This window comes from Stegostoma tigrinum, unplaced genomic scaffold (assembly GCF_030684315.1).
Source record: "Stegostoma tigrinum isolate sSteTig4 unplaced genomic scaffold, sSteTig4.hap1 scaffold_249, whole genome shotgun sequence".
Classification (NCBI taxonomy): Eukaryota; Metazoa; Chordata; class Chondrichthyes; order Orectolobiformes; family Stegostomatidae; genus Stegostoma; species Stegostoma tigrinum.
Window position 1 is genome coordinate 169,696 of NW_026728182.1, and position 144,179 is coordinate 313,874.

The following is a 144,179-nucleotide window of genomic DNA, read 5'->3' on the forward strand; positions in this document are numbered from 1 at the left end:
AGTTATCGGGAGTTGGTCACTCCTAAGGCTCAGGGCGAGGATAGATGGGTTACAGTTAGGGGGAGGAAAGGGGACAGACAGACAGTGCAGAGATCCCCTGTGGGCATTCCCCTCAGCAATAAGTATACCGTTTTGGATACTGCTGGGGGGGATGACCTACCAGAGGAAAGCCATAGTAGTCAGTTCTCTGGCACTGAGCCTGACACTGTGGCAAAGAAGGGAAGGGGGCAGAATAGAAAAGTACTCGTGGTAGGGGACTCGATAGTTAGGGGAATCGACAGGAGATTTTGTGGGCAAGATCGGGATTCCCGGAAGGTAAGTTGCCTCCCTGGTGCCAGGGTCCGGGACGTCTCCGATCGGGTGTATAAAGTGCTAAAAGGGGAGGGCGACCAGCCAGAAATCGTGTTACATATTGGCACAAATGATATAGCCAGAAATAGGTTTGAGGGTATAAAAAGTGATTTCAGGGAGTTAGGATGGAAGCTGCAGAGCAGGACGAACAGAGTAGTGTTCTCTGGTTTACTACCGGTGCCACGAGATAGCGAGGTGAGGAACAGGGAGCGGGCGCAGCTGAACACGTGGCTACGCAGCTGGTGTAGGAGGGAGGGCTTCAGATATGTTGATAATTGGGATGCCTTCTGGGGAAGGTGGGACCTGTACAAGAAGGACGGGTTGCATCTGAACTGGAAGGGGTCCAATGTCCTGGGTAGAAGGTTTGCTCGAGTAGTTCGAGAGGGTTTAAACTAGTATGGCAGGGGGGTGGGAACCTGAGCTGTATACCAGAGGTGAGCGTTGATGCAGGTGAGGCAGTAGCAAGAGGTAGACCAGCTAGTGGGAAGGATTTTCCTGGGAAGGAACCAAGGGATCGGTTAAAGTGTGTTTGCTTTAATGCAAGGAGTATCAGGAATAAAAGTGATGAACTTCGAGCATGGATCAGTACCTGGTGCTATGATGTTGTGGCCATAACAGAGACATGGGTTTCTCAGGGGCAGGAATGGTTGCTGGATGTTCCAGGGTTTAGAACATTTAAAAAGAATAGGGAAGGGGAAAAAGAGGAGGGGGTGTAGCACTACTAATCAGAGAGAGTATCACAGCTACAGAAGCTTCCATTGTCGAGGAAGATCCGCCTACCGAGTCAGTATGGGTGGGAATTGGGAACAGCAAGGGAGCAGTCACCTTGTTAGGGGTTTACTACAGGCCCCCCAATAGCAGCAGGGAGATTGAAGAAAGCATAGGTCGACAGATTTTGGAAAAGTGTGCACGCAGTAGGGTTGTTGTAATGGGTGACTTTAACTTTCCTAATATTGATTGGAACCTCCTTCGAGCAGAAGATTTGAATGCAGCTGTTTTTGTAAGGTGTGTTCAGGAGGGTTTCCTAACGCAGTACATTGACAGGCCGACGAAGGGAGAGGCCATTCTTGACTTGGTGCTCGGAAACGAGCCGGGGCAGGTATCAGATCTTGTGGTGGGAGAGCATTTTGGTGATAGTGACCATAACTGCCTCACATTCCACATAGCTATGGAGAAGGAGAGGATTAGGCAATATGGGAGGATATTTAATTGGGGAAGAGGAAACTATGATGCGATTAGACATGAGTTAGGAAGCATGGACTGGGAGCAGTTGTTCCATGGTAAGGGAACTATAGACATGTGGAGACGGTTTAAGGAACAGTTGTTGGGAGTGATGAGTAAATATGTCCCTCTGAGACAGGCAAGAAGGGATAAGATTAAGGAACCTTGGATGACGAGAGCGGTGGAGCTTCTTGTGAAAAGGAAGAAGGTAGCTTACATAAGGTGGAGGAAGCTAGGGTCAAGTTCAGCTAGAGAGGATTACATGCAGGCAAGGAAGGAGCTCAAAAATGGTCTGAGGAGAGCCAGGAGGGGGCACGAGAAAGGCTTGGCAGAAGGAAACGGGGAAAACGCAAAGGCATTTTACACTTACGTGAGGAATAAGAGAATGGTCAAAGAAAGAGTAGGGCCGATCAGGGATAGCATAGGGAACTTGTGTGTGGAGCCTGAGGAGGTAGGGGAAGCCCTAAATGAGTTTTTTGCTTCTGTCTTTACGAAAGAAACCAACTTTGTAGTGAATGAAACCTTTGAAGAGCAGGTGTGCATGCTGGAATGGATAGAGATAGACGAAGCTGATGTGCTGAAAATTTTGTCAAACATTAAGATTGACAAGTCGCCAGGCCCGGATCAGATTTGTCCTCGGCTGCTTTGGGAAGCGAGAAATGCAATTGCTTCGCCACTTGCGAAGATCTTTGCATCCTCGCTCTCCACTGGAGTCGTACTTGAGGACTGGAGAGAGGCAAATGTAATTCCTCTCTTCAAGAAAGGAAATAGGGAAATCCCTGGCAATTATAGACCGGTAAGTCTCACGTCTGTCGTCTGCAAGGTGTTAGAAAGGATTCTGAGGGATAAGATTTATGACCATCTGGAAGAGCATGGCTTGATCAAATACAGTCAACACGGCTTTGTGAGGGGTAGGTCATGCCTTACAAACCTTATCGAGTTTTTTGAGGATGTGACTAGAAAAGTTGATGAGGGTCGAGCTGTGGATGTGGTGTATATGGACTTCAGTAAGGCATTTGATAAGGTTCCCCATGGTAGGCTCATTCAGAAGGTCAGGAGGAATGGGATACAGGGGAACTTAGCTGCTTGGATACAGAATTGGCTGGCCAACAGAAGACAGCGAGTGGTAGTAGAAGGAAAATATTCTGCCTGGAAGTCAGTGGTGAGTGGAGTTCCACAGGGCTCTGTCCTTGGGCCTCCACTGTTTGTAATTTTTATTAATGACTTGGACGAGGGAATTGAAAGATGGGTCAGCAAGTTTGCAGACGACACAAAGGTCGGAGGTGTCGTTGACAGTGTAGAGGGCTGTTGTAGGCTGCAGCGGGACATTGACAGGATGCAGAGATGGGCTGAGAGGTGGCAGATGGAGTTCAACCTGGATAAATGCGAGGTGATGCATTTTGGAAGGTCGAATTTGAAAGCTGAGTACAGGATTAAGGATAAGATTCTTGGCAGCGTGGAGGAACAGAGGGATCTTGGTGTGCAGATACATAGATCCCTTAAAATGGCCACCCAAGTGGACAGGGTTGTTAAGAAAGCATATGGTGTTTTGGCTTTCATTAACAGGGGGATTGAGTTGAAGAGTTGTGAGATCTTGTTGCAGCTCTATAAAACTTTGGTTAGACCGCACTTGGAATACTGCGTCCAGTTCTGGGCGCCCTATTATAGGAAAGATGTGGATGCTTTGGAGAGAGTTCAGAGGAGGTTTACCAGGATGCTGCCTGGACTGGAGGGCTTATCTTATGAAGAGAGGTTGACTGAGCTTGGTCTCTTTTCATTGTAGAAAAGGAGGAGGAGAGGGGACCTAATTGAGGTATACAAGATAATGAGAGGCATAGATAGAGTTGATAGCCAGAGACTATTTCCCAGGGCAGAAATGGCTAGCACGAGGGGTCATAGTTTTAAGCTCGTTGGTGGAAAGTATAGAGGGGATGTCAGAGGCAGGTTCTTTACGCAGAGAGTTGTGAGAGCATGGAATGCATTGCCAGCAGCAGTTGTGGAAGCAAGGTCATTGGGGTCATTTAAGAGACTGCTGGACATGTATATGGTCACAGAAATTTGAGGGTGCATACATGAGGATCAATGGTCGGCACAACATTGTGCGCTGAAGGGCCTGTTCTGTGCTGTACTGTTCTATGTTCTATGTTCTAAACCCTGGGGACAGTCAGAAAGCATCTGCCCCTTGATCCCTGTTGAAATCTCTTCCATTTCTCTGGGTTCAAAACCAGGGGAAAGTGCTGATAAAATGGGGAAATGTTGGAGGTCAGTCAGTGGCAGGATTGCCTTTGTTTCTGTTTATTTTTTCTTCAAAATATCCTGGCTTTGATTTGGTCAATTTCTGTCTGTTTATTTTCTCTCTCTTTCTCTCTCTCTCTCTCTCTCTGTTTCCCCCGCTCACCCCTCACCCCACCATCTCATTCTCTGTCTCTCTCTCTCTGTGCTGGGGCAGGGGGGGAGATATCTGACACTGAAGCTTGTAGACAGTGAGACACACAGATTCTGGGAGTGGGGGTGTGGGATGTGTGAGGGGGGTGTGAATCCCAGCTCTGGAGTAAATATCTCTCCTGCCCTTCCCCTCAAACAGAAACACTGGGACAGTGAGGCAGTTTGAGATATCTTCCTGTTCCCCACTCTCTGTGTTTAAAATCAGGAGCTGTGCTGGTGTTTGGGTGGAGGGCGGGGTGGGGTGGGGTGAGGAGAGTGTGAGATTGTGGATACTCAGGCATGTTCAGCAGTGGGATCTTGCTGTGCTGGGTGGGGAATGTCTCAGATTGCTGAAGGCAGCAAGCGGTGAGATTTTGCTGAGCTTTCGGTGCTTTTTAAAAAAAAAATCCATTTTCATTTCTCTCTGTCTTACCTCCACCCCCAAGGAGATTTTATTCGGGAGCTGAAACTCGGGATGATGCAGAGTCAGAGAGAATCAAATCATTCTGCAGTGAGGAATCGTCAGACAGGAGCTGGGACCAGAGAGAGCGAGACAGAGAGAATCACAATAAACCATCCAGTGTCCTTGTCGTTCAATTCCACACTCACATGCTCACAGGAAAAATGAATTATGGGGCTCAGGCAGTCTCTGGAGTTTGGACCACAAGGGCGTGAGACCTGGGCTGGGGCTTGGGGGAGACGAAGGGGAAAAATGGGGCTGCTGCACAGTCTGATCCCACAGATTTCACTGCCTTCCTCTGACTCCATATTCCCAGCTTCTTGTCTCTCTCACAGCTTTCCATAAGTCTCCATCTCCCCCACATCCCCAAATCTCCCCCATCCACTCTCCCCTGATCCTCTGATATCCTTCCTTCGAATCACTTGGCTCCCTTCCTGGGATTTTCAGGAACTGTTCCAGCGTACAATCTTTCTGAAATCTGGCCTTCCCCATTCACCTCTCTCTGCACTTTCACTCTCTCACTGTCCTGTGGGATCTTGCTGTTCCTGCCTGACAGTCATTCTATCTGCATGCTCCCTCACTGTCTCCCTATTCCCTACTCTCGATGGTATCTCTCTGTCTGCTCTTCTTTCACTCGATTTCTCTCTGTCTCTCTCTCTCTCTATCCTTTCCTATTTTCTCCCTGGGATTTCTCTCTCTCTCTCTCTCTGTCCTTTCGTGTTCTCTCCCTCGGATTTCTCCCTCTCTACCTGTCCTTTTCCATTCTATCCCTGGGTTTGCTCTCACTCTAAGTTGCTTTCTGTTTCTCTACCTGAGTTTATAGCGGGTTTTGAGAAAATTTGTAGCTCAGGTTGAGTTTCTGGATGTAAGTTTGCTCGCTGAGCTGGAAGGTTCATTTTCAGACGTTTCATCACCATTCTAGGTAACACCATCAGTGAGCCTCCGACGAAGCGCTGGTGTTATGTCCTGCTGAGTTTACATTAACCTCAGTTTATTTTCCCCCTCTTTCCCACTCTTTCTATCTGCCCTTTTTCTTGTTCTCAATGGGATTTCTCTCTGCCCTGTCTGTCTGCCCTTCTGACTCTCCCAGTGGTACTCTTTTGCTCCGCCTCTGCCCCTGGGTTTCCTCATTATGTCTCTCTTGCTGAGATCATTCTCTCTCCCCTCCCTCTGCCTCTCTCCCTTTCTGTTTCTCTGTCTCTCTCCTCAATCTTTCTCTGTCTATCGTCTGTTTTCCAGCCTCAAGTTTCACACTCTCTCGGTCCGTGTGTCTCTCTCGCTTGTCTATCCTTCTATCGCTCTCTGGGGTCTTTCTGTCCCTTTCTATCTGACCCTCTGTTTCTCTCTCCCTATCTTTTCATCTCCCTCTGTCTCTGTCCTACACCTTTTCACTCCCTGGGATCTTTCTCTGTCTCTCTCTCCTTCCCCCTCTCCCCCCTCTCACTTTCCCTCCCTCCCTGGGATTATCTGCCTGCCTGCCCATTGCTCTCTCTCCCTCCCTGGGGCTGTGTCACTCTGTCTGCCTGTATCTCTCTGTCTCTCTCCCTAGAGTGGGTTTGGGCTTTGTGCCAGAGTGGAGAGGGGTGTATATTTATTGGAGTGAGATCGCCCCTGTTTTCTTCTCTCCCTCTCTTTCTTTGTCTGTCCCTCTCTCTTTATCTGTTCCCCTCTCCACATCACTTCACTATTCTTCTGTCTCTCTATACCTCTTTTCTCCTGTTGGATTTTCTTTCTCTCTCTCTCTCACCCCTCTCCCTCCTTCTGTGTGTTTCCACTTCTTACTCCCCATAGCTTGTCTATCCCTTGGCATGTCTGTGCCTCTTTTCTCCTCGTGGGTTCTCTCCCTCCCTCTCTGTCTATGACTCTCTCTCCCCATTGCTTGCCTCACCCTCCCTGAGCCCCTGCCCCACCTGAGTTTCACCCTTGCCTGCTCTCTCTAAACTGAAAGGGGGGTGGGGGGTTACCTGTCTCATTGAGGGGGGCAGGGTCTGCCTGGGGACCAGGGTCTTGCTGTTATGTCAGGCAGTCAGTGAAAAGGCCTCTGAGTCTCTCGCCCTATGCCCTGTGACCTCTGCCCCCAGGGTGAGGCAATGACTTGGTGAGGTGGAGGGGGGATTGTCCACAGAAGGAAATGCAGAGGGCCATTTATATACAGTGGAGTTGCGGTCACGGAGGAACTGGGAGGGGAGAGGAGCTCTATGTGGGGGGGGTGGTAATTATAAACTGAGAGTTGAAACTTTTTGTGAGGGACAAAATATTTGTGTGGTAAAACTCAAGTTGGGGAATTTTGAAAGGTGTTGCAAACATTTATTGAGGGGGCAATATCAGGGGAAATGCAAAGTGGGGGAGTCCCAAAATGGGGAAGGAGGGCAAGCTTTGGGGGCAATATTGTGGAGAGTAACTGAAATTGGGGAAGCAGCAATATAAGGGAAAAATATTTGACAGGGAGGGTCAAATTACTTATGGGGGGGTGCAATATTGTTTTGGGGAGGCACAGGATTTGGAGATGGGGTACAATATTGTGATGGTCGGGAAAAAGTGGAGGACACATTTCTGGGGAGGTAAAAAGGGGCAAAACGTGGAGACAGTGAAACATGCTGGACAGAAGATTTGGGCAGGAGGCAGAAAATGGCTCAAAATTGCATGCCACAAAATTCTAGGGCTCATTTTGGCAGGGGTCATTTCAGGGGAGCACATTGGGAAGCATACATTTAAGGAAGGCATTTGATAAGGTTCCCCATGGTAGTCTCATGCCGAAAGTAAGGGGACATGGGATGGGGGGAAATGTTGCAGATTGGATTCAGAATTGGCTGACTCTTAGAAGACAAAGGGTGGTAGTGGATGGAAAATATTCAACATGGTGCTCAGTTACAAGTGGTGTACCTCAAGGATCTGTTCTGGGTCCTCTTCTATTTGTGATTGTTGTGAATGGTTTGGATGAAGGAGTGGAAGGGTGGATTATTAAGTTCGCAGGCGATATGAAGGTGGGTCGAGTTGTGGATAGTGTGGAGGGCTGTTCTAGGTTACAAAGGGATGCAGAGCTGGGCAGAGAAATGGCAGATGGAGTATAATCCTGAAAAGTGTGAGGTGATTTATTTTGGAAGGACAAATTTGAAAGCAGAGTACAGGGTTAACGGAAAGATACTTGGCAGTGTGGAGGAGCAGAGGGATCTTGGGGTGCATGTCCACAGTTCCCTGAGAGCTGCCACCCAGGTGGATAGAGTTGTTAAGAAGGCACTTGGTGTGTTAGCTTTCATTAATAGAGGGATTGCGTTCAAGAGCTGTGAATTTATGCTCCAGCTGTACAAAAGCATGGTTCGGCCACATCTGGAGTATTGTGTCCAGTTTTGCTTGCCTCATTACAGGAAAGATGTGGAATCATTGGAAAAGATTTAGAGGAGATTTACCAGGATGTTGCCTGGAACAGAAGGAAGGTCTTGCGAGCAAAGGTTGAGAGAGCCAGGGCTTTTCTCTTTAGAACGAAGGAGAATGAGAGGTGACTTGATAGAGGTGTACAAAATGATGAGCGATATAGATAGAGTGGACAGCCAGAGACTTGTTCCTAGGGAGGAGGTAGCTATTATGACGGGGCATAGTTTTAAAGTGAGTGGCAGTAGATATAGGGGAGACGTCAGAGGTAGGTTCTTTACTCAGAGAGTGGTTGGGGAGTGGAATGCATTGCTGGAGCAGATAGTGGAGTCGGCCTCATTAGGGGCATTTGAGTGGCTATTAGATCGGCATGTGGATGACAATCTCAGGTGGGGGTGGAGGTTAGATAGGCCTTGGATTTAGGGTAAACGTTTGGCACAACATCATGGGCCGAAGGGCCTGGACTGTGCTATGTTCTATGTATATGTGATGGGAGCTACTTGTGGGATCTCACCGAGCTGAGTAGGGTAAGGGGTGGATGGTGATGCAGGAGGGAAAAAGGGAGACAGCTGAAAGAGGGAGAGGTGGGTGTGGTGGGGGGGGGGTGATAGGTACAGGATCTGGGGTGGGGGGGATAGGGGAGAGGAGGTTACTCCAGTGTTCAGGCCGAGCCCAGCTCCAAGTTGAAATGGGAGAGTTCAGTGTTTGCTGGTGGGGAGGCCCCTTTTTGCAATTTGCAGCCTGTGGGATCTTGCTGTGTGGGGACAGCCTGTAGCCGTTCCCTTTACAGTAGCGAGGCTACACTTTCCAAATTCAGATGTGGTGGGGCGGGTGAGGAGGGAGGGCTTCCGAAAGTGGGTGGAAATGATGCAGAAACGTTCAGGCTTCTTCAGTGTGGGGTAAGGGCATTGCAGGGGACAGCAGGTGGGATCCTGCTGTGCAGAATGTCCTTCATTCCTATGTCAGCTCCTCTCCTTGTGGGGGCGCTGTGGGGGTGGGAGGATGGGCTCCAACAGGTCGTTAAGGGAATCCATTGGAGGTCCTGCATACTGTAGTCTGTGGGATCTCGCTGTGTATCCCCTTTGGCAGCATGTCACCCTCAGGCTGTCTGAAGGGACCCAGGCTGAGTTTTCTGACAGTCTGATAGTGGGTGGGGTGTAAAATCCCTCCCTTTTGCTGTGCGCCCCCCCACCCCAGTCAGACACGCCCCTCTCCACCACCTCTCGTCACCCCCTCACCCACCAAAATGTGACAGTGTCATGCCTCCCAGACACAGTGGGGAGAAGGGAACACGTGGCAAATGTGAGGCAGGAGAGGGCACTGCTGTCAAATGGAGAGGGAAGAGAGAGAGAGAGTGAGGCATTGAGCCATTATCGGGCAAGAGAAAGCTCAACAGAGATGAAGACATTGATAGGGACAGAGAGAGAGGGAGAAAGGGGAAGGGGTGGAAAGGAAAGAAAGAGAGAGAGAGGTGACTGCACCAGTGGAAGATCCACGTCTAATATTTAATGTAGAATCAGAACCAATCCCAGACAGAATGGACACGGGGGCTGAGCCCGGTGAATGGGAGTGGACCGGGGGGAGGAGGGCACTGGTTTTGTTTTTCAACATCCCCCACCCCATAATGTCAGAGAACCAGCTTGAGGGGGCAGGTTAAACACGGAGGGAGGGAGAGACACAGGCCCTGTGGTGTCACTCCTACCACTGAGTCATTGCCCAGCCTCTCAGAAAATAAACCCTGGGGGCAGTCAGAAAGCATTTGCCCCTCGAATCCAGATGAAATCTGTTCCCATTCTCTGGATTTAAAAGTCAGGGGAAAGTGCTGAGAAATTGGGTTGATTTTGGAAGTCAGTCAGTGATGGGACCTCGTTTTGATCCTCGTTATTTTGTTTCAAAATATATTGGCTTTGATGTGATCAATTTCCATCTCTCTCTCTCCCTGGGGGATTTCTGAGAGACTGAAACTTGGGCACAGACAGAGGGAGACAAACAGAGTCTGGGAGTGGGGATGGGTGTGTGAATCCCAGCCTCTGGAGTAAACATTTCTCCTGCCCCCCTCCCCTCAAACAGAAACACTGGGACAGGCCTGAGACAGGTTGAGACACCTTCCTGTTTGGCGTTCTCTCAGTTTAACATCAGGGGCTCTGCTGGGGGAATGGGAAGCTGTCAGGTTGTGAAGTCCAAGCAGCAATGGGATCTTGCTGTGCTTTAGGTGCTATAATTTATTTATTCAATTTTCATTTCTCTGTCTTTCCACACCTGCCCCCGAGGAGATTTGACTTGGGAGCTGAAACCCCAGATGATGTGGGGCTGCTGCACAGTCTGATCCCACAGATTTCACTGCCTCCCTCTCTCTCTGCCTCCAAATCTCAGCTTCCTGTACCTCCCACTGCTTTCTATAAATCTCTGTCTCCCCCACATCCTTCACATCTCCCCGTTCACCAATACCCCACCTCAAGTCTCTCCCGCAACTCTCTCACCCCTTTCCCCAGATTTTGCAGGAACTGTTTTAACGTCCAGCTTTTCCCATTTCTGAACTTCCCAGTCCACCTCTCTCGACACCTTTCTCTCCGCCTGATGGTCATCCTATCTGTGACCACCCCACTCTGTATCTCCATCACTCACTCTCCATGGTATCTATTTGCTCTCCTCTCCTTTGATTTCTCTCTGTACCTGTCCTTTCTCGTTCTCTCCCTGGGATTTCTCTCCCTCTCTCTGTCAGTCCTTCTCTCTGTATGCTGGATTTATTCCCCACTCCCACCTCTCTGCCCTTTTCCTTGCTCTGAATGGCATTTCTCTCTCTTCTCTCTCTCACCCCGTGGCTTTATTGTTCTCTCTCTGCTCCTTTCCTTGGGTTTTGTCTTGTCTCTCTCGCTGGTTTCTTTTGCTCTCTACTCCCTCTCTGTCTCTGTCCCAGGCCCGTGCCTCAATCCCTTCTGTCCTCCCAGATCCCAGTTCTTCCAGTCAGTTCCCAGCTCTCCCTACCTGACATACACCTCCCTCAGGTACAGAGCAGAGTAAGAGGCTTCTTTGTGAGATTAAAGCAGGATGTGAGGTGGTGTGAGAAAAAGCAACAACTCAAAAGTTCTGTCCAGTGGCTCCTGTCTGTCTCTCCCTTCTCCCCCTTAAACAGTCACTCCCTTTCTCTCACACTCCTTCACACTCTCTCTCTCTCTCTCTCTCTTTCTCTCTCACACACACACACACACACACACACACACACACACACACACACACACACCAGGCCTGAAATCCACACAGATACAAAACTGCAGTTTAAAACTAGCTACAACACCCTTTCATTCTGAAAAGGGAACAGAGTTTTCTGCAGCCAGGGAACCCACATTTATCCCACAGGGGAACACAATACTTTCACTCAAACACAAGATGTGAGTGGGATTGAACTGAACCAGTACAGTTGGCGAGTTTACTTTTAATGATTTTCTGAGAATGAACATCAATCAGTTTCACAGATGGACATCAAGTGATGCCATGGATCTGTTGCACCATTGGGCGTATGTACATTGCACAAATGATCATGTGTTTCTTAAACACATTCACCTTCTCCCTGACAGTAGCCAAGGGGCATCACAGCACTGTCCCACTTTCTCATCGGCATTTCATTTGTAAAAGCTGGGAATTACCTGATTGACAAGAACTGTCTTAAAGCTGGTTAATGTCAGGGCTGTGCCTGCGACTGCACATGGAATCTGTATGTGTCATTTTGTTTCTTTGTGTCTGTGTTTCTGTGTGTTTGTGGTGTGTGCTTCTGCGTTTGTGTGTGGCTGTGTCTATCTGTGTGCTTCTGTCTTTGCATGACTGGGTCTGCATGTACATATGTGTGTAAAAATGTATCTGTGTGTCTCCATGTCTGTGCCTATATGTGTGTGTGTTTGTGTCTCTGTGTGTGTGTGTGTGTGTGTGTGTGTGTGTGTGTGCCTGTGTGTATTGACGCTGCTGTGTGCTGCTCTCTCTCTCTTTGACTGAGCCCCTGCTGGCTTTCACCATCGATCATCCTTGTGCAGTGGCGTGAGGAGGCCAGCAGAGGGGGATATTGTTTCACTTTAAACACAAGGGAGCAATCGGGATCGGAGATAACAAAGTGTGGAGCTGGATGGACACAGCAGGACAAGCAGCATCTCAGGAGCACAAAAGCTGACGTTTCGGGCCTAGACCCTTCATCAGAAAAGTGGGATGGGGAGAGGGTTCTGGAATAAATAGGGAGAGGGGGGAGGCGGACCGAAGATGGTTTGCAGTGGGAGAGAGATCACCTGAGGTTGGTCCGGAGGGAGGAGGGTAACTTCTTCAGGTTAGAAAAGGCTTCACAGTGAGGTTAACATTGTATCAGAGATCATGGGAACTGCAGATTCTGGAGCAATCGGGAGTGAGACATAGATCCCTCTCTCTCTCTCTCTCTCTCTCTATATATATATATATATATCCCCCACCTCATTCTGTCTTTGCCCCCCCTCTCTCTGCCTCTCCTGCTCTCTCACTCCATCTCTCTCCTCCCTCCCTTTCTCTCTGCCTCTCTCTCTCTCTGTCTGATCCTTCGAGTTTGGCCCACCATGAGGAAAGCTCATGTTTGATGTGATGGTGAGTGAACGGAAGGAAGGTGATAAATCTCATGTGAGAAGCAAAATGGGACGATGGACAAACTAAGACAGCGAACATTAGAAGATATTGAGTGTCTGTGAGCAGCTTATTGTTGAGAATGTGATGCCTGAGAGCCCTGTCCGCTTCCCTTCCATCACTTCACTGAACATTGAAGATAACTCACTCAGAGGCAGTAGGAACTGCTGATGCTGGAGTCTGAGATAACACAGTGTGGAGCAAGAGGGACACAGCTGGCCGGCAGCATCAGAGGAGCAGGAAAGCTGATGCTTCGGGTCAGGAGCCTTCTCCAGAAATGGGGGAGGGGGAATTAGGCTGAAAAATAAATAGAGGGGCGGCGGTGATAGAAGGTACATAGTGGAGGGATACGGTGGGAGAGAAGACGGACAGGTCAAAGAGGCGTGGATGAAGCCGGGGAGGTGAGTGTGGTTGGTGGGGATGGTCAGTGAGGTGGAGGGAGTGGATAGCTGTGAGGAGCGGGTAGGTGGGAGGAGCGGATATGTGGGAGGGAAGATGGACCGGTCAAGGAGACAGGGATTGGGGGTTGATGCTGGTCTTGGGATGAGATCTGGTGAGGAGTGTGGAGGATATGAGGGTTATACTTCCCTCTCCACCCCATCTGCCTTTTGAGGAACTGCTGTCTCCGCGATTCCTTCGTGCGCTCCACACCCCCCATTAACCCCACCAACTCCGGCATCTTTCCCTGCAACCGCAGGAGGTGCTACACCTGCCCCTGCACCTCCCTCCTCACCCCCATCCCAGGCCCCAAAATACCGTCCACGTTAAACAGATGTTCACCTGCACATCCCCAAATGTGGTTGATTTTATCCGCTGTTCCCAATGTTTGCTCCTCAATGTCAGGGAAACCAAACGGAGGCCCAGAGACCGCTTTTTGTGAAACACCTACGCTCGGTTTGTGACAAACGACTGCACGTCCCCGTAGCGAACGAGTTCAACATTCCCTCCCACTCCTCGGACGACATGCCCATCCTGGGCCTCCTCCAGTGTCACATTGATGGCACCTGGAAACTGGAGGAACAGCAACAATAATACAGTTCTCTCTGCTGCTTGGCTCTCTTTAATATACATATTTATCAATTACAAATTGAAGTGATAGGTACAGTCAGTGGGATGGTGCCTTTTCTCACTGGCCCACTGAATTGAGAGAAACATCAAAATGTTTCCCTGTAACCCCCTGCAAGATGAGTTTGGACCAGCGCTACCTCCAGTCTGTTACCATAGCGACAGGCTGCTTCATTGCTGAAACATTGAACTGAAATGAGAAAATCCTGGATGGATTGATTAATGAGTGAATTTGATTGATGGATGAATTTGGGTAAAGGGATATTTCAGCACATTCTTCAGCTGCTGCCTGAACTTAGTCTGGGTCACGGCATAAATCGCGGTGTTTGTGCAGCAGCTGAGGAGCTGCAGCATGAAGCCCAATTCCTGCACAAAGCGACCTAGATACACAGACCGATACCCAAACAACCACATCCGGGACCATATGGAAAACACCATTAACATTGACCATAACAGGATGAAATTGGCTGAGATCACAAACAGTAAAATGATGGATTTTTTTCGATTTCTCATTTCTGTGTCACACTGACCGTCCCCATTGGTGTGAGCCCGGAGTCTCCTGCGGGCTCTGCTGGTCACTAAAATGTATCTGACGGTGAAAACATTGAGCAGCAGAATCAGGAGAAATGGGAGAGTCGGGGTCAGAATGTGGTGGAGGAACTCGATTGTGACCCAGACACGAGATGATTGAACATCGTCTGTTACAGAACAAAACCAGGGGTCGTTCACCAGCGAATAGTGAGCTGTGAGCATAAAATACCAGAAAATGTTCTTTAAACAGCTCAGCACAGTCACTGTTCCCAGAACCACAGCCGCCGTTTTCTCACTGCAATATTTACTTTTCAGCTTCTGGCAACAAATGGCCACAAATCGATCAAAGGTGAAAGTGACGGTTAACCAGACAGAACAGTCAGTGGCTGCATAAAGCAGGACGGCGTGGATATTACACACGAGGATGTACTGCACGAAATCAAATTGTGTCCAATAAACAATGGGAATGTGTCTCAATATCAGGTCGAGGATAATGACCAGTAGATCCGCCACTGCCATGGCCCCCAGGTAACGTCTGACACATGGAGACAATCCACAATCTTTATAAAGCAGGACGTAGATTGTCACTACGTTAACTGTGAGGAAGGAAAACAAACAAATCATACACCAGCCTGGAAGCAAAGTTACCAGTTTGATTGAGGACCGAGTGACATTTTCAAATGTGTCGCTGATTTATTGCGGGGAAAAAAAGCTGATATAACAAATAGTAATTTCTCAATTTTGTTTGTGAAAAACGCAACATGAAACACAAGAAGCACTCCCACCCGAAACACACAGACACACATCCATAAGAACGGATGTTTTCTGGAACATTCCCACCTGCACAGTCACAGGTCACTTCTTCACAGTTCCTGATACAGAGGGTGAAGACATTGCATTCCTGAAGGATTCTTTCCCAGTTCCTTGAAGACAAACAGAGTATAAAAAATTCTGTCTGTTTGTCTAAATTGTGGTCAATTTTCAGATGTGAAGAAACATGAACACAGGGAAAATGTATTCACCCCTTTAACTCCCTGAGGAAATTTTGAAACAGTATCTCCTTCTCCCTGGAAAGGGATCATTTCCCTCAGGATCTTATCTTTTGTTCAATTAACTGACATCCAAACATTCACAAATAAATTCGGTTACAGAATGTTCCGGGGAAAGTCGGTGACAGAATGTTCCGGGGAATGTCGGTTACAGAATGTGATGGAGTCATAAAGATCCACATCACAAAGGCCCTTCTGTCCATCAGTTTTGTTGAGAAACACAGCCTCGCGGTGGAAATCTCTCCCCAAACTCAACACAACTGGCAAACACAAACTGAAGGCATTGCCAGATCAGCTGAAGTGGTCAGTTATCTCACATTCTCAATTCACCTCACGGAACCAGCCCAGACACCACAAACCCAGATGGAATATCTGTTCAGCATGGAGCACTGTGCAGACCAGGCTAGTGTCCTGCTCAATGCAACCCGGCAATTTGCCCAGAGTGGGACACTGTGCAGGCCTCACCAGTCACATAGATATCAGTCCAGCACGGGGAGCTGTGCAGACCACACCAGTGCATCGATCTATAACCCTGGATCAGGTACCTCTCCAGCACGGGGGGCTGTGAAGTGAACACCACTGAACTGATCTCTAAACCCGGAGCAGTTACCCTCCCAGCGTGTAGATCTGTACAGACCACTCCAGTGCGGTGCTCGGTTAACGCTGCGTTAAATCGCTGCCCAGTTTGGGGAAACTTGCAGCCCATGCTGGAAGTGACAGGATGTGCTGCTCCCATCCATTTACAGCTCCATATCTCCAATGTGCCATGACAAGGGGTGCCATGGGTGTGAAAATCACTGCCAGAGAGAGATGGTGGGGAATCAGTTTAAATACGAACAAATGGGATGGATTGGATTTCTAGACAGAGACGGGGAGATTGAGAGACTGTGTCATGGAAGGATGTGCTCACAAGTTTTAGAATACTGACATGTAGACATTTTGATAGCATCTTGCAACATGGGTCAGTGTTTCAGGAATGATGTGTGAATAGGATATTGCTGTGAGTTCAGATGATGGAGAGTTTTGAATGAGCATTTGTTCTGCATTTGTGACAGACAGTGTGGTGAGCACAGTTTTTGACTCATTGGGCTGAATCTAACAATAATTTGTCTCAGTGACATTTCAATTGAGTTTGACAGAAGGATAGTCTGCAGGAGGCCGAGCTAGTTTTTTGATGCTATGTTATCAAACTCCCCTCATTTTCTCCCTCACCCAGCACATGCCATTCCTCTCATTCAATGCCAGCCTGACTCTCCCACCCATCATGGCTGGTAATAGTTCCCATCGCCTGGATGGCCCAGGTATTCCATCCCTGGTGCAGGTGCCATTCTTTAAAAGGCCAATGGGCACACATTAGAACTTTCTTAGTTTGGTGCCAGCCTACACGGTTTACCCCGAGCCTGGCAGATCAGGAGCAATTGCACCAAGATTGATCGAAAGGGACACGGAGATCCTGGTGCATGGGCGAGTACAAAGGAGGACCATTCTTTTAGCAGAGGAAACCACACCACCAGACCCACCGAGTATGGCCTGAGCTCACCACACAGCCCAGTGCAGTACCTGCAGTCTGAAGAAATGTCCAGCAACACAGGGCAACAATAGCCTTCCCCGCTCCGTCAGGATAAACAACACTGTATTCTCACTGCTCCATCTCTCCTTCTCTCTCTCTCTCTGCCTCTGTGTCTCTCTCACTCTCTCTCTCTGTCTCTCTCACACACACACACACCACCTCCGCTACTCCCCTACACTGAAAACATTGCATGGAATCAACATTGTCAACTGATTCAATCCGGACACCTCACCAATTCCCCCTCACCTACACCATCACTAACAGCAGGGCCATGCACATTCACCTTCATTCCAACCCTCCCTTTCCCTCATTCCAGGAGGAACAGCCTGGGATAGGACAGAAAAGGCCAAGCAGGGCGGTGGTGTTCCCCACATCAGTTCCCTCACCCACCTTCCCCCGCCGCATGGGGTGGACCCTGGAATGAGCTGGAGAGAACCAGGACGACCCGTGTGGAGATTCCAAAATATACATGTCCCACCGACCGAGTAAGCAGCAATGTTCAGTGAAGGGTAATTCTCACTTTAACCCCACTGTCAGTTCCATTTCCACCTGGCACAGCTTAGAAACTGTGTCCCTGATGCCATCTCCCTTTTATATCGAGCCGGTATAAATGGAATCCCCACGGTCTCGGTGGGCAGGAGGGTGGGCTCACAACACATCGTCTCCACCAGCTCCCAGGAAGGGAGCACGGAGTCTCCCTCCTACACCTCCTCCTTCAGACAGGTCAGATACTGAATCTAACCTGTAATATTTACTAGTCTCCCAACTTGTCCCTACATCTTCAATAATCAAGCATTGAAAATCTCACAGAGTCACAGTCCCCATGGAACAACTGAAAGACTGTCACACTCACTGGAGAGAGCAAATACTGATGTACTCTCATGGAGTGACTCAAATAATGAAATGCTGTCCACGGAATAACAGGAATCCTGACACACACCAGATGGAATGAATGAAATATTGACAAACCACAGAGCCAGAGAAATTCTGATAGTCTCCCCTTATTTGTGTAAGTATCAGTGTATTTGTGTATGTATCTGTGTGTCTCTGTGTGGGTCAGGTCTGACAGTCTCTGTGCTGTTTGGTGTGATGCAATGCCACCCTCCGCTGGTCTCCACACGCCACTGCACAGGCAGCAGCAGAGGATGAGGACCATCTGGGATTTATTCAGAGAGGGCCTGGGAAGGCAGCAGCTCACAACACCATCCAAACTGATTTCTTCCTCATGTACTTATCTAAATGTCTTTTAAACATGGTAACTGTCGGCACTTTCACCATTTTGTCTGGAAGTTTGTTCCATACACGAACAACTCTGTAAAATAATTGTTCCTCATGTCTTTTCAGATATTTGTTCCTCAAAAAATTAAATATCCCCATCATCTTGAAATCCTCCACCCCCAAGAAAAGATGACTAACTTTCAACTTATCTGTGCCCCTCAAGCTTTGTAAACCTCAATCAGGTCTCTCCGCAATCTCCAAAGCACAACTGAGAAAAGTCCCAGCCTGTCCAGCCTCTCTTTATAACTCAAACCATCAATTCCCACCGACATCCTGGTAAATCTCTGCTGTTCTCTCTCCAGATTAATACTATCCTTCCTATAACAGTGCGACCAGAAGTGGACACAGTTCTTCAGAAGATGCCTCACCAACGTACTGTACAATCTGAAAATGGCATCCCAACTCCCAAACTCAAAGGCCTGAGCGATGAAGACAGTAAACTGAGCACCTTCTTAACCAGCCTGTCTATATGTGACAAAGACTTCACAGAATTATACCTGACAGTCTAGTCTCTGTTCTGCAACACTACCAAAGGCCCTAATTTAAATTGTATCAGTCCTGCCCTTGTTTGTTTCACCAAAAACAATGTCTCGCATTTATGCAAATTAAACACAATCTGCCCCACCAAAGCCCAGTGAGTGATATTCCCACCACCACCCCCACACAACACTGACATGTTTTGAAAGACCCTCCCATCTCCAGAATCTCTACAAACTCCAGTCTGCATTTTCCCAAAGACCCTGAGCTTGGTTTGCCTTGTGTGGGCAGGAGGAGATGGGTGGAGGGTGGATTGCTGACCAAATGAGGAGACTAATTTTCTTCAGGAAAGAGGGGTTGCCATGGGTACCTGGATGGGCCCAAGTTTTGCCTGTCTCTTCATGGGGTACGTGGAACATTCCGTTTTCCAGTCCTATTCTAGCCTCCACCCACTAATCTTTCTCCAATGCATCAATGATATCATCGGTACTGCTTCTCTCTCTCATCTGGAATTAGAAAACTTCAGATATTTTGCTTCCAATTTCCACCCTGCCCTCACTTTCACCTGGTCTATCTCTGACCCCTCCTTTCCCTTCTTTAACATTTCTGTTTCCATTCCTGGGGAGAGATTGGCCACTAACGTCCATTACAAACCCACAGACTCCCACAGCTACCTGGACTATACCTCCTCAATCCCACTTCCTGTAAAGACTCCATCCCATGCTGTCAGTGCCCCCGTCTCGGTCGCATATGTTCAGATGAAGCCAACTTCAAAAAGGGATCGTCTGACATGTCCACCTCCTTCCTCAATCGAGGATTCCCCAGCTCCGTTGTCGACAGGGCCCTCAGCCAGGTCTGACCCATCTCCCACACTTCTGCCCTCATCCCTTCTCTTCCCTCCCGCAACAGCGATAGAGTTTCCCTTATTCTCAACGACCATCCCACCAGCATCCACATCCAGAAGATCGTCAGAAACCATTTCCGCCACTTTCTGCGAGCTGCCAGCATCAAACTCAGATCCCCCTCCCTTTCCTTGTCTGCCTTCTACAGGGCCATTCCCTCTGGGACACCCTGGTCCAAACCGCCAACCTCCCCACAGCCCTACGGCACCTTCCGCTGTAACCGGTGAAGGTGCAACACCTGCCCATTTACCCCCTCCCTCCCCAGTATCCAAGGACACAAACATACCTTCCAGGTGAAGCAACACTTCACTTGCACTTCCCAGAATCGTGTCTACTGCATTTGCTGCTCACAATGTGGTCTCCTCTACACTGGGGAAACAAAGTGTAGACTTGGAGACTGCTTTGTAGAACATCTACATTTTGCTCCCAAGAAAAGTCCCTGAATTACCTGAGATAATGGGAACTGCAGATGCTGGAGAATTCCAAGATAATAAAATGTGAGGCTGGGTGAACACAGCAGGCCAAGCAGCATCTCAGGAGCACAAAAGCTGACGTTTCGGGCCTAGACCCTTCATCAGAGATCTCTGATGAAGGGTCTAGGCCCGAAACGTCAGCTTTTGTGCTCCTGAGATGCTGCTTGGCCTGCTGTGTTCATCCAGCCTCACATTTTATTATCCCTGAATTACCTGTTGCCTGCCACATCAATGCACCATCCAGCTCCCTGGCCAACATCTCTGTCTCTGGCTTGCTGCACTGTTCCAGCAAAGTCCAATGCAAGCTGGAGGAACAACACCTCATTTTCCACTTGGGGACCCTGCAGCCCTCCGGACTCAGTATTGAGTTCAATAATTTTAGGGCCTAAACTCTCCCATGTCCCACACCCCACTGCACACACCAGGCCTTGTTACCACATACCCTGCCATTACACACTCCCTGTTGTCAGTCACTAACAGTCCCTATTAGCAACTACTCACCCTCCCAGCCTGATCGTTATTAACTCCTTTGTCTGTCCAACTTCTTTCTCGCTCTTTGCGCCCTATCCTATTGTTTACTCCCTACCCGACCCACCTCCCTATTTTCGGCAGACAAACTGACATTTTCCCAGCAGCCATAACTTCTGGGGAAGGGTCACTGGACCCCAAACATTAGCTCTGTTTTCTTTGGCCTTCACAGATGCTGCCAGACCTGCTGAGCTTTTCCAGCAACTTTGCTTTTGTTCCTCGAATATAGTTTGTTGCCTTGTAACATTTAATGGTTTTAGGGTAGGGCAGCCACACATTAGAGACAGGAAATCGTGATCTGCAATATGCTCTTTCGGGGTTGGAAATTATGCTCTTTGGTCATGTCTGGTGTTCAGTAATGTCTAATCGAGATTCTCTATAGTGCAGAATATGTCTGCAGAGTTTGTTTCGCTAACATTGAAGTTTACAGACAGAGTCGGAACTGCCAATGCTGGAGAATCGGAGATAATAAGGTTTAGAGCCGGATGGACACAGCAGGCCAAGCAGCATCAGAGGAGCAGGAAAGCTGACGTTTCAGGTCTGGGCCCTTCTTCAGAAATGGGAGAGGGGAACGGGATTCTAGAATAAATAGAGAGAGAGGGGAAGTCACATGGAAGATGGATAAAGGATCAGATAGATGCAGAGGAGAAGGACAGCTCAAGGAGACAGTGATGAGGCCGGTAGGTATGAGGTGGGGGTAGGAGTTGAGGTGGGAGGAGTGGATGGGTGGGAGAAAGAGCAGACAGGTTACAGGGGCAGGGACAAGCTGGGCTGGTTTTGGGATGCAGTAGCGTGAGGGGAGATTTTGAAGCTTGTGAAGTCCACATTGATGCCATTAGGCTGCAGGGTTCCCAAGCGAAATATGAGGTGCTGTTCCTGCAGCCTTCAGATGGCATCGTGTGGCACTGGAGGAGGCCCATGATGGACATGTCGTCCAAAGAGTGGGAGGGTAAGTTGAAGTGGTTTGCAACTGGGAGGTGTAATTGTTTGTTGCAGACCAAGCGTAGGTGATCCACAAAGTGGTCTCCAAGCCTCCGCTTGGTTTCCCAACGTAGAGGATGCCCCATCAGGAACAGGGGATACAATATACCACATTAGCAGATGTGCAGGTGATCATCTATTTGATGTGGAAGGTTTCCATGAGGCCTGGGATGGGGGTGAGGGAGGAGGTGTGGGGGCAGCTGTTGCACTTCTTGCGGTTGCAGGGAAAAGTGCCGGGGATGGTGGGGCTGGTGGGGAGTGTGGAGCGGACAAGGGAGTCAGGGGGAAGAGTGGTCCCTCTGGAAAGCAGATTTGGTAGTGGGGTCCGATTGCAGGTGGCGGAAGTGCCGGAGGATGATGCAATGGGTCCGGATGTTCGTGGTGTGGTACGTGAGGAGAAGGGGGATTCTGTTTTTGTTGTTATTGCGTGGAGGGGGTGTGAGGGATGAGTTGTGGGAAACACAGGAGGTCCGGTCGACAGGGTTTTTGACCACTTGGAGGGGAAGTTGCAGCCCTTGAAAAACGAGGACATCTGAGATGTACGGGAGTGGAATGCCTCATCTCGGGAGCAGATGCGGCGGAGGCGAAGGAATTGGGAATAGGGGATGGCATTTTTGCAAGGAAGGTGGGTGGGAGGAGGTGTATTCTAGGTAGCTGTGGGAGTCAGTAGGCTTGAAATGGATATTGGTTTCCAGGTGGTTGCCAGAGATGGAAACAGAGAGGTCCTGGATGGAGAGAGAGGTGTCAGAGGTGGTCCAGATAATTTTAAGGTTGGAGTGGAAGGAGTTGTTGAAGTGGATGAACTGTTCGAGTTCCTCGTGGGAGCATGAGGCGGCACCGATACAGTCATCAATGTACCGGAGGAAGAGGTGGGGGATAGGGCCGGTGTAGCTTCAGAAGAGGGACTGTTCCACGTACCCTACACAGAGGCAGGCATAGCTGGGGCCCATGCGGCTACCCATGGCCACCCCCTTTGTCTGTAGGAAGTGGGAGAAATTGAAAGAGAAGTTGTTAAGGTTGAGGATGAGTTCAGCTAAACAGACAAGGCTGTCAGTGGAGGGGGACTGGTCGGGCCTGCGGGACATGAAGGAGCAGAGGGTCTGCAGGCCGTCTGCATGGGGACTGCAAGTATGTAGGAATCGGGCGTCCATTCTGAAGATGAGGTGTTGGGGACCAGGGAGTCGGAAGTTTTGGAGGCAGTGGAAGGCGTGGGTGGTGTCACAGACGTTGGTAGGGAGTTCCCAGACCAAGGGGGAGAAAGTTGAGTCTACAAGGGTGGAGACAACGTCGGTGGGGCTGGAGCAGGCAGAGACAATTGGTCGACTAGGTCAGTCCGGTTTGTGGATTTTGGGAAGGAGATAGAAGCGGGTGGTGCGGGGTTGGGGAACCATGAAGTTGGAGGCTGTGGGTGGGAGGCCACCTGAAGCGATGAGGTTGTGGATGGTCTGGGGGATGATGTTTTGGTGGTCGGGGGTGGCGTCATGATCCAGGGGGCGGTAGGAGGAGATTTCAGAGAGCTGGTCCTGGCCTCGGTGATGGAGAGGTCAGTGCGCCATATTACAACGGCACCTCCCTTGTCCGTGGGTTTTATACTGAGGTTAGGATTGGAGCGGAGGGTGCAAAGGGCTGAATGCTCTGTGGGGGAGACGTTGGAGTGGGTGAGAGGCTGGAGAGGTTGAGGTGTTTGATGTCTCAATGGCAGTTGGAAATGAAGAGGTCAAGGGAGAGTAAGAGGCCTTGGGGTGGTGTCCAGGAGGAGAGAGAGAAAGGGTCAGTGGAGGGAGGGTTTCAGATAATAACCATGAAAGTTGGAAATCATAGCCAAGCAATTCAAGATGTTATTAGTTGATCTCAATGGCACAGAAATGCACTCAACATGCTAATAGTTGAGGCAAGTACCTTGCATTTGGTCAACACTGAAAAATCTTCCCTGTGTACTTCAGAAAAGTTAACCAGGATTTGATAAACCAAAACTCAGTTGACAGCTGGCAGGCAAAATGTGACTCAAAATCTGAACATGACTTAGGCCTTGTGTAATGGGTAGTGCCAATGCCTCTGTGCTACAGCTCTGGATTCGATTTCCGTCCTTGAACCTGTGGCAATGTCACTAGCCCCGGAGCAAAAGTTCTGGATTCAAGTGCTGCCAGTCACAGAGGTGTGTCACAGCCTGTCAGAACAGGCTGATGAGCAAATTTACAGGAGAGTAATGTTGCAGATTCAGGGGCCTTTGCAGTGTGGTGGCAGTGTCTCCACCTTTGGGCCCAAAGGTCTGGGTTCAATTCCCACAGCAGTGTTTCATAAAATGTCTGAACAAATTGGTTCAACTTTTTTCCAGAATTGTGACTTGATTGAGAAGGATCAGTGTTGAATTACAGAATTCAGGCCCGGGATAACAGAAAGCACAGCCATTCGTGTGGACTGGAGTAAAATGTGCACCTTATATATGTTTATAAAATCATGAAGGGCATGGATAGGGTGAATAGTCAGGGTCTTTTTCCCAGAGTATGGGGAGTCAAACATTAGAAGGCACAGGTTTAAGGTGCGAGGGGAAAGATTTTAAAAACATTTGATTGAACTGCCAGATGACATGCTAGAGGCTTGTTGAAACACCATTTTAAAGGTATCTGGATGGGTATATGAATTGGAATGGTTCAGAGGAATATAGGCCAAACACTGGAAAATGGGACTAGATTAATTTCAGATACCTGGTCAGCATGGACATGTTGGGCCAAAGGATTTGTTCCCATACTGTACATCTTTATGATTCATTCATTCAATTAATCAAGTTCACTTTGTAATCTTGGAAAGCCTTCCCTGTTGACAGTTGAAATAATCTCAGTGTTATATGTAAACTTGCTACCCATGCCTTCTATCATTTTCATCTAAATCATTTATTGAAATGACAACCAAAAATAAATCCAGCACCAATCCCTGTGGATCACAGCGAATCACAGGCTTCCAGTCTGATGGACAATCCCACATGACCATGATATTTCCTGCCATAAAGCAGAAATACACAGACACACAGACAGACACACACACACACACACACACACACACACACACACACACACACACACACACACACACACACAGAGACACAGACACACTCGCGTCTTTAAGATAAAGATAGATACGTTTTGATCAATGAGCAGATTGAGGGTTATGGTGAGAAGGCAAGAGAATTATTTTGAGAAACTTGGCAAGCAGGATCGAACAGTAGAGCAGACCTGACGGGCCAAATGGCTAATTCTGCTCGAACTTCTTCTGCTGTCTGGTCTGAAGGTATCGGGAATGTTTTCCCAAGAGAGCAGTGATGGCTGAGATTGATAAATACTTTACTGAACAGAGCCAATCGGAATATGGAATAGGTTTGAGGGAATGAATGGCCTACATCTGCTCCTATTTGTTGTGCTCTTTAAAGAGGAGGTAACTTGCTGTGAGGGTAACCCACTTTAAGGAGTTGCCCAATTAAGATTGAGATAAGAATTTATCTTTCTCTTTAATATTGTGCTGTCTGTGGTGTTTTCATCCGCAGGGAACAGTGAAGACTGGGTTAGTGAAGATATTCAATGCAGAGATCAACTGACCTTTAATGGACAAGAGAGTCCATTATTGGGAATAAACAGGAAACGGGTGTTCAGCCACAAACAGATCAGCCATGATCTTTCTAAGTTGAGCAGCAGGCTCGAGGGTCTGAATGGCCAACTGCAGTTCCTATCCTGTGTGTTGTTCTCTCACTCCACCCCTCAAAGCTGTTACAAAGGGAAAGGAAGTTATAATGAGATAGGGGATCATTCTTCCCCTCTCAGGAGTTACACAAATGGAGCAGTCAAACATGGATTCAGAGAGACATCGAGATAGACAGCATCCAAACAGACCCTTCGGTCCAACTCGTCCATGCCATACAGATATCCCAAATAAATCTAGGCCCATTTGGCAGCACTTGGTTCATACATCTTTAAACTGTTCCGAAACATATACTCATCCTGATAATTTTAAATGTTGTAATTGGACCAGCCTCCACCACTTCCTCTGGCAGCTCATTCCATAAACACATCACCCTCTGCATGAAAATGTTGTCCCTTAAGTCCCTTTTAAACCTTTCCCCTCTCTCCTTAAAGCTGTGCCCTCTCGGTTTGTACTCCCCCACCCCAGGGAAAAGACCTTGGCTCTTTGCACATCTGTGCCCCTTATGACTTTGCAAACGTCTGCAAGGTCACTCGTCAAAGACTTTGTTCTATTTTGTTATGGGAAATTTTCCACACAGCACCTACAGCCAGAAATGAAATTAATTAAGAAGATTATCTGTATTTGTGGTGTTTGTAAAGGGGCGAATGTTAACCAGGCTGATAGGAAATCTCCGCTCCTCCTCAATATGTGTCCAGGGAAAATTGAGCACCTGATTGAGAGGGTAGACTAGATTTATTGCTGCATCTAAAAGACAGCATTTTTGACCGTACAGCATTCTACTCAAATGTCAGTCTATATTCTATGCTTGATTTTTTAAATGCTCAAGGATCGGAATCATTGACAATACAACCTCTACCTGATGATCTGACAACAAATAGCCCTAATGGTGTGTTGCTGAGCTCAAATACACCTCGTCTACGAGTTACACACTGCAGTAGAGGCCCTGCAACCTTTCTTGGCTGCTACACAGCAAGCCCTGGTTCGCTAACAGGAAATGCAGAGTAGAGATAATTATTTATTTTCAGTTTGAAAAGCTGCAGCGACTGGAATTCCTTGGGGATGAGTGCGAGGTCATCAACAGTTCACAATCTAGATTAACGATTTGGACGAAGGTCTGACAAGATTGGAGCTCAATTTGCTAGTACACCAGTACAGTCATTCAATAAGATGTCAAGTGGAGGCGGAGCATCTATAACGGGCTGTAGACAGGGGATGATAATGAGCGAACTTTCAGCATTGCAAATAAAACAGTACAGTGTGGGTTATGGGAAGTTTGTGTTTTGGGGAAAGGGTAAAACGGCAGTAAATTATTTAACTGGAGGGAGAACACAGAGTTTGCGTGCGAAAGAGGGAGTTGTGGGTCCTGGTACATAAATCAGATAAAGTTAATCTGAAGATGTCACAAGTGATTTGGAAAGGAAATGGAATGGTGCTGTTTCCTGCAAAGGGTGCTGGGTATGATCTTAGGCATATTTCCCTGCATTTCTACAGGACATTGCTGAGATTCTACCCAATGCACTGTCTGTAGGTATCATGCCCTAAACTAATAAAAAATGATGGCCTTTGAAACTTTTCAAAGATGGGTCTCTATATAGAACAGAACAGTGCAGCACAGTGTAGGGTTTTCGGCCCACAATGTTGTGCCAGACCTTTACCCTAAACCTAAGGTCTATCTAACCTCCACCCCCACCTTATACTATCACATTTTTACATGTCTAATAGCCACTTAAATGCCCCTAATGAGGCTGACTCCACTACCCTCTCTGGCAATGCATTCCAAGCCCCTACCACTCTCTGAGTAAAGAACCTACCTCTGACGTCTCCACTATATCTACTTCCACTCACATTAAAACTATGTCCCCTCATAAAAGCTACCTCCACCCTAGGAAAAGTCTCTGGCTCTCCACTCTATCTACACCTCCGATCATTTTGTACACTTCTATCAAGTCACCTCTCATCCTTTGTCATTCTAGGGAGGAAAGCCCTAGCTCTCTCAACCGTTCCTCAGAAGACCTTCCCTCCATTCCAGGCGACATCCTGGAAAATCTCCTCTGCACCTTTTTACAATGCTTCCAGATCTTCCCTGTAATGAGGTGATCAGAACTGAACACATTACTCCAGATGTGGCAGAACCAAGCTTTTGTACAGCTGGAGCATAAACTTCATGGCACTTGAACATAATCCCTCTATTAATGAAAGCTAACACACCATGTGCCTTCTTAACAACTCTATCCACCTGGGTGGCATCTTTCAGGGAACTGTGGACATGAAGCCCAAGATCCCCCTACTCCTCCACACTGCCAAGAATCTTTCCGTTAACCCTGTATTCTGCTTTCAAATTTGTCCTTCAGAAATGAATCACGTCACACTTTTCAGGGTTATAATCCATTTGCCACTTCTCAGCCCAGCTCTGCATCCTATCAATGTCGCTTTGTAACCTACAGCAGCCGTCCACACTGTCCACAGTTACCCACCTTTATATCATCCACAAACTTACTAATCCATCATTCCACCCCTTCATCCAAATCATTTACAAACGTCACAAACAGAAGAACACCCAGAACAGATCCTTGTAGTACACCACTTGTGACAGAGCACCATGTTGAATATTTCCCATCCATTACCACCCTTTGTCCTATAAGGGTCAGCCAATCTGCCACATTTCCCCATATCCCATGTCTCCTTACCTTCTGCATAAGCCTACCCTGGGGAACCTTATCAAAGGCCTGGGTCAAATCCGCAGATACCACATCCACTGCTCCACCTACATCCATGTGTTTGGTCACCACTTCAAAGAATTCAGTAAGGTTTGTGAGGCATGATCTAACCCTTACAAGTCCATGCTGCATATCACGAATCAAACTGTGCCTGTCCAAGTGATCATAAACTCTATCTCTCAGAGCCCTTTCCAATAACTTGCCCAGCACTGAAGTAAGACTAAGTGTTCTGTAATTTCTGGGGTTATCCCTGTTCCCTTTTATGAACAAGGGAATGATGTTTGCCTCTTTCCAATCTTCCAGCAATATAACCATGGACAGTGAGGATGAAAAGATCATTGCCACAGGCCCTGTGATCTTGTCCTTCACTTCCCACAGAATCCTTGGATAAATCCCATCAGGGCTGCATGACATATCTACCTTCAACTTCCTCAGAATTCATAGTACATCTTCTTTACGAACATCCACGTCCTCTAGCCTACCTGTTTCACAATGTCCTCCTCTACAATGAGGTCCCTCTCAGTTGTGAATACTGAAGAAAAGTATTCATTAAGGACCCCTCCTATCTCTTTCGGCTCTGTGCACAAATTCCCTTTACAATTCTTGATCGGCCCTACCATTCCTCTGTTCATTCTCTTGTTCTGCACATACGTGCAAAAAGCCTTGGGGTTTTCCTTGATGCTATCCACCAAGGGTTTCTCATGCCCCTTTATAGCTCTCCTAAGCCCTTCCTTCAGCTCCTTCCTTGCTAACTTGTATATACCGTCCTGTGATGAAGGCATTCAGTTCCTGGAGGATTAACAGTTTAGGCCTGAGAACGAGAAATGTTCTTGACTATGTAAGAGCTTGAGGTGAGTGTTAATGGTGAAGACCTGACTGATATTTCCTCTTGTATGGGAGAATAAAACTGGGGAAATAATTTTAAAAATAAAACAGTTTCTGAGGAAGGATCACTGAACCTGAAACATTAATTCTCATTTCTCTTCATGGATGCCGCCAGGCTGCTGAGCTTTTCCAGTAATTTTTGTATTTCTTTAGGAATAAGACACATTCTTGTTAACACAGATTATATATGTATTAAACATATATTAAACATGTTATTTTTATATTATGCAGGCACATATAAACATACCTTTATAACGAGTGCGGTCATATGTGGCTCTGTGTATTACAGCAGCAATGATACATCTACGTGGAGCAGGGAATGTGATGTACGCATATAATGGAGACAATGTTCAAGGAGACCTCACATGTTCCAGTTTGTGGGTTGGATAGTGTTATTGTGCGATTCAACTCAGAGGAAAAAAAAGTAACCTGCCTCGAAAGCAACAGCCTGTTGCTCCGTCTCTATTTCCTTGTTCCTCATCACATCAATGTATGAGAGCTGAAAATGCACCAATCATCTTTACCACTCATGGAGGATTCATGATGAGGATTAATTGTAATCTCCCACCAGCTGTAGCAAAGGGAATTCAGCCAAATCTAAGGGCTGCAGGAAGTAATCCCATTGCCAACAACTTGTGCGAACAGAATAAATTTTGCACCAGAATAACATTTGTGAGAATTGATCACATTTCTTTGTGTGTGTGTGTGTGTGTGCGTGTGTGTGTGTTTGTGAACTGCATGTGTCATTCTTCATTCCATCATAGTTTGAGTAAATTTGTTTTGATCATAAACATGTTGTTTTCGCAGATCAAAGTAAACTGCCTGACTTGCTCCTTACACTGATGCTGACACAGTCTGAGCCCTATATCATCGGCCACATCACCAACCTGGTTGCATTTAAAATTTGCTGTGACCAGTGGAGGAGTGGGACTCGAAAAGGAAACAATGATCAGCCAAGCCAGTGAACCATAGACCAGTGAGGCTGACATGAGAGCTGGGTAAGTTGTTGGAGGGGATTCTGAGGGATAGGATTTACATGCATTTGGAAAGGCAAGTATTGATTCGGGATAGTAAACATTGCTTTGCGCAGTGAAAATCGTGTCTCACTAACTTGATTATTTTGAAGAGGTGATAAAGAAGTTTGATGAAGGCAGTGTGGCAGACATTTTCTATATGGGCTTCAGGAAGGTGTTCGGTAACGTTCCGAATGGTAGACAGATTAGTAATGGGTAATCACATGGGATCCGGGGGGAGATAGCCAATTGAATTCAAAATTGGCTTGAAGGCAGAGGATTGTTTTACAGACTGGAGACCAGTGACCAGCGGCGTGCTGCAAGTATCAGTGCTGAGTTCACTGCTGTCCATCATTAATATAAAGGGTTTGGGTGTGAATATCAGAGGCATGGTTAGTAAGTTTACAGATGATATTAAAATGTGATGCAGTGGACAGTGGTGAAGATTATCTCAGAGTGCAATGGGACATTGATCAAATGGGCCAATGGGCCAAGGAATGGCGGATGGAGTTTAATTTAGATAAATGAGAGGCTTTGCATTTGGTAAGGTGATGCTGGGCAGGACTTAGACAGCCCTGGGGACTGTTACTGAATAAAGAGACCTTTAGTGCACACACATAGTTCCTTGAAGGTGGAGTAGCATGTGAGACAGGGTAGGGAAGGACAGTGATAGTGGGAACTGCAGATGCTGGAGAATCCAAGATAATAAAATGTGAGGCTGGATGACCACAGCAGGCCCAGCAGCATCTCAGGAGCACAATAGCTGACGTTTCGGGCCTAGACCCTTCATCAGAGAGGGGGATGGGGTGAGGGTTCTGGAATAAATAGGGAGAGGGGGGAGGCGGACCAAAGATGGAGAGTAAAGAAGATAGGTGGAGAGGAGAGTATAGGTGTGGAGGTAGGGAGGGGATAGGTCAGTCCAGGGAAGACGGACAGGTCAAGGAGGTGGGATGAGGTTAGTAGGTAGGAGATGGGGGTGCGGCTTGGGGTGGGAGGAAGGGATGGGTGAGAGGAAGAACAGGTTAGGGAGGCAGAGACAGGTTGGACTGGTTTTGGGATGCAGTGGGTGGAGGGGAAGAGCTGGGCTGGTTGTGTGGTGCAGTGTGGGGAGGGGACGAACTGGGCTGGTTTTGGGATGCGGTGGGGGAAGAGGAGATTTTGAAGCTGGTCAAGTCCACATTGATACCATTGCGCTGCAGGGTTCCCAAGCGGAATATGCGTTGCTGTTCCTGCAATCTTCGGGTGGCATCATTGTGGCACTGCAGGAGGCCCATGATGGACATGTCATCTAAAGAATGGGAGGGGGAGTGGAAATGGTTCGCGAGTGGGAGGTGCAGTTGTTTGTTGCAAACCGATTGGAGGTGTTCTGCAAAGCGGTCCCCAAGCCTCCGCTTGGTTTCCCCAATGTAGAGGAAGCCACACCGGGTACAGTGGATGCAGTATACCACATTGGCACATGTGCAGGTGAACCTCTGCTTAGTATGGAAAGTCATCCTGGGGCCTCGGATAGGGGTGAGGGAGGAGGTGTGGGGGCAAGTGTAGCATTTCCTGCTGTTTAAGGGGAAGGTGCTGGGTGTTGTGGGGTTGGAGGGCAGTGTGGAGCAAACAAGGGAGTCACAGAGAGAGTGGTCTCTCCGGAAAGCAGACAGGGATGGGGATGGAAAAATGTCTCACATTTGTCATGGTTGCCCTAATCAGTCAGAGCATTGGGTATAGGGGTTGGGATGGCATGTTGCTTCTGTACAGGACATTGATGAGGCCACTTTAAGAATACTGCGCACACATCGGTTGGCTCTGCTAAAGGAAAGATGTTGTTAACCTTGAGAGGTGCAGAAAAAAACAGATTTACAAGGATGTTCAAGGACAGGAGGGTCTGAACTGTAGGGAGAGGCTGAACAATTTGAAGTGTTTTCCCCGGAGTGTGGAGGCTGAGGGGTGACATGACAGATGTTTATAAGATCATGAGGGGCATGAATAGCCTGAATAGCCAAGGTCGGTTTCCCAGGAGAGGGGAGGCCAAAAGTAAAGTGCTGATGTTGAAGGTGAGAGGGGAGCGACTTAGAAGGAAACTTCGGGCAACATTTTCACGCAGAGAGAGGTGTGTGATCAGAAAGTGCTGTCAGAAGTGGTGAAGGTGTGTGCAATTACACAGCTAAAAAAGTATCTGGATTGGTACAAGAATAGGAAAAGTTGAGGGGGATATGGACCAAATATTGGCAAATGGGAATAGATCAGATTACATATCAAGTCAGTGGGGGCAAATAATCTGTTTCTGCGTTGTGTGACTTTCTGATTCCATCAGGTAGATGAGAAGAAATTTGAAAAGGGCATTTGGAGTGGGAATTCTCTTCCCTAGAGGTCTGTGCTGCCTTTGTGTTGACATTTATTCAGAGATACATTAATGAAATAGTTGACAGATGTTAAACAAAACACAATTTATTTAAACACTGTAGTCAAAGTAGAACCAAAAAAAAGGAATTTAGAATAACCTCGCTCTGGTGGATAAACTTATAGTATAATAGCTATAGCAAATATTACTAATTAACTGTTCCAGCATAGTAGCAGCCCATAAACAGACACTTTGGTCAGAAATAAAATTCAGAGAAGGTTCTCACATGCGGTTCTCCAATTCAGGAGGAGAAAATAATCATCCAAAGAAAATTCTGCAGTCAGGAGACATTCACTGAAGCTTCCAACTCCATTGAGACACCAATAGCTTCTGATGCAACAGAAAAGCAAAACTCAGAAATTCTGATCTGTGAGAGCTCGTCGCACTCATTCAGGCTGCATTTAAAAAAAACCCGAACCCTCTCAAGACTGTTTACTCAATGGTCTTAACTAGACAGCTTTGTGCCTCTCGTTCAATCCTTCTCTTAAAAGAAACCAAAATAAAATAATATCTTACAGTTACAGCAATGTCACATGAACACATCGAACTGTTCCTCAGGAGCCCAGGGTGGATCAATTCAGCATTTGGCCCTGCTCTACAGCCCCTTGCGTCCCTACATATGAAAAGGAGAAGGCCATTGAGACCCTACAGTCACTTACATGTAAACAGACTTAGGTAACATGACAAGCAAATGGAGCTAGGCTGTACAGATAGTCTGCTTCACGCTGGTCAACATGCCTCCATTGTTCATGGTACACATGCAGTACTTTAATGCAGTTTTACAGTAGTGTGGTGGGAAGACTAATGTTTTGTGCAAAATCACAAGTGGCATCCTCTGAAAATACATGCTTCCGTTCTCTATGGAGATCAGAATCTGGTTGGTCTGGCTAATGTCACAAAGAGGGTATTTGGGCTGCTGTCAGGATTGTGAACAACATCGGGTTCAGTGTAAGGTCACAGATTAATGTGGGGAGAGTTCATTCAGAGCCTGTGCTTCTCTCTGAATCACTGTGGGGCTCTATGTCATTTTATATGTAAAATCCACATGTATTTACATGGGTCACGTATGGGATTTCTCACCCTATCAATTTCTTTTGTGGATAAAAGAGTTCATCACCAACTTTGTAATTTTAATGCAGTAATCTCTGATTCTCTCACAGCACAACATATTAAACACTCACTTTCTTCACTCGCTCCTCATGGTACCATCATCTCAGGGATTAGACTGGTGATGACCATTTGTACCGTGTCTGTGGCAAGGAGTTCTTTCATTACAAAAGGGATCAAGCCTATGCACAGTGCCCATAAATAGTCTTTCATCAAGGCTGTACATGTGCAGACATATGGTTTTATTCATGTACATGAATCATCTTACAATGAAGGACAACATACCATTTACTTCCCACATGACTGATAGCGCTGCATGTACCAATTTTGGTGACCTACGATCAAGGACATGCAGGCCCTTTTGTGACCACAACACTTCCCAACCTCACATCATTTAATCATTACAAAATGAGATGTATGCTGTTGCTGGCCACATCCAAATAGTTTGTATGCCTTTTAAATTACTGTGGTCCAAACACTGATTCATGTGATACCCCATAACGAGCAGCATTCAGCCTGGAAAAGGGCTCCACTCTCTGTATTGCGTCAACTAAACAATTCTCAATCCATGTAGTATATTCCACCTTACCTCTCAACTCTAATTTTATTCACTCACCTGTGTGCAACCATATCAAAAGTACTCTGTAAATTCAAATACACTGCTCTCACTGGTTCTCATGTGTGGATACTTCAACTATTATATACATATTACTCAGTCGTACATGCACTGGGCAAAGGATCACAACACACAGGAATTGCCAAAACAAGTTGGAAAGTACATCAACTTCAGTCGATAATGCAGTTTTCTCTATTTTCACATCTCATCACCCATATTCTCTCTCTCTCTATCTCATACATACATGACATAAATCAAGTTAATGAATACTCCAATCTTTCTCCATGTTTTATCTCTCAAAGCTCCCTCTTTCAGTTTAAATGTATTGTTTGCATTTGGATGTGACACAATTACAACTGAGTGATGAAACTAAAAAAACATCATGAGGAAGGAACGGGCTAGAGTTAATAGGAATAGAATCTTAGGGAAGATGGTGGAGTAGCAATGGAAGACATTTCTGGGGATAATTTGGACACACATCTGAAATTTTTGGATGTTTCAATTAACATAAACTGCACAGGTTTACCAAAGATAACTTCCCTTTCCTGAATCGAAGTTGACTCTGCCAAGTCATATCATGATTTCCCAAGTGTCTAGTTTTTACAGCCCTCAAAAAAGGTTCCATATTTTTCTCATAACAGATATCAAGTTGTCCAAAATTTATTTTTATTTTGATTTCCCTCTCACTCCAGTTTTTTTTTAATGTGCGTTACAACAGCTACTTCCATTCTGCAGGAACTGGCAATTCCTGAATCTGAAGAATTCTGAATGGTAATCAATAATTCTTTCTCGTAGTTACAAGTTTTAAATGACATTTGGACAAGTTCATGAACAGGAAACAGTTGGAGAGATATGGGCCAAGCCCAGGCAGGTGGGACTGGGATAGTTTGGGATTATGTTTGACATGGACTGGTTGGACTGAAGAGCTGTCTGACCCTGTAACTCTTTCACAAGCTCTATTCCCACCTCCATGTAATCTCTGGGACATACCAGAGCAAAGTACCAAACTTCAGTTCAATTAGTTTTGAGCAGTTCCGCTTTATTAATTCTAATCTCCCACAGTTTCTCATTTTCACAGTCACAGTCCTGTAGAATTTCTGGAAGATTTCCTATATCTTATTCTGTGGAGACAGAGTAATGTATCCCACTCAGCAGTGGGTCAGTGGGGGTTGGGGTGAAGAGACACTGCCTCCTTCAACAAGTGAACACATCGGAGCACTGCACTTCAGAGATAATGGACATGGCACCACTGCTACTTGGAAAGTTCTAGAATCTAAACAGTTCAATGAACTGTCATTTGATGGCCATCGACGGGTTATGCTGAAACCACTGACACAAAGCTGTAACCTCCTCATTTTAGAATCAAACTGGCTCCACACTTTGCAACTGGCATAGGTCGAGGTAGAGATAAAAATAAGAATACAATCAAAATATTAGTAACTGCAAGTGTGGCCAGCAGAGAGCTGCAACTGGAAAGGAGCAGATTATGATTTAATCAGAAACAGCACTGAAGCGGAAGTGAAAACTGAGGATATTATTAGTGATAAAGGGAATATTGTGATATAAATCAGATCAGGACAAAATGGGCCAATGGTGGTTATGAACACTTTTCTTCCTCCTCGGGTGTTTGTAAGTGAAGGTGAAAAAAACCCTGGAATAAGAGTTGAGTTTGTCACTGAAAGTGAATACAATAGTTTCCTTCGTTGCCAAATACAGAGCTTAGAAATTGAGTCGCTGGTCACAGAATAAATGAATGGACAGAGATAGAGAGACTTACCGGGAACACCAACAATAGCGAGGATGGGATAGTAACCCGCCTGAATAACCATCAGTACAGCTTCTATCCACAATGTTAATGGTAACCAATTGATAGAAAGATAGTAAAGGCCAGAGGATAAACTCCTGTCCATTGTTGGAACATTCCAATCTATTCCTCTCAGTTTCTTATACATTGTTGTCACATTCCCGGCTGTGGTTCTGAGATTCTGATCCATCATTTGGAACATCCCAATCTGCTGGTCACAGATTCTGATCTCTCCACATCTCTGGAGCTGCTGATCCCAATTGTGTTGAATATGCCACAGCCACAGATACTGTGGGATAACGCATTGGGAGAAACCCCTTATTAACAGAAGAGGGAAACCCTCCAGTGACACAGTTAGTATCCATGGAGACTGACATTAATTCGAGTCACTGAACAAACAGCTCCAGTTAACCCCTTCCACTCTGACACTTTTAATGTAACAACAATACCTGGTTTGGGTGACATTGCCTGCTATTGGACTCAATGCCCATCTCCAATTCCTCTCACAATGATAGAGACAGAGGAGAAAGTTGATACTTTCTCTGCACAGGCTCAATGATTCTGCCGTGTTATCCACATGTGATGATGTATGTAACCATTTTCCTGAGAGCCAAATGAGAGGTTGTTATTTCACCAAAGTCTCCTCCACCACAACAACTGCCAATCCAAACACTGTCTCTGGCCACGACAACCTGGAGAAAGACAGGAAATGTGGGTTTTGCTGAACTTTCCTCTCACTGCCCTAATAAGGCAACATTTTATCTTTAACACAATATTTTCAATAATTTGCTTCTAAAGTTGCAAACAATTTTTTTGCAGTTTATACAGCCTTTCCTGACCAATTTTTTTAGCCTGAGCCCAAAAGTAAACATTACATTTCCAATAGCTTTGCTTATTGGGAGGAAAGGGTCAGAGACAATATCTATGTGATTGATTAAGAAACAGTAAGGAAGAGGGGACAGTGGCTGTGCAGTCTGGACAGGATGAACTTGATATTGCCCAGTAGGCAATTTCTTCTTCATAGATGGAATAAAACAAAATGCAGAGAAAGAGACAGAATAAATTTGGCTGAAGGAATGGCGACTGACAAGGTGAACAAAACACGATAGGTTGCAACGGAACGGAGGAGAAATGATTTTATATACACTGTTTAATCAGCGTGTGTGTGTAGACATATAAGATTGTTCACATATGCTCAACACACTCAGGGTTATTAATGAAGATATGATGTACACAATATGGCATAGGCGATGTGACCTTGTCTTGTTTGTGTCTTGTTAACATTGCATTCAGTTGAGGGAACCCATCTCCCCCATTCATAACTTTATTTACTCCCATTGTACATCTGCTTCTCTTTCAACACAATTAAAAGCCGATTTGTATTTTGCACGGCACCCCAACACCCTCTGTTTTCTGTTAGCCCTCCTCCACCTCTCGTAAGGTATTAAAAAGGCCATTTCCCGAACCTGTTCAGTTCTGAAAAAGGGTCTTGCTGGACTTAAAGCCTTAACCCTGTTTCTCTGTCTCCACCGATGCATCTCGACCTGCTGAATTTCTCCAGAAATGAATCAGCACTGACTGAATTTTCAACAAAACAAAGAACCATGCATGCTGGAAATCTGAAAAATGAAAAATTGCTGCAGAAACTGGAAGCTTTGAAAAGGCATCACTGGGTCCAACAGCTTAACTTTGCTTTCACTCTACAGACACTGCCAGACCTGCTGAGTTTCTTCAGCAAATTGTGTTTTTGAATAAATCCCAAAAACGTGTGTCAAAGTTGCTCAAATACCCTTTCCAACATGGATCACCAAACACTGAGAAGTGAGTGACAGTGCAAGGTGAAAAAATTACTTGGTTCTGAAACTACATAACTCTAGCCTCACTGACAGTACAGAGCTCTTAATCATGGTCAGGGAGAGAAACATTCACTTTAAAAACCTTCCGACAGTGTGGAAACAAGCCCACCAGCCTAACAAATCCACACCGACTCTCACAGCATGCCATCCAGACCCAGCCCCCTATTACTCACCTAATCCACACAATGGGCACTTTAGCATGGGCAATTCACCGAGCCTGCACAGCTTAGGTCTGTGGGTGGAAAGTGGACCACCTGGAGGACACCCACGCAAACATGGAAGAACATGCAAACTCCACACAGTCGCCTGAGGGTAGAATTGAGCCGACATCACAGGGGCTGTGAGGCAGCAGTGTTAACCACTGAGCCACTGTGCCACCCAAAGATGTTCCTACTGGAAAGGGAAAGGTTCAGATGAATATGTTAAAGGGTTTTGAGCAACGTGACAAATTGGAGATGTGACACCATGGAGAGACTGTCAGTAGAATGAGAATATTAAAATGTAAGTGTTACCACATCAGAAAATAGAGTAGGTCACTGCGTACAAGGGCAATGGGGACTCAGTCTGAACTGGGGAACATTACATTGCACTTATTGCAGCTCAAAACTGGGCATCCATGTGGTGATGGAAACCACAGCAGCAGCAGCAGAAGCAGAATTGTATTCCACCAGAATCTGTGACTCTTTGTCCCGGATAATCCCTCAGTCTATGATTCCCATGAAGCTGATCAATGGTTCAGTGACGAGTGCAGGCAAACATGCCGGGGTCAGAACCATGCGTACCTGAAACTGATGCCAACCCATTATAGCGACTGCATTCAACTGCTTGCATTACAAACAGCAGAACTAATGCATTACAGACAGGGTGGAAGGATTGCAACTATTCTGCTACAACCAGTCATGAATGGTGATGGGGGCAGCAGGAACTGCCGATGCTAGAATTTGAGATAACAAGCTGTGAAGTTGGATGAACACAGCAGGCCAGGCAGCATCAGAGGAGCAGGAAAGCTGATGTTTCAGGTCTGGACCCTTCTTCAGAAAAAAAGTAGGGGAACAGAGCTCTGAAATAGAGAGAGGGGGAGGCAGTGATAGAAGGTAGATAGTGGAGCAGATAGGTGGAGAGAGGATGGACAGGTCAAGGAGTTGGGGATAAAGCCAGTAAAGGTGAGGTAGGTAGGGAGATTTGACGGGGGTTGGTCAGTGAGGAGGGAGGGGCGAGTAGTGGGAGGGAAGACGGACAGGTCGAGGAGGCAGGAATGAGACTAGTAGAGGTGAGGTTAGTGTAGGTGGGAAGTGGGGCTGGAGGTTGGTCAGTGAGGGGGGAGTGTAGGTGCTCCACAAAGCAGTCTCCAAGCATTCGAGATAACACGGTGTGAAGCTGGATGAACACAGCAGGCCAAGCAGATTCAGGGGAGCAGGAAATTTTGACGTTTCAGATCGGGACCCTTATTCAAAAATGGGTGAGAGGAAGGGGATTCTGAAATAAATAGGGAGACAGGGAGGCGGATAGAAGGTGGACAAAGGAGAAGATAGGGTGAAAGGAGACAGACAGGTCAAAGAGTTGGGGTTCAAACCAGTGAAGGTGACTGTAGGTGTGGAGTTAAGGGGAGATAGGTCAGTCCAGGGAGGATGGATAGGTTGGGAGGGTGTTGCGTGAGGATAGTGGATAGGGGATGGGGGTGGGGCTTGAGAAGGGAGGAATGGTTAGGGAGGCAGGGACTAGCTGGGCTGGTTTTGGCATGTGGTCGAGGGAAGGGAGATTTTGAAGCTTGTGAAATCCACATTGATACCCTTGGGCTGCAGGGTTCCCAAGCGAAATATGAGATGCAGTTCCTGCATCTTTCGGGTGGCATCATTGTGGCAATGCAGGAGGCCCAGGATGGACATGCCATCCGAGGAGTTGGGGGGGTTGGAAATTGAAATGGTTCGCAATTGGGAGGTGTAGTTGTTTGTTGCGAACAGAGGATAGGTGTTCCACAAAGCGGTCCCCAAGCCTCCGTATAGTTTCCTCAATGTAGAGGAGGCCACAACGGGAACAGCGGATACAGTGTATAACATTGACAGATGTGCAGGTGAACATCTGTTTGATGTGAAAAGTCTTCCTCGGGCCTGGGATGCGGGTGAAGGGGGAGATATAGGGGCAGGCATGGCACTTGCTTCGGTTGCAGGGAAACATGCCCGGGGTGGTGGGGCTGGAGGGGAGTGTGGAGCGGACAAGGGAGTCACAGAGAGAGCGGTCCTTCCGGAAAGCAGATAAGGGCAGGAACGGAAAAATGTCTTTGGTGGTGGGGTCGGATTGCAGATGGCAGAAATGTCAGACGAAGATGCGTTGGATTTGGAGGTTGGTCATGTGGTATGTAAGGATAATGGGTATTCAATTTTGGTTATTATTGCGAATAGGGGGTGTGAGGGATGAGTTGCGGGAAATGCGGGAGACATGGTCGAGGGTATTTTTGATCACTGTGGAGGGGAAGTGGCGGTTTTTGAAAAAAGAGGACATCTGGGATGTTTGGGAGTATCATAGGCCGAGACATCTTTGTCAAAGATCATCAGTCTCCTTCGCTTTGTGCAGAACATCTTCAGTTTCACCAACCTGACCTTACAATTAATATCCCTCAGTTCCTGAATCATTCTGATCAATCTCCTTTCAATCACTCCACAGACCCTCACTTCCTTGGTGCACACCACCTGTTTGTGCAGACCCGAATGCTCTGTGTTCAAGTGGGTGATGTTATCACACACGGGCAATTGCTCAGTGACATCACCCTGAATCCTGGGCATTTCATGAACTGTGGGTTTCCTCTGATCCCAGTGGCTCTGATATCTTTTGAGCTGCAGACTCCAGCATTTGATTTTAAAGTTGAAGACAATGAAATTATTTCATTATTTTCAACCAGTAATGTACACATTTTGTATCAGAGATAATAGGAACTGCAGATGCTGGAGAATCCGAGATAACAAAGTGTGGAGCTGGATGAACACAGAAGGCGAAGCAACATCTTAGGAGCACAAAAGCTGACGTTTCGGGCTTGGACCCTTCATCAGAAAAGCGGAATGGGGAGAGGGTTCTGATATAAATAGGGAGTGAGGGAGAGGCGGATTAAAGATGGATTGAGGAGAAGATAGCTGGAGAGGCAAAGGTGGCAGAAAAACTGCTCAATGTCCTAACGTGACTGTCATTCGTGGATGTGTGGGTGAATGAGGACAAAGGTGAGCCCCTTACTGAGGACTAACCGTTTGACCTCAGTCAGTGGGAGGTCTGGGGGATGGTGAAAATTCGGCAGGGCTCAGCGTGGCTGTCTCCTCTGGGGCTGCTGGCTGTGGAGGCTGTGGGCTGTTTGGCCTGCTGTATTCATCCAGCTCCACATTTTGTTATCTCATGTACACATTTTGCTTCACATACTGTTCCCAGTCATCTGACTCTGGTGTTGGTGTGATGTAAATCATGTCCCACTAACATGAGGATTTTGCAGAGGTGACAAAGAAGGTTGGTGAAGACAGAGCGGGTAAAAATTGTTTGGATGCACTTTGGAAAGGTGTTTGAAAAGGTTCCTCATGGTAGACTGGTTAGATCACATGGAATCCAGTGGAAGCTAATGGTTTGGATCCAAGACTGGCTTGAAGGCAGGAGGCACAGAGTGATGGCGGAGTATTATATTTCAGACTGGACACCTGTGACCTGTGGTGTGTCACAAGAATCAGTGCTGGGACACTGCTTAGCCATAACTTTATATAAATGATTTAGATGGAAGCATAGGAGGGGTGGTTAGTAAGTTTGCCGATGGCCCCAAAATTCATGTTGTTGTGGATAGTGAAGAATGTTATCTCAGAGTACAACGGGACCTTGATCAGATGGGCCTATGAGTGACAGATAGAGTTCAGATAAATGTGATGTGATGCGATTTGGTAAGGCAAACTAGGGCAGGACTCACAAGTTAATGGTAAGGCCTTGGGGAGTGTCACCAAACAGAGACATTGGGGTGCAGATGCAAAATTCCTTGAAAGCGGAGCCACAGTTAGACAGGGTGGTGAAGAAGGCATTTGGCACGCTTGCTTTTATTGATCAATGTATTGAGTATCGGAGTTTGGACGTTATAATGCAGGTGTACAGAACATTGCCACTTTTCGAATACTGCATTCAGTTATAATATCCCTGCTACAGGAAAATTGTTTAACTGAAAGGTTTCAGGAAAAAAAACATTTACAAGAGTGGTGCTTGGATTGAATAGTTTGAGCGACAGGAAGAGGCGGCTGAATAGGCCGGAGCTGATTCCCTGTAACGTCATAGGCTGAGGCGTGACCTTACAGAGGTTTATAAAATCATGAGGGGCTTGGATGGGGTGAATTGTCAATATCTTTTTCTCAAGGAAAGGAATCCAAACCTGAGAGCATGGTTTAAGTTGACAGGCGAAAGGTTTAAAAGGGACCTGAGGGACAGTTTTACATGTAGAGAATGCTGCATGTACGGAGGAGGTGGTACAATCCCAGCTCTTAAACAGCATCAGGATTGGTAAATGAATAGGAAGGGGACGGAGGGATAGGGGCCAAATGTTGGCAAATGGGACTAAAATAACTTAGGATATCTGGTTCGAATAGACAAGTTGCAGCAATCAGTCTGTTTCCATCCTTTATATCTCTGCAGCTCTTGGATCTTAATTTGCAATTCTAAATTACCAGATTGTAATTGGAATGTTTGGAGTCGAAGCCAAACCATTTGTGACTTTTCAAGGTACTGAACTTAATATCCAGCAGCATCACGCTGCTCATTTCCATGAAGGGCGGGGAGTGACGTTAGGGATGTTGGAGTGGTTTGGGGACCAGAGTTCATATATTCCAGGTCAGATGGATTAGTCTAAGAAATTCTGTTTGTAACTGTGACCCAGTACTTCCTGACAGGGATATTACTTGATCAGAATTAGAATTTGTTTCAAGTATTTGATTTGATTTGGGAAGAGGCAGGCATTTTTATGCATTGCTAACAGTTCAGTTTGCTTAGTGCACAGAATAGAATGGCATAAAAATCAGACCCTTTTAGCAACTGCAGGCACATTGACACTGCAGGCAGTTACACATTCCAAAGAAATAGACGGGGTGGGATGGATTTGGAGGGAGGGGATAGTGATTCGCCTTTTTTTTGTAACAAAGAGTCACATTTATCAAGGGAGGGGGACCCACCATCTTCAGCGAGTGGTTCCTGCCGGCTGTGCACTGCCTGAGAGGGCGCTGGAAGCAGAATTATTCATGGCCCTCAGGAGAGAGTTGAATGATGAGATTTACAGGGCATCGGGAGGGACTGGTGAAGTTACCCATACAGAAAGCTGATGCAGAGAGTGACAGGCTGAAGCACCTTCCTCTGTGCTGGGACATTCTCTGAGCGTGCCGTTCTCTGCCGATTGTTGCTGCAATCTCACTGACCCGCTGCTAGTCATGGAGCTGGTTGATGAGGCTTGTTGGTGACGTCAGCTCTGCCCTACCTCATCTGATTGGTACATTTTCGATGATCTACATTCACTACGAAGATGTTTTCTAGAAAAGTGATGAAAAAGCACTGGTGCAATCTGACTTCTTTGCCCTGGTTAAGAAACCCAGGAGTTTGGGAACAACAGTAAAAACTGTCAGCAGTGATTTACAAGTCTTTGCACACAGTCAGGCTGGTGGAAAATAGGATCAAGTGTTTATTATACCAAGTGTTCACAGTTGGTGGCTATCTCATGTGTGGAAACATGGCCTTGCTTTTAGTGGTTTTGGTGTGAAGACAACACCACAGAAAAAGCATTTGTCCCTATCAGCTTTAATATCTGATATGTCCTTTGCCTAAGGACCCTATATTAAACTGATTTTTGGAGCAGGGAGTTGGAATACGAGCTTTCTCCATGCATTATTGTGGTATTGCAGTGTTCCCAGGAATGATGAAGTCTTATTAAACCAATTTTAAAAGCAGACTGATCAAAACTTGAAAAATCCTAGGTCCAAACACCTTGTTATCTCAGATTCTCCAGCATTTGAAGTTCCTACTATCCTCGATATGCTGGGATATGCTCAATGCTCTGGAACCATAATCATGGAATTCCTACAGTGTGGAAACAGGCCCTTCAGCCCAACAAGTCCACACCAAACCTCACAGCATCCCAGCCAGATCTATAACCCTCCTAATGTACCCCTCCCTGAATACAACAGGCAATTTAGCACAGCCAGTCCACCTAACCTGCACATCTTTGGACTGTGGGAGTAAACTCACACAGAAATGGGGAGAATGTGCAAACTCTACACAGGCAGTCGCCCAAGGCTGGAATCGAACCCGGGTCCGAGTGCTGTGAGGCAGCAGTGCAAACCACTGAGCCACCGTACCACTGAAATGCTTTCTCTCAGTACTTTCACCCAACTTTCTCTAAATATGCTTGTTCCAAGGTAAACGTTAATCTCTCCTTTTCTGCATGGTCAGCACTTACTCTGAATATTATTGCCTCATCCCTGGTACATGCTGCACCTTCCCACCAACACCATCCCTGAATATTCACACATGGCATCAGAAGTAAAAGAAAATCACCTGCCAACACTACCTCATTACAAATAGCATTTCACAAAAAAATGCTATCGAAGTATTCACTAATTTTGAATTTGATGATGATGACTTGGATGTATTGAATGAGAGATTTTGGGAACACTGTGAGCCAGGAAAGGATATGGTGTATACAACGCACATTTTTCATTTGAGTGCAAAAGCAACCAATCAAACAGATGTGCACGTGGCTGCTTTATTTTTCGCAAGTCGAGGCCTATGAGTTTAATCAGATTACTGACTCACTGATGTGGGACACAACTGTGAATGACCAAGTCAGTGGCATATTACGCCAAAAGCCATTTCTCACATTAGCCAGACCAATAGATATTTGCGGATCTAGCAAAATGAGCCAGAGTGAAATAAAAATGCTACATCAAGATGCCCAAAAAGTACATTGTTGCTGTCAGAACTCTACATGCTTTTCAGCACCTGAGGCATGTTCTGCTCAGGGCCTGGCACAATGTCTCTGCCTTTCCCTGGCATTTTTGCACTTTGATGTCTCAACTAGAACCTAATGTCCCACAGTGCTCCTGTCTTGCCTGGTTGCTTATCACAGGCATAAGTCAGGCAGCTTAGCATCGTTATTACCAGCAGTCAGTCAAGGGCTGGTCAGCAGCTGTGGCAACTAATGCATTTTTTTCAACCAAATGGTCACGTCTACAAGTCTCAGGGAAACAGTTCTCAGTCAGGGCAAGGGAGACAGGATTCAGTCAGGGGATCCTGACACAGCATGTCCAAGGAATCATTTGATATCAGCCCAGGGACTTTGACAGTGTCAGTCAGCCATTGGGGCAATCAGGATCAGGGAATCTGTATCACTACAGTACAGAGAGGTGGCCACACTCACTAATTACATTCTCAAAATGCTGCAATAGACTTGTTGAGCCTGAATTATGTTCATCAATCCAAGCTGACCCTGTCCATTCCTGCCATTGGAGGTCAGTTTGATGAAATGCTCAAGGTTTTTGGGAGTTTGGGAGGTTCAAGTCCATAGCTCCCTGAAACAGCAGCACAAGTAGATAAGATGGTGAAGAATTTCGCTTTCATGGTAAACAGCATCAGGATATGGTCAACGTGGATGTCTGGTTCCTAAGTGGCATGTCAGAGCATGCACTATTTGTACGAGAATTACTATGGTTTCAACCACGAAATGGCCACAACTTGATCAAAAGAGAAAGTGACCAACAAGCAGTTTGAACCATCAGCTGTCAAATAAATTAAGACAGAGTTAAACGTATTGGCAGGAGTTTTTTTTACATTTTTTTAAAAAAAATTCATTCATGGGATGATCACATCACTGGATAAGAATGGCAGTTTCCTTCCCTAAAGGCCGTTGGTGAACAGATGGGTTTTTTCCAACAAAGACAATGGATTCACAGTCATCATCAAATTCTTATTTCCAGATGGATTCACACCTAGGTCCCCAGAACAGTATCTCAGCCTCTAGGGAAGTGACGGACAGAAGACTAAATAGAAAATATGTACTAGAAATCATACAATGTCTTGGTTTATGTTTCCATCATGAGATCCATCACTGCTATGGACACCAGGTAAAGAGCTGAAGAGACTGCAATGCCCCCAGGCAGAGTCACAGCGGTCACCAGGTTTCATAGCCGACTGGGAAAATGCAATCAGGGATTATAGGACATGACTCAGCCCAATCCTATGTTTGGATTTAAAACTTTCCTTTGATTTTTATCCACAAAATGAAAGATTACATTGTTTCCAATAAACAAATGTCTGTGGAGAGCAACAGAATCCGTCATTGTAAAGGTGTGCAGACCTGTCTAACAAATAAAGGGCCATCGAGATCATCACAGAATTCCTACAGTGTGGAAGATGGCCATTCAGTCAATATCAACCCTGCAAAGAGCATCCCACCCAGTCTCACACCCTACCCACCCTATGCCTGCATTTTGCACACAAGATACTATGGGCAATTTAGCATAGTCAATCTACATAATTTGCACAGTTTTGGACTGTGGGAGGAAACCAGAGCATCTGGAGGAAACTCACGCAGACAGTGTCTGGGTAAGACACTGTTTGTCAGGTCAGTGCGGACATGATGGGCTAAATGGTCTGCTCCCACACTGGAGGGATTCTATGATCTCCAGCAACAAGCCCAAAACACATGGTTTTTGAATCTACTATAACAATGTGTGGAGCTGGATGAACACAACAGGTCAAGCAGCATCTCAGGAGCACAAAAGCTGACGTTTCAGGCCTTGACCCTTCTCTAGGCCCGAAAAGTCAGCTTTTGTGCTCCTGAGATGCTGCTTGGCCTGCTGTGTTCATCCAGCTCCACACTTCGTTGTCTTGGATTCTCCAGCATCTGCAGTTCCCATTATCACTGATACTATTTTTGATTCTACTGTTAGCTATATTCAAACCAATCAACTTATTCAGAAATTTGCTGGCAGTTAACCAGTCCTGATGAACCAGCAAGTCCCTTTTCACATATCGTGCAGGTGGATAGTCTTTAGTCAGTGCGAATGTGTCGACGTGTTGTGACAACGTGACTATTTCCAAGCTCTACCTTACACAACTGTTAGTGTGACATTTTATTCACAATACCAGCACCTTTAATTGAGCAGGGGTCGGTAACATCTGTACAAACAGCCCAAAACCATGGTTCATTTGATAGTGAGAGTGACAGCAAAGTTCTTCAACTGTGGTTGTCTGTGAACTCGCTGGTGTGTTAACAGTTTGGATGACAATGAATCCCTTCCCACACTCAGAGCTCATGAAAGGTCTCTCCCCAGAGTGAACTCGCTGGTGTATCAGCGGGGAATTCGAATCAGCAAAGCCTTTCCCTCATGCAGAACAGGCCAATGGTCTCTCTCCAGTGTGACTCTGGTGGTCAGTTTCTAGCTGGGATGGATGAAGAAATTCCTTCCTGCAATCTGCACATTTCCACACTGTCTCCCAGTGTCACTGCACTGGTGTTCGGACATTTCAGATGAATCTTCACAGACTCTTCAACACACACACCATGTGCATTTCTCCCCAATGTGAGTGCTGCGTTTTCCTTCAATGTTCAAAACCCTGAGATAATTGGGTTGTGATAAACAAAGTGACCGTCAGACCTGGATGTGGACCTGTTAAAATTCTCCAACTGCAGACTATACTTTCAAACAGAAAGTTAAGTGTAGCGAGTAAGAAACCAGAAGGACACAGATTGTGAAACTGAGAAATTCTCTGGGCATGTGTGGAGCGATACTTGGGGAAAATGCTGGATCACCATTAGAACAAATTCATTCATAAATATCCTCCAGGTAAGGGATCCAGTCAGTGTTTGCATAAAACTACCAAAAGAGAGGTGGGGGAAGCCAGCGAGGAAGGACAGTCATTGTATAGATCTGTAACTCAGTCTTTCAGAGGGATCGAAAGGTTAAGAATAGTGCAGAAGTAAAATTGTGGGAATCTGAAATGAAAACAAAAAATGCTTCATCAGCATTGTACAGCACAAAACAATCCCTTTGGTCCCAGTTGTCCATGCTGACTAGATATCCCAAATTAATCTAATCCCATTTGCAAGCATTTGACCTATACTCTGCGACACCCTTCCTATTCACATACAACATTTAAAAGGTATCTGGATGGGTAACTGTACCAGCTTCCACCAGTTCCTCTGGCAGCTCATTCTACACAGGCACCACCCACTTTCCCTTTTTAAAAAAAACAAATTCGCTGGAAAAGCTCAGCAGGCCTGTAGCATCTGTTAAGGAGGAAAAAAAGTTAACATTTCAGGACCGGTGACCCTTCCTCAGAACCCGAAACTCTTCTCTCCTCCACAGATGCTGCCAAACCTGCTAGGCTTTTCCAGCAAATTTGTTTTTTTTTAGATTTAAGGCATCTGCAGTTCTTTTGGTTCCCTTTTAAGACTTTCCCTCTCGGCTAAAGCCAATGTTATTAGTTCTAGTCTCCCCTAACCTGGGAAAACAATCTTGGCCATTCACCCTACGCCCACCATAATTTTAACAACCTCTATAAGGTCACCCCTCAGCCTTCAATGCTCCAGGGAAAATAGACCCAGCATATTCAACTTCTCCCTACAGCTCAAAATTCCACCTCTTGCAACATCCTTGTAAATCTTTTCTGCACCCTGCCAAGTTCAACAGCATCATTCCTATAGCAGGGAGACCAGAACTGAACACAGTATTCCAAAAGCAGCATAATCAATGCCTTGTTCAGCCTATAACATTGACCTCCCAACTCCTACGCTCAATGCACTGACCAATAAATGCAAGCAGAGCAAATATCATCTTCACTACCTTCTGTACCTGCAATCCACCTTCAAGGAACTGTGCACATGCACCCCAAGGAGTCCCTGTTGCATAACAGTCCCCAGGGCCTCATCATTAACTGTTTAAGTCCTGCGCTGATTTGCATTACCATAATGCAATTGCTCACATTTATCTGAACTAAAAACTTATTTCTATCACTCCTTGGCACATCAACCCATGTGATTATGTTCCCATTGTGCTTGGGAAGTAAACGCCTTTGCTGTCTACTACAACAACAATTTTAGTGTCATCTGCAAACTTACTAACCATTCCTCCAATATTCATTCCGCATGATTTGCATCAATGATTAAAAAAAAGCAGTGGACCCAGCACCGATCCTTGCAGCACACTGCTGTTCATAGTCATCTAGACTGAATCCACTCTCCCCCAGCTGACCATGATCTTGTCTCCTACCTTCAAGCCAATTTTGTTTCAAATAGCTAACTCTCCCTGGGTTCCATTTGATCTAATCTTGCTAACCAATCTGTCATGTGGAGCTTTGGTGAATGCCTTGCTGAAGTCCATAATAGACAATGTCCACTGCTTTGAGTTTTTTGAAGAAGTGACGAAGAAGGCAATCAAATTAATGAGACAAGATTTCCTACTCACAAAGCCATGTTGACTATCCCTAATCAGTCTTTGCTTCTCTAAACACATGCAAATCCTGTCCCTCAGAATCCCCACCAGCAACTTACCCACCACTGACATCAGGCTCAACGGTCGATGGTCCCGTGGCTTTTCCTTAAAGAATGACACCACATTAGCCACCCGGCCTTCTGGCACTTCACTAGTGTCAGTGATACAAATACCTCAGCAAGGGGCCAGCAATTGCTTCCCCAGCTTCTCCCAGAGTTTGTGGGTAACACCTGATCAGGTGCCAGGAACCTATCCACCTTTATGCATTTTAAGACATCTAGCACCTAGATCTCTGTAATATAGACACTTCTCACGACTCACTATTTATGTTTCCAAGCTCTCTCACTTCCATATCCTTCTCTGCAGTAAATACTAATGCGAAATACTCATTCACTATCTCAGCCTGCAGTTCCACACAGACAGCCTCGTTGATCTTTAAAGGGGCCCTATTTTCTCCCTAGTTGCTTTTTTGTCCCAAATGAAGTTTCAGAATCTCTTGGGATTCCCCTTAACTTGATTTGCCAAAGATAGCTCATGTCTCCTTTTTGCCGTCCTGATTTCTCGAGTATAATCCTACTGCCCTTGTACTTCGAGGGATTGACCTAATTCCTGCTGTCAATACCCGACATGTGCTGCCGCCTTTTTCTTGACCACAGCCTCAATTTCTCCAGTCAGCCAGTATCCCCTACATTTACCAGCCTTGCCCTTCACATGAACAGGAACATATTGTGTCTGGGCTCTCCTTATTTTAGTTTTGAAGACCTCCCACTTTCCAAGCATTCCTTGACCTGCATATTACCTCTCTGGATCATCTTTTGCAAGTTCTTGCCCAACAATGTCAAAGTTGGCCTTACTCCAATTTAGAATTTTGAAATGTATATTAAATAAATAAGTTTTATTTTAAACTGATCACATCTGCCTGCATCTGGCATATACTCCTCTAAACCTCTCTTGTCTATGTCCTAATTCAAATGTCTTTTAAACAACGTGGCTGTACCTGTATCTGCCACTTCCTCTGAAAGTTTGTTCCACACATGGAAAACTCCATAAAAATAAAAGTTTCCCTCATGTCTTTTTAAATATGTCTTTCTCCTCTCACCTTACACACATGTCCGCTTGTCTTGAAATCAGCCAACCTTGTGAATAAACCCTTGCTATTTGCATAATCTGTGCCCTCATGATTTTATGAACCTCCAAGGCCACTCGTTAACCCATTATGCTGCAGTGAGAAAAGTGCCAGCTTTGGCCGTCTATTTGATAATCAAGCCCTCCATTCCTGGCAACATCCCAGCAAGTCTATTCTGAACTGTCTCCAGTTTAATAATAATGTCCTTCCTGTAACAGGGCGACCAGAGCTGCACACAATACCTCAAATGAAGCCAAAACAATGTCCTGTACAACCTCAACATAACATCCCAACTCTGAGACTCTAAGGTCTGAGCAATGAAAGGAAGTGAGCTAAACAACTTATTAATCACTCTGTCTACTTGTCTACATAAACTTCAAAGAATTATGCACTTGAATCTCAGCATTTCTCTGTTCCACAACACTACCCTGGGTGCAACCATCAATTGTGCAAGTCCTACCCGGTTCATTTTACCAAAATACAATGTCTCACATTTATTCAAATTGAACTTCATCCTCCACTCCTCAACCCATTGACATAATTGATCAAGATCTTGCTGTCATCTTCGATAACCTTCACTGACCACTATACCAACATTTCATACCACTAATTCTAGTATCATCTGCAAACTTACTAATCTTGTCCCTTAAATTCTCATCCAAATCATTAATATAAATGAGAAACAAAAGTGGACCCTGTGCCAAATGCTGTGGAACATGCTGGTCACAGAACTCCACTCTGAAAAATCCTCCAGCACCACCGTCTCTCCTCCAACTGAGCCAATTCCGCTTCCAATTAGCGAGCTCTTCCTGAATCACATGTGATCTAACTTTACGTATCAGTCTACCATGTGGAATCGTGTCAAAGGCTTCACTCTCACTCTGGAGGTGCTGCAAAACTGAAACAATTCCCCCACCATTTGCCCATCATTCCTTGAAAAGTTAAATCCAAACTCTTTTTTGAGAATAACTGCTAAATCTGCATCCAGCTGCCATTCAGACTGTTCCAGATCCTGGGAACTTGCTGAGTCAAACACTCTTCACATTTTCACTCTGCATTTTTTGCCAATTATCTGAATGTTGTACTCCACGGTTACCAAACATTGCTACAATGGAGAATTACCTGAGCTTTTGTTCACTCTCTCCAAACCAGAGACCCATCAATTTTAATTGACTTATGGGATGTGGTCTTTGCGGCACAGGCTAATATTGATTTCCACTTTTATTCAATTTGGAGAAAGTGGTACTTTCTATTACTGCTGCACTCCATCTGCTGTAAGTACACCACTGTGCTGTTATGATAATAATCCACCCTGGAGCCTCACTACCCTCCCTACTGCAGGAATCATACCTCAGACCTCACTACCCTCCAGATCATGCCCTCAAGCCTCACTACCTGCATTGTTGCAGGCATCATTCTCGAGTCTCAACACCCTTCACATCTGTGGAATCCCTCTCCAGCCTCATGACCTGCCTATCGTTGGAATCCCCCTCCAGCCTCAACTCACACCATCTATCTAGATTCCTCCAGTCTCACAGACCACCTTATCTGTCATCTCCTCCAGCCCACAAACTTCTTTAGCTCTATAATTGTCTTTACCGTCACAAACTCCCTCTGTCTGGTCTCCTCCAGCCTCACAATCTTCCCCATTTCTGTAATCTCCTCCAAGCTCACTTTTCTCTATTTTTGTAGTCTTCTCCAGTCTCAGAACCCTTCCTGTCTCTCATATCATCCAGCCTCACAGATCAGTGATACAAGAACGATATTTCTTTCCTCTAATACAATCCTTATTTTTATTCATCCACATGGCAGCACTTTCAATTTCCTGGGCTTCAGGCCCCAGAATTGAAGTCAACCGCTTTCCCTCTATACCTCACTTTACTCCCGAAAACACTGACCAATCATGAGTCATTTAGTCTAATATCTCATTTTCTGAAATAACTTGAAATATTGCTGGGCATCTTCCTATGTGAAGAGTCTCGGAGGTCTACAGCACAGAAAAAGGCTTTGTGGCCCATACAGCCTGGGCTGGTTAAAAACCACACCCTAACTATTCTAATCTAATTTTCCAGCACTTGGCCCATACACTTGTCTGTGTTGGCATCACAAGTGTGCATCTAAATATGCCTTAAACGCTATGAGGATCTCTGTGCCTACCACCCTCACAGAGAGTGAGGCTCAGTGCCATTGTCACAGCATGATGACATCACAGACAGGAACAGAGACGAGCTGAGTCTGTGCAAACCAAAGATCCCCCACACACCGTGAAGGACGGGAGGGTCCCTGATAGGGGGCAGAGGAGATTTAACAGAATGGTTTGTACGAAGAGGGTTTTTAGTTGCATGGATAGGGTTTTTTTTAAAGTTATAATTTCATGTGACTTAGGTATTGCTGGTACATATTGAGAATATCCATCGACAATAGATGGACTCTCATTCTCAACCTCTCCCCTTGCCTGGGGTGTGGTAATCTTCAGGTTAAACTAGCCCTATGGTCAGGTAGGATAATGGTGACTTCACCTTAGGCACAGTGATGCCACTTTGCCTCAGTGGTGTAGAGGGGAATGTTGAATGTGGTGGATGGGACACCACTCCGACACTGCTTCATCTGGAGGATGTTAACTTCCTTTAATATTGTTGGGGCTGTACTCATGCAGGTAAGTGGAAATGAAAAGTGGATGAGTGCCTCACACACAAGAAGCAAACTGTCATTGGGTAATCAGGTGCTTGGGGAAACGGAGATTGATCTCCTTGTAACAAAGGATTTTGAGGGGACCTTTGATAGGAGGTGTTTACAAAAGATAAACATTAGAATGGTAAAACGTACACAACTGGCCATAAAAAAGGACTACAGGACATATATTGAAAGTTGTAGGAAAGATCTATTGAGAGAATGGAGTAATAAGAGAGAAATTTTACATGGCAAATGGGAATGAGCAGGAACACAATACTCTCACACAATGCGAATATCCAGGTCCTGATGAATTGAGTAATTCTGTCAGAGTTTGGTGTTACAATTATTGAGCTTCCTACCTGAAAGTCCACTTGTAATATCCTGTAACACAAATTCATAAAATCCATCACTGTCAGAGTAGAAATCCACAACATCCCCTCCTCCTGGCCGAGGGTAACTGTGCATTGTTCCTGCTGCACATTATTCCTTGTGGGAGTCAGCAGCTGATTTGAGGGATTTCTATTTGGGTTTCTCGGAATTTCCACATTGGGGCTTCATGTCACTGAACAGAACAACAGGTGTTTGACACAAGGCAAAGAATGGCCAAGATTTAGTGCGATGCAGGCAGCAGGATTTGCTTCCTTTTCTTTCCTTCTGTGCTGCTGCACTGCCACAATGAGACATCAGCTTTTCCGGCCCAATGCAACTTGATGAACAAGTTGTCTCGATTCTGAGAAATGGGCAGTAAGCTTCTCCCAGTCATTTGAAAAAACGCCCCTTAAAAAGGCAGCAATTACATATGTGTCATGTTGCCCAGTGCTCCCAACAAAAAGATGAGAAGAATGAGGGAGGATCTCATAAAAAGGGATAACAGTCAAGTTCCATGAGGGTTAGAGTTTATGGAGAGATATTGATAAATGGGCGACAAGTCGGCAAATGGAGTATAATTTGGGAAAATGAGAAGTTGCTATTTTTTGAGGAGATGACCGAAGAACAGTGTTATTTAAAAATGTAAAAACTGTGGAAAACTGCAACACAAAAGGGATTCAGGAATAATTGTGCAGGAAGCATGAAGCGAGCACACAGTTGCAACAGGTAATCGGGAAGGGTCATGGGATGTTATCCTTATGTCAAGGTGTTTGCAGTAGAAGAGTTTGGAATACATGTCTTAGGACAAATATACAACTTGCTGGCAAGACCACATCTGGAAGAATGTGAGCAGCTTTTTTGGTCCACTTATTCGAGCAAGTATATCACTTCACTGGAGGCATTTCAAAGAAGTTGAACTAAGATGATCATTGGTTTGGAGGGATTATGTTTTAAGCTAAGACTAAACAGGTCTGGAATATACTAACTAGATTTTTTTGAAGAATGAGAGATGTTCTAATTAAAAATAGAGGATTCTCAAGGGAGTTGACAGGATAAATGCTGAGGAAATATTTCTCATCGTGGGAGCAGATTCTTGATAAGGCAGAGGAGAGGGTTCTCTTTTGGAATTGTCAAGCTTAAGGCAACACAGACATGGGTAAGGGGTTTCAGTCGCGAATGAGCTGGAGTGAGGTGGAGAGAAGGAGCATTTTAGAGATTGAAATTTCTGGCATTTGTGATTGAAATGTACGGTAAGATGTTCATCTTGAGACCAGATATGAGAGCATTATTGAGAAGGGTGCAGTTCAGCCTCAGACAGTTCCCAATGAGAGGGATGGATTCAGTACAATAGTAAGGAAAAATAATTTGTAATAATAACTGAAGGCAATGTGTTTTACTATCACAAAGTGTTATTGGAGGAAATTTCAGCTAATCAAGTAGTGGAAGCATGAAAAGCAGTTTTATAATTGAGTAACAGTGGAGCAAAGTGATGGAGACGAGTTAGATCTGAACATTGTAGAATACATGTGAAAGTTAACACAGTGCTTGTCGAAGATCTCACCTCCTGGAAGTATGTTGGTGAGAAACAGCATGGGCCAAGGATAGATCCTTGAGGGACATTTACTACATGGATTTCAGACAGGAAAGAGAGATGGAGTGGGATTTTCCAATGACGGTGAGGTCGAACATTGGTTTTAAACAGAATGGGTGAGAAGGACATAACCAGAAAAGAGAAACAGACAGAACAAGTAACAATATCTGTGAATTGGCATGGGGGAAGAGGCAGGGAGGAGGAGGAGGAGAAATAAGAGTTGGAATATTTGTAGTTTAGTGAGAATAGGGCAAAGGGTTAAGATGAGCTCTGATAAGGCTTGACATGAAACTGGACAAAGATGCAAGTTTAAGCCTAAAACGAGGAGCAACATGCTAGGCAATTTGGTTTGGTGGGCTTGTGGAAGAGAGGGAAGCAGCAGAGGCAGCTGATTGGATTGTCTCAATCTTAGTGACATAGAAACTGCATGTGTCTCCTTCACTTGCTGTTGGAGCGGAGGATGGAGGAGACAGGATGATGGACAGTGTTTTGCAAAGAAACAATGCCTGTGTTAGTGATATTTAAAAATGAGTGAACAAACCTGATGACTAACTTTTATCCAGAATGTTAAAATGTACAACAGAAGTCCAGGTTCAAATCCTATCTCAGCAGATGGTGGAATTTGAATTCAATTAAAAAAACTGGAAGAATCAACTGGTTGCCATGGCAACAATTGCTGATGACAGAGTGAAAAAAAAATCTAATGTCCTTTGGGGAAAGAAATTTGCCAACCTCAGCAAGCCACTCAGTTGCAAATCACTGCAAAGTTTCAACAAAGGAATGAAGCTGGGTGGCCCATTTGGCATCTACCAGGGAACTAGGAAAGACAACTGCAGAATCAGCCCTATCGGCCCCCCAAACTCCTGCTTAATAATATCTGGGGGCTAGTGGCAAAATTTGGAGAGCCGCTTCAAAGACGAGTCAAGGAACAGTGTCAGACTCATGGAAACATACCTGGCAAACAATGACACACACCACTATCATTGTCCTTAGTGAAGCCCTGTCCCAGCAGACGTGACAGCACAGTGCTATTCTGACCAGATTATTTGACCTGGGAGTACTCAACTTTGACTCTGACGCCTGGAAGTCTCACGGCTCCTGCTGATTACCATGTACCATCCTCCCTTGGTTGATAAATCAGCAGTAGTATTATCGCTAGATTATTAATCCAGAGACCCAGGTAACATTCTGGGGACCTGGGTTCGCATCCTGCCATGGCAGATGGTGAAACATGAATTAAATAATGATCTGGAACTAAGATTCTCATGATGACCATGAAACCATTGCCAATTATCAGGAAAGACCCATCTGGTTCACTTATGCCCTTTCCGGAAATGTGCCATCCTTACCTGGTCTGGATGACATGTGACTCCAAACCCATAGTGATGTGCTTGACTCTTAACTGCCTTCCAGGTTATAAACGCTGGTCCAGCCAGCGATTTCCACATCCCAAGAGGGAATTTTAAGAAACAAAAAACTCCATCATGTTGAACAGCACTTAGAGAAAGCACTGCGAGTGTGAATAGCACTAAATGGACTCAATGTCCACATCAGGAGTAGTTTGCAGGAGGATTACCAATCAGGCTGGTCGGGTCCTGAAGGACAAAGCTGCTTGGCTGGGACTGCAGCAGGTGCTGACGCACCAAAACGGGGAAAATATAGCTGATCTCATCATCACCAATTTCCCAGCTGCAGAGGCATCTGTCCATGACAGGATTGTTAACAGCAACCACCGCACACTCCTGTGGAGACAAAGCCTCATCTTAAACTTGAGAATACCCCCCATTGCGTTGGGTGGCACTAACTTCGGCTAAAAGGGACAGACTTGGAACAGACACAGGAGCTCAAAACCAGATATCTATGAGGCTTTGAGAGAGACTGCAACAGTAGCAGACCTTCTCCAGCACAATCTGTAACCTCATGGCCCAGCATATCCTACAGACAGCCATTGCTCCAGGGGACCAACACTGGTTGAACGGAGAGTATTGGAGGGCACGCCAAGGGCAGCACCAGGCATACCTAAAAAATAAGGTGCCAACCTGGTAAAACCACCAAACAGGACTATCTGCATGCCAAATAGCATAAGCAGCAAGAGTTAGAGCTAAGCCACCCCATAACCAATAGATCAGATGCAAGCTCTGCAGTTCTGCCACACCCAGTCGTGAACGGTGATGGACAATTAAACAACTCACTGGAGGAAGAATGCCAAAAATCCCCATCTTTACCCGACACAGGACCCCAACCTATCCATGCAAAAGACAAGTCTGCAGCAATCTTCAGCCAGAAGTGCCAACTGGATGATCCATCTCAGCCTTCTCCAGAGGTCCCCAACAGAGATGTGAGTTTACATCCAATTTGATTCATTTCACATGATATTAAAGAAATGAATGAACAGTGCAAAGGTTATGGGCCCTGGCAACACTCTGACAATAGTAGCGATGACTAGTGCTCTAGAGCTTGCTAGCATCCAAGCCAAACTATTTCAGTTCTGCTACAGCGCTGGCATCTACTAACAATTTGGGAAACTGCCCAGGTCTGTTCAGCACAGAAACACTGAAAATTGAACCCGACCAATTTCCCCTCAAGCAATCTACTCTCTATCATCAGTAAAGTGATGGAAGGCGTCGTCGACAGCGGTCGTAAGCAGCACTTACTCAGCAGTAACCTGCTCAGTGACACCCAGCATGGGCCATGGTGGGCACTCGGTTCCTGATCTTATTACAGACTTGATCCGCAAATTCACAAACAGCTGAATTCCTGAGGTGAGGGGAGGGTAAACAGCAGAGCTCTGCACAAAAACCACTTACTTCCACTTCAGTGACAATGACTGACAGTGACACCTTAGTTTCAGCTCATCTGCTGAACCTCTCATCTATTCCTGTGTTACCTCTAGACTTAACTATCCAAACTCACTGCCAGTCGGCCTCCCACATTCAACATCCCTGCAACCTCAAGAATACCTAAAATTCTGCTGCACACAAGTTCATTTGTACCAAGACCTGTTCACCATCACTGCTGTGCTCCCTGACCCACAAAGGCTCCTATTTATAAGCAACAATTTAAAATTCTCACCAGTGATTTAATTCCTGGCTGTGATGAGCCCTATCTCCCTGCACCAAACAACCTTCAAGACTTGGATAACTCATTTAGTTCCAGACTCCAACAATGCGTTTAATCATCCCTTCACTATTGGAGGCTGTTTCTAAAGTTGCCAGAAAACGTGATCTGGAATTCCCCTGATAAACCTCTTAGGTTTGCTTTCCTTGAGAGAGTCAGGAAAACCTGTAGATTTGGTAACTTTTTGGTCACCTGACCTAATATGGCCTTACGTCAAAAGTTTGTTGATAATATTTTTGTGAAATTATAAAACATGATAAAAATACAAATAGTTTGTTGATTTGGACATACACCATTAGCTCTTCAGTAGCTCTTCAGTATCGCTAGATGAATGATCTGTAACTTCTCAAATGGAGCATTGAGAGAGCACCTTTATCATACAAACTGCAGTAGCACACGAAAGTTAAACATCACCTTCTCCACAGGTAACAGGGCTTTGGCAACGATCGCTGGTATCTGTGGAAGGAGAAACACACAGTAAATGTTGCAGAAGTGCAAAATGAATGACAGATAAAAACGCTGTAGAATTTGGTGGTCTGAAATGGAAGAAAAATACACTCTTTCTGGGAAAATATTTCCTGACTGTGAAAGATACCATTCAAAAATTAATCTGGTCAGAGAGCAGCACATGGTCAGGGGGTGGGCAGCAGAGGAAAATTTATTTACAAAAAAGGTACAAGGAAATTACAGTAAAATACTACAGAGATCAAATCTATCCATCAGTAGAGACTGAAGAGATTAGACACCGACAAAGGTGATCAGGGAGCACAGAAGTGAGCAAGAGCAGTGTGAGCTGCTATGATCCAACAGTCTGGGAAAAAAAATCCATAAGAAACAAACATTTCTCTTGGATAAGAGATAATAGGAACTGCAGATGCTGGAGAGTCCAAGATAACAAGGTGTGGAGCTGGATGAACACAGCAGGCCAAGGAGCATCTTAGGAGCAGGAAAGCTGACGTTTTGGGCCTGGACACTTCATCAGAAACGGGGGAGGGGAAGAGGATTCTGAACGAAATAGGGAGAGGGGGGAGACAGATCAAAGATGGAGAGAAAAGATATTTGGAGAGGAGACAGACAAGTTAAAGAGGCGGGCATGGAGCAGGTAAAGATGAGGAGAGGTGGGGAGGTAGGGAGGTGATAGGTCAGTCCAGGGAGGACAGACAGGTCAAGGGGGTGGGATGAAGTTAGTAAGCAGGAAATAGGGGTGCAGCTTGAGGTGGGAGGAGGCGATAGGAGAGAGGAAGAACAGGTTAGGGAGGCAGGGACAAGCTGGGCTAGTTTTGGGATGCAGTTGGGGGAGGGGAGATTTTGAGGCTTCTGAAATCCACATGGACACCATTGGGCTGCAGGGTTCCCAGGCAGAATATGTGTTGCTGTTCCTGCAACCCTTGGGTGGCATCATTGTGGCACTGCAGGTGGCCCAGGATGGACATGTCATCTGAGGAATGGGATGGGGAGTTGAAATGGTTCGCGACTGGGAGGTGCAGTTGTTTCTTGCGAACTGAGCGTAGGTGTTCTGCAAAGCGGTCCCCAAGTCTCCGCTTGGTTTCCCCAATGTAGAGGAGGCCACAACGGGTACAGGGGATGCAGTATACCACATTGGCAGATGTGCAGGTGAACATCTGCTCGATGTAGAAAGTCTTCTTGGGGCCTGGGATGGGGGGGGGGGGGGGGGGGGGGAAAGAGAAGAGGGAGGAGGTGTGGAGGCAAGTGTAGCACTTCCTTTGGTTGCAGGGGAAGGTGCTGGGAGTAGTGGGGTTGGAGGGCAGCGTGCAGCGGACAAGGGAGTCACGGAGAGACTGGTCTCTCCGGAAGGCAAGCAAGGGTGGGGAGGGAAAAATGTCTGATGGTGAGGTCGGATTGCTGATGGCGGAAGTGTCAGAGGATGACGTGTTCGATCCGGAGATTGGTGGAGTGGTATGTGAGGATGAGGGGGATTCTTTTTCAGTTGTTATTGCAGGGACAGGGTGCGAGGGAGGAGTTGTAGAAAAATGCAGGAGACACGGTCAAGGGTGTTCTTGACCACTCTGGTGGGGAGGTGGGGAGTGGAGTTGCGGTCCTTGAAAAACAAGGGCATCATAGATGTACGGGAGTGGAATCCTGGGAGCAGATGCGGCAGAGGTGAAGCAATTGGGAATAGGAGATGGCATTTTTGCAGGACGGTGGGTGGGTGTGAGATGTTAATGTGATAACATCCCATTAATTTAAAGAAGTATAGAAATCAAAGTCTTTCATCTGCATTTGATTCCTATACAGAGACTTCGATTTATAGAAGTAAAGTCTTTTATCTACTCACATCGGTATGCAGACACTGCCCTGAAGCTTCCTGCCCAGCTAGGAATTCAGTGTAAAGCTTTTGTAACTCCTTATCTTCTCACACATCGGCATGCAGACACTGTCTTAAGTTTCCTGACTGAACTGAAATTAGAATCAATCTGTATCAAATAGGGTTAGGTGGGGAAATTTTGTAAAGGTGTGAAACCTCTAAAGCATGTAACTTCTGTCGCTGACTAAGGAGCCAGGGCACTGACTTTGTCCTAGCCAGACACACTGGCAACTTGAAATCACAATCTGTCCCGGACAACAACTCAAAATCACCTCCTGCCATGAGCAGCTACTTCACAAGCAATCGATACTATATCCTGGTCTTTTATGTTGTCGATGTAATAATTGCTTGGTATCCTGTTTTTGTCTGTTGTAGTAATTGTTTTATGTATCATGTCATTGGAGGTTGTGAAATCGTTTTCTGTATCATGTCTTTTGTAAAGTATAAAAAGCAGGGACTGTCCGGGGAGAACTCCTTGTGAGACTTTGCACTGTGTGCCGGGTTGAGTACAGTGATTCTTCACAGCTTGTACTTGCTTGGTAAGAAAATGATTGGTGTTTTTCTAAACAGGTCAGTGTCTTGTTATTGCAGCACGTCCGTGAGGGTCTCCGAAAACAAACTTGACAGGTGGGAGGAGGTGTATTCTAGGTAGCTGTGGGAGTCAGTGGGCTTGAAATATATATCGGTTTTGAGATTGTTCCCCAAGATGGAAATAGAGGACCAGGAAGGTGAGAGAGGTGGTTAGAGATGGTCCAGGTGAACTTAAGGTTGGGGTGGAAGGTGTTGGTGAAGTGGGCGAACTGTTCGAGCTCCTCATAGGAGCACGAGGCAGCGCCGATACAGTCATCCATGTACTGGAGGAAGAGGTACGGAAGAGGGATTGTTCCAACAAAGAGGCAGGCAAAGCTTGGGCCCACGCAGGTACCCATGGCCACCCCCTTTGTCTGTAGGCAGTGGGACGAGTTCACCGAAGCACATAATGGGGTCAGTGGAGGGGAACTGGTCAGACCTGCAGGACAGGAAATAGCGTAGGGCTTTGAGGCAATCTGTATGGGGTATGCAGGTGCTAATGTGGTATACTGCACCGCTGCACCCGTTCTGGCCTCCTCTATATCAGGGAAACCAAGCAGAGGCTTGGGGACCACTTTACAGAACACCTACACTCAGTTCGCAATAAACAATTGCTCATCCCCACCTCCCTAACCTGCTCTTCCTCTCACCTATCCCCTCCTCCCATCTCAAGCCACACCCCCATTTCCTACTTGCTAACCTCATCCCACCCCTTTGACTTGTTGGTCCTCCATAGACTGACCCATCCCCTCCCCACCTACACTCACCTTTACCTGCTCCATCCTCACCTCTTTAACTTGTCTGTCTCCTCTCCACTTGTCTCCCACTCTCTCCCTGTTTGTTTCAGCATCCCCTTCCCCTCCCCCATTTCTGAAGGGTGTGGGCCCGAATACGTCAGTTTTCCTGTTTCTCTGATGCTGCCTGTCCTGTTATGTTCCTCCAGCTTCACCCCCGGCCCTTTTAAAGTTTCAAAGCTGTCGCGCATGCGCCCCGCGGATCACTGCCCCCAATAAAGATGGTGACGGTCACACGGGCCTATCGCCATCTGAGGCGTTGATTTGTTTTCTGCAAACGTGAGTCTGGGAGTTTCAAATGGGTGTGTTTTCCGACGTGCACTAACTGTTTGTAAAACTTCCAAACCCATACGAATATCACTTCCCTCCAGCTTTCTACCGTTTTGCTTTCTTTACTGTGGCCTGCTCTTACCTCAATTGCACAAATCTTGGTCTCAGCGAAGGATCTAGGCCCGAAACGTCAGCTTTCCTGCTGTGTACATCCAGCTGCACACCGTGTTATCTCGGATTCTCCAGCATCTGCAGTTCCGGTTATCTCAGCGACTCTGCACCGCACTCGTGGATGATCACGTGGTTTTCACTGATCCCGCCCTCCCTTCATTCCGATTGGGCGACATCCGTCCGGTCATGCACGGCACACCTGTGCTCCTATTGGTCGCGCACTGACATCAATCAGCCGGACTTCACTGTGAGCTGGAGCATGCGCAGTGCTTTGTGTTATTGTTGGAAGCAAATGAACGTCGTCGCAATGTTGCATTTTGAGACGAATGAGACTGAAAACTGGATCTGTCTTTTTACCTTCACAGATGCTGCCAGACCTGCTGAGCTTTTCCAGCAACTTTGTTTTTGTTCCTGATTGACAACATCCCAGTTCTTTTGTTATTTTTTAATAAGTCGCGATTGAAAAGGCTTCCGGCAGCTCAAAGCTAAAGGTACTCTTGATACCGCTCTGTCAGCCAATAGAGAAATAGCGATGAAATAAGGGTAATAAATACAGGTCTAGCAGTCCTCAGGTAAGATGTAAAGGGAATAATTATGAATATGAAGAACATCACGTGGTGAAGTGAGGTGAGTGTTGTTCATATGAACTGTGATTGGACAGAGAGGGAGGTTAATCAAAAAAGAACAAGCAGAAAAGAGACTCTCAAGAAAGGTCTGTGCAATGGAAAGCAACGAGAATCAGAAGATAAAAGCCCAACACAAGAAAAAGTTTGAAGACCGCGGCTGCAGAAACTCCAATAAGTTGTTTCACTGCTCTACTGCTTAGTTATTGACTTAAGCAGTATAATCCACATTCAACTGTAAGTAGCTGTCTGAGTTTGTCACTGTAGTTTACTTCATAACAGATAAACTCCACACTTTGTCTCAATAAAGCTGACAGTTGGTTCACCAATTAGTTCTGCTGCCAAGTCTGTTCTTGTTTGAAAAGGGGTATAGATCACATTTAAATAGACAATGAAAAATGTCAATCCAGGCTGGGAGCAAAATTCTACTCCCTCGCCACTGACTCCATCCCTGCCCCGGGTAACTGGCAGGTAACACACTGGTCACAGTCAGGGTGCAATATTTCACCCCAAGATGAGCTTCTAACCACATTACTCACCCCCACACTCATTATCACAAAGACCACATACAATTTCAACCTCAACAGCATCTCAGGTCATCTGCTGCTGAAACTCTCATCCATTCCTTTGCTACCTCTCGACTTAACTCCCCAAACACACTCCTGGCCGGCTTCTTAATACTACTTCCCTGAAATCTTGAACTGATCCAAAAATCTGCTGCCCATGTGTTTATTCTCACCGATTTTAACATCTTCAAGTTTTGCCATTCTGTGCTCACTAACATAAACATTTTCTCAGTGGCAAAGCACCAAGGTTTTGAAATTCATATCCTTATTTTGAAATTTTGGCATCACACCACTTTCGTTTGATAGTCCCTCCAGCTGCAAACCCCTCTGAGATATATCTGAAGAAGGGTCACTGGACACAAAACAGTAATGCTGCTCTCTCTCTCTCCACAAGCACTGCCAGATAAGCTGAGTTTTACATCAATTTCTGCTTGTGTTACAACTTTCAAGCATCTACTGTCCTTTTGCTTTTTCCTTCAAGACATTTGTTCTCCCTGACTTCCAACCTCCTGTGGATTTCTGGTTTTAACTCCCACCTTTTTCATGTTTTCAGTTCCTAAGGCCATAAGCTCTTGAATTTACTCCCTAAACATCCGTGGTTTTCAAAGTCCCCTTGTTTGTTCAGGATATTCCTTGAAACCTACTTCTTTGGCCAGTTTTGGGTCACTTGTCCTAATAAGTACCTGGTATCAAATATTGTTTTGTGACAACCTTGTGTAATATGTCAGATCATTGGATTGAATCAAAAATGTGAAAACATTTAAATTGTTCTTTTGGAAAACATCACTAATCCTTTACGATCATTTGGGAACTCGTTACCTAATATCATTGCAAGTGCGACTTCACCACATGACCTGCACTGGTTCAGAAAGGTCAAACATCAAGTTCTCCAGATGTAACTGAGGATTGGCAATAGTTACTGATACCTTTGGAGAGTGATCCAACGTTCATGTATCTGGATATGGTGAATGAATAGACAATAGGTGCTGGAGTAGGCCGTTCGACCCTTCGAGCCAGCACCACCATTCATTACGATCATGGCTGATCATCCACAATCAGTATCCTGTTCCTGCCTTATCCTCATAACCCTTGATTCCACTATCTTTAAGTGCTCTATCTATCTCTTTCTTGAAAGTATCCAGAGAGTTGGCCTCCACTGCCTTCTGGGGCAGTGCATTCCATATATCCATCGCTCTCTGGGTGAAGAAGTTTTTCCTCAACTCTGCTCTAAATGGCCTACCCCTTATTTTTAAACTGTGTCTTCTGTTCTGGACTCACCCATCAGCGGAAACATGCTTCCTGCCTCCAGAGTGTCCAATCCCTTAATAATCTTATACGCCTCAATCAGATCCCCTCTCATCCTTGTAAACTCAAGTGTATACAAGCCCAGTCGCTCCAATCTTTCAACATATGATAGTCCCGGACGCCATTCCAGGAATTGACCTCGTGAACCTACGCTGCACTCCCTGAATAGCCAGAATGTCCTTCCTCAAATTTGGAGACCAAAGCAGCACACAATACTCCAGGTGCGGTCTCACCAGGGCCCTGTACAGCTGCAGAAGGTCCTCTTTGCTCCTGTACTCAATTCCTCTTGTTATGAGGCCAGCATGCTATTAGCTTTCTTCACTGCTTGCTGTACCTGCATGCTTGCTTTCATTGACTGATGTACAAGAACACCTAGATCTCGTTGTACTTCCCTTTTACCGAACTTGACTGCATTGAGATAGTAATCTGCCTTCCTGTTCTTGCCACCAAAGTGTATAACCACACATTTATCCACATTAAACTGCATCTGCCACGTATCCGTCCACTCACCTAGCTTGTCCAACTCACCCTGTATTCTCATAACATCCTCCTCACATTTCACACTGCCACCCAATTTTGTGTCATCAGCAAATTTGCTAATATTACTTCTAATGCCTTCGTCTATATCATTAATATATATCGTAAACAGCTGCGGTCCCAGCACTGAACCTTGTGGTACCCCACTGGCCACTGCCTGCCATTCTGAAAGGGACCCGTTTATCACTACATTTTGCTTCCTGTCAGCCAGCCAATTTTCAATCCAACTCAGTATTTTGCCCCCAGTACCATGTGCCCGAATTTTATTCACCAATCTCCTATGTGGGACTTTATCAAAGGCTTTCTGAAAGTCCAGGTACACTACATCCACTGGTTCTCCCTTATCCATCTTCATATGGACATGTTGCAGAACCTGTTGGGTAGGAGAAGTTCAGAAACAGAACTGCGATGGCTTCCTTCTGACTCGAGAGGGTCTAACTTTACTTTTTAATTGAAAAATCTTCAGGTTCATTTATAGTTCTTCACGGAGTATGAATTGTTGAACTTATTCAGCTGCATGTGTCCAATAAATTTCTTCAGATGTGAGGTCAAAGAAATTCAAAACTATTCCTCATCCTCCCACAGACTTTCTCTCACTGTTAAGGTGCCTACTCATGGACTTAGGGGATCCAGGTACATGATTATTTGAAGTTTACATCTCATTTAGACAGTGGTTAAACAGTCTTTTGGCACGGCAGCCTTCATTGCTCAATTGTTTCAGTTTAGGAGTTGGGAAGTCATATTGAGGTTGCACAGGATGTTGATGAGACCTCTTCTGGAATACAATGTGCGGTTTCTGTCACACAATTACAGGAGGCATATCATGAAGCTGGTGAGCGTTAAGAAGAGGTTTACCAGGATGTTGCCTGGTATGGAAGCTTTGATTTATAAAGAAAGGTTGGATAGACTTTGACTTTTCTTGCTGGTGCTTAGGAGGTTGAGAGGCGGCCTGTTAGAAGTTCATAAAATAATGAGACATGTAGATAGTATGAATTGTGGTCGTCATTTCCCAAGGATGGGAGATTTCAAGACTAGGGAATGTCTTTAAGTTGGGAGGAGATAATTTAATAAAAAAAATATGCAAGGCAGAACTTTGCAGTGACTGTGAACAAAGCAATGGCAAGTTCCAGCAGAGAAACGGGTGGCAAAGAAACAGGTGACAGTGAACCAGGCATGTGAGGGCTAATGTGTTTCGTTTGCCAGTGACATTCACCGCTTCACAAAGTGGAGAACGTTGAAGTGCAGCAGCGACGGTGATTATTTTGCAGGATATTCACCTTGCAAATGGGTTTTCCGCCAGTATCCCTGATTACATCGCAATCGACAGGATGAAAGCTGCAGCAAGACGTGTGGAGCCAGTGGTGTAATTGAGACGGCATCTGATTTTGAATTGGAAGTTTGGAATATTGTATCCTCTCTCACTCGAGTGAAGTTGACAGCTTTTCTACCCTTGCAAATTGACAGACACTCCCGAAGAGGAATGTCTGGCCAACGCTGTTTTTGTCAGGTTCCCAGCAGCTTAAGTGAATGGATTGCTGGGTTTTGGAAATTGAAAATTGAAATTAAAAGGTAAATGAGTAACTTGAGTGTGGGGCTACTTCAGCTCATTGTATATTTCATATCCCAGCTCATGGCAACAGTACCCATTGTCAGGAGAAACTGCATGTGTTCCACACAAAGCTGCCTTTTGCTGGGAAACCTTGTGTACAGCAGGAGAAGCGGGTAGAACACTGTGTGTATAAGACTGACACTGAGCCACACATTAAACGGTAAAGATAACAAGTAAAGTTGTAAACTTGCTCACCCAGCTGGCTTGTTTTCGTTCAGACTTTTCGTCACCACGCAAGGTAACGTCATGAGTGAGACTTCCGAAGAAGCGATGTTGTTCTCCTCCACTTGAAATTTATACTGCCCGGTCTGTTCCGGCAACTTCTGTCATTTCGCATTCTGTTCTGTATGGGTTGCATATGGGGTCCAATTCTATATGTTTGCCGACTGCATTATGGATTGAGAACCATGCCTCTAGGAATTCCCATGTGTGGCTATGTTTGGATTGCACTACTACGGTTATGTTGTCCCAGTTAAACTGATGGCCTTCATTATCCGGGTGTACTGATATTAGGGAAAGTTTGTCATGTCATTTTGCTGCCGGCTGATGTTCATGTACACTGACGGCTAGTTTCCTTCCTGTCTGTCTGATATAATGTTTGTGGCAATCGTTGCACAGTATTTTGTAAACACTGTCAGTTCTGCATGTCGTGGGTATGGTGTCTTTAATCCTTGAGAATGTTTGTCGTAGCATGGCTTTGGGCTTGTGTGCTACCGTAATTCCTAGTGGTCATAGGAGTTGTCAGTTCTGATATGTTCTTGATGTGTGGCAGTGTGTCCAGTGTGTTAGGGCATAATGTGTCCTCTTCGTGTTGCTGTTTAGTCAGTACCTGTGGATGAAATTGCAGGGATAGCCATTCAAAGCGAAGATTTTGTATTGGTGTTCTTCCTCTTTCTGCATAGTTCTGGGTCATTGCAATGAGTGGTGACCCATTTAAATAGTGTCCCGACACAGCTTAGTTTGTGCACCACTGACCTGAGTTAGTTGCCAAATTAAAAATATCCGAGCCCCTCGAGGCACTGACCCGAGTTGTTGTGTGCAAAAGACAACACACAAAGGAGGATCCTTGTGTGATTGATCCAATGTGATCTGTATGCCAGGGTAACAGTGAAGACTGGTCTTCAACACCCACATTGAACCTGGCTCCACTTGGCCTCCAGTCACCTCTCACAAACTACCATTGCCCTTCACTTTTCCTGACCTCCCCTCTATTCTTGTTTTAAACTGATTGCACACCAGGCAGTTTCAGCTGGCATTGCTGCTGTGGAACTGTAACATGGAGTGAATTGATTTTGACTGATCAATGACATAATTCTGCTTCTCAAGATCAGTCAGTATTTCAGATTTATTACTTTAAATGATAACCATGAACAGGCTACGACAGTGAAGGCACTGAATCGTAATCTCTGGACCAGCAGGAAAGATCAGTTTATGGCACTCAGGACACTGTCTGATTCGACCTTGCATTCTCCCAACCTTCTGCACATGATGCCCCTCTGCTCTGTTTCGGTTTTGTTACGTCTTGATATATAATAGTCTCCAGTTATCTATTCTTTTGCTATTTCCAATACATGAGACCCTCTTTCCATGCCTTGTGCCTGGCTGCACAGCTCAGTGGTCAGAGCACTGGTCTCAGAAACTAGTGGTTGTGAGTTCGAGCCTGTGATAGTGTTTGTACACCCCCTGCTTCAAAGGGCAAAAAGAGCCCTTTAAAAATTATCTGAAATTATAACAGTATCATTTCCTCCACAGACCAGAAATATGTGTGAATTTCCACATTGCTGTTTGTCCTTCCACTTGAGGAGGAGCATTTGGAATGGCAGGAAGCAGCTGACATCAGTGATGTTTGGCTGGAAGTACAAGGTGAAGCAGGAAAACTGCAGGTGAGCAATGGGGGAGGAGCACAAACCCAGGGCATCCATCAAATACTTCCATTTGTTGCTGTAAACAGGTTCTAGTTTTGGAGTCTGGAATGGGACAATAGAGCCAAGTGAGTGACGTTCTGCTTTCTGGGGGTTGCTCTCTCCGAAAGCCTCTGGCACTCTCAGTGGAAGGTGTCCTTGTTAGTTTCCTTCTGTGGGTGAAAATGAGGGTCACTTCCCCGAGGGGGCATGGACACAGTCTTCCCACCTCAAACTTCAGTTTTGCTTGTTGGTTCCTCAAAGTGTTGACCCAGAAACCCGCACTGCACACACTTCATTGGGGAGACAGTGGCCTGAGATTGTTATCACTGGACACTTAATCCAGAGACCCAGATAGTACTTTGGGGACTTGTGTTTGAATCCAGTTGCAGCAGACGGCGGAATTTGAATTCAATACAAACCTGGAATTAAGCGTCTAATGATGAGCATGAATCTGTTGTCCTTTAAGGGAAGTAAACTGCCAGCCTTGCTTACATGTAACTCCTGACCCACAGCAATGTGGTTGACTCTTAACTGCTCTCTGGACATTTAGGAATTGGTAATAAATGTTACCCTAGCCAGTGATGCCCTCATCCCGTGAATGAATTTAATAAGTATGTCAGGAATTCCTCCTGTATGCAATGATAACTGATTTGCTTTGCCCAATCTTTATGCAGACTGAAGTCACCTGACTCTTGAAGTCAGTGACCTTTCATCACAGTTAGAGCTCTCCCTTTCTGCTGGTGTCTTCAATTTCCTGTTTAGTGCCTTCTGCTAAAATTACCACTTGAGTTGACTGGGGTGGATATACATCGACCACTGTCAATTTCTGTCCCTTGATGTTTCTAAACTGTACCCAGACTCCATTTCACCAGAACTAATATCCATTGTCATTACCATATTAATTTTATTCCGTAACCAGTAATGCTGACCTACCTCCTCCTTCTTGTCAGTCCTTCCAAGAAACTGAATACCCCTGGAGCCCAGCTTCAGACATCGTAGATATTTTGGTTTCTGATTTACCAAAATATCCTGGATTCTGGAAAAGTCTGAGTTCAGTAGAAATTAGCAGTTGTAACACTGCTATGTAAGAAAGAAAGAGGAGCAAAAATAAGGGATAAAGCCAGTTAACATGATTTCAATCAGTTGGGAAAGTGCTTAATAATGTCTCTTCATTAAGTATGTTTCAGCAATGCTTTTAAAACAAAAATCGTATCATCTGATTAAATCAACGTGGTCAATCCAGAAGAAGACATTCCATGATGGAGACAGGGCAGTTGCAGGTAAGTTCAAGGTCACCCTGGGGCCAGGCATGTTTGACAATTTCATTCCTTTTTCAGAGTCAAACAAGTGAGGTCGCAAAGAGGAAACCAACAGCTGCATAACACTTGGATTCCCAAGAGGCACTTTGTAGGGTGTCACACTGGTGGCTAATAGATAAGATAAGGGCTCTGGAACTGAAGGTAATGTATGAGCATGAATAGAGAGTTGGTGAACATGCAGGACATAACAGTAAGTGTTGTTGTGACTGTGATGAGAGGAGTGCAAAGGATTCGAAGGTGAATATAAAGGTTAAATTAACCTCAGGGATGTTTTTAAGGGACTTTCAGGACAGATGAGACCATCCATCCTCTTGACAGCTGACCAGCCAGTCTGGCCACCAAATAAATTAATAGATGTATTGGTCACATGTGGGCAGGCCTCCTGGTGCCTTCACCCCCATGGGCAATATCCCAGGAAGGCTGTTAAGGGAAGATGGTGAAGATGGGAAACTGCATCCATGTTATGATGCCCACGTTTACAAACAAGCCCTCCCCACATGACAACCGCGTACACGGAGATGAAGTGGAAAACAGCAGGTAACTGCTGGAACAGGTTTTGTGTTCTTTCTCGGGAAGGTTTTCTTTTAAAAAAGAATAAGCCCAGTGACATCACAATGGTTTGCCTGTGATGTCATAAACACAAACAAGAATAAACAATAACTGCTGTGTGTCTTCACTTCATGTTGAGACAACGTGAGGTGAACATTGCAGACTTGTAGCTCTGCAGTTTCAAGTGCGAATCGCTTATTTCTTTTCTCTCCCTCATCAGTGTAATTAGAACTAACACTAATTGAAGCGGAGGGAAAGGAGCAATACCTTTGTGGTATCACTCTTGGTTGTGAGAAGAGTTTTGAGGTAATTTGAATTCAATATATACTGGACACTATTTGTAAAGAAATTGGATTTTAGTACGAATTTCAAAGACGGGAAAACTGGAAAAATGATGTGAATTTGGGGTAACCCGATTGAATTAATGCGTGTATGTTGTGGGTCGCAATGGTTCCAGTACTTGCCAAAACCAAAATTATATTGGCCACATTTTTGTGTCCGCTCTTTGATGGAGGAAAATGTTTCTTCTGGTCTTTGCTGAAGGTGATGTTAGCAGGAAAAATGTTCATCTCGGATGACCGCAAGATCCCATTATCACAACAATTCGCAAAAAAAACAAGAATGGAATTCTCCCGTATAAATCATCTACTATTTATCCCTCAGTGAATGTTATTTCAATGGAAAAGCTAATCATTACCAATTGTTATTCATGAAAACGTGCTTTCTGCACATTAACCAGTGCCTTTCCTACATTACAGCAGCCAAAAAATAGTATTTAGATGAAAAAGGCCCTTTGGGAAATCATTCCAGATGTTCAAGGTGTTGGATTAGAGCAAAGCTTTGTTGAGTTTCATTTTGAACTGAAGTATCTGAAGGGTGATGTCCTGGCTGCTCAGTTGACATGTTAAAATGTTAAATTGTTGAAGGAAGACCAAGTAGACAGTGAAGGCGCAAATGAATATTTGACATATGTAATGAGGCTGAAGTCAGCATATTTTTTGGTCTAGTATTTAAGTGTGATCGTACTCTTTCTCTTTTCATGTTGAATTTGGTTTTTACTTTTATGGTGTTTTCATTTGTCTTTTAGGTTTGACGATACTTCACCTTTCTCATTCCTCAGACTCCAACCCACTTTGATTCTGAAAGGTATGAGTTATCATTAATTTTTCACAAAGCACAAGCTTCAATCCAGTTCCTTGTCTCCCTGTGTTCAGTCAGGCATCGACTCACTTATTCCAGACCTCACATGGAAATTTGCCTTTAGAGACAATGGGAACTACAGATGCTGGAGAATCCAAGATAACAAAGTGTGGAGCTGGATGAACACAGCAGGGAACTGCAGCTGCTTGGCCTGCTGTGTTCATCCAGCCCCACACTTTGTTATCTTGGAAATATTCCTGCTCCTTTGTTCCATTTGCTCATACTCATCTGTGACATATTAAATTAGATTAGATTCCCTACGGTGTGGAAACAGGCCCTTCAGCCCAACAAGTCCAAACCGCCCCTTGAAGCATCCCACCCAGACCCATCTTCCTTTCACCCACACACCCTTCAACACTACGGGCAAATTAGCATGGCCGATCCACCTAGCCGACACATCTTTGGACTGTGGGAGCACCCAGGGGAAACCCATGCAGACACGGGGAGAATATGCAAACTCCACACAGTCAGCCTGAGCCTGGAATCGAGCCCGGGTTCCTGGCACTGTGAGGCTGCAGTGCTAATCACTGAGCCACCGTGCCTCCCGTATCCGACGAGATTAAAACAGCAGCGGTCCATGACACCTGTGAAAAGTAGTAGTTGTCAGCCTTGCATCAATGACAGCAGCCTGACCCTGGAGTCAGACAGTTCTCAGTGTAATATCTTTGAGCACAATGAGGACTGATGTGGCAGCCCCCTTTTGCGACCTTGACAGACTGAGCAATAGGTGACCCGACATCTAACTGATGTCTCTACAGTTTCCCAGCTGTTTTCTCCCCACTCCCCACACCGGGTTCGGTCTCCCACTGGGCTGACTGTGTCCCACTCACTGGACTGCAGAGGTGTGGATTCTGAGAAGCTGACTGCCTCAGGTGTCCATCTGGCAGAGCCCATTACCCTGTATTAATGCCAGAGACTGCTCTTGGTGAACCGATCCTGCATGAAGGCAGCCTCGCTTGCTTTGACTCTGGGTTACTCCCTTTAGATTCTGAGACAGTGCTTCCAGGGTGTGTAGAGTGATTTTTATTCATATATTGATGTGAAAGCTTTGTTGATTTTTATTTTGAGTGGCCTAAAAAGTCTGAATCCTGACGTCCGTGTTGGCTCAGTTAGGATTTTAAAGTTGTGTTTTCTGAACAAGAGCAACATGATATCAGAAGAGCAAACAGATCATGGACACATGTAACTACACTGAAGTCAGCATTTTATCTTTTTTGGTCCAGTATTTAATTTTTTTATGGCAGTCTTTCTCTTTATATGTTGAATTTGGTTTTGTCTCTCATGATGTTTTCACTTATCTTATAGATTTGACTGTTGTTTCCGGTCAGTCAGCTTGCCGAAGCAGTCAGATTTCCGTCATACTACTCAGAATAAAAATGGTATGTACTATCCTTGCTTTTTCACACACAACAAATTCCAATCCCCTGATTACTTATTCTTCATATTCCTCTACACCATCCAACACTCACTCACTCGCACATTCTTCCACGATGTGCAAGATGTTTTATATATTTGGTCACAGGTTTGTCCCGTTTTATTTTGAGGGAGCTGAAATGTTTGAAGGCTGATGCTCTCATCTGCTCACTTGGCCTTTTAAAGTTTCAATTGTTCTAAGGAAGAGCAAGGTGATATTGAAAGAGGAAATAAACATTTGTGTTGACCATGAGGGTTTGTCCTTATCGACTTCTCCCCGTGCCTGACATGCTGGTTAAACAATCACCAGCTGTCTCTCTCTCTCTCACTCATGTGAGCACAGCCCTATGATGTGGTGTGGTAATGGTGACTTTTTTTTCGAAGGTGGGTCACTTTGGAACAGACAAGCTGGGTTTTTTTGTGATAATCACTGACTGTTTATGTCAGGAAATATCTATTGCTGCACTTTTCAAATCCGAGCTACGTCCGATGGGTGTGAAATCTGGCGACAGACGTTTTTCCAAAAAATGTCGTCCATTGGAGGTTCTGAAGTTGAAGTCTGTTGGGTTCATTCAGAACTTCAAGACTGCCATTTATGTTACGCTAGTGTATTCACAGTAAATGGATAAATGGAGTTAAGAGAGAAATGCATCATGATGTGATACAATGGAGCAAGCTCAAGAGACCTTATTCCTATGAATTCAAAAAATATAGTTTAAGTTCTGAGATATTCAGCAAGCAAACTGTAAGACAAATGGAGTAACAAAAGTATGCTGTGTACTAGGATAGAGATCTGTTCAAACTTTTCTAATTGTTATTAATTAAGTAAGCGACATGTGCAAATTCTTCTTTTCAATTTAAGACTGAGATAGAATAGTCACCCAATTTACATTCATGATGAACATAGAGCAACGATATAATCATGAAGAGGAATTGTGTCCCTTGATGTCGTGTAGTGGGGGTGGTGAAAATAACTGTCATGTTTTTCATAAATTTTTGACAATCATCATGACTAGAACTAACTTGTCGCCACAAACTGGAGTGTGTTAATAGGGGTTAAGAGTGGGCATTAGATGGTGTTTCAATCACTGGCCACTTTCCACTGCTCTGCCACATGCTGTGCCTGGCAACCTTCAGTGAACAAAGTCCAAATCTGAACCAGATTTGCAAACCAGTTCCTGAATTCGAAACAAGAAAAGAACATGTCATCTGTCAGGCAAGCTAGTGTGTTGTGGCATTTTGACTACGAGAGGGAAATAAAACAATGTTCATGTGGAACTCTACTTAATATTTGAAACCTGAATGTGCACACTTCAGTTGATTCTCTCCGCTGCATAATTAACTTCAACTCTTCCATCCTGCTTTTATTGACATATTAATATCTGCTTGAGAGATTTCCTCCATGCCTGTTGATTGCTTACTGACTGCATGTGTACAATATACTGAGAAAACGCACCAGTTTTGATTTATCGCCGCAAAAACTGTGCGTTGAGGGACCGTGATTTACTGCGCTCGATTGTATTTTTTTTTCCTTTTTGCTGGAATTGTGAAAACTTAGAACACTGGAGGGCACATCCTTCCATAGATATCCTGTCCTTTCTTCTGTTACACCGTGCAATGAATGGGAAGGAAAGGAGCGGGAAGAATGATTATGAAGTAAATTTGAGTAGGGGAGCTGATAGCCTTTTACCACAACAGCAGAACAGATGGAAGGAATGAGTAGTAGGGTGAGAGAGAAAGGAACAGAGATTTCACCATTAAAAATGTTGAAGGCAATGTATTGGCAGCTGGTAGCCTTTGTTTTAGTAATGTATTGCAAACATTCAATAGTTTTGCTCTTTTAATATTTAAAGATGGACATTACATAATTTCTCTCACTGAGATTGTCATCATCGTCATAAAACATCAATTTATTTTTAATGTTATTTGTCTTTCTGGATCAAAATATGATGACACATAAACAAATTGAGCTTCAAAATCTCCCCTTCCCCTACCGCATCCCAATACCAGCCCACCTTGCCCCTGCCTCCCTAACCTGTTCTTCCTCTCATCTATCCCCTCCTCCCACCCCAAGCAACACACCCATTTCCTTCTGTCTAACCTCATCCCACCCACTTGACCTATTCGACCTCCCCAGCCTGACCTATCCCCTCCCTACCTCCCTACCTACAATCACCTCTACTGGCTCCATTCCTGCCTCGAAATTTGTCTGTCTCCTCTCCACCTATATTCTCCTCTACCCATCTTCGGTCCGCCTCCCCCTCTCTCCCCATTTATTTCAGAACCCTCTCCCCCTCCCCCTTTTCTGATGGAGCGTCTAGGCCCGAAACGTCAGCTTTTGTGCTCCAAAGATGCTGCCTGGCCTGCTGTGTTCATCCAGCTCCACACTTTGTTATCTTTGTTTGGAGGTTATGCTTTTCTGCAGTCATGCTTTTTTATACTTGTGTGGGGTAAAGTTCTTAAAACGGCAACTTCATTTAATTGAAACACATTTTGTACAATTTTCTATTACTTGGAACAAGTCTTGGAAATACATTTCCTGTGAATACAGACGATTCATAATTCTGACAGAACCGGTCAGCTACTCTGGCAAAGTTGAGAGGTTCGCATTGGATTTCAAATTTCAAATCAGGCTCCTTCAAGAGTGCTCCAATTCCCTCCTTTGCTGACATGCTCCACCCTGACCCCTGCCCAATCCCAAAGGTATATTCATCTGCTGACATGAAGGAAACTGAATTTGATATAGGGGTGCTTGATGTGATTTGAACTATGAAGTTCTTTGTGAGAGTTCTTAATTTCTTTTGCACACTCCACAGTATCAAGTATGATAACCCTTCGGCAGCACATTGGAAGAGACCTTGCATGGCACGAGTTGTGGAACAAAAAAAAAACAGAGGTTTCCTTTTTCTTCAGTTTCTCCCTCCTTCTATTTTCCGCCAAGTCAGCAAACATTTTACACCTCTCTGCTTTCCTTCCAGTTATGTAAGCTTGCTTTCAAGAGTAATTAGATTCCTCAGAACAATATTGTTCAGAAATGTGAAGTCAGTGATATTGTTAGCAGAGAATTCAAACAGGATTGAAGCCAGACTGTCATGTTTCCTGTTGCTGGCTGTGGCCTCGAGCTGTAGACAGAAGTTGCTGCACATAATTCCACATTTTCTCTGTTGTGGAAACTTTCTGGCCCGTCTGATGACTGGATTAAAGTAGAAATTGAGAAATAGTGGGTAGTCAGCTGAAGGGATTTAATATTAAATGTTTATTTACTTAAAATGATGGTTTAATATTCTTGAGATCGACACAAAATAACTCCAAGGCTCAAATTTCTGTTTTGTATGAATCTAGCTGGCCATGTTTCTGTAATGTTTTGACTTTAACTTTGTGTTTTTTTTAATGGTTCAAGCAATACATGAAGTGACCAGCTGCTTTATCATTGGATTGAACATATTGTATCTCCTCATCAATGGTATTCCCCTCCAACCCTTCAATGCTCATATCTTTGCACTTCTAATTCCGGCCACTTTGATCTTGCCTGCATGCTTGATCTTCTTTATCCTGTCATTGGTGTGTTCAGCTACCCAGTTCTGGGACACTGTTCCAAAACATCTCCTCTTTGTCCTCAAAACCAATCTTTCTGACCAAGCTTTTGGTGACCTGCCCTAGTTTTAGCTTCATGAATCTTGGAGCGATTTTTAAATGATTATGTAAATGTGAAGCATTTTGAAATATTTCTACCATGTCAGAGATCTATACAAATAAACATTGTTCCTGCATCACATTTACTTTTTAAATTTGTATTCTCTGTAGGCATCAGGAGATGAGCTTCCATCCCATCTCGCTGTCGATACCTCCAACGTTCACATTCTTCACTCTGAGACCTCAAAAAGACTTGTCGAAAATTTTGTAATCGCTCTCATGAACAAGGAGCGTTTCTACATCCGCACATTCTTTTCGACATACAAAGCATATACCACTGCTGAAAGTGTGTTGTACATCCTCCTGGACAAGTGAGCATAAATCTTATGAGCATCTCCTTTGTTTAATGGTAATGATAGAAAAGTATGTTCTGTCGAGTAATTTTTGTTATTAATCCTTCTGGCAATGAATCGCTGAAACTAGCCATATGGAAACAACTCTCAGTAAACTGAGAATCTCCATCCAACCCTCAGTTAGGGAGACTATTTTTTGTTCATTGAAGACACAAACTTACCTGCACCCCAATCCCTTGGACATTAAGCTCTGCAAATTTGGGCTTTAACTTTCATCCAGTTTCATCAGAAAAGTCCACATTTTTTAAAGTATTCTGGAGGATTTTATCCTCCACACAGATGGTTTTATCTTCCACCTTCTGCCTAAAAGGTCCGGATTCAAATTCTATCTCCTATGTCATGTGTCATAATAAGTTTGAATAACTTGATTAAAAGTAATTAGACTTGAAGTCCTTCATAAAGAGAGACTGCAGTGGGACTGATGAGCTTGTTTGTTTACAACAAGGCAAAGCAGTCCTTCAGTTCTCCTGTTTTGTGCCCCCATCGCCTTCCAATATCCCTGATCCCAAATGGTGGCACAAATCATGTTTAAGCACCCGGCTAGTGATTTGGGACAGAAGTGAATAAAACATACTCACAAAACATAATGCTGAGACAGCTGCCAATGTATTTTTGATTATTTTTTCGCAATAATGAAGCGATCGAGAACCAGTACAATACAACGATTAAAAAGTGTGGTGAATGTATTAGGACAATGTCTGGACCTTGGTATTAAAGATAAACAGTGACGTTGACTTCCTTCAATGCTTTTTATGTAGTTTGGAGCTTCCTACAACTATGTTTGGAATGTTTAAGTTTCTGCATGTAGTGAATGGAAAAATGTTATTTTAATTGAAAGAAGCCTATCAATTGTCTGTAATAACAAAGTGTGGAGCTGGATGAACACAGCAGGCTAAGCAGCATCTTAGGAGCACACACGCTGACATGTCAGGCCTAGACCCAGCTTTTGTGCTCCGAACATGCTGCTTGGCCTGCTGTGTTCATCCAGCTCCACACTTTGTAATCTCGGATTCTCCAGCATCTGCAGTTCCCATTATCTCTGATCAATTGTCTGTAAGTCTGTGTTGGGCATAACAATCAAAGTTTGGAAGCTGAGTTCAGGGTGAGGAACCTTCATTGCAAAACTGAAATGTTGGTCAAATGAATGTCTGCTTCCAACTGAAATATGCAGGAATACCGCAGTTCTGTAATAATGGGTGAAATGTTTTTCAAATGACATCAGTGATGGTTTCTCTTGTCACCTCAGTTTTCATACATTAGTTTTTTTGCATGTTGGGTGAGCATTGAACAGTTTATGTACTTCACAAATGGTGTTTTGGGGTAACTTATAAAAACTCAGTTCGGGGACAAAGCGATTCTCACCACTGCTGACCTGCAATTGATGTACCTCTGACATTAGAGGGATATCCCTGGGTAGGAAAAGTTTCCCAAATGTGCTATGGTTAAAAAATTGGAGAAAATCAGCAAATAACCAGAGATTATTAGATTTTTCTTCAAAGCAGTAAGCTAATGAGCAGGCTTTCATGAACCCAATAGGTTGCAGAAATCGATCCAGCTGGACCTTTCAAAAGGGAATTTGGGTTTCTCTTTTTGCCTGTTGCCAAAATATTCTCAATTCTTTGCCCAAGTAAATAAATGTTCCAGCAGAATAATTCCAACCAGAAGCTTCTGAGTTTTTAAAAAAAGATGACCCATACTTGCCGTAGAATTTGAAACATCACAGCTCACGCATGTGTCTCACGTTATCTCTCAGAGGTGAGATAGTGGACAACGATTCTTCGCAGGTTATTACTTTCTTATTTGCTTTTGTGTTAGGCCGGTGGTCATCTTAGATGATGGTATTCTTTTAAAGGTAAAGTGAAAATTTCGTAAAACCAAGGAATCTCAGCAAACTGTGGTTTGTTGAAATTTGAGGAGTTTGGTTCTCATTAAACTCTAAGGTAGCTGTGGTTAAGACAATCATCTGTTATATTTACTATCTCCTCCTTTCACAGTGTAACTGTTTATGACTTTGGCTGCTTAGATCTCTAACTTGTCCATTGTCTTTTGGTGAAAGTCTCCATCTGCAGGGAGATTCTTGGAGTTTTTAAAAAGTCAACAACAAAGTGGCTTCCATGCCATTCAAAAGTTCAAACCCATTTTACCAATTGGTCAGATTTTGTGTTTAAGATTAGTGTTTGAGCCAACCATTTTAATTCGGCTAAAAGATCATCATAATTCAACGGATGTTTATAGCATCCGTTCACCTTACAGGCACCCTACATTTCAAAATTTTCCTTTATCCATGGTGAAAGGGAGAAACAGTCTGACTAGTTGCTACAGTTATTTTGGTGTTCTGTAATTAGATCCAGGGAATTCATCCCTTTTTACGTGTGCTTTTATACGTGAGAATTAACTTGAGTTCAAAATGGTTAGGATCGTATAGTATGAGTATAATTTAAAAAATCTGTTCCTGCCCAAGTTTTCCAAGTGTTGACGACCAGCCCATGACTTCTGAAGGAATGAATTTATGACTGACAGATTTGGTGATGTGACAAAGATGCGCTAAAAAATTAACCTTAGAGGACTTCGGAATACTGCAGAGAAATATAGGTTTAGCAAGTAGTCAACGATATGACAAATAGAGTTGTACATGGGTAAATTTGAAGTCCATTTTGGCAGAAAGAATAGCAGTTTTGTTTTTATTGAGGGAGATTGCATTGCTCTGAGATAGAGTGGAATCTGGGTATCCTCGTGCATGAATCACAAAATGATCATGTACAGACACATTAAGTAATTTGGAAAGCAATTAAATGTTTTCATTTTATCATGAGGGAATTTAAGCACAAAATTAGGGATCACTGGTTATCCAATATCTTGAATGATTTTCTTTATATTAGTCAGTGTATTTCAAGGATGGAAGTAAATATATTAGACGCAGTTCAGAGCAGGTTTACCAGAATAACACCAAGACTAAGTGACTTGTCTTACAAGGAAAATTTGCACAGGCAAGGCTTGCATCAGTTGGTGTTTAGGGAAGGAAGAGGCAACGTGTTTGAAACAAAAAAAACCTGACGATTTGGACAGGGTAGACATGGAGACAATGTTTCCTCCTGTAGAAGAGACTAGAATGAAGGGCGAGTGTCTAAAGGGCAGTGGTTGTCAATTTAAAACAGTGATTTTTTAAAAAAACATTGAACCACATTGAATGCTTTACTCTTCTCTGTGGCAGGGGATGAGGCAGGTATGCTGTAAAGTGCCAAATTGGAGTTTCAATGCAAAGTATTAACAAACTTGGTAATCAAGGCTTCAAATGCCAAAATCCTGAACCTTCAGATGTTTTTCAGTGGCTGAATGCAAATTGTAGATTCAAGCTTGTTTAAAATCACTTAGTTTGTGCTGTCTGACCAATTGCAGATATGGAAGCTTTGGCACCTCAGAGGCAGAAGAGATTCCAGTTATCGATTCAGTGAGCACAAAGTAAGCTTTAGTCTAATGTGTGACTTAATTAAATTTCATCCAAAATACAACAATGTTAAAAAACCTGCTGGCACTTCCTGTAAGATCTGTGGAGGGCCTTCCTCCCACAGCAATGCAGCAAACACTAGACAGCAGCAGTCACATGAACAGAGTTGTTTGATTGTATCAAAAATCTACACAGATTTTGTTTGTTTAAAAAGAAAAGTTGTATCAACAGAAAAGATCCAAAAGTGTTCAGTGAAAAATTGCTCATCTATTCACTATTCAGATCTCCATTTGTCGCCAAACATTTAGATAGCTGAACTCTGAATTAAGGATACAACATGTTGAAGAATTGAGGTTCCTACCTCCTCCCCTCCCCTCAGTCTGCCTGTGCTGTCTTTCAAATCTCCTGTGAAGGTTTTGAAGAAAAACCTACTCCCAGTACATCTGGAGGGTGATCTATTTTATAAAAACTGTTGACCAAAGAATGAAATAGAGGCAGAGCTGCAATCTTTTCTTTGCTGTCATGAAGGTTGGTATTGCTGAGCTTACACAAAAGAGATTTGCAGGCCAATGTCCACTGTGGGAGTTGTGGAACTCTCTTATTTGCAAGACAGACAGGCACAAGTGGCTTTCAGCTGGTGACTTACTTCATGCCCAGTGAGTCATGAAACCAGCTACTTTGCCCACCGCTGACAATACAGTATAATGGTGCAGAAGAGAATTCAGCTTTCCTCATGAACTCCCCTTCACTTTACCAAGAATGTCATGTCTCAGGCCAAGGCCAGTTGACTTGGGAAATGCAGCCCTGTATGTCGAGACACTATCTGAAGTATTTCATCGGACAGTTGGTTGCCTTTCTATATTTGGGCCTGGAGCTCTTTGTTTAAGATATTATTCGACTTTGCAACAAATATAAAATGATGAAGAAATGGATCTGATACATCCGTCTCTCTCTCTCTCTCTCCTTCCCTCTCTCTCTCTCTCTCTCTCTCTCTCTCTCTCTTTCTTTACTGCCATACCCCAGTCTCACGGTCTTATCCTGCAAACTGCAGTCAAGGGCTTTGTGGAGACAAATCACCATATTCTGTAGTTGCGTCTAGACCTGTTGTTACAAAATTAGCTGTCAATGGCTCAAATTACGGACTCAATGTCTTTCAGGTGTATGACGATAATTTTATTGTGGATGTAGATGTTCGCTTAAATTTACTTGATAGCGCTTTTATGACCATTTGCAGAATACCTGACAGTGCAAACAACAAGGTAGATGGGAAACCATGCACTCTAAAATCTATCATGAAGGAATAAGTTTGAATACAACAAGCGGTTAAGGTTTTGCTTTATTCAGAGTACAAGGAATACAAAGGAAACTGCCGATGTGCGAACAATTACTGGCTGCAAGTGTTTGTTTAAAATGACATTTTTCACAACTAATTTCAGCAGCGGAAACAGTGATAACATTCCGAGCTGTGAGGAGCTTGCAAATCCAGTGCCTGCAGAGACAGTTACAGAGATCAGAAAGTAAGTATTGATCCAATGTGTGAGGAAATAATGCTTTAATCAGAATACAACTATGTGAAGGGCAGCTGCTGGAGGGCCACCATTTTCAGGAACATTATTTTGAGACTTTCTCCTGAAACTGAGCAGCATCTGTGGAGAGAAAGCAGAGTGGGCGCTTTGAGTTGAGGTTCCCCTGTTCAGAACTTTGCATCTCTGAAGAAGTGTCGCTTGGCTCAACTTGAACTCTGTTTTCTGTCTGCAGATGCTGCAAAACCTGTAGAGTTTCTCCAGAAACATCTGCTTTTCTTTCAGATTGTCTGCGTCCGTAGTTTGTTTTTTTTATATTAAAGAAACAGTTGGCTGTTGTTCTAATATTTGCTCTGTTCTTAGTGTTGTAAAAAGAAATTTTAGATGGAAGCTTGTGGTTCATGCTGCAGGCCTTCTGCTGGATCTGAAACCTGGAGGCCTTGGCCGATTCCAACGGTAACCAATACAGAGATTGCTGCCGGCGTTACTCACCAGTTGACGGTTTGGCTCAGTTTTGACAGCTGCTGGTCCAGAGAAAGGGATGGCAGATCAGCATCTTTCTCAGCCCAACTGTTAATGCTGATTGTCACTGAGGTTGTGTAGGTGGGCGCCATCAGGGAAATGAGGGAGGCAGTCCTTAGAAGTCAAGGAGAGTCCAGGTGTCAAAGAGAACTGGCCCATGTCACATAGCTTTGCAATGTATAGGTGGCAAACCCCCTCCCTGCCATTTTCCTAATCCTCCCGCCTCCCATTTAATTGCCAGTGAATGATTGGGCATGCATTACACACGATCTTTAATGGAATGTTTCTTTTCCAAACATTGGACTGTGCACTGCCGGTAAATATATTGAAAAATTTGACTCTCTAACTCTATTTCCAATGTTATTACATGCCCCACCTCCCCCCGTTGCCCAAAAAAGAAGACCGTGGTGTTTTGAAAACGTGTGAAAGTTGAAATTCCTTCTTTCTTGCAACTTCCCCAGCTTCTCTTCCAGACTCAACTCCTGTCACTTGCAAACCACCTTTTAATGCTTGGAGGTGAAAAACAAATCTCGATCTATTGTAGTTACATACATCAGAAATGTTGCCTGTTTAACAAACCCAGTTGATAAGCACTTGAAAACTTGGGAGAGCTTGTCATCTGAAGAGTGGTTGAGGGTTTTGGTTCTGTTCAGGATGCAGTTTAGAAGGATGGGAGGGAATGTCATTGAAACTTTCAGAATACTGAGAGACCTGGAAGGATTGCACATGGAATGGAGAAGATGTTTCCACTAGTAGGAGAGATTAGGACATGCCGGCGCAGTCGCACAGTGAAGAGACCAACCTTTAGAACTAAGGTAAGAAAGAATTTCTTCAGTCAGGGAGTTGCTCATCTGTGGAAAACATTGCAGAAAGCCATCGAGGCCAAGTCATTCGGTCTATTTAAGATATATAGAGAGAAGGGTTCTTGATTAATAAGAGGATCAAGGGTACCAGAAGAAGGCTGGCAATTGGGCTTGAGAAACATCACAGTCAGAATTGAATGGCAACGCAGACTCAGCAGGTCGAATGAGCTAATTCTGCCCCTATATCTCATAGTCTTATGGATCCACACTAAATACTTCAATGTTCGTTTTGTGAGTAAGCCATTTCTGGGTGCAAGTGCTTGTTTACAATGTCTTTAATTTTTGCCTTATATATTCAGGAAGGCAAATGCAATGTTGGCATTTATTTTGAATGTAAAAACAGGGCTGTATCTCTGAGGCTTTGTAAGGCTCTGGTCAGGTCGTACTTGGAGAGCTGCGTGCAGATTTGTGTCCTATATCTCAGGAAGGATGTACTGTCCCTGGAATGGGTTCAGAGGAGATTCACGACAGTTATCCCAGGAATGGAAAGCGAAACATATAGGGAACGTTTGAGGAATCCAGAACTATATTCATTGGAGTTTAGAAGGATGAGGGGTGATCTAATTGAAACTTTCAGAATACTGAATGGCCTGGACAGAGTGGATGTTGGGAAGATGCTTCCATTGATAGGAGAGACGAGGACCCGAGGGCACGGTCTTAGAATAAAGAGGAGACCTTTTCAATTGAAGATTTGGAGAAACATCTTCAGCCAGAGAGTGTTGAATCTATGAAATTCACTGCCACAGAAGGCTGTGGAGGCCAGGACATTTAAAACTGAGACAGATAGGTTCCTGTTTATCAAGGGGATCAAGGGCTATGGGGAGAAAGCAGGAGAATGATGTTGAGGAACTTATCACCCATGACTGAATGGCAGAACAGATTCAATGGGCTGAATGGCCTAATTTCTGCTCCTATGTCTGATGGTCTTATGGTCTTAATGAATTGCAGGTCCAAAACCTTTGACAGCCCAAACTCTGAGAAAGATGAAGAACCAAGTTCACCAAAAGCGACTGCAGAAATCTCAAAGTAAGTTTCATCCTTCTGTGCTTCATTCATAATACATAATATGAAAAGAAATTGCTGTGAATATAGTAGCTCCTGAAAGATTATGTCACCATTCGAAATGATAAAAATCACATTAAAGAAACAGCTTTACTCCCTCTGCGGCCATTGCCAGTAATTAAATCAATGACACATTTCAGCCTTTGATCTATAGAAAACATTCAAAAATGTTCAGTGAAAATTTGATTGGCCCTCAACATCCAGACCTTGGTGGTCTAACTTGCAACAATGCTAAACTGCGAAACCTCCCACCTCCCGTCAAATGCACCAGCCTACGTAACTGGAGTGACCTACATATTTTCTCTGAAAATTTGGAAAGCAAACCATCTAGTGTAGTCATTCGTCTGGACTTTGACCAATTGGGGACTTGAAATACAGAGCATTTTGGGATTCAGTATTTATTTTCAATGTTTATAAGTCAGTTGTAGATGCAGATCCTTTCCTTAATTTGTGCTTCATGAGCACTTGCAGCTGCAGATATTTTGGCCGTACAGATTGTCGGGTGGGTGGGAATCAAAGTTTGCCAGGCATCTGTGTAACCATGAGGAAGCAAGGTTGATCGGAAATAATTTTGATGTGTTTTAATTCTGCTTCATTTGGAATGCAGCAGTGTGAAAAAGGAATGATGGAGAATCATTGATTTCAAATTTTTTGTTGCAATGTAAGGAATGCCACTCCAGACTATAGCAATCACATTAAAGTGGCTGCTGGACTGCCTCCCTGGAAAATTTATAACAGAGACATTTGCCTTAAATGATAGCATCACCATTGAAGCATCCAAAACACTGAGATGGGAAATTGTTTTCAGATCAATATTGAGGTTATATTTCTGGACAATGTGGCTCTGGTAAAAAAATATGAAAGAAATGGGTTAATCTCCTCTACCCCACCTCAGCACTTCTCTTTGTTCCTCTTTCCTGCTTCAGCTGCACCCTCCCTACAAACTTCCTCCAAGTTCATTGAAGTGTCCTCCAAACTTCCGTGACATTTGAATAAATATTCCTACAATTAAGAATGTGACCTGCTCCCCGTGTCCGAGCCTTGGTATTTCTCCCATACAATATTGCCATTGAATAGTTTGCGTTTTTAATTATCTAATCTGGCCATCTGCCATGTGCATCCATGAAGTCAGGCACTTTCCCAAGTCAGAGACCTGGAATTAATCCTGAGCTTATTTTGTCCAAATCTTTAACTAAACTCAGAACTATTAAAGGAGCAGGAAAGAAAAATGAATAAAATTAATTTTTCAGCAAAACAGCCACTGGTGACTAATCTGACATTAAGCTTCAGTGAATTTGAGCAATGACAAATTCCTACATCAGGGCTCCGAATCAAACTTTGAGTTACAAGCTGTGCTTGTGAGGGTTGAATTGTCAATAGTCTGTAAAGAGCTTGAGTTTCTTTGTCAGAGATGAGGAAGTTAAACTTAAATCGTCTCTTTTGGGATATTTATTGTCTGTCCCAGTGCAGAGGTTCTTTATTTGACATCTTTACATCTCATCTACCCACTGGCTCCCCCTCACAGCCAAAAATCCCAATGTTGATAAGAGTGCCAGAAATTAAAATTGTGATCACATGCACAATTAAAATGATTTATTTGGTGTTTTGTGACCATTTGCAGCTGTGAAAATGTTGACATGTCACACTGTGTAGTGGGTGGAATCCTAAGTTTGTCAGAAACTGAAAGAGTAATTGACAAGTAAATTTGATGTGACGTCAGATTAAACCTGTTGTACAGTATTTGGGATCTAATACTGTGAAAGGAAACTGTTGGGATTTGCTGTAAGATTATGTCAGGGTTGCTTCAGGAAGATACCCCAATTGGCAGTGCAGTGAGCACCAGTCCAGACAATAGCAATCACATGAAGCAACTGCTTGACTGCTTCTGCAATGTTTGGCTTATTTTGGGAGGTGAGATAATGTTGAATTAGCATAAGGCTTTCAAAGCTTTTCAGTGGTAGATTGAATTTTGCTTGTCTTTCAGTATTTAGTTCTTGCATAGCCCAGAAACAACTTTCAACAAGGGTGAAATACTGAAGAAATGGCTTTCTCTCCTTTTTGCCCTGCTCTGTCTCTTCCAAGCCCCACCCCAGCACTGCCTCAATATGAAGACCTGTGGGCATCCTGTGGAAGTCAAAACAATCCATCTCTCAAGACTGTGATTTTTTTGTGTTGAATTGGGTTGGATTTAATTCTGGACGAGTTTGCCTGTTCTAAATGACTTAATTTGTCCTCTTTGATCAATTGCAGTTTTGGAAATGTTGACAGTGCAAATGGTGAGGAAAATGGAAGTTGTGGTTCTTCAGGATCCAGCGAAATAATTGCTAAGTAAGTTTAACTGCATGCATGACAAAGTGAGTCATTATTCAGAATATGACAAAGCGGTAGGAAATAGCTGGGGAGCTAGCAGTTTGTGCAATGTTGTACAGCCATCAAATGGTAATAGCCCAGAGACAATGATTTGATAATGTTTGTACCAGCTCTCAAAGAGGGACTTGCCGATGTTCAGTCCTAAATCCCTTTACTGTGTAACACTGCGAAACATCTCCTTTCGAAAATTGTAGCTCACTTTTGAAGACCCCATTTGAAGCTGCATCCACCACACTATTAGGTCGAGCTTTCCAGTTCCTAAATAGGCTATTTAATAAAAAATCCTTGTCACCATTGGTTCTTCTTGCTGATCATCTTAAATCAGTGTCCTTTTCTTCTTAAGCCTTCTGTCACAAAGAACCGATTGTTCTTATCCATTCTAACCAAATCCCTCATGATTTTGAACACTTTTAAAACCACTTTTTAGTCTTCTCCAAGAGCAGCCGGAGCTTCTTCAGCCTCTCCACAGGATCTTTAATGGAATGTTTCTTTTCCAAACATTGGACTATGCAATGCAGGTAAACGTATTGAAAAACTTGACTCTCTAACTCTCTGCTTTCCAGTGTTATTACATGCCCCACCTCCCCCCATTGCCCAAAAATAAACAGACCGTGGTGTTCTGAAAACTTGTGTGAAAGGTGAAATTCCTTCTTCCTTGCAGCTTCCCCCCAGCTACTCTTCCAGACTCAGTCACAATCACTTGTATACCACCAGTTAAAACTTGGAGGGGGAAAACAAATCACGATCTATTGTAGTTATACACATCAGAAATGTTGCCTGTTTAACAAATCCAGTTGATAAGTACTTGAAAACTTGAGAGGGCTTCTCATTTGAAGAGTGGTTGAGGGTTTTGGTTCTGTACAGGATGGAGTTTAGAAGGATGGGTTGGAATTTCATTGAAACTTACAGCATACTGAGAGGCCTGGAAGGATTGCACGTGGAACGGAGAAGATGCTTCCACGAGTAGGAGAGATTAGGACATGCGGGCACAGTCGTGGAGTGAAGAGACCAACCATTAGAACTCAGGTCAGAAAGAATTTCTTCAGTCAAGGAGTGGCTAATCTGAGGAAAACATTGCAGAAAGCCATGGAGGCCAAGTCATTAGGTCTATTTAAGATAGAGAGAGAGAAGCGTTCTTGATTAATAAGAGGATCAAGGTTTCGAGAAGAAGGCTGGAAATTGGGCTTGAGAAAGATCTCAGCCAGAATCAAATGGCAAAACAGACTCAGTAGGCCGAATGAGCTATTCCTGCCCCCAAAACTTATGGCCTTATGGATTCCACATGAAATTTTTCAATGTTCGTTTTGTAAGGAAGCCATTTCTGGGTGCAAGTGCTTGTTTACAATGTCTTTAATTTTTGCCTTATATAGTCAGGAAGGCAAATGTAATGTTGGCATTTATTTTGAAAGGACTTGAATGTAACAGCAGGGCTGTACCTCTGAGGCTTTATGAGGCTCTGGTCAGGCCATACTTGGAGTACTGTGTACAGACTTGGGCCCCGTATCTCAGGAAGTATGCACTGTACCTGGAACGGGTTCAGAGGAGGTTCATGAGAAAGGTCCAGGGAATGGAAAGCTTAAAATATGAGGAACGTTTGAGGACTGTGAGACTACACTCATTGGAGATTAGATGGATGAGGGGTATCTAATTGAAACTTTCAGAATACTGAATGGCCTGGACAGAGTGGATGTTGGGAAGATGCTTTCATTGGTAGGACAGACTAGGACCCAAGGGCCCACATTTAGAATAAAGAGGAGATCTTTTCAAATGGAGATTTGGAGAAACTTTTTCAGCCAGAGAGTGTTGAATCTGTGAAATTCACTGCCACAGAAGGCTGTGGGGGCCAGGTCATTGAGTACATTTAAAACTGAGACAGATTATCGAGGGGATTAAGGGTTATGGGGAGAAAGCAGGAGAATGGTGTTGAGGAACTTATCACACATGACTGAATGGCAGAACTGACTCAATGGGCCGAATGGCCTAATTTCTGCTCCAATGTCTGATGGTCTTATGGTCTTAATGAATTGCAGGTCCAAAACCTTTGACAGCCCAAACTCTGATAAAGTTGAAGAACCAAGTTCACCGAAAGCGACTGCAGAAATTTCAAAGTAAGTTTCATCCTTCTGTGCTTCATTCGTAATACATACCATGAAAAGAAATTGCTGTGAATATAGTAGCTCTTGAAAGATTATGTCGCCATTCGAGACGATAAAAATCACATTAAAGAAACAGCTTTATTCCCTCCGAGGCCATTGCCAGTAATTAAATCAATGACACATTTCAGCCTTTGATCTATAGAAAACATTCAAAAATGTTCAGTGAAAATTTGATTGGCCCTCAACATCCAGACCTTGGTGGTCTAACTTGCAACAATGCTAAACTGCGAAACCTCCCACCTCCCGTCAAATGCACCAGCCTACGTAACTGGAGTGACCGACATATTTTCTCTGAAAATTTGGAAAGCAAACCATCCAGTGTAGTCATTCATCTGGACTTTAACCGAATGAGGACTTGAAATACTGAGCATTTTGGGCTTCAAAATTTATTTTCAGTGTTTATAAATCAGTTGTAGATGCAAATCCTTTTCTTAATTTGTGCTTCATGAGCACTTGCAGCTGCAGATATTTTGGCCGTATAGATTGTCGGGTGGGTGGGAATCAAAGTTTGCCAGGCATCTGTGTAACCATGAGGAAGCAAGGTTGATCGGAAATAATTTTGATGTGTTTTAATTCTGCTTCATTTGGAATGCAGCAGTGTGAAAAGAGAATGATGGGGAACCATTGATTTCTTCAAAATTTTTAGTGCAATGTGATGAGTGCCACTCCAGACTATAGCAGTCACAAATTACAATCCGACCCCACCACCCAAGACATTTTTCCATCCCCTCCCCTGTCTGCTTTCCGGAGAGACCACTCTCTCCGTGACTCCCTTGTTCGCTCCACACTGCCCTCCAACCCCACCACACCCGGCACCTTCCCCTGCAACCGCAGGAAATGCTACACTTGTCCCCACACCTCCTCCCTCACCCCCATCCCAGGCCCCAAGATGACATTCCACATTAAGCAGAGGTTCACCTGCACATCTGCCAATGTGGTATACTGCATCCACTGTACCCGGTGCGGCTTCCTCTACATTGGGGAAACCAAGCGGAGGCTTGGGGACCGCTTTGCAGAACACCTCCGCTCAGTTCGCAACAAACAACTGCACCTCCCAGTCGCAAACCATTTCCACTCCCCCTCCCATTCTCTTGATGACATGTCCATCATGGGCCTCCTGCACTGCCACAATGATGCCACCCAAAGGTTGCAGGAACAGCAACTCATATTCCGCCTGGGAACCCTGCAGCCATATGGTATCAATGTGGACTTCACCAGTTTCAAAATCTCCCCTTCCCCTACTGCATCCCTAAACCAGCCCAGTTCATCCCCTCCCCCCACTGCACCACACAACCAGCCCAGCTCTTCCCCCCCACCCACTGCATCCCAAAACCAGTCCAACCTGTCTCTGCCTCCCTAACCGGTTCTTCCTCTCACCCATCCCTTCCTCCCACCCCAAGCCGCACCCCCAGCTACCTACTAACCTCATCCCACCTCCTTGACCTGTCCGTCTTCCCTGGACTGACCTATCCCCTCCCTACCTCCCCACCTACACCCTCTCCACCTATCTTCTTTACTCTCCATCTTCGGTCCGCCTCCCCCTCTCTCCCTATTTATTCCAGTTCCCTCCCCCCATCCCCCTCTCTGATGAAGGGTCTAGGCCCGAAACGTCAGCTTTTGTGCTCCTGAGATGCTGCTTGGCCTGCTGTGTTCATCCAGCCTCACATTTTGTTGTCTTGGAATCTCCAGCATCTGCAGTTCCCATTATCTCTCTCACAATAAAGTGTCTGCTGGGCTGCCTCCCTGGAAAATTTATAACAGAGACAGTTGTCTAAAATAATAGCATCACCATTGAAGCATCCAAAACACTTAGATGGGAAATTGTTTTCAGATCAATATTGAGGTTATATTTCTGGACAATGTGGCTCTGGTAAAATTGCTAAAGAAATGAGTTAATCTCCTCTACCCCACCTCAGCACTTCTCTGTGTTCCTCCTTCCTGCTTCAGCTGCACCCTCCCCACAAACTTCCTCCAAGTTCATTGAAGTGTCCTCCAAATGTCCGTAACATTTGAAGAAATATGTCGTCAATTAAGAATGTGACCTGCTCCCCGTGTCCGAGCCTTGGTATATCTCCCATACAATATTGCCATTGAATAGTTTGCATTTTTAATTATCTAATTTGGCCATTTGCCATGTGTATTCATGGAGTCAGGCACTTTCCCAAGTCAGAGACCTGGAATTAATCCTGAGCTTATTCTGTCCAGATCTTTAACTAAACTCAGAACTGTTAAAGAAGCAGGATAGAAAAATGATTTTTTTTTCAGCAAAACAGCCACTGGTGACTAATCTGACCTTTAAGCTTCAGTGAATTTGAGCAATGACAAATTCCTACATCAGTGCTCCGAATCAAACTTTGAGTTACAAGCTGTGCTTGTGAGAGTTGAATTGTCAATAGTCTGTAAAGAGCTTGTGTTTCTTTTTCAGAGATGAGGAAGTTAAACTTAAATCCTCTCTTTTGGGATGTTTATTGTCTGTCCCAGTGCAGAGGTTCTTTATTTGACATCTTTACACCTCATCTACTGACTCATTCCCCCTCTCAGCCAAAAATCCCAATGTTGATAAGAGTGCCAGAAATTAACATTATGATAATATGCACAAGTAAAATGATTTATTTGGTGTTTTGTGACCATTTGCAGCTGTGAAAATGTTGACATGTCACACTGTGTGGTGGGTAGAAACCTAAGTTTGTCAGAAACTGAAGGAGTAATTGACAAGTAAATTTGATGTGACGTCAGATTAATCCTGTTGTATGGTATTTGGGATCTAATACTGTCAAAGGAAACTGTTGGGATTTGCTGTAAGATTATGTCAGGGTTGCCTCAGGAAGATACCCCAATTGGCAGTGCAGTGAGCACCAATCCAGACAATAGCAATCACATGAAGCAATTGCTTGACTGCTTCTGCAATGTTTGGCTTACTTTGAGAGATGGGATAATGTTGAATTAGCATAAAGCTTTCAAAGCTTTTCAATGGTAGATTGAATTTTCCTTGTCTTTCAGTATCAAGTTCTTGCACAGCGCAGGAACGGCTTTCAACAAGGGTGAAATACTGAAGAAATGGTTTTCTCTCCTTATTGCCCTGCTCTGTCTCTTCCAACCCCCACCCCAGCACTGCCTCAATATGAAGACCTGTGGGCATCCTGTGGAAGTCAAAAGAACCTGCTCTCAAGACTGTGATTTTTTTGTGTTGAATTGAGTTGGATTTAATTCTGGATGAGTTTGCCTATTCTAAATGACTTAATTTGTCCTCTTTGATCAATTGCAGTTCTGGAAATGTTGACAGTGCAAATGGTGAGGAAAATGGAAGTTGTGGTTCTTCAGGATCCAGCGAAATAATTGCTAAGTAAGTTTAACTGCATGCATGACAAAGTGAGTCATTATTCAGAATATGACAAAGCGGTAGGAAATAGCTGGGGAGCCAGCAGTTTGTGCAATGTTATACAGCCATCAAATGGTAATAGCCCAGAGACAATGATTTGATAATGTTTGTACCAGCTCTCAAAGAGGGACTTGCCTACGTTCACTCCTAAGTCCTTTTACTGTGTAATACTGCGAAACCTCTCCTTTCGAAAATTGTAGCTCACTTTTGAAGACCTCAATTGAAGCTGCATCCACCACACAATGAGGCAGTGCTTTCCAGTTTCTAATGATGCTATTTTTAAAAAAAATCCTTGTCACCATTGGTTCTTTTTGCTGATCATCTTAAATCAGTGTCCTTTTCTTCTTAAGCCTTCTGTCACAAGGAACCGATTGTTCTTATCCATTCCAACCAAATCCCTTATAATTTTGAACACTTTTAAAATCACTTCTTAGTCTTCTCCAAGAGCAGCCCAAGCTCCTTCAGCCTCTCCACAGGGCTGTCTAGTTTGTCATCTATGGTAATATTTTTTGTGAATGTTTTGTGCACCCTCTCAAATCCCTTCCTGAAGTGTGGTTGGTAAATACCAGAGTTGAGGGGAAATCAGGAGGTTTTTGTTTAATCATGATTAGTCAGAACATATTTGTTTTTCATACAATGCTCCAATTTTTAAAGTTCAGAATCCTGATGATATCTTCAACCTGCACTACCACTTCTATAATTATTGTGCACACACATACACACACACACTATCGATCAAATATCAGACATGGATCATTTCAGGAAGCACCATATCATAAGATATTTATTTTGGCTACAGAAAAGAGGAAGGAACAATCCAGAATAATTTTGATTTGGAGGAGGTCCAACTTCAAAAGGAGCAAGAAGGCGTTTGCAGCAAGTAAGGTTGAACACAAGTTCAGGGAAAACTGCAATGAAACAGCAGTCTGTCTTACAGCAGGAGGTTGTTTAGTGACAGTGTCAGAATGTTTCCACAAGCAGGAAATAGTGGCAAATGGTACAAATGATGAGGATTATTGATGACCCCAATGTGTACCGAGTTAATTATAAGTAGTTCAGAAGGGAAGTGTTGAACTAAATGATGCTGGCAGCTCATGTTAACAGGGAATCCGAATGTCGTCCTCCATTGTGAGCAGTGAAAGGGTAGCGAAAGTGGGGCTAATGGTCATAAATCACTGTTTAATCTTCACAGAGGTAAGGGCCTGGCTGAGATACTATTCAGAAGAAGTTGATGTCCAATTCACGATGAAAAGTAAATAGTTGAGACAAGGATGAGCTGAGGTTGGACAGCATTTTAGAAATGTGAACATTAAACAACTGCAGATGCTGGAAAACTGAAACGAAAATGGAAATTGCTGGAAAAGCTAAGCAGGTCTGGCAGCATCTGTGGCGAGAAAGCAGAGTTAACATTTTTGAGTAATTTGAGCCACTGAGCTTTTACAGCAATTTCTGCTTTGATTAGAACGGCTGGTTGTCCCTGGTGTTGGTAACTCAGAAGGAAGTGAATTGTAGACAACTGAGGATACTGAGAAAGAAAAAAATAGCTTGAGGCTGCAGTGGCACTTTGCACAACAACCTAATGCTGTTTGAATGCAGGGGTGGTATCAGAGGACTGGAGGATTACAACATGTACTATGTTTATGTTCAGAAGTGTGTGGATAAATCCAGCAACTAGATTCATCTTATTGGTGGGACAGCATCACAGGAACTGTAATCCCAGTCTCAAGCAAGAATACTTGGGGAGCATATGGGCTAACATTTTATGCTGACTCAGAAATCTTCACCATCTGGTGTGTAACTTGTTTAATAAAACCATCTGATGGAGGCTTGTAATTCTGAATCTTCAATTTTCATGGGTATTTTACTGGATTTAACTGAAGATGAAAGGGTTTGCTTGAGGTGTTTTAAATTGTTCTTCATGTTCATTTGCAGCTGTGAAAGCGTTGAGTCTGAACACTGTCCGAATACTGATGAAATTCAGAATTTAAGTTCACCAGAAAAGGGAGCAACAGTCAAGAAGTGAGTTTGATCCAAAATGTGACCATGTTATGCTTCATTTGCAATACAGTAGTGTATAAAGGGAATGGCTGGAGAGCTGGTGGCCATAGGTTGGATAATCAGAAATCTCTTCATGAAGGCAGAGATGTTTCCATGCTGTCTGACTCTGTAACACATACCACAGAAACAAAAACACGGATATCATTCCAGATCATGGCACATTGATGAAGAAACAGCTTCTGAGTTCTTTTCCTATTCTCTCCCTAATTCTGAGGAACAAGCAATACAAAGCACAAGCAGCAGTTGCGTGTGAAGGTGTTGAGTTTATCTCAGACTGAAATTTCTGGACTAGTAGCAAATGTAAGCTATTGAAGAAGTGGCTTCACTCCTTGCACCTGCTCCTTTCCCCTGTTACCACCAGCCGCCACCACTGCTGGTGAGCTGCTTTGGCCCTCAAGGGCATTTCTGGTAAACTTCCTGAGGAAATTTAAAGAACGTATTCACTATTTTATGCAGTTTTACATTTAGAGTGTGACCTTGTTTCATAAAGTTAGCTGATCACAGTTTGGGATGCTGAATTTTGAGACTTCATTTTTTTATTTTACGGCTGGCAAGCAATTGTAGACCTAAACACCATTTTAATTTGCTTTTTCTTTTGTGGTTTATGATCAATTGCAGAAGCATAGACTTCAACAGATCAAGCTTTCTAGAAGAATATAATTTCAGTCCTGCAGAAAAGGAAACACTAATGAAAATGTAAGTTTGATTTGACATGTAGTGAAATTGTATTTTCAATGTGAAATTTAAGAATGTGAGAAGAATTGCTGGAGAGCCAGAAAGACCTGTAAAATAATGTAGAGCCTTTGTCATGAAGATATAAGGCACCCAGAACAGGATGGCAAACAGCACTCCAACCCATAACAATCACATTCAAGAAGCTAAATAATAACTGAAAGAATCACGGACACTGCAACTCAGGGACAAAAACAAAGTTGTTGGAAAAGCTCAGCATTTCTGGCAACATCTGTGAAGGTAAGAACGGAGTTAATGTTTCAGGTCTGGGTGACCCTTCCAGTTCTGAGGGAGGGTCGCTGGACCCAAAATGTTAACTCTGTTTTTGCATTAAAGAAGCTGCTTGCCTTGCATGTCCAATGATTGCATTATTCCTAGAGATTGGCTTGTTAATATTTTTCAGTGTCAATCATCCAAAATTCTTTGTCTTTTGGAATTGTTTGTCCTACATTATCACGCTTTTGGGGTTGTTTATCTCAGATTGTCATTCGTCTAGTTTGTGATAATGATGCATTATTGCAGGAATGGTTTTCCTCTTCACACCACTTTATTAGTAGTTATCCTGCAAACTTCCTGTGAATAGTTGAAACCGAATGATACCGCTATCTAGAGCAGTCAGATACTTGGCACGTGGTTTGTTTGTGGTGTCCTGACTTTGGTAGCCCTCTGACTCCATGCTGCTGTTGTACGTTTTGCACATAATCGATCTTGAATTAATACTTCCTGAATCTATGAAATCCAAATAATCTCGTGAAATCATTTTTCATGTTTGAAGTTTGTCAACGAAGTGCTTTCAAAGATATTTGACTGTAGAAAGCATCGCACAAATGCATCTCTAGCTGGAATTCTAGTTATTTTTGAGCTATACCAGATTGCTGAGGTTGTTTTACTGCTCTGAATAAGATTAGATTACCTACAGTGTGTAAACAGGCCCTTCGGCCCAACAGGTCCACATTGTCCCTTGAAGCATCCCACTCAGACCCATTCCCCGAACACGAAGGGCAATTTAGCACACGGCTGATCCACCCAGCCTGCACATCTTTGGACTGTGGGAGGAAACTGGATCACTTGGAGGAAACTCACTCAGACATGGGGAGAATGTGCAAACTCCTCACAGACAGTCGCCCAAGGCTGGAATCAAACCCGGGACCCTGGAGCTGTGAGGTGGCAGTGCTAACCACTGAGCCGCCATGCTGCCCTGCATGACACTTTGGCAGCATGGGATTAAAGATGGGATTATTCTGGTTTGTCTGGCCGTTCGATTAAACTCTGTGCTTTTTGATTAAGACAAAAGAACATTTATCCAATAGATTTGAGTGCTGGACTGGACTTGGGGACTTTAAAGTTTGAAATTCTAATCTTTATATATACAGTGATTTATTTTCTTTTGTACATGGTTTGCTTATTCATTTATTTTGTTTTCTTGAGTTGATATTGTTTGTCATTTTTATAACCAAGAAAGCCAATGCCTGAAGGGCCCAGCACAGATAAATTACTTGTGAGTAAATACAAAGGCAAATTTTTGCAGTATTGCATTGAGAAAAATGGTCAATTTGAGGGAGTGAGGATTTTCAGGGAATATTTTTACTTCAGATGCAATAGCAAGCGTTCACAACTGGGCTGCACTGAAGTTTGAAAGAAAGCTCAAACAATTTATGAAAAATGCAGCAAAGGAAAAATCCCTCTTGTTAATCAAACAAATAGGACACAGTTGGCCAGGCAGCATCAGAGGAGCAGGAAAACTGATGTTTCGGGTCTGGGCCCTCCACCAGAAATTTTCTAAAGAACGGTCCAGACCTGAAATGCCAGATTTCCTGAGCCCCTAGCCTGCTAGCCTGCTGTGTTCATCCAGTTCCACACCTTGTTATCTCAGACTCCAGCATCAGCAGGACCTACTAACTCAGAACACAGTTGGGATGCCTTGTGCATTGCTATTCACTCTAACCCACCCAGTTGTCTTTTTGGGTAAATGAAACAAAGTTTTAGAAATCTAAGCCACAGGGATTAGTGGTTATCTGGACATTTTTCTCCAACACCGAGCTATTCATGTTTGGATGAACACAGCTAATTGTGGATCCCAAATTGGTCCTGATTAATTTCACAATATTCCTGTACTAATGTCTCAAGAGTCATATAGGGATGAAGTGTATGAAGGAACCTAAATTATCCTGATCCCTGATTGAGGACAGTCTAATCCTCATGAAAGTAATGTGCTGGTTTGGCATGTTATTTGGTATGTTAATCTCCTTTTGAATTCAAGTTTTTTGGGTTGAGTAAAGTAGAAAATTATCATTTTTGTTTTCGCCAGGATAGTAGCTTACAACCTGTCAGTTTGACATTGAAGAAAACACAGATATTTTGGGGGTTGAGTAAGAGCATGGTCAAAACATGGTTTTAAAGGAACATCTTGAGTGAGGGCAGAAGAGGCAGGAATATATCCAGTGAAGTTGTCATCGATGAAACAATTAATCTCAGATGCGCAAGTGGCCAGAATTGAAAAGGAAGACAAAAGTGCACCTGTACATAATTATTTCAATTCTGGAATACTCTCATACTTTAAGAGTACACTTCTCTCCAGTGCCATTGCAATCTAAGTTTATGTTGTGCTCGCTTTAGGAAATGATCCTTTTAGATGGTGGAAGGATGATAATGAGTAATTAAATGAAATGATGTTGTACACTGCAGCTGATTAGAGGTTTCAGATTACTCGTTAGGGATGTCGTAACTTGTTAATGAATCTATTGGAAACAGAGACTTTAATTCTAGTGGGATGACAGAAAAGAGTTTAAGGTCAAATTTTGGACTCTGCACAGTACTAATTAAGTTCTACCATATTGTCAGCAGGGTGGAGGCTCTTCAGCTCAGCAACTTATTTCCCAGCCACGAAGGCTTTCAGTAGGATATGGAATTTTTTGGTTTTGTGATCTTTTGAATTGATTTTTCTTTATATATATTTTTGGAGGGTTACTGTTCGAGTGTTTGTAATGTGATCGAAGCATTTCTGAAAGATTCAGGACCAAATGAGCCCAGGCAACTTCCTTAGGTCACGTTACCAGTGTGTTTCAGTTAGTCACTGTTTCCGAGAGGTAACATAACAAATAAGATTTCCACAGCCTTGTCCCTCCATCTCTGCAATTTCCTTGTGTCCACTTCAGACGTTTCTCTTTTTTCCTGTCCAGTTACACTTTTTTGCCTATCCCAGATTATGTTTGTCCTGTTGTTACCAGCCATGGCTTCAGCTGTTTAGAGTCTAAAATCTGAAATGCACAGTATGCTTTTCTCCATTTTTTAAAAAGCTGATTAAAAACTTCACCTTTTATCAAGCTTTTCATAATTCTTCTGACCTCACTGAAAAACAATCTCTTGACATTTCCAAAAATGAGTCACTTCATTTCCTAATTTGCCATGTTCACTAGTTAATATCATTCAGCACCTTAGCAGTGTGGGACAGCTGTGTTTTTGAATCATTGCAAAAGAGTATGACCTATGGCAACTGACCTGAAAGCAGATGAAGTGAAAATAGTCCCTCCAGTGTAAACTATTTCTAAGTCGTATATCTTTCTCAAACAACAAGAGGCTGCATATGGCACTATGGCTGCCTCGCACTTCCTATACCAACCACTGTTTAACAGGAATGGAGCTGGTAAAGTCTGAGTCAAGCCCCAATGTCTGTGTGTAATGTTTCACATCATATAATTTCTGTGCAGTAATGATCTATTATGAACGGACTCAAATAAGTGATCATCTGTTTCAGTGTAGGGCTGCAGATAAGGAAATTCCAAATTAAAAACTAGAACAGCACTTTCAGTGTAAAATATTCCATGTAAATTGGGGATGCTAATCAAACAAATGTTTACTTTTTGGAGTCTTTGGAACGTCAAAGGTTTCTTCTGCCTATTGCATCATAGACCATAGCTGCAACTCAGTCAATCTCCCAATTCACAACAAGACTCATCATTCTGATGTTTGCTGGCCCACGTTGTCTCTCGGTTGACCAATGTCTGAACTTTAGATTTTTTTTCGAAAAAACTTTCAATTCTTGTGTTCACATCCTTTCATGTTCTTATTTTGCTTTTGTCTGGAATTATTTTAGGTCCCAAACTTTGCCTGGTACATTACTGTTCTGCCACGTCCAGTGTGCTGTGTACTTCTTATTTTTTTCATCAGCCCACCACCATTAGTGCTACTTCCTGCAGATGTATAGTTTCTTCCTCTAGACATCACCATCTCTCGCCTTTAAGAAACTCATGAAGAGTCACTATGACCAAATGTTTGGACACCTGTTTGAATATCTCCTCCTTTGTCAGTTTTTGTATGGTTAATCTGCTGTGAGGTGCCCTGGGGAGTTTTTCTGTGCAAAGGGTTCGATTTCAGTGGTGTGATGACTTCGCTGTGCCGCTGACGTCTTGTTGCAAAAAAGTAACCAATAATTTACCTGTGAAATAATGCTACGTGGCCTCTCAGTATTAGCCAGGCAGTTAAAATAAGTGAATTGAAAGCTGACTATGTTGGAGTATTTCATTATTCATCCTCAGCTGGACCCAATTTATCCATGTTACCGAGGTATCCAAGTACTGGCAATGCAACTCCCAGAACAAAGCCAAACAAATCATCATTATCCTTGTGTTTTTCTTTGTTCATCTGATTTCTCCCATTTGACTTTTATAAAGAAGATTTTTTGTTAAAGCTCACTTTCTCTCTACTAGCAAACTCTAAACACCAAGAGGTCCTGCTGGTGTAATAAGTAACCTCAGACACATGTGAAATCACTTTATATGTGAGCCTTAAGCTTACTTGTGCAATCTACATAGAAGAAAACTTGGAAACATGACCAACTTGCAGTTTCCATCCATGGCCAGCGTAATTCAAACTTGGACAGTCATTTCTTCATCATTGGGTCAAAGTGCCACACAGCCCCCCTCTGATGGCACAGCAGGATCACCATTGCCATGTGCACTGCAGCAGTTCAAGATGGCAGCTCATCTCCTGTGCGAGCACGATGACCCCATATTCCAACTTTAATCTATTGCATTTACATTTGTAGAATTAGAAGCTTTTTTCCCACATGTTTTGCTTCCCTGATGAACAGATATAAACTCTGACTTTATTTCCAGTGCTATACCTGAAATTCTCGAAATCTGGCTGGAGGAGTCTGCCGAAGACTTTCGTCAAGTTCCAACTTACTCTTGTCTCCGGAAGGTGCTTTCCTACTTGAACCAGACAGTGCCGGGGTCAGATGCTGAACATCGGGCCCAGAAACTCCTGAGTCGGTTTTTGGCGGAGGAAACAGCGGAGAAAGAGATGTTCAGTAAGATTTATAATTATGTTGCAAAAATGTGGCTTTAATTCAGGGTGCCTCCCTACAAGTTTGTGTGCGGCTTGGCCTTCTGTCTCAGGATTTAGTTCATTTTGGTTTCCTTTGACAAGCTTCAAAATTACTCCCAAATTTTTGGGTAAACGAAGTTAATTAAAATTATTGCTGAGTGATTACCCCTGTACTACATGATGTACAAGACCAAATTCTGCATAGAATTGATACTCTAATATGGTCCGATAAGACCCAGCAGCATGTAATGCGACTTTCTGGACAATTTCCTTTTGAACTGTTGCCGTCAATGACATTTTATTTTATAATCTGATGTAATAAGTTTGCAAGTTATTGTGAAACAATAGATTGTGATTCGGAAGATCTCCTAAAGCTGGAAATTGGGATGGGAATCTGTCATTAAATACAATTTCTTTTGCAATTGAGATGCTCCCAACAAGAGGATTTCAGTGCAATATCATATTAATTTCACCAAATCTAGATTTAGAAGTATGAATATTAGATAACTATTGTAAACCAATGCATGTTTGTGAGATATTTTAGAGCAATGTGAACTTTGGGCACAAAATAAATGTCTATCTTCACTTGCACAGAAGGCTACCGTAGAAGAGTTAGATTCTATATTGGAGAAGAACACGACCAAACCATTGAACAAGTTGACGAAAAGCTCCTGTCCTACCCATCACGCTTCATTGCAGAGCAGCTGACTTTTATGGATGCTGTGAGTAAACAGGAATCTGGGGCCCAGTCATTCTGAATAAGATATTTCAGTCAGCAGTAGGCATCTGAATCTCTCTGTATTGTTTAATGCTATTACTGCTCCACCAGTCGTTATAACTGAATTCCCTTCAAAATGCAGTCTTCCAAGATGTTAAAATGTGTTGTTTGACGTGTAACTTCAGTATCTCGCTTGAAATACCTGCCAACTAAAACTTCAGCACTTGTCATTTGTTTTGAATGAACGTCATGTGAAATAAGTGACCTGAGAGAGCACTGAAAATCCTTTGTAACTTAGTGTTGAACCTTTACAAAATGAATAGTATTTCAGGGTAAAAGTTTAATTGTTTCATCATAACAGTCACTGTTTCTTCAAGAGTCCACTGATTTTGTTTGAAGTATCCAGTATGGCAATTTTGTTGTTTTCCCAGAATCTTCTGGAGGGGAAGCAGCCACGGGGTATTCCAGTCTCGTCTGCAAGGTGGCTTGATGTCTACCTCTAAAAAATGAGACTCGTAGTTGCTGAATCAAAATTTGAGTGATGTCAAAGTCTGGTCAGAGGCTTAGGCTTGAAGTGGAAGTTCAGTGGTCTGTATGTCAGCATTGGGTGTGACTCTAGAATGTAAGTAGTCCTCTAGGTCTCAAAAATCCCAAGCATATGTTAGTGTTCAGAACAGGGGTGCAGCGATCTCATCTGGAAGTGACCACTTTGTCAAAAGTCGGTTTTGGTTATGGGATAAGAGATAATGGGAACTGCAGATGCTGAAGAACCCGAGATAACAAAGTGCAGAGCTGGGTGAGCACAGTTGCTCCTAAGATGCTGCTTGGCCTGCTGTGTTCCTCCAACTCCACACTTTGTTATCTCAGTTTGTTAAGGGGCAGCTGCTTTTCTGCACAGAGTTCCAAAGGTAACTGTCTGTTTTCACTGCAGTTTCTGTTGCGTATGTGTATGTATATACCGACTGGCACTTAGAGTCTAATCATGTGACATAATGATGACAACAACCATTTTTGGTGGGAAGCAACCTCGTTGGGTGTCTGTCGAGGAATGTAGCTGCTTTTCTTTTGTTGAATCATAGAGATCTGCAGTGAGGGCTGTGAGTCTTTTTTCAAATCAGTGGTTTGACCTGATGAATCTCAAAGCGGTTTTTTTGATCCTCATTGCCAGTTCTTTTTTTTCCCTTTACCGCACAGGTCCAGGGGGCTGAAGCATTAAACAGCAGGAGTTTTATTATGTAGTTTACTGTCGAGGCAGCAGGGTTAGCCTAAGCTATTCCTTGCCGGAAATGATCGATGACATCATTGTGACGTGATCAGACTGTTAAAAGTGAGAGCCCACCATGCTTGCATAAACATGCAACAGTTTCCCACTCGATGGTTTCTGAGCATTCCATTCTATTCCAACCTGTCACAGCCAACTGTGGCTTTGAAAGAGACGAGACTGACAAATTTCTCCATTCTGAATGAGTTTATGGGGATCTGAAGGAACTATTTGCCGGTTGTGTTAACTTTCACTGTTGGGGCATAATTGTTGATGAGAGTTGCTCATCTTGAAGAGGGAGACAGAAGCACATTATGCAATCTGAATGGCCAGTTGACAAGCTTGGACGTTTGGCAATATTCGTGTTCAGCATGAAACCAACAGTGGGGAAGTGTTGACATTGAGATCTGTTGAACCAACAGAGGGCTGGGCTGCCATTGTGTCTGTCAACCTGCCTTGGTGCGAGAAGTAGACATGATGCAGGGCCACTATACTGATGCCCAGCCTGTCTAGCCTGTGGGCCACCAGGGCTGAGCATCTGTAGCAGTGACTATTGCCAGCAGAGCCATGCATTGATGGTGTGCGTGGAGCCAACAGTCGGAGTTGGGTGGAGATAACCAGTGATTTTAAATCTAACCTACAAATAGGAAGCAGATGACTGAAAATTCGAGGGTTTTGATCTGTCTGAATAGCCAATGTGCCCTTGTGCATCAATGTGAGTATTATGTAGCCAGTCGTTGACAATATAGCATGCAGTTTTAATGTACGATTGCAAACTAGCAGGACGAATGTACCCATGGACGGACAAATCTTGTTTGTCGTTCATTGCTAAAAACATGGCACGACTGACACCTTTAACCTTTGTTTCCTTTTTATTTTTGATCAGGATCTTTTTCGGAAACTTGTGCCCAGCCAATGTTTAGGGTCCATCTGGTCTCAACGAGGGAAGGAAGAAAAACAGCATCTGGTATCAACCGTCCAGGCCACCATTACACAGTTCAATAATGTTACAAAATGTGTCACCAGCACCATATTAAGACCTCAACAGCTGAAACCACGGCAGAGGGCTAAAATCATTGAGAAATGGATTGATGTTGCCCAGGTACACTATTAGAACATAGAACATAGAACAGTACAGCACAGAACAGGCCCTTAGCCCACAATGTTGTGCCGACCATTGATCCTCATGTATGCACCCTCAAATTTCTGTGACCATATACACGTCCAGCAGTCTCTTAAATGACCCCAATGACCTTGCTTCCACAACTGCTGCTGGCAACGCATTCCATGCTCTCACAACTCTCTGCGTAAAGAACCTGCCTCTGACATCCCCTCTATACTTTCCACCAACCAGCTTAAAACTATGACCCCTCGTGCTAGCCATTTCTGCCCTGGGAAATAGTCTCTGGCTATCAACTCTATCTATGCCTCTCATTATCTTGTATACCTCAATTATTCTTTATTGGTTTTTAGCCTTTGTGACATGTTAAAGTCCACAGTGCATGAAACAACCATGGTGGAAGAGAGCAAGCCATTAATACTATGTGTTGATATGTCCAAGGTTTGAAAGCCTCTTGAATTGGCGAGCAGAATACTTTTCTGAATAAGAGTTGAATGCTTCATGGAAAATCCGAGCATTCATAATTTCTGTAGTGCTGGCTGCTAATAGTTCTTGCCTCAGTTTACAGTTGCATTGAAATATTAATGTTTTTTTTCTAATCAAAAATATTTATGTGGATAAAAAAGGCAAACTGATTTCAGGTTTTTACTGGCCACTAAACAGTGTACATTTTGTTCCCAATGTTCTGCATTCTGTGTGCCCACATGATGGCCCTCCAGTAACTTGCCTGGTTGTCTGTTTCCTATGTGTTTGCCAAAGGAATTTGTCTCAGCATGTTATTCAGCAATCGGGAAAAGAGTGAGGAAGGGCTGTCAGATCTGATACCAGGTTTGTACTTGTCGCCAACATGTGGCATTCCCACTCGTACATTTGGAAAGGATCAGGATAGGAACTGAGTAATTAACTATTTAAGTAAAGGAAGTAATTGATTCTTACTGATTTTATAATCCAAAATTGCACTGGATTTTGCAACAAAACTGTACTTTCAATGTATTTTCCCGTATACACGTGACAACAAAATATTCATTCATTCGTAAGGTTTGGAATGAAAGTTCACAATGATTCTGTTGCCAGCTAATTTCGAGAAGTCTGGTTTGGGTCTTGGCAACACTGCCTGCATCAGTTTTGACTTGTTAAGAGTCTTGAGGTATTAATGGGACCTTGATGGGGATTTGAAAGTCTGTCTCCAGTTTCACAATATGGAGAAGTTCAACCGAATGTAGGCTGAAACCCAGTAGTAGACATGGATGAAAGAGTTCCTGACATATACACTGGTGCTATCAAAGGCTATTCTGAAGAGGAATCACCACCTTACTTTGATCACTTGGCTGACTTTTCTAGTTCTGATTTTGAGTTTTTACAATAGTTGACAAGGAGTGGCTTCCATGTTGAAATGCCCTCCATTACTTCCATTTTACTGCAGCAGCTTTATTTCCCTGAAGCCAGAAGACTCTGGGCTTGAGAACCTACCTGCTGGCCTTAATCAGATAAGGCTCTTATGATTATGCCAATTGATGCACCTTCAAAGAAATCCCAAATGGTGTGATCACCCTGCCCCTCCCTGGCCTTCCTCCCCAAGCAGAAGTGGCTTTGAGACCTGATAACAAACACTCGCAGGCTTCCTCCTCGTCTCCACCACACCCCAAAGTACTCATTTGGGAGGTTTGATTTGATCCAGTTTTCTCCCTGCCTCCAACAGGTTGGGGGGGTGGGTGGTGGAAACAGATGAAGGACATTCAGCTGCTAATCTAGGTAAGATTAGTTAACTCAGTATCAATAACGTAGTGATTCATAAAAGTAGACCCAATTTCCTGGTTTGTCTGTTTTCCCTCGAATGAGTATCTCACGTGACTGGTCCTGCCCTCCTGTTCTGTCAGATAATACAACCTATCATTCATTTATGAGCTAAATGTGATGGATATAACAAAGATGATTACCCCGCCTCCACCCCCCTACCTTCGCGACTTCTACCACTCAGATGTCCATGTCTCAATCCTACTCATTTTAAGCTCTCCTTTGCTGTCGGTCACCATATCCAATCAGTCACAGGCTGGCAGCAAGTGAACTGAAGAGGTTGTCTCAGAGGGATACAAAATGAATATCAAGGTTTGAGTTGCCAAGTATCATGGAATTCTTTCCGTCAAAAAGTTTGTTTGTTCATGCTGTTATTTTATCAGCGAACATTTTTCTGATAGAACCTTTTTAAAAAGTCTGAGGTGTTGGGTAATGGGGAGTCACTGCTTTTTCCACAGAACTCACGGCTTTTTTTCTCTGACAGGAATGTAGGACTTTGCAGAATTTCTCGTCAGTGCATGCAATTACCACGGCATTGCAATCGAATAGTGTGTTCAATTTGAAGAAGACTTGGGCAGCCGTATCAAAGTGAGTCATTGTTCAGAAAGAGCCATGTAATTTTTATTTAATAAATATGAGGGAGGAAATTGCAGGTTTGACCTCCAGGTTTACTTGCACAAGTGATCTTCACACGCTCGGTGCATTAACAGGATTACCAGAGGCACTACAGTGCAATCCTAACAATTGGCTAATTGGCAGAATCTTTCATTCTTTCACGAAGGAGCGAAGAGTTAATTTGTTTAAGTGGAAAAAGAAAACTGTTTGGCAACTTGAAATATTTAACTATCGTGTTCCAAAACTGATCTGCTGTTGGATGGAACGTAACACAGTTTCCTGTGGATATGCTGTGATGGGGTGATATAAGCCAGAGGTTTGTGTGGGATACTAAAATACAAAGACAACAATTATTTTAATCTCCCAAGAAAGCACTCTATAACACTTTGAAGTGCACACCTGTAGTTTATGTTTGTGTGCCTCAGACCATTTGATCATGGTTGTGTTTTTGTAGGCAGCTTGGGAATGAAATCTCTCTTGCTGCAATGAGATTCACCAAAACGACTGCACACAAGAGCTTTTGCGGCACAATGGCAGTATCCCCATCCCTGGGTTTCAACAATCAGGGTTCAAGTTCTACCTGCCCCAGAGATTGCCAAAACATTTCTGAACAATTTGGTTAAAATAACTATACTTATTGTAAAAATGCTTCACTGCTGTTCACTGTCTGTATTACTTGCTTATTTGTCAGATTCCGTATCAGCTGTTTGTTATCTTGACTCTATTCTGCCAAGAGTAATGTGTCTCATTCTCTTGACTAGGAGCAGTAAGATAACATTTGAAGACCTTTCAAATAATGAAGAAGATAACTTTATAGCAAGTAGAGAGCTGCTAATGGAGGTAAGGCGTTGCACTTGGCCCAGTGTGACTATATTCAGGGCATGATCAATAGTTTCAAGTAAAATATCTGCAATGAACTCAGTTGGTGACTGAATGCTTACAGATTCTGTCAATCAATACTGCAACAGGAATATATGTATTGCAGTCCAGGTGGTCTAGCTTGGCTCAAGTCTTCCAAGATTGTTTTGCTATGATTCTTATAATTGCTGATGATATTGCAGTAAACATTTTAATCAACATCTAATTTGGTTATACTGCAGTGATGCAGCCTTCATAGATTATCTTTCTCAGTGTTCATTATCTTGGAAATTTGAACTGAAGCGATGTCTATGATGCAGTGATGCAGCCTTCATAGATTATCTTTCTCAGTGTTCATTATCTTGGAAATTTGAACTGAAGCAATGTCTAAAGTGCAATATGTGCCAATTTCTTTTTCTTTTGCTTTGTACACTTCAAGGGCCTTGTAATTAATAAAGGCCAAGGCAAACGTTAAGAGATTTAACTGGTTCTCATAAGTGTTTTTACTCAATTAGCATGTCTTCCTTTTATTGTTCTCTGCAGTAAGAACTATTTGCTGCGTAGGAATGGAGAGATATTCATATCTCTTTGTTTGTTCAGTATTTCAGACATCAACTGTCTCGTTTCAACTAGCTTGGACCAAAACTGACAAGTTTCTAGCCATTCCTCCTCACTCCTTTTATCATGCTCTTTGTCCACTCATTTTGCTCCTGAATTTGACAAAATAACAAAATAATTGGTCAGATATAAATATTTTGGTGCCACTTTACCAAACTAGTTGTCCAGCTCAGAAAATAGTCAAAGTTTTCTTATTCTGTAAATCATTCATAGATGGAATTGAAGCATTTTTAAGCTGGTGTTTGAAGAGGGAGAAATGCAGTAATCATGCTAGCATGTTGTCAGTTTGACAGACACTCCATGTTTCAAACTGCTCAATGTTCTAGTTGCAGTGAACTATCTTTTTACATTGCTTTCCAGATGTTTGCCCCAGAATTTCTACCGCCCTGCTGTCACACTTTGTTTATTGTGTGTTGTGATTGGTGCACTGTGCTGAATTTCAACATATTTTTCTGATCTAGATTGAATCTAAAAGTAGGTTTGCTTTTATAATCAAAAATGTGTGCTCTGCATGATGATTGTTTTTGTGGTGCAAAATTCTGTAAGTATATAGGGGAAAATGTGAGTTCATGATTGGACATTTGTATAACTTCCATAAAGCTTTCTCCCAGATTATGCAGTGAATTACAGTGCATGGTTTGCTAATCTTTCAGCATCTTACACAAATGTGCTTCGGCAGTGGTGCAGGGCACCGCAGTAGTTCTTGCTGTGTGTACGTTAATGTTCAAGCTCCAAGTATGAACAGCAGGTTCACAGATGACACAAGAATTGGAGCGGTAGTAAGTAGCAAAATGCCTTAGTTTCTCGGCACACATTGTTCCAGCTGTGGCTCAACTAATGTTGTTTACAGTTCCATCATTACCCCTTTACTCTTATATTCAGGCAAGTATCCAATATTTTATTAACTTATCCACAGGTCCTCCTGCCTTCAAGAATATGTTTATGCACACACCAAGGTCCTTCTGATCCTCTGTCATACAGACCCAAAACATCAACATTCCTGCTCCTCTGATGCTGCCTGGCCTGCTGTGTTCATCCAGCTCCACACCTTATTATCTCATTGAACATATATTCTCCTGACTTATTAGACTCCCAAAATGCTTCACCTCACACTTTTCTGGATTGAATTCTATTTGCCTCTGTTCAAGCCTTCTAACCAGCCCATATGTGTAACCCGAGAGACTAAGGCTTTTTGCTGTTTACAACCGTCCAATTCTTGTGTCATCTGTGAACCGGCTGTTCATACTTGGAGCTTTTGTGTCTTCAACATTAATGTACGCACAGTAAGAACTATTACTGTACCCTCTGGTATGCTGCTGGATGAAAGCATCAAGTTGCCGAAAAGCCCCTCAAAATTAGTATTTTCCTTTATATGAGAGGCATCATTTCGTCATGGGATGTCAAAAATTGAGGGATTGCAGCTGTTGGGGTTCTCACTGACTGGGCAGTATTTTTTACTCCATATTTCTGAATTTGGTAATACCAAATTCTCAAACATCCCTGTTGCCATGGTTACTGTTGAAGGTATCATCAAATCCCCACAGTGTGGAAACAGGCCATGCGGCCCAACAAGTTCACATGGCCACTCTGAAGTGCATCCCACCCAGACCCATTCCCCACGTCTAACCCACTGAACGTAAATATCCCTGGGAATGACAGGCAATTTAGCATGGGCAACCCACCTAACCTGCACATCTTTGGACCTTGGGAAGAAACCAGAGCACCCAGAGGAAACCCACACAGATTGTATTTTCATCTTGTACTGCAACATTCAGCAGGCAACCTGGGAATATTAATTTGAGAGGAATTTGACCTTATGACAAACAAAGCTGTAACTTGAGATCCCTATGAATAGAATAGGTTCCGATCAGAAGCAGCTGATGCTGAATTTGCCAAACTGGGCCATGTGATGTAAAATCAGCTGGGTGGCAAAATAGGCATCCAACGCTGTGTGACTCCAATTCACCAGCTTGGAATGTAATCTGTCAAATGGCCCGCCATTTGTAGTGGCTGATGTGGATGTAGTCAAGTGTTTCTTTTCACTGACCTGTTGAAAACTGGCTGGCACTTTACAACTTGGCAGTAACATTAATGTACGCACAGAGGAATAAGAGAATGGTCAAAGAAAGAGTAGGGCCGATCAGGGATAGCATAGGGAACTTGTGTGTGGAGCCTGAGGAGGTAGGGGAAGCCCTAAATGAGTTTTTTGCTTCTGTCTTTACGAAAGAAACGACCTGTGTAGTGAATGAAACCTTTGAAGAGCAGGTGTGCATGCTGGAATGGATAGAGATAGAGGAAGCTGATGTACTGAAAATTTTGTCAAACATTAAGATTGACAAGTCGCCAGGCCCGGATCAGATTTGTCCTCGGCTGCTTTGGGAAGCGAGAAATGCAATTGCTTCGCCACTTGCGAAGATCTTTGCATCCTCGCTCTCCACTGGAGTCGTACCTGAGGACTGGAGAGAGGCAAATGTAATTCCTCTCTTCAAGAAAGGAAATAGGGAAATCCCCGGCAATTATAGACCGGTAAGTCTCACGTCTGTCGTCTGCAAGGTGTTAGAAAGGATTCTGAGGGATAAGATTTATGACCATCTGGAAGAGCATGGCTTGATCAAATACAGTCAACACGGCTTTGTGAGGGGTAGGTCATGCCTTACAAACCTTATCGAGTTTTTTGAGGATGTGACTAGTAAGGTTGATGAGGGTCAAGCTGTGGATGTGGTGTATATGGACTTCAGTAAGGCATTTGATAAGGTTCCCCATGGAAGGCTCATTCAGAAGGTCAGGAGGAATGGGATACAGGGGAACTTAGCTGCTTGGATACAGAATTGGCTGGCCAACAGAAGACAGCGAGTGGTAGTAGAAGGAAAATATTCTGCCTGGAAGTCAGTGGTGAGTGGGGTTCCACAGGGCTCTGTCCTTGGGCCTCTACTGTTTGTAATTTTTATTAATGACTTGGACGAGGGAATTGAAGGATGGGTCAGCAAGTTTGCAGACGACACAAAGGTCGGAGGTGTCGCTGACAGTGTAGAGGGCTGTTGTAGGCTGCAGCGGGACATTGACAGGATGCAGAGATGGGCTGAGAGGTGGCAGATGGAGTTCAACCTGGATAAATGCGAGGTGATGCATTTCGGAAGGTCGAATTTGAAAACTGAGTACAGGATTAAGGATAGGATTCTTGGCAGCGTGGAGGAACAGAGGGATCTTGGTGTGCAGATACATAGATCCCTTAAAATGGCCACCCAAGTGGACAGGGTTGTTAAGAAAGCATATGGTGTTTTGGCTTTCATTAACAGGGGGATTGAGTTTAAGAGTCGTGAGATCTTGTTGCAGCTCTATAAAACTTTGGTTAGACCGCACTTGGAATACTGCGTCCAGTTCTGGGCGCCCTATTATAGGAAAGATGTGGATGCTTTGGAGAGGGTTCAGAGGAGGTTTACCAGGATGCTGCCTGGACTGGAGGGCTTATCTTATGAAGAGAGGTTGACTGAGCTCGGTCTCTTTTCATTGGAGAAAAGGAGGAGGAGAGGGGACCTAATTGAGGTATACAAGATAATGAGAGGCATAGATAGAGTTGATAGCCAGAGACTATTTCCCAGGGCAGAAATGGCTAGCACGAGGGGTCATAGTTTTAAGCTGGTTGGTGGAAAGTATAGAGGGGATGTCAGAGGCAGGTTCTTTACGCAGAGAGTTGTGAGAGCATGGAATGCGTTGCCAGCAGCAGTTGTGGAAGCAAGGTCATTGGGGTCATTTAAGAGACTGCTGGACATGCATATGGTCACAGAAATTTGAGGGTGCATCCATGAGGATCAATGGTCGGCACAACATTGTGGGCTGAAGGGCCTGTTCTGTGCTGTACTGTTCTATGTTCTAACATGTTGTCAGAGTTTGACTTAGAGAGGCCTGCCCCTTTTTACATGTCAAACTGTGACAAGATTCAACCAAGAAGCCACTGTGGTTGAAGGAAAATCGTCCTGTAACTTCAAGCTGCTCATGGTCCATTCAATTTCGTGGTGGTGCAACTTTGAAAAATTAACTCAACATTTTCACCGTCTGTCTTGGTACCAGTTACTATAGATCAGCCACTTATTTTGTACTTGGCAGACTTCCTTTTGCGTCGATGAATGATCTTTCATAACATTTCTTGTCTTCACCCGAAATCAGCGTATTGTTCTTAAGTGAATCATTTAAAAAAAAATCCATCTTTGAAGCACTGTTTTGGGAATTAGTGTCCTGAAACCATCCTGGATAATTTGTGCAGAAATATCTCCTTCAAAAATCACGTTTGTGTCATTTATTTCCAAAGCAGAAATATTTTTGTGACATGATGTACTGTGCACTTTGAATAAAGTTATCGATGCTGTTCAAAATACCACGGACTAGGATTTAGCAGGAACAATTATAGCAGTTTAAACTTTCTTTAACAGCTCATTATTTAGTTGTGTTCTTTCAGGAATATGAAATAATTTTGGGTATCAAATCCCTGCAGTTTGCTTGCTCATCTTACACCCTTCGTCCAAACGAGAATTTTCTAGACTTGTTCTTTATGCAACAATACTTAAGTGAGGATAGCGAGTATGTAACTGGTATTGTAGGAGTGTGCAGGTAAAACAGTTAAGGGTTGTGTGTGAAATCTTCTCTAGTTATAATTGCTGTTTAATGCTAGTGAGCTGCCAGTTTACTTACTGTCTTCCTTTTCCTTGGTTTCAAAGTTTTGACAATGAATTCTGACCTATGAGGATAAAGCCAGTTGCTCAATGAATCAATTCTGTCGTGTTGTATCAAATTTTTTTCAATTCCATGTGTTCTGCAAAAAGACTAAGACGGTTATCGTCTTGGTAAAAAAAAATACCAAAAGGAACTGCAGATGCTGGAAATCAGAAACACAAAGAGAAATTGCTGAAAAAAATTAAGCAGGTCTGGCAGCATCTGTGGAAAGAAAGCAGAGTTAACTTTCGGGTCTGGTGACACTTCTTCAGAATTCTTGTTGTCTTGATCTGCTGTTCATAAAGCAGAAAAGATTGATGTGCCCACAGAAGAGATTTTGTTGCTCATTAGTCAAAGTAATGTTCAGTGTTCTCTTGCCTGAAAACACGTGCCTTTTGCAAACAAAATTATCATTCATGCAGTTTCAATTCTCTGTAAATGATTCATTTTGCCAAAAATATTCAGAGTATTGAACAAAGGCACCTGATTCTTTTTAAATGAATCTTGTCTGAACATGTTTATCTGCTGTCCTGCAGCTCCTCTGAACTCGAGAAATCGCCAAAGCCCAAAAAGAGTGTGTTGAAGCGCCTCAGCTGGTAAGTATCCCATGTTAAGCACCTCAGATATCTCATTATTTCCTTTTTTATCGGGATGATTGTTCAGAAAGATAAGTACATCTGTTCCTTGACAAATAGAGACATTTGATGCGTGGTCATTGTTGTTTCATTGGAGTGGGATGTTTTTAGTAACTGGTCGAGTAATTTGAGACGATGCAAGGAGTGGTGGTGTTATTCTCACCTCGTGCATGTGTCTAGTGTAGACTGATTGATACAGATTCTTTGCTATGGCCATGAATGTAATATGTGGACCTGTGATGAGCTTGGTATTGCCTCACGATTCTCATTTATCCACTGAGAAGTTTCTGCACCATGGCTAAATTTATGAATTTGTTTATGAGAGCTAAGTAAGCAAAAACGGTGTTACAGTGAATTAAATTTTCATATTTGTGGGCCTTTATAATGAAAACTAGCAATGTTTAACAATTTTGAGTGAAAAATCAGATTTGTGTGCTACTTTGTGGGTCAGCAGGCAGCAGAAATATCTTCTGTTGAAAAATTATCAGCCATGCTTCTCACATTTGAAACTCCACCTCAAAACTCAAATCTCTTTCCATGTGGAAGTTGACATGAAATTATGTGTTTGTGTCGTTGTGCATACATGTGTAAAGACTTCAAAGTTATTGTTTTCAGTAATGTTCCTGAGTTGGAGATATTATCTTATATTGCTGTTCAATAGGCAAGGACGAACCAGAACTCAGCAAAGTCAGGTTTTTCCCCCACCGACCCGTGTAGAGTTTCAGAGAAAAAACCATGCCTTGTTGCTGTGTTGTGCCTTGCAGCAATCTGGACTGTGACATGTGACTATTGTTATACAGAAACCAAGAAAGAGAAGGGAAACACTTATTCACTTCCTGGGATATCTTCTCTTTACATGAGTGTGGATGTTACATGGATGTGATTTAGGCTTCCATGGCTTAATTGTGATTCTCGAAGTGCAGGCAATCAACATTGCAGCATTAGTGTGCAATCTCACATTTCAGCAGCCATCTGCTCTTGCTCCCTGTACTATTTAATGCCCAATATACCAACAATCAGGATTTTCAGTGTAGGAATTTTTTATCATACCATCTGCTGTACTTCTTTTGAGAGTTTTCGAAAATTTTCTATGTTAAACGTGCAATATAAATGAAAGTTACTGAATAGAAATCCTAATGTTTGCAGTACCAATATACTGAAGGCCAAATTCAGAGTTCACTGTCCTACCTTACAAAGTGCTGTGTACAGTTTACTATCAATTATCAATGGTGTTACTTTGTTTTACATTTTATGTTTTATTTTTAATAAACTTCAGCTTTCGGGAAGAAATTATGTACACACTAGCATGTGGCCAGGTTGGGGGAAATTTTCCACTCTCTGGGTATTCAAGTCCACATTTTGGCTTTCATCAGATCTAGGTTGAATAACATTACAAGAAGTCCAGATTTTCGTGCCATCTGAATATGCAAACATTATCACCTATTCATATACTCCCTAACTATTAGACAATGTAACGGTGTTCAGTACTAGTAATGCGAGCTCTTGGTATGAGTGTGCCACTATTAATTTCTCACAGGTCAAATGTGGCGAACATCAAACTCCTGGTACTCTCATCATCAATATACCTTCATTCTAGTTTAATTTTTTGACAGTTTGTCTAGAATGCAATGACGTTTCCATATTTTTGTTGTGTCCCCTTTCCCTTGTGCAGCCTGTTTTCAAGGAGAGGTGTTAAAGTACACAGCGCTCCAACTAAAAGCTCTGAGCAGCCAGCATCCCTTCGGAATGAGGATTCAGACGAGAGCATTACCTCAGCCAGACACTTGGAAATGGAACAGCCAAGCACCTCGCAAAAAGCGCTGGAAAAGGTGAGACAGTGAGGCACTCATCACATAAAATATGTTGTTCTTGGAGACACTGGTTTGTTTAATAATGTCCAGACACTTTTTTTCTTCTTTCCTTCCTTTCTTCTGTCTTCCTGCCGTCTATTATCCTGACTACACTTTGGCAGTCAAGAGAACACAAGGGTACTCAGTGATACCGTCCCAGCCACTGGAGCTGGATGACTGCCTGGCCAATCTCCTTCTTCTTTTAAGAGCTATTAGCCTAATAGCCATTTTGATGTTTCAGCCAGACTGAAATCCTTAATTTGAATGCCGTTCCATCAAGCATCTTTATAAATGGCTGCTGCCAGCAATTTTCCATCCCAGGTCCCACTTGCCAAAGTTGGGTTACTTGCTTTCAGAACGAAGGCAAGACAGCTGTGCAATTCCCAGCAAAATTCAACCTTAGTGCTGTTTACTGAAGCATTTGGTTCCAGAAAAGATATTATTCGCTCACGAAGTGAGAGCTGATTTTTTTTTTGTCAGATGTGGTTTGCTTTGTTTTGTTTAGATATTTTATATGGTTTTAAAAATGTACAAAGGAAGCTGTACGTGTTTTTTTTTAAAGATCGCCATATCAACAACCAAAATATTTCATCTTTAATTATTCACAGCATGTTTAATTTCTACACAGTAAATTTTAGTGCATGGGGTACATCTGTCGCAGCTTGAAGCGCACTGCCCACAAAAACAGTATTTAGAGTATGTTGGACAGGTCTTGATCCAGCAATTGCAACAAAGTAATGCAGCTCTCTGCATGGAGTCCTCGTGACTGCATGTTTTGTTTTTCTTCAATATTTGGGCTTTTAGCTGTTGATTAGTGTGTTCTCTTCCAAACACCATTGTATTCTGGATGATTTTCAGAGTTGTGTTATGGTTATTGTTTATAGAATATGTCTAGGACTTGTCCCAGGAATGTTTTCGCAATGTATTCTCCCATGAATTGGGCTAAGTATTATTAGGTCACATTTGGGTATTTTGGAGTGGTATTTGTTTTGTTTTAAAATACCCTCTTCCTTTTTATAGATTCTCCTGTTTAGTGTTGTGACTGCCTCTATATTAATAATAAACCAAGAGCTGCAGTGACTTGGATGATTTCGCTTCTGGTTTCTTTAGTTCTCTATCTCTGTGTGGTTTGCTGTTGCTATCTCTCTCTTTCTTTCTGCCAGTGGTGCTGTGCCTCACACATTCTGACCTGCACCATACACTTGTTGGCCCATTCGCAGTCACCCACACTTCATAAATGTGTGTTTTAACTTCAAACATTGTAGTTGTCTTCAAGATTTCTGTGCAAAGCAGGGTGAAGTTGGCAAATAAATATTTATGTAAGCATGTTCACATACTGAGTGCAAACTGAAACCCCAAAGGGTTTATCTGACAAACTTAGAATTGAAGCAGCAGTTTACATGGTGAAGTGAAATGACCACAATGTTATTGTGCTGAAGGAAACTAATTAGTAATTTATGGGCATGCTAAGTACTGAATTGTTGATGTTGACTGAACAGCTAGTAAACACAAACAGGAGTATAATTCCTCAGAAGTGATCTTTACTGGTAGAGGAAAGAACTGCAAGTAAAACACTTCACAAGACAGCAACGACCAAGAATTCATGTACAACATCATGTTCTTGCAATTAAGCTGTCCTGCGCAGAATGCCTTCACCATGATGGGCAGCAGGAGAGCACATTTTGTGTAATAATAAATATAACTGGAAAAGGGGAAGTTTCTAATATGCAACAATTGCAAACGTCTTCTTAAACAAAATAATTATTCCACAGTCATTAAAATCCGTGGATACTGCCTCCTCTGGAGGTTCATCCAACAGTGGTGCACCAGCAAAACCAAATTACGACACAGCCAAGTCTCGTAGGCGTGCGGGTTTGGGCAGCTGCTGGTGTGCAACACGTCGGAGGGACAACCGCCAGAATGAGAAAAGCTGCCTCATCCGAGTCAGATTAGAGGAGGACAGAGCACAACAATTCAAAATGATTTTGGTAAGTCCCTGGACTGGTTGCTGTCGTCATGCTCGGTCCAAATAATTGCCATTGCTTTCTGCCAGTATCGCAAGAGGAATTTTTATCCCAATTATTTGTTGCGATGCAGTCATATTCAGTGTGTATTTTCCACATTGCTGAAGTCTTTTTTGGTCAATAGGAGTGCTTTGACCGTCATTTTGATCCTGTTTTGTAATGCACTAGCAATGTTTAGGTTTTAGGCCTGAACACATTTTCTTTGCATTTCTCCTGGCAAGGTGCAGCACTCTGTTGCCCCACTTTATGGATGAACCGATAACTATTGAAGAGGAAATATCACAAATTAACACGTATCATTAACTGTACAATAAATCAGCAAGGAGGTACCAGATCTTCAGTTAGCTGACCACAAGCACTTTGGCCCATCTATAAACTAATCGAGTAATATTAGCAGAGATATTGAGTATTTCTTTCCTGGTTTTGGCTCATGTGAAATTTAAAAGGCTGGTACATGGAAGAAAGCACATCAAAAATGGGTTGGAGAAGAACATAGAACATTACAGCACAGTACAGGCCCTTCGGCCTTCGATGTTGTGCCGACCTGTCATACCAATCTGAAGCCCATCTAACCTACACTATTCCATGTACATCCATATGCTTGTTCAATGTCGACTTAAAAGTACTTAAAGTTGGCGAATCTACTACCGTTGCAGGCAAAGTGTTCCAATAGCAAGAGTGCAATCCAAAAGAGAACAGCTGCCTACTGGCTAGTTCAGGAAAGCCGAAGGAATATTGGCCAAATTAGAAGGCACATCGGTTGTTTTGTTTGATCATGTATTTTCCTTGAAAGGATCAGTCATACTCTGATTGTGCCTCCACAGAGGTCGGTGTGATGCGTGGAAATTGCTTCTGGTGTTTAAATATTGTTAACAAACAGCGCCTCTTTACTCTGGTGAAGAGAACATTTGTTAGCTTGTCAGTGAGCTGGAGATGGGGCAGAACCAGCCTAAGATCTGAAGCAGAACTTGGATAAGCAAATGGCAAACAGCCTATTTAAATTGGACATCTATGAAACACAGAAAACAAAATTCTCAACCAAAATGACGATAATGTCTCCTGATGAATGTGCAACAAATTGTTGCCAACTAATACAGTCATGAGAGGCCAACTAGAGAATCGTGGAATGTTATCACAAAGCAAAAAAAAAGCTTGACTTATTGTGTCTGTGCTAAATCTCAGTAAGAAGTAGCTGAATTCGCCACCCACCACCACCACCATTGCCCTTTTTACCCCTGCCCTGCAAATTTTGCTCCATGTAATTATTCAGTCGTCTTATGAAAGTAATTTAATCTGCTTTAACCACCTATTCAGATATTGCGGTTTGGAAAAAGCAGGATTCTTTTTTGTTTTTGCTTTTTCTCCCCACCAATGACCTTAGATTTTGACCTTGGTACATAGTGTCAGAAGGGCCAGTAAACAGTTTCCCTCATTTACTTTAGTTAGCCTGAGCAAATGACTGTTCTTCATGATTCTATGTTCTAATCCTCACCCAATTTTGTGTCTATACCACCACTGCCCATTTCATTCCACAGACTTCAATTTTGCTTGCACACTTGTGTGGCACTTCTTCGAACATAATTTAGAAAATCCAATTTATCACTAATTAATCACTAGAATTAGCGATTAATCATTTAAAGTGTGAGCATACAGAGTGGAAAAGGTATTGGTTATTCAAAAAAGATCACTTTAGGGGATGTTAGTTCATGTAAGATAACAAGGTGTCGAGCTGGATGAACACAGCAGGCCAAGCAGCATTAGAGGAGCAGGAAGGCTGACGTTTCGGGCCTAGACTCTTCTTTAGAAAGATAATGTAGTTCATCCAATCTCTAGTTGTGTAATATTTGACTCTGCCACTTATAGAATTGTAGAGACATACCGAACAAAATATCCCTCCAAGCCTTTCCTATGTATGTACTTATTCAAATGTCATTTAAACAATGTAATTGTGTCTACATCTGCCACTTCCTCAGGAATTTAACTCCACTACATTTGTTGGATTTTTCAGATTTGTTATCCATTAATATATTTATTATGATCTTTGCTTTTGACTGGGTGGCAAAAGTAATTTTTTTCGCCATGAACTATAGCACAATTAAAGTAGAATTAAGTGTGAGTCTACTCAACCAGAAAACATTGGAGTTCTCCAGAAGAAACAGAAAATTTGCGAGTGCATTTCATCTTCCAAGTCATTGCTCAAATTTGAGCTGAGAAAAGCAATCTCCAAACATAACACAGAATTAAACAAAAGCAGACAATTGCCCCAAAAAGTTGGTCTTCTCAATATCCTGCCTATCAAATATTATTCCTGTACAGCCACATTATGACTGAATATTAAATATTTGCACTGTCTTCAAATCACAAATTGCTAAATGTTTCAAACTGTTAAAGCAATTTTATGAATAATTTATACGAATAAGCATTGCATTAGGAAATGTCAGACTTCACAAACAACATTGAGCCATTTGCTGTCATGACAATAAATGTTAAAAGCAGGCAAATGGTATGGGGGTAACAAAGTGGGAAGCTGGATGAACACAGCAGGCCAAGCAGCATCTTAGGAACACACAATCTGACGTTTCAGGCCTAGACCCTTTTCTGATGAAGGGTCTAGGCCTGAAACATCAGCTTTTGTGCACCAAAGATGCTTCTTGACCTGCTGTGTTCATCCAGCTCCACACTTTGTTATCTTGGATTCTCCAGCATCTGCAATTCCCATTATCTCTGATACAATTTTAACCTCATTGGAAGCCTCTTCCAGGGATGCCTAACCTGAAGAAGTTACCCTCCTCCCTCCGGACAAACCTCAGTGGATCTCTTTCCCACTGCAACTCTCTTGTAATCTCTTCAGCCTTGAAACAAAGCTTTTCTGTTGAAGGGTCTGTGCCCGAAACATCAGCTTTTGTGCTCCTGAGATGCGGCTTGGCCTGCTGTGTTCATCCAGCTCCACACTTTGTTATCTTGGACTCTCCAACATCTGCAATTCCCATTATCTCAAATGGTATGGGGGTTTTGGGTGGGAGGGGATGGAAGTGGATTATTTAAATTATGAATTTCATCACTAGTTACTTGTTTCAAACTGTGTGTATAGGTAAACTTGAACACTGGGCTCTGTTTCCATTCAAATTCCAACCTTTACTGTTCACAGTAACTGTGTTATGGAGCATCGAATGCAGATTTTACAATAACAGTCCTACCAGATATTATTTTATTAATGTAACTTTTACAGCTTTCAGTGTAATGTCCCAATTAGTTTTCTGGGTGAAAGCAGCTATATTTATAAGCCCTTTGGAAATTAAGGCTTTACATATTTCATTTGGTGTGTGTGTGTGTGTATAATGCATTAATGAAAAGTGAATGTTATTTTAATTAGGTGACTAATCAAGATCGTGTATCTGAAGTTCTCAACAAAGCCATGACCGCGCTCAAATTTGAACCCGAGCATCCTCAGCAATTTGCTCTCGCACAGATCATTGAACCAAATAAAGGTGAGCAGTGGAAATTGCTTCAATTTAAGTTAAATCTATTTCTGAACAGCATAACCACTGCAAGGGAATTGATATTTTCTTTTGATTTCACCAAAAAGCTGAAGAAAGCTAAATTTGTATCATTGAACATATCCAACCATGTTCAGCAGGATTCAACTCTGAGGAATGTAAAGCCAGTAAACAACTAATATCTGCACCTAATAAAAGCAAATTATTTCATCAGATTGCCCTAAAGCCAAATCAGAACAAAGAACCGCAAATGCTGGAAATCAGAAACTGCTGGAAAAGCACAGCAGCAGTGGCAGCACATGTAGAGAGAAGTCAGGGTTAGTGTTTGGAGTCCAGTAGGTCCTTTGTAAAGCTCCTTAAAGCCATATTGAGTGAAGGATGTACATCAGGATTTGGTTGTGGCAGTATTCACATTGCTTTGTTCATTCTTATTTTAACTGGTTATTCCAAAATAAATGTTTCCTGTTGCTGAAATTAATCTGTTCTTCCCCTCTTTTTGGCCCGTGGCTGAGAGACCAGAAACATGGATGGGGTCCCTGCTGTCAAGTTGCTAATCTGTCGCAACCCTCCCCCGACTCCATTTCCTGGTGAAAAGTAGAAACGAGGACTCATGGGTTTAATTCTGCTGTGGTTTAAAACGTGCCATCCAGGCTGTGTGAAGCAGAATGCCTTATGAAAATGAAAGGTCCCAATGCCTTTGCAGCATGCGATCCCTGTCAGTTTTCACAGAAAAGAAAAATCAATCCCCTGGATGCAAGTCTCACTGACAAAGCTGGTATTTATTCTGCATCCATCATTGCCCTCAGAAAATGGCCATACACTGGATCACTAACTCGTGTTTGATTTAGGTGCCCTCAGTGGTGTTAGTTTCAAGATTCCAACACAATGCTGAAGGAGAGGATAGCTTTTCTCAGTGTTTTCGCATTGATCACACTGCACTTTTTTGTGTTTGTTGCTGGTATCAGCAGAAGTGACCTTGTAGCTGCTGGGTCATTCGTGAATCAATTGGGGTTTTGCATTGTTCTAAAGAGAGGAAAATCTGACATCTTTACCTGGGCTACTGTATGCTTGGCCGACTCTTCATAGCCTCATATGTGGCCTAATAAAGCCAGTCAATTGTACAAACTGTCATGAAGAAGGCCTGTGCCATCGGAGAGCGAGGCGTTTGAAATGGATTTTAGTCTTGGCCAACAATGCTCATCCTTAGAATGGGTCTCATATATAATGGTTTTCAGTTATTGAGTTTACCTAAGGATGGTATAACTCCAAGATTTTCTCTTGTGTTTTGTAATATATTCTGAATCCTTGCAGTACATTTGTTCTGTTCCTCCCAGCCATTGATATTTCCATATCCAGGAAGCAGTTGGACCTGTGCACAATCAATATGATGAAAACATGTGTGAATAATAATATGCTTTCCCTCTGCTTTTTCAGTGCTCATACTTCCGGCCGATGCCATCCTGTATTACGCAATGAACAAGAAAGTGAATCATGACTTCATCCTGAGATTCACTGAAAGCAGATCTTCATGTCTATGCAAGTTTTAGCTGTAAGAAACATAATGTTTCATGGGGCTCTGTTGGATCTAAAATCTCTGCTCAGTATCAAAAACCCTGCAATATATGAATAAATTACTTTGGCAGTTTTCTACTTTAAATTATTGGACAATTTGGATAGAGTGACTTGACTTCAGACAATTGCTTAACATTAACTTTTGAGTCCAGTGCTTGTTTGTCCTTTTCAAACATCTTGCACATCAGCTATTTTTTCTGGAGGGCTGGAGAATTGAACCTTGCTACCTGTCTTCTATGAACATCACAGTCATGTATCAATCGGTTGGATGAGAAAAAGAATCTTTTATGTATCAAACTTGTTGACCAATTGTGATTGAATTTTCCTTGGTTCCTCAATGGTTGTTTGGTTACAAAGCAAACCAGCCATTTGTTCAGCCAATGGCAGGATGATGAATACTTCAACTGAAGTGTTTGGTTTGGCCTTTAAACTCTTCAGTACTCCATTCCTGCCTTCAATATTTTTATTTCTCCAGTGATTTAAGCTAATTTGGAGAGAATGCCATTGACATGCCTTCAACAAAGGGCAACTACAAGAAATAATAGAGTTGTTTATTACTGCAGGTGATACTGCACTTGTTTGAGACTTTAACTGTTTTTACTTAATGTTCAGTTTTACAGAAATTTAATATAAAATTATTATACGGGCTACGTAGTGAAACCAAGTGTGTGAGAGTGAGATTACGTGAGTGAGATTGTGAGAGTACGAGTCAGACCATGTGTGTGAGTGAGTGCCAAGTCAGTGAGAGTGAGTGAAACTGTGTGTGTGAGTGTGTGAGACTGTGGGAAGTCAGAGTGGGACGGTATGCATTAATGAGACCGTGTGAGTGAGAGTCAGAGTGAGCTGATGTGTAAGAGTGAGACTGTGTGAAGTTAGAGTAAGACCATGTGTGTGAGTCAGACTGAATGACAGTGAGTATGAGACTGTGTGTGAGCAATACTGAGAGTTTCTGTGTGAGTGGGTGTGAGAGAGTGGGACTCTATGAAGTCAGTGAGACTGTGAGTGAAAGCATGTGCGTGAGTGAGACCATATGTGTGAGTGAGACTGTGAGAGAGAGAGTCAGAGTTAGATTGAGAGAGAGAGAGAGAGAGAGTCGGGATTTGTATGTGAATGAGACCATGCATTTGTGAGAGTGAGACCATGTGTGTGACTAAGAATGTGTGTGTGAGTGAGAGAGTCTGAGTGGGGCTGTGTGTGGGTGGGACTGTGTGTGGGTGGGCCTGTGTGTGGGTGGGACTTTGAGAGAGTGAGACTGTGTTCGAGTGAGACTGCGCACTCAAAGTGAGACTGACTAAGAGTGTCAGAGACAGCCTGTGTGAGTGAGACTGAGTTGGTGTGAGAGAGTCAAGATTGAGCATGTGTGTGTTTAACCCTGAGTTTGTGCTTGTGACACAATGTCAGTGTCTGTGTGGGAGTGAGTCAAACTACGTGTGTGAGACTGTATGAAGTGAGAATGAGACTGTGCAAAGCCAGTATGGGACTGTATGTGTGAGACCGAGACCATGTGTGTGAGTGAAAAAGTCATTGAGGCTACGTATGAGACTGATGTGTGTGCGTTTAGTTCTGAGAGTGAAACTGCAAAGTCACCGTGACACTGTATGAGTGAGAGTGTGTGAGATTGTGCTTCTGAGACTGTGTGAGACTGAGTGTGAATGAGACTGTGTGAGAGTGTGTGGGAAGTGAGTCAGTCCACGTGTGTGAATAAGTCGATTATTTGTGAGTGAAACTGAGTGTGAGTGAGGCTGCGTGAAGTGTGAGTCAGACTGACTGAGTGTGTGTGAGTGACTATAACAGGCTGAGTGAGACTGTGTGTGTAAGTGTGAGACTGAATGAAACTGTCAGAGTGTAAGAGTGAGAGAGTGTGTGTATGAGAGGATATATCAGTAAAGTGCATGCCATCTCAGGGAAAAAAAACTAACAAACTAACCATTTATCCAGACCATTAGGTAGGATGATGAGTACTTCAGCTGGACTGTTTGGCTCGGCCTTTAAAGTCTCCAGCCAACCTTTTGTTTCCAGTGGTTTTAACTAATTCTGGATTAAAAGACCATTGATATGTTTTTAACTCACTGCAACTGCAAGAAATAGCAGCACTGTTTCTTATTGCTAGTGGTATTGTACTTGTTTGAGACTTTAATTAATGCTCAGCTTTATAATGAATTTATTTTGAATGGTTATATTGTGAGATGTGCGTGCGTGTGTAAGAGAATATATATTTGTAAAGTGCGAACCATTTTGGGGATAACAGGTATTTAAAAGATGCACAGGGGACCAGATCACCTCAGACATGAATACTCTAAGACACTTGTTGTTCCTAGTTTATCTGCTCATGTTCCATTACTCAGACCTGTCATTGTTTCAAGTGGGTCTCATTGGTTAACAGCCTAATCTGACACTCATTCATTGACCTTTTCATCTTCATGCAATCACATCTCACGTGCAGGACGTTGGTTATGTATATTCACTTTTCAAATGGATCCAAAACAATAATCCATTCAAAGTAGCAAAATATCAGGAATTTTCAACAGTATTTGAGTCTCTATCAAATTCACATTTGCACTATGTATAAATTAACGCCAGGAACAACAAACACTTTAACATTTCTGGCATTCCTTTCTTCCACAGGCAATGTTCAAGCCTCCTTCCCAATGTGAATCAATGAGGTCTGGTGAGGAAGGGCTTTAAGGAGCTCACCGCCCTGATTTTTGAAAGGATGTATTTTATTGCCTTCTCCTTCTGTAAATCGCTTGGTGCTCGATATAGGATTCACTAATTCGACATTTACACATAACCACTTTAAAACTAAAATGGTTCAACATCGAGGCTATGCCAACAATACCAGCCACAGGTAGAAGAGGAAATCATCTCAGTTCTTTATCTAAGTTTCGTTTCTAAAAATAGTGTTCAGTAAATGTTTTCAATGTTCGTACATTTGTTTTAAATTAAAAAAAAACTTAAATTGCAATCTTTTGTTTCATTCTTTTGAAGTAGAAGACAAATTCTGGGCTGAGGGAGTATAGTTCATATCTAATTAGCACTGCTTCACTAAATATAACCTCCTATCAGCAATTTCTGTTGAGAGCTCACCTCCACGAACCATATATCTGGGGCAATTGACAGTCATAATCCTAGAGAGCAAGGCAGGTACATTGGCACCACACAGGAAATCTCTATTGGGGGGCGGGGGGCAGCTGATGGAGAAACTGGTCGAACAAATAATGGCTCTGCCAGGATTGGAACAGTTTGTTTGCAATATGTGGGAAAGGTGCCTCCATTAAAAATGGCCTCTGACATCCATCTACTCACTTACATCACTGACCGCATGCCATTTGTAAAATGCAAGCTTCAGTGCAAAGGCCACATTGGCCTTGATGCACTTTCAAAGAGTTTCTGTGCAAGACTGTTGAATAATGGTGTTTTCAGTGACTGTCACATCAGCGCTGTGGGGCAACTCGTGCTGGCACAAGCATTGGTGGGACAGATAAATGAATTAGCTTCAGGAATAGTGGGTGTACTGTTGTAGTTTTCCTCATCTTTGGATTCTGGGGAAGTATCTGGAGAACTGCCAATGTGACACCCCTATTCAAAAAGAGAGGAAGGCAAAAGGCAGGTAACTTTAGGCCAAACATGTAATGTTGAAAAGGCGTTGGGATCAATCATTAAGGAAATAATAACAGTGCATTTGGAAAGCAATAATCTAATTAAACAGAGTCATCATGACTCCATGAAAGAGAAATCATGTCTTACTATTAGTTTTTTGAAGAATGCTGAACCGAGCACTTAGGGAGGAACCAGTACATCTGTTGTATTTTGACTTCGAGCAGGCGTTCAACAAGGTCCCTCACAAAAGGTTCAGCCTTACAATAAAAACCATGGTGTTGGAGGTGATAAGTTGACATGGCTGGAGCATTGGCTAACAGCCAGGAAGCAGTGAGCAGGGATTCGAGGTTCTTTTTCAACTTGGTGACCTGTGACCAGTGGAGTTTCACAGGGATCAGTACTGGGACGGCAACTGTTTACAACAAATATAAATAACTTGGAGCAATGAAGTGTAAGTACCTGGGCCGAATTTGCAGAAAACATAAAAATAAGTAGAAAGGTGGGTTGTGAGAGAGATACGAACAGTTCACAATGAAATATTGTTATCTGAGTAGACGAAAAGCAAATGGAGTATAATGTGGGAAAATGCAAATTTGGTGTATTTGGAAAGACGAATAAAGGAGTTGTTTTATTCAAATGAAAAAAAAACAGAAATCTACAACAAAGGTAATTGAGTTCCTTGTGCACAAAACACAGGAAGCTAGCACACAGATGCAGCAGGTAAACATGAAGACGAATCGAATATTGGCCCTTACTTTAAGGGGTTGGAATGTCAGACGAGGGAGGTGTGCTGGTGGGACACATTTGGACTATGTCAGCAGTTTTTCCTCTCTTATTCAAAGGATATCATTTTACTGGAGGCAGCACAAAGAAGGTTCACTAGATGATCTCCAATGTGTTGGGATGGCCTTATGAGCAAAGGCTAAACAGATTGGGACACTACTGTCTGGAATTTAAAAAAAAACGAGGATGTGATTTTGTTGAATTGCACAGGATTCTTCAGAGGCTTGACAGGGTGAATGTTGAAAGGATATTCCCTTCATGGGAGACTATATGACCAGAGGGCGTAGTCCCCAAATATAAGGTGCCATGTTAGAATTGAATCTGAGAAGTAGCTTTATTGTCCTATATACTCAAATGCCACGTACTGGGCCATTTTAGGTACAGAGGTACCCAGGTTAAGATTCTTAAGTACAAAAAAATTCTTGGTCAGGAAGACAATTAGAAAAATAAAGAAAGAAAAGTTCCAGGATTATAGATCAGAGGAATAAGTGAGAACAGTAAATTTTTTTTAAAAATCACCATGATAGATCATACGAATAAATTTTAAAATATAAATGTAATGTTCAGAATGTCAGTCATTTTAACCCAGTTCACGCTGGCACCGAGCTTCCAGTTTGAGTTTTGACACCCGACCATGCCAGGCTTCACGTTGAGCCTCTCGAGGCCGGGAGACTGCTGTGGAATCACCTCAAGGCCAGAAGTCCATGCTGAGGGCATGTCAGCCAACAGACCACCTTGCCGGACCCACACTGAAGCATGACATTCAGGACATTACTGAGAAGAAAGAAGCAAAAAAAGGAGGGAAGAAGCAGAAAAGAAATGGACAGAGTGGACAGGTCCTACTCCTCAGCCTAAGCCTGAGGTGAGGAGGACTTTGGTCTCTGGTACACATGGAGTCATTGAGCTGTACAGCACCGAAACAGAGCGTTTGGTCCAACTGTCCATGCCAACCAAATATCCTGAACTGATCGAGTCCGATTTGTCAGCATTTGGCCCATATGCCTCTAAATCTTCCTATTTATATACCCATCCACATTCCTTTTAACTGTCATTGTACCCACTTGCACCACTTCTTCTGGCAGCTTGTTCGATACATGCAACACCCTCTGCGTGAAAACATTACCCCTTAGGTCTTTTTCAAATCTTTCTCCTCTCACCTTAAACCTATGTGCTGTAGTTTTCAACTGCCCTCCCCTGGGAAAAAGAACCTTGGCTATTCACCCTCCCCATGTCTATCATGATTTTTAAAAATCTCTCCCCTCAGTCTTTGACATTCCATGGAAAATAGCCCTAGCCCCTCCTGATAGCTGAAACCCTCCAAACCTGGCAACATCCTTGTAATGAATCCTCGCAATGACAGGTATATGAATCGTGTCAAGTTTCACATCTTTCTTATGGCAGAGAGACCAGAATTGGATGCAGTATTCCAAAAGCAGGCTAACCAATGTTCTGTACAGCTACAACGTGACCTTCCAACTCCTATGCTCAATGCACTGAGCAATAAAGGCAAGCACACCAATCACCCTCTTCACTATCCCATCTACCTGCGACTGCACTTTCAAAGAACAATGCACCTGCACCCCAATGTCTCTTTGTTCTGCAACACTCCCCAGGATCTTACTGCTAAGTTTATAAGCCCTGCTGTAATTTGACTTTCCAAAATGCAGACCCTCACCTTTATCTAAACTAAACTCCATTTGCCACTCCTTGGCCCACTGGCCCAGCTGATCAATGTCCTGTTGTACTCTCAGGTAACCTTCTTCGCTGTCCACTACACCTCCAATTTCGGTGTCGTCCACAGTTCTACTATCCATACTTCCTGTGTTCACATCCAAACCATTTACATAAATGACAGAAAGCAGTGGACCCAGCATTAATCCTTGTAGTACACCACTGGTCACAGGCCTTCAGTCCGAAAAGGAACTTTCTATCACCCTCTGTTGTAAACAACTGCACCTCCCAGTTGTGAAACATTTCAACTCCCCTTCCCAATCCTGAGACGACATGTCCATCCTGGGCCTCCCGCAGTACCACAATGATGCCACGCGAAGATTGCAGGAACAGCAACTCATATTCCGCTTGGGAACCCTGCAGCCCAATGGTATCAACGTGGTCTTCACCAGCTTCAAAATCTCCCCTCCCCCCACTGCATCCCAAAACCAGCCCAGCTCGTCCTCGCCTCCCTGACCTGTTCTTCCTCTCACCTATCCCCTCCTCCCATCTCAAGCCGCACCACAATTCCCTACCTACTAACCTCATCCCACCCCCTTCACCTGTACATGCTCCCTGGACTGGCCTATCTCCTTACTACCACCCCACTTACATTTGCCTCTACTGGCTCCATCTCTGCCTCTTGAACTTGTCTGTCTCCTCTCCACCTATCTTCTCCTCTATCCATCTTCGATCCGCCTCTCCGTCTGTCCCTATTTAATTCAAAATCTTCTCCCAATCCCTCTTTTGTGCCGAAGGGTCGAAGCCCAAAACGCCAGGTTTTGTGCTCCTAAGATGCTGCTTGGCCTGCTGTGTTTTTCCAGCTCCACACTTTGATATCTCAGATTCTGCAGCATCTGCAGTTCTCCATTACCTCTCATATCCTGGTCATTCTACTCTGGATGCCCTCGAGTGCCACTGCAGCCTCCATGCTGTCTGGTGATCAGAATGGAACAAAGTTCTCCAAACCAATGCAACCGATTTGATTGACACTCCATTTACAACTTTCAACTTCAATCTCTGAATGTGGTGGCAGTGTGTATTATCTGCATGATGAACTTCGACAACTCCCAAAGGCTGTGTCGATACCACCTCCCCAACCCATGGCCTCTGTCAATTAAAAGAACAGGATAACTGATCCGTGTAAATTCCATCACTTGCAACTGTCCAGTGACATCATACACATGGTTAACTTGGAAATTTATACAGATCCTTGAAAGTTGCCACCCAGGTTGATAGGGCTGTTAAGAAGGCATACAGTGTTTTAGCTTTTATTAATAGAGGGATCGAGTTCCGGAACCAAGAGGTTATGGTGAAGCTGTACAAAACTCTGGTGCGGCCGCACTTGGAGTATTGTGTACAGTTCTGGACACCGCATTGTAAGAAGGATGTGGATGCTTTGGAAAGGGTGCAGAGGAGATTTACTAGGATGTTGCCTGGTATGGAGGGAAGGTCTTACGACGAAAGGCTGAGGGACTTGAGGCTGTTTTCATTATAGAGAAGAAGTTTGAGAGGTGACTTAATTGAAACATATAGAATAATCAGAGGGTTAGATAGGGTGGAATGGGAGAGCCTTTTTCCTCGGATGGTGACGGCGAGCATGAGGGGGCATAGCTTTAAATTGAGGGGAGAAAGGTATAGGACAGATGTCAGTGGCGATTTCTTTACTCAGAGAGTAGTAAGGGAATGGAACACTTTGCCTGCAACGGTCGTAGATTCGCCAACTTTAGGTACATTTAAGTCGTCATTGGATAAGCATATGGACGTACATGGAATAATGTAGGTTAGATGGGCTTGAGATCGGTATGATAGGCCGGCACAACATCGAGGGCTGAAGGGCCTGTGCTGTGCTGTAATGATGTATGTTCTATGTTATCATCGTTACTTCGCCACTGTCACTGAAGCACAATCCTGAAACTATATCTCTCACTACACTGTTAGTTCAGTAAATCCCAAGGACAGCATTGATTTAATAATTAAGCTCTGTACCTTCTCCAGTCTGCTGTGTGATGGACGGTAAATATTGACGGAGCCAGAGGTGTTCATAATCCTTGCATCTAAAGTTCTCCTGACTACTTTAGATCTTTTTTGAAACTTTCACTTTAAGAGACAGTTGCCGATTTATCTACTGTTCACCCTGCTCAGGTCATCAAGAATCATGGTCACATACTCTTCACTTTTTTTGTCATTTAATACTGAGATGAGGAGATAATGCTTCACTCAACACGTTGTGAACCTGTGGAGTTTTCGGTCCAAGATCAGTGATTTCTAACTAGATGAGTAATTTGATTTCGGCAATCCAGTAATTTCTTTCGCTTCAAAATTAAATGCGGGCTCTCAGGATTGAGTGGGATTGGCGTTTCACCTTGATGGAAAGAACGAGAGTGTTGCAACTTCGAGGAGTGAATTGAATTATTGCTTGCTTATCACGTGATTCAGATTCCAGATCTCAGGTCCCAGTCAGGTGTTTTTTTCTTAAATCCAGAGTTTTGAAGTGTCCAGTCGTCTTTCCTTTCAACTGGTACAAAAAAACCCGTTACAATGATGACGTACCAGGGAAATTAGCTGGGCAATTTTTCCTCCATGTCACAGCGTTGTATGAAAAGCGATTGTTCAAGAATTCAAAAGAATTCCTATTGGGTTACCTGGGAGTCTCAGCAGCTCCATTCCAATCCACTGAAGTGCCTGGTGTGTTATCCAAGAGGAAAAGCAAGAAGAGACAAGATGAGCACACTCTGCAAGGAGAAGGATAAAGGTAATTCTGTGGGATTCGTATGTTAAAACTGCACGTCCATAAAATCATGGGATCGAATGGTCACCAAATGGCAATGATTCTGTAATTTTGTTTGAACAATCTGGGAAATGCGTCCGGTATTCACATTGGATCTGAAATCCGCTACGTTAACCCCACGCAGAAGATTACAATTCTACAGTGTAAAAACACTTCACAAGAAGCCACACATTGGATGTCCTTCGAATGTTTAACAGTCAAGCGACTCTGTACTTTCAGTTTTTTTGATCCATCTACGTAGTTTTCGGCAGATGTAATCAGCACAGCTGAAAAAGATGTATCTGGCATATGAGATTGCAATTAAATTCCACTTTAGGAGGCTACTTCTATTTCTGTTAACATTTTCACATGACCGTAAGTTTAGCTGCAATTTAATGCCTTCTTTAAATATAATCATTCTGTTAGATATCATCTTGAATTAACATTGAGCACAAATGTAAATCAGGCAGTTTAAATTCACATTTCAATGCGATAGTGTTTCAGTGCCTCCCCGCCCGTTAAGACCAGAAAAGGTTGGTATGAAAATTAATGATAAATGATAGTAGTCATCTTTGACCTTACGAAATATGAGCAATTTGTTTTATCTCAGCGTAATTAGGATGAAGAGCACCATCATGATTTAGAAAAAAGAATGCCTCAATTTAAATTCCGAAAATTTCACTCAATTTTGGGAGGTCGTTGAAGAGGTCGGGAGGGAGTGAACTTTCAATTGCAATCAGCTAGTTTTCTCTCTTACCTCCAATGCAATGAGTTGTGTACAATAGATAAAGCACATATAGAGAAACGCCAATGCACTTATTCAGTCACCCTCTGTGATCAGCAAAGCTGTCGTGCCACGGAAGGTGATACCTGAACTTTATTAACCATACTGAGAGCTTTTAATCAAGGAACTTTACCGTTTTGAGGTGAAGTTGACAACCAGTACAATCCAGAAGCAGGCCATAATGGAGCGATCAATTAACATCTTGAGCATGTTAAATTGTGCAGCCATCAACTCACGTTTTGTTTCCACGAGACAGATTTCCCCTGGTTTAATATAGAATTTTAGAAAACATCATTTAGCTATTTGCCAATAAAATGGCTGCATATCAGGAGTGCATTCTGCCATCACGTGTACCAGATTCGCACAGATATCTAATACTTCCACTTCAGTTTTCTGTATTATTCACCCTTTGATTTTTCGTTCTGTCATGTAATTGTGCATTACCTTCTTTTCCCCTTAACTCTGGCTACCTTTACTGGACAGAAAGCTAGAGATGGTTCAGGATAGCTCCATACCGACAGCATTTGTCTGGTAAGAGCACAAGTTCAGGAATTCCAGTAAATGCGAGATTTCCAGTCAGTGACGAATTAATGCTGGATAGGGGAGCTTAAAATCGAGGATGATACTGGACATGAAGGAAGGAAAACCAATTATACCAGCGAGATTGATAAAATAAAGCGAGCAAACTCCATCTGCCAGGCAGCAAAAATCGCTAGACCGAACTCGAAAGGCTTATGCCTCGTCAAAATACTGTAAGTGTTATCTCTAACACTGAGTTTTCAGCTCTAATAATCTGAATGTGAAGTGACAAGAAGTTATTAATTCCTTATTCATTGCAAAAGGTCTCAGGGTATATGCAGATTCGCCTGAGAGACAATGTAATCTGCTGCAAATGGTCTCAGAGATAATGGGAACTGCAGATGAACTCTGATGAAGGGTCTAGGCCCGAAACGTCAGCTTTTGTGCTCCTGAGATGCTGCTTGGCCTGCTGTGTTCATCCAGCCTCACATTGTATCATGCTGCACATGGTCCATGGGTTTCCTACATAATATACTGACTGGATAAGACATGAGTTCAGAAACAAATTCATTTCCGGGATCTTACCAGATGCACGGTATCTTATTAACAAAGATATTGGATACAAGCATTATTTACCCTCCCATCTGAAGTAAAGACGAAGATAAAGAAAGCAAATCTGCATGTCATCGATCGTACAGATGACCTGCCCCATTAACCAGTATCGTACCCCTACTGTGTCTGTAAATTTATTTTTTGACGTTTGCTTTATTATTTTGTAGTGCTGCTTTATCAAATGCCACTTGAAGATCATAAAGCATCATCGACATGCTCCTAAATAAGAAACTTTCTTTTACTTGTACCTCAAAAAAGTGTCTAGTTATTTCAATAGGTTCTATTAGCCTGGAAAATAATACTTCATTATTTCAACTGCTTTATTTGATCCAAATATAATTGTTAATTTTTAGTATGTCTAATCCATCAATTAACATAAGCGTGAACGTGAATGCACTAATTTGTTTGTTCAGAATACTGTCACTAATTCTGACAATGTTGAAGGCTAATTGGCCCCCAGGAGCTGAAGACTAGATATAAAAGTACATAGCACGGTGCTGCTTTTGGGACAGCACTGTGCACCACTACATTATTTTCACAGAAAATGCATGCACCAGGAAATGGACCAGCATTTGCCATTTATTATTCTCTTCTTGCAGCTTTCGGCGTTCTAGGTAATCTCTACGAGAAAAAGCCATAACAAGGCTTTGCTTACTTAACGATTCATCCTCAGAGAAGATGGTTACTTTTCATGCTAAACTACAGTGGTTAGTCTGGGTTTCCAAGTTAGTTTGGTATTACCTATTAACTTTCCTCATGGCCTTGAAAATGTTGTTCCTGCATTTACTCCATAGGTCATGACCCCTGACTTGAATGTTTCAGACCTGTTTGATCGAGAGTTTCCAGTTGGGGAATGTTCGGATTAATTTCTTCAGCAGGAAGTCATTTACACACATATTAATGAAATCTATAATGATAGTGGCGTACTCATTTAGGTTGGCTGATGAGATTTTGAATATGGATCAGTCCACAAACCCTAAGCAGTCCCATAGACGCCCTTCTGTTTCCTCACGCCAATGATGCATTACCTTTTTTGAAATGTGTCTACACGTTTCAATATCTGTTTGCAAACCAGAAGGACAGCGCAGTGAAGTGGTCTAACTTTCCAAAATAAAGATGAGGGTTGGAGCGATTGACAACTTTGCTGCTTGTGTAGCAATGCTCAAGAATCCTTGGACTTCTGTTGGGACAAGAGATGTGTTGGTGGTGTTTTTCTTGCACGTTCTTGACGTTGGACTGGTGAAGTCACTAGTCGTCACAAACAAAGCCTCAAGGTGTTTTGTCGCAAGACTGCTCATAGCGTGGTATGCTTTGTCAAGTGCAATTTTCACTTCTGCGTGGGATGGGATGCAGACTGCTATCAAGATAGCAGAGTGAGCACATGCATCAGGTAGTATGAACAGTATTTCAAAATTAAATGTTCTATATTGAATATTCTTTTCAAAATGCAAGAAAACAGTGTCCCTAAGAATCTTCTCCAATAATTTCCCCGCAGATGATGCCAGGCTCACCAGCCAATAATTTCTAGAATTATCCATTTTGACCTTCTTGACCAAAGGAACAACACTGGCTATTGTCCAGTCTTCCAATAAATTGTAGCTAAACAAATTAGAAATATTTCTGTTGAGGCGTCAGAAATGTCTTCCCTTGACACACTCAGTGTTCCAGGATTGATATATCAGGCACTGAGGATTTATGCACCTTGGTATTATTCATTCACTTAATGTCTAAAATTAATTTTCATTAGAAGTAGTAATAGAATTATTGAGCAGTCTACTTCAACACTTCAAACAATTTGTAGTGATTTGATCTGCAATGTTTTAGTGAGGCATGTCAAGAATTCGGATCCAGAAATGTTGATAGATAGAAATAATTATGAGCTACAGCAATGGTAATGAACTGAAGCCAGGCAGTATTACTCAGAAGCCAAGTTTGATGTGAATCAATATTTCCCTCATGGCAACTTTTAATTATTTGCTGACTATTTCAGATGATTGTGAAATTATTGCTATGTCATGCTTTCTCAATACCTTGATTCTACACATTTCAACACATGTTCACTTCTCATTGTCATTGTCCATTATGCTTACACACTAACATATTCAGCTCACAATTATTATTTCTACCTTTATAATTGTGTTTCTTTTTCTATCTCATTGAAGGCTTTAATGCAGTTCAGTTGATATTATTTCAAGGTGAAATAACATCTGCACTGTCGAGGGAGTTAAGGAAGTGTTTCTTTAAGGAAATGTTCTAAAACAGGAGTAAGACCACTCCTTACTGCAAATAATGCTTAATTTAGCAGGTAGGAAGCTGAAATGCCATTCAGGCCCATGTCAGTCCAAATGAGTGTTGATTAAACTTGAAAGCCTTAAAGCCTTGGAAGCAGACTCGAGAACATTTTTAAGTTCCAATAGACAGGTTAAACAAATGTCTGAGGATGGAAAATGTATTTTTAGTGTGCAGAAATGCAATGTAAAAGCTGTAGGTGTACGTGATTACAGCTGAAAAATGCATGATTTCTTTGATTAAAATGGCACAGAGGTCAGACAGAGAATGGACAATGTTTGAATGTTCATGAAGTTAGGCAGCAATGTAAAAGAACATCAACAGTGTCCTCTGTGATTAAGTGATAGAAATGTTGAATGCGATTGTATTTTCCATGCATTATAGCTTTACTAGCATTTCATCTATATGATACAGAAATATATGTTGTAACATATAAACAGTAATATATTGATTCAAAAGTCATAAAATATTGGAAGGCAGAAATAAAATCATAAATTTCTGGAAAATACTCAGCAGGTGTGCCAACATCGTGGAGAGAAAGTAAAGTTAAAATTTCAGATCCAGCGCCATTTCTTCAGCAGCATTTGATGTAGCTCTTAGCACTAGTCATGCATAAAATGTCAATTTGAAAGTCATTAGGAAGTAGACTTGAAGATTGATCAATATTTCAACCTCTTTCTCTGTACTTTTCTTGCAGCTAATTTGGCGACAATTGTGATCCTCTCCCGTGGAAGGTGTGGTCTGTCCAAGTGCATTACGCAGTATCTCATCTCGATGGCCGTGACTGATTTTCTCGTTATTATCGCTGCTGTGATATTAAGTCGGCTTCGTGTAATTTATTTTCCTGCTAATTTCCTTTCTACAACACCAGGATGTAGTGTCATTATTGTTTTCAGCTGTGCATCCAGGGACAGTTCTGTTTGGTTAACTGTTGCTTTCACCTTTGATCGCTACCTCGCCATATGTTGCCCTGAACTCAAAACAAAATACTGCACAGAGAAAACAGCAGTTGTGGTGATAACAGTTGTCTGTATGATGTGCTGTTTAAAAAACATTCCTTTCTATTTCATATATGAGCCAATGTATATGATTGATAAAGTACCCTGGTATTGCAGTATAAAAGCAAGCAATTACATTTCAATTGCATGGAGAGTATATGACTGGCTGGATCGTATATTAACCCCTTGTCTACCTTTCGTACTAATTTTACTGCTCAATGTTTTGACTGTTAGACATATTCTGCTGGCCAGCAGAGTCCGCCGGAGACTTCGTGCTGAAAGAAATGGCAAGAATCAGGGTGACTCAGAGATGGAGAGCCGCCGAAAATCCATTGTTTTACTCTTTGCTATCTCGGGCAGTTTTCTGTTATTGTGGTTGACATATGTTGTAAACTTTCTATTTGTTCAAATTTCAGGCAGCAATTACTCTATAGGTTCCAATGCTAATGACCCAAAATTCATCTTGCAAGAATGCGGATATATGCTACAACTTCTTAGTTCTTGCACAAATACGTGCATTTATGCAGGAACACAGACTAAATTTAGAAGAGAGTTAAAGGATGCATTTAAATTATTCTTTAATCTCATTGCTAAACTGCATAAATAGTGAACATGGCTGAACAAATAGTTGCCATAATGAAGTGCTTGTGTATAAATAGACTATTTAGGAAGTAAAATTTTAAACAGTGTACAAATAACATGCAAGCTTCACATTTAATTCTATTCCTCAGTTTTATATTCATAACCTCACATGTAGCTGAAAAACCTATATATTGGGCGTGGTACATTGATGGTAAGCAAATGTTCAAATCCACAAGTTATATGTTTAAGTTCAATGGTGTTTTATGTTTCGTATTTGCAAGGTAGCATGGGAGAGAATAAATATAACACGATCAGCCATCTGAGTTTGGTGGAAACTGTTTGCTTTAGTACTGACATGCAGGGGAAGGAAAGGTCCACATTTCCCAATTCAAGCCTAATTATGGCTCCAGATCCTCGCCATGAGTGTTGTTTTGGATGCACTTGGCGTAACCGGAAGGGGGCAAGGATGTACAATGGAAGTTTAAACAGGAGGAATAAAAATGGTGCTTTTCATTAGCCGCCAGCGCGTAAAATGCATTCTGCTCTCTTCTATGCATTACACAGTTGGCAGGTTCAGATACAAGAATGTTCCACTCAACCAGTTAATTAACTTAATAAGATGTGAGGCTGGATGAACACAGCAGGCCCAGCAGCATCTCAGGAGCACAAAAGCTGACGTTTCGGGCCTAGACCCTTCATAAGAAGACTTTAAATGGGTAAAAAGCCCGACTCGCTTGCTTGGAGCCAGGCGTGGAATGCGAGTGCCTAGTGGGCCACTTTTGGTAAGCAGAACTGGCGCTGCGGGATGAACTGAACGCTGGGTTAAGGCTCCCAATGCCGACGCTCATCTGACCCCACAAAAGGTGTTGGTTGATATGATGAAGGGTCTAGACGCGAAACGTCAGCTTTTGTGCTCCTGAGATGCTTCTGGGCCTGCTGTGTTCATCCAGCCTCACATTTTATTATCTTGGATTCTCCAGCATCTGCAGTTCCCATTCTTTTCTTGAATGTTAAGGGTAGTTCTTTTTAGCACAAGACAGTTTGATTGTGATTTAATCCATTGATTTAGGAATAGAAATCTGCTGCTGCAAACATTTTATGACTTGAAGCCATTGTTGATTCTCAGCCCACAGTTTTCATAAAGCTTCTTGGATGCGAGGCGAATTTATTGTTTAAGCTGAGGTGGGTGGCGGGGTGGCAGTGGGAGTGTTAGTACAAAAATGTAACAGCACAGTTTAGCAAAGGAATCATGCAGAGGAAAATGAACTTTTTGATTTCCAAGGGAGGAGGCTGAGGTTAGAAAGCATCGACTTTGATTCAATGAGTAATGTAAGTAAGACAGATGAGTTGATAGCGTGGATTGGCAGGCAGATTTGCGATGCTAACATCATTTCTGAGGCACGTTTGATGAATGGACAAGACTGGCACAGAGAACATCCATAGATCCGTTGAAACTCTACAGTGTAGAATCAAGCCATTTGACCCAACATATCCATACCAACCCTCCAAACAGCATCCCACGCAGATGCACTCAACTACCCTATTCCTGTAACCCTAAATTTTCCCATGGCCAATGCACCTAATCTACACATTCCTAAGCTCTATAGGTCTAGTGTCTTCAATTAGGACAGGGGAGCATGAAAAAAATGTGAGGTTGTGTTGCATGATTTATTAAGATTTCTGTTGCTGAAACATGAACGGCGATGTCTTGAAGTGACTTAAAATGAAGCCTCTTTATGTAAATGCTATGACTACAAAAAGGGATAGTCACACTGCTGGGAGTGTAGTACAGAACTCAAAACAGTTAGTGAACAAATGAAGAAGACAATTCAGTGAGTGCGTAAAACCAGCAATAAAGTAATTATATTAGATGAATAAAACTTCTCCTACCATTAATTTCGATAGGCAAAGTGTTTAGAAAGTGTAGGTTTTTTTGAAGTACCTACGTGAGGGCTTTTTAAAAACAAAATGTAGAAGGTTCCAGAAGGGATGGTGCCGTCCTGTCCCTAATTCTGGGGAATGAAGCCTGACAAGTGTTTGAGTTAACAGTGTAGAATCATTTTAATTATAGAGACCACAATAATACCCATTTTAACTTCTATACAGGAAACGTGAAAAGATGGTCTGCAAAACAAAAGGGTTTTGGAGCGAAGACATATCGTATTAGGAAACTTAGGATCCAGCTAAAGTGGATGGATAACAGTTACTTCTGAATAAATCTACAGCAGAATTTGGGGTAGGTTAAAATTGAAGTCATCATATCTGTTCCGTTTAGAATACAATATAGCAACAACAAGCTGAGAGAACCCTGCATGTTTATAAATTTTCGGGATTAGATAACAGCCTATACAGTTTAGCATGTATAAAATAAGCAAATCATTGGAGGCCCTTATTGTAATATTAAAAAGTAAGAGGGAAACTTAAGAAACCACTTAAAAGAGCAAATGGGAAGTCATGTACAGGCTGTACAGGACATTAGGAAGGCCTTTTCTGGAAGATAGTGTCCAGTTCGGTCCGCCCTGTTTAGGACCAATATTATGAAGAGGGAAAGGGTTGGTAAGAAATTTACCAGGTTGTTGCCAGATATAAAAGTTTTGAGTTATGAAGAGAATCTGGATTGGCTAGAGCATTTTTTTCTTTTCCCCTGGAGCATAGGATGTTCAGGGGTGACATTATGGAGGTTTATAAAATCATGAGGTGTATAGATAGGATCAATGGTAGGTGTCATTTCTCTAGGATGGGGCATAACAAGTCTAGTGGGGCATAATTTTAAGGTGAGAATAGAGACATGAAACTGGACACGTCGGCGATTTTTGTTATTTCACATAGAGGATGGTCCACCTGTGGAATGAGCTTCCTGAGGAAGTGATGGATTTGGGCACAGTTAGAATATTAATAAGACACTTCGAAAAATAAATATATATATTAACAAAAACCTTAGATAACTGATAGTAAAGTTCAAAGCAATATGGGCCATAAGCAACAGGCAGGTGTGACTAGTTTATATGGGGATTACATTCGTCACAGACAGGTTTGACCGAAGGGTAAGCTTCCATGCTTTATGACTCTGTGACTCTGACATAAACCACTCGAAGGATTATGGAGAATTCTAAGATATTTTATAACGACATCAATGGGACGAGGATAACCATTGAAAGAGCGTTAATACGTTTTCAGATGATATGCAGGTAGACTGGGTTGACAGATTTAACAAAAGATTGGTACAGTGACAGAAGGCCATAAATGAAGAGGTCAATGGGTACATCAGTGATGGATGGAATTGAACCATGAGAAGCGTGATGCAATGCACTTTGGAAGAAGTAACACATCAGAAGAAAAAGTTGTGAGTGGTGGGAAGAACAGAAGAAAAGAAGGATCTTGGCAAGATTCACAATGTACTGAAGGTCACAGGGCCATTTATGAGAGCTGTCAAAAAGATTTACAGTGTGCTTATCTTACTCAGTCAAAGCACATTTGATACAAGCAGGGAGGATATTTTGAAACTGTGCAGAACTTCTGTTTGGCCACAGTTGGTGTACTGTCTGCAGTTCTGGTCATCATACTACACAAAGGATGTAAGGGCAATGGAGGCGTTTCAAATAAGTTACACCAGACCTAATCCTTATCTCCCCTTCTGTAGCCAGATTCGTGCCTTTACCCTGCAGACTCTATCATGCCTCCATGTGCCTCATATGGAGTGTTTTGGCAATGAGCAGAGTTTCAATAAGCTGAGGTTATTTTCCTCAGAGAAGAGCTTGAGTGTGGAGGTAATCTGATCAAAGTGCATAATATATCAGGGTGTTGTACGTGTGAAGAGAAAGTAACTGAGCCTTTTCGGTGAAGTTCGATAATTAAGGTGGCACATTTTAAGCTGGAAGGCAGGAAGTTTAGAAGGGATTTGATGAATTGTTTTCACGAGAGGGTGTGTGCCGGCCTGGAATGCAATGTCAGCAAATGTAATTGAGGCACGAACGCTCCCAAATTCCAAAGATATTCTCGGATGAACACTGGAAACATAATAGCATTGAAAGCTGCAGGTGTAATTCTGGCTAGTGGGTCCAACGTAGATTTAGAGTTGTTCTGACATACAGACTCAATGGGTTGAAGGGCCTTTTCCAAGCTGAATGATTGTTTGATTCTATGATCACTGCCCAGGTGCATTGCTTTTGCACGCTTAACACCAAATATCAATCTTGGGCTCGAGTGCATTTTACTGGCCTGTCGGGGTGTATTGAGCGCCCCATGGAACAGACAGATTCTTCAAATTAAATACTCTTGAAAAGTGAGAGTTGTTGAAAATGCTGCATTACCCCTAATCCTTATCTCCCCTTCTCTAGCCAGATTCGTGCCTTTAGCCTGACAGACTCTATCATGCCCCCATGTGCTAAGCTGTGTCTGATGCTCACACGCTGCTTGCTGCTGCATCTACAGCTATTCCTATGGCTCCAGATACATGTTCACAATCTGAAGCTGAACACTACGTCATTTTTCCATCGTCTCCTGAATCAAAGTGACGGCCTCTGTTACTGCCTCTGTCAGCTGCTCGAGCATGCCTATGCTGTCCAGTTGGATATGAAGCCACTCATGTTTTCGAGGCACAAAACAACTTCAGTGGAATAACACTGGGTGTGGTTATTGGAGAAGTTATTTCAGATTTGCCCTCAGGCATCTATTTCTAATCCTTAGAGCCAGAAGTTACACAGTACCAGCTCATAGCCCCACAGGTTTATTTGAAATCATAGCTTTTTGAGCGCTACCCCTTCGTCACCTGAAAGAAGAAAGAAAAAACCTCCAGTGAACAACATGTCCTTTTGTTGGTTGCTTGTTCTCCAACTAATATGAAATACAAACACTTCTTCTTATGAGACACTGAGCTCAGGAAAGATTGGCATTGCGAGGTGAATCATGGCATTGGCAGAACTAAAGATTAGTCAAGTAGATATTTGAACCTATAACATCATTTCTCAAACCTGAAATTAGCAACTATCCCTGCACAATATTGCCAGTCGTTGTCCTCCACAGGCCCCTGTATCAACAAAGAAACAGGACTAGCTCACAGAAGGAAGTGTCAATGAGGCTCACCAAAACGATTTTTTTCTCTGTCTTGCCATCTGCCATTTAATTATCCTTTATTCTTCCAGCGATGCTGCTCATATCTGTCTGCAGCTCCGATGTCAGCTCCTTGGCAAACTGTTGTGTCTTAATTTCACAGCACTGTAACAATCACACTTGAACCCTGAAATCTGAATCTTAAGGAAAACATCCCACATGTCATCTTCAACACCTTATTTAACTGTCCTTCCAAATTCAGGGATACATCGCCGTTCACCCCAATGTCCCTCATTTCTCCTCCCTCGCCCAGTACCTTCCCTTGTACTGTGTCATATATTCTTTTGTTTGCCCACCTCAAATATATGACATTGCAATTCTCCAAATTGAATTACAATTCCAATTTTTGGCTCACTCATCAAAATCATTGCTCTCTTGTTGAAGCCTGAAACTGTCGTCTCCATTATCAACTCTCTGGTCAATTTTGGGTAATCTTCAATTTACCCAATCATGACTCCCACATTAATGTCTATATCAGTAATGAATACCGCAGACAAGAAAGGATCCAACTTGGGCATATCCAACACTATGACAAGAATTCAAATCACTTATCAATTATGTGGAGTAAGAATTATAGTGTTGCTAGCGATTTTTTTTTCTTTCCTCTCATTTACAAGCGTTCACTAAATTTCCAAAGAGGAAGGAAACACCAACAGAGTCCAATAACCACAAATATAGATTTTGAAAGGAATAAATCCTCACATTTACATTGCACCTTTCAACATCATTGGGACAGTAAAGTACTTTCCAGCTCATTAATCCTTCCAAATGGATTGATGAATGTAATGCAGGAAAATCTACAATCTCCCATTAACAACATGGCAAAAATAACCATCCTATCAGTTCTCATGACAGAGGATGACATGGCACACTGTTACTTGACAACACTGTGACATGGACTCATTTACATCCAGCTGATGTGTAGAGGGCCCTTCGGTCTCTGATCCAGAGGACGCACCATTCCGTCACTGCTCTGTTGGTATGAAGTGCTTTGTTCACATCCGGAAATGGAATTTCAAATTTCAAAGATAACAAGGAGTAGAGCTGACTGAGACCCTTTTTTCAGAAATGGGAGAGGGGATGGGGGTTTTGAAATAAATAGGGAGGGGGGGCGGATAGAAGATGGATAGAGGAGAAGATCGGTGGACAGGAGACATACAGATCAAGGAGGCAGGGATGGAGCCAGTAAAGGTGAGTATATGTGGGGAGGTAGGGAGGAGATAGGTCAGCCCAGGATGGGTGGACAGGTCAAGGGGGTGGAATGAGGTTAGTAGGTAGGTGGGGATTGAGGTGGGAGGAAGGGCACATTAGAGAGGTGGGGATGACCTGGGCTGGTTTTGGGATGTGGTATGGGTAGGGGAGATTTTGAAACTTGTGAAGTCCACATTGATACCATTAGGCTGCTGGGTTCCCAAGCAGAATATGACTTGCAGTTCCTGCAGACTTTGGGTGGCATCGTTGTGGCACTGTAGGAGGCCCTGGATGGACATGTTGCCTGATGAATGGGAGGGAGAGCTGAAATGTTTTGCTACTGGAAGGTGCAGTTGTTTGCTGTTCCTCATCTGCTTGATGACAAAAGTCTTCTTGGGGCCTACCATGGTGTTGGGGCAGGGGAGGTATAGGGGCGTGTGGAGCACTTCATGCGGTTGCAGTGAAAAGTGCCACGTGTGGTGGGGATGGAGGGGACTGTGCAGCGGACAAGGGAGTCACAGAGAGAGTGGTCCCTCCAGAAGGCAGATAAGGGTGGGGAGGGAAAAATGTCTTTGGTGGTGGGGTCAGATTGCGGGTGGTAGAAGTGTTGGAGAATGATACATTGGATCCAGAAGTTAGTGGGGTTGTATGTGAGGACGAGGGGTATTCTGTTTTGATTGTTATTGTGGGGAGGCGATGTGAGGGAAGAGTTGTGGAAATGCAGGAAGACACAGTGGAGGGCGTTCTTGGCCACTGGGGTGGGGAATGTTGCGGTCCTTGAAAAACGAGGACATCTGAGATGTACGGGAGTGGAATGCCTCATCCTTGGAGCAGATGCAGTGGAGGCGGAGGAATTGGGAATAGGGGATGGCATTTTTGCAGGAAGGTGGGTGGAAGGAGGTGTAATTTAGGTAGTTATGGGAGTCGATGGGCTTGAAATCAGTTTCTAGGTTGTTGCCAGAGGTGGAAACAGAGAGGTCCAGGAAGGAGAGAGGATTACTTTTGGGGCAGAAGGTGTTGGTGAAGTGGATCTCTCCTCCTCTGTCCTTTTTGGACCTCTGTTTCCATCCCTGGTGATAAAAAAAAACAGGAGTGTGTTGGGTGGGGCTGGTGCTACCAAATTCTCTGAAGCGTTGGACTGGCAGCGGGACACAGGCAGCAGCAGCAGCAGCACCAGTTCTTGGGTGGGACCCCGTCAACAGCAGCAGCCACCGAACCAGGTGGCCCAGGCAGTAGCAGCTGGTATTGTATTGGTTGCAGCACACAGTCAATCTTCAAAGTCAATGTCTCCATTCAGCAGGGACTTCCCTCACAGTACATTGGCTGTGGGCAGCCAGCTTGGAGTCAACTCCAAGAAACTCCAAATCTCCCATATGTTTTTCTTTTATTGTGAAGACTCCAAATTCCCTGTTTTCAAATTTTCTGTTTATTTGTCAGTGGAGTTCCCAGATTGGACCAGGTTAACAATCCCAATCATGGGTCACATAGTCAATAAAATCCACCAGATTCCAATCCCTATAGCTAGAATCATAGGTTACCTGTTTCTGTGGCCCTCCTCGCCTTCTGTTCCAAGGAA

The 144,179-nt window shown here is 43.4% G+C and overlaps 2 protein-coding genes, 1 long non-coding RNA gene and 1 other non-coding gene across 4 annotated transcripts; 3 read left to right on the forward strand and 1 right to left on the reverse strand.

The window, feature by feature from the left end:
• Positions 1–43,118: 43,118 nt before the first annotated feature.
• Positions 43,119–43,310, forward strand: LOC132208027 (U2 spliceosomal RNA). Its single transcript, XR_009444137.1, has one exon. It is a non-coding gene; the product is annotated as a U2 spliceosomal RNA (small nuclear RNA).
• Positions 43,311–51,844: 8,534 nt separating this feature from the next.
• Positions 51,845–62,337, reverse strand: LOC132208025 (uncharacterized). Its single transcript, XR_009444136.1, has 3 exons — positions 61,853–62,337; positions 58,042–58,206; positions 51,845–53,054 (listed from the first exon to the last, which is right to left on the reverse strand). It is a non-coding gene; the product is annotated as an uncharacterized LOC132208025 (long non-coding RNA).
• A 7,841-nt stretch (positions 62,338–70,178) lies between these two features.
• On the forward strand, positions 70,179–114,507 carry LOC125450214 (ral guanine nucleotide dissociation stimulator-like 1). The gene is made up of 20 exons (XM_059643776.1): positions 70,179–70,281; positions 71,381–71,439; positions 72,799–72,872; positions 76,711–76,910; positions 80,349–80,411; positions 81,834–81,914; positions 84,254–84,331; positions 86,618–86,695; positions 88,768–88,845; positions 92,159–92,236; positions 93,072–93,152; positions 94,205–94,291; positions 94,949–95,026; positions 100,177–100,370; positions 100,982–101,109; positions 103,253–103,468; positions 105,765–105,868; positions 106,657–106,735; positions 112,615–112,674; positions 114,386–114,507. Exons 1-19 carry the CDS (start codon positions 70,187–70,189, stop codon positions 112,621–112,623), a joined length of 1,860 nt encoding a protein of 619 aa, XP_059499759.1. The 5' UTR covers positions 70,179–70,186; the 3' UTR covers positions 112,624–112,674; positions 114,386–114,507.
• An 18,445-nt stretch (positions 114,508–132,952) lies between these two features.
• LOC132208026 (probable G-protein coupled receptor 139) lies at positions 132,953–136,405 on the forward strand. The gene is made up of 2 exons (XM_059643777.1): positions 132,953–133,048; positions 135,421–136,405. Exons 1-2 carry the CDS (start codon positions 132,979–132,981, stop codon positions 136,326–136,328), a joined length of 978 nt encoding a protein of 325 aa, XP_059499760.1. The 5' UTR covers positions 132,953–132,978; the 3' UTR covers positions 136,329–136,405.
• The last annotated feature ends 7,774 nt before the right edge of the window (positions 136,406–144,179 follow it).

What these genes read in the sequence shown, in the direction of transcription:
- LOC125450214 (XM_059643776.1), top strand. Translation starts at nt 70,187, where the DNA reads ATGGGAAACTGCATCCATGTTATGATGCCCACGTTTACAAACAAGCCC. An exon ending in AAGGGAGCAACAGTCAAGAA is followed by an intron (nt 94,292 to 94,948) that starts GTGAGTTTGATC and finishes GATCAATTGCAG; the next exon opens with AAGCATAGACTTCAACAGAT. An exon ending in ACTTGGGCAGCCGTATCAAA is followed by an intron (nt 105,869 to 106,656) that starts GTGAGTCATTGT and finishes TCTCTTGACTAG; the next exon opens with GAGCAGTAAGATAACATTTG.
- LOC132208026 (XM_059643777.1), top strand. Translation starts at nt 132,979, where the DNA reads ATGCATGCACCAGGAAATGGACCAGCATTTGCCATTTATTATTCTCTT. An exon ending in TGCAGCTTTCGGCGTTCTAG is followed by an intron (nt 133,049 to 135,420) that starts GTAATCTCTACG and finishes CTTTTCTTGCAG; the next exon opens with CTAATTTGGCGACAATTGTG.